Source organism: Bubalus kerabau, chromosome 15 (genome assembly GCF_029407905.1).
Source record: "Bubalus kerabau isolate K-KA32 ecotype Philippines breed swamp buffalo chromosome 15, PCC_UOA_SB_1v2, whole genome shotgun sequence".
NCBI classification, from domain to species: Eukaryota; Metazoa; Chordata; class Mammalia; order Artiodactyla; family Bovidae; genus Bubalus; species Bubalus kerabau.
This window is the reverse complement of record NC_073638.1, coordinates 37,127,737-37,251,933: the sequence shown is the minus strand read 5'-3', so window position 1 is coordinate 37,251,933 and position 124,197 is coordinate 37,127,737. Positions and strand designations below refer to the sequence as shown.

General features: G+C 40.9%; 2 long non-coding RNA genes across 3 annotated transcripts; one reads left to right on the top strand and one right to left on the bottom strand.

The window, feature by feature from the left end:
• Nucleotides 1-24,113: 24,113 nt before the first annotated feature.
• Nucleotides 24,114-37,965, bottom strand: LOC129628903 (uncharacterized). The gene is made up of 4 exons (XR_008702970.1): nt 37,600-37,965; nt 37,058-37,477; nt 34,056-34,156; nt 24,114-24,513 (listed from the first exon to the last, which is right to left on the bottom strand). It is a non-coding gene; the product is annotated as an uncharacterized LOC129628903 (long non-coding RNA).
• On the top strand, nt 37,372-94,692 carry LOC129628904 (uncharacterized). 2 transcript variants are annotated; one of them, XR_008702972.1, is made up of 3 exons: nt 37,372-37,508; nt 73,570-73,690; nt 94,375-94,692. It is a non-coding gene; the product is annotated as an uncharacterized LOC129628904 (long non-coding RNA). The 2 variants fall into 2 exon arrangements; XR_008702971.1 differs by lacking the exon at nt 94,375-94,692 and adding an exon at nt 84,199-85,761.
• The last annotated feature ends 29,505 nt before the right edge of the window (nt 94,693-124,197 follow it).

Below are 124,197 nucleotides of genomic sequence, written 5' to 3'. Positions count from 1 at the left end.
AACAAAAATTAACAAATAAGGAAACACTAGTTCGAGGGGTTGAGAAATAGGAGAGTTTTTTAGTTAGTTATCTCTTTCTTGTAAACTGTCTACTTTTTCTCTCTTCTCTCTCTATCTCTCTCTCTCATCCTTATAACCACCAAGTATGTGTTAGTCACTCAGTCATATCTGACTCTTTGCGATCCCATGGGCTGCAGCCCTCCAGGCTCCTCTGTCCATGGAATTCTCCAGGCAAGAATACTGCAGTGGGTAGCCATTCCCTTCTCCAGGGGATCTTACCAACCCAGGGATCAAACCTGAATCTGCTTTGCTGGCAGATTCTTTATCGTCTGAGCCACCAGGGAAGCTCTATAACCACCAAAATTGGTGACTAATCATAGGTCCATAAACTGGCACACTGGTTGATTTCATCAGCTGATTTCACCTTACAGATGGTGGGTGTATGACTCCAAAGTTTAAGGCAAAAATCTCAGAGTCAAAATTATCCTTGTAAATCCCATAGAATCATACTCAAAAAACTGGAGAAACTCTATTATGAGAGGCCAATGGAAACTGAACAAATTGAAAGGATAGTAGATTCAAAGCAATTTCTCATTTCAGTCTCTCTCCAGGACACACCCTAATTTTTAGTGGAATAGCCTTGTGTTGAAGTCTATCTTGCTCAGTATCCCTACCTTTCCATCTCTCTTCCTCCCTATTCCATCTAAACAGAAGGATTTAATTGGCAGTAAGCATGACTCTTGGGCTTCCCAGGTGGTTAATGCTACAGAACCTGCCTGCCAAGGCAGGAGACCTAAGGGATGCAGCTTCAATCCCTGGGTTGGGAAGATCCCCTGCAGGAGGGCATCTTGCCTGGAGAATCCCATGGACAGAGGAGCCTGATGGGCTACAGTCCATAGGGTTGAAAAGGGTTGCACACTACTGAAGTGACTTTGGTACACTTAAGTATACACACACAAGCATGACCCTCCTTCACTCCCACTAAATGTAAGTTCCACTGGATTGCTGGTCTTTGTAAACCTTTGTTTCAGCACTAGCACTGTGCTTGACATGTAGCAGGCACTTGGTCAGTATCTATGCAAAAATGATTGAAAAAATTTGCTAATCCTTTAACCTCAGCCACAGAAAATATACTAGAAAGACTATGGTAGATATTAAGCCCCAGTGGTCATGTTCAGTGTCCCCATATTACTACTTTGATAATTCAGAAGATGGTAGAGATGATCTGCTGATGTGTTGTCTCCAAAGTCGGATTTATTTCCCATTGCAGATTTGGAGATGTGAAATTCCATATTTTTGGAATAGATTGGAGCTCTGTTTTGGCCAATCAATATATATTGATTGGACATTTAGGGTTTTGGAGTTTTGGGATTCCATTCAGAAGTGGGTGTTATGGATTGAATCGTGTCCCCCCTAAAATTCAAATGTTGAATGAATTTCAACATATGTTATAACTCTGAATGAAACCTTATTTGGAGATAGAGCCTTTATAGAGGCAATCAAGTTAAAATAAGATCATTAGGGTGGGCTCTACTCCAATGTGATTGATGTCCTCATGAAAAGGAAGAGTTTGGACCAGAGACACTTCTAGAGGGTCAGTTCAGTTCAGTCGCTCAGTTGTGTCCAACTCTTTGTGACCCCATGGACTTACAGGGTCCATGCTTCCAGGCTTCCCTGTGCATCACCAACTCCCAGGGCCTACTCAAACTCATGTCCATTGAGTCGGTGATGCCATCCAACCATCTCATCCTCTGTCGTCCCCTTCTCCTCCCACCTTCAATCAATGATGTGAAAAGACACAGATAGAAGGTGCTGTTCTCAAGCTAAGGAGAGAGAACTGGGACAGATCCTTCCCCCACAGCCCTCAGAAAATACCCACACTGCCAGCACCCTGACTTTGGACCTGCAGCCTCCAGGCTTGTGACATTTCTGTGGTTTAAGCCAGCTTATCTACAGTGCTTTGTTATGGCAGCCCTGGAAAACTAATACAGTAGGTAAACTGAGACCTAAACCTAAATCAGTACCCAGACCACTAGCAGTTAGGCAAGATGGTCAATGCTTTTGGGCAGATTTGTTTAGATATGAAGAATCTCAGCACTGGAGACTATTTTCAAGAGGTTTTTCAGTCTCCTTCATATGTGATCCCTTCTTCATCAAAGAGCTGAGCTCTTTCTCTTGTGATTCTATTTTTTACTCAACCAACATATTTGTGTACAACATCAGTGAATTGTTCCTACTACCAAGAATTTATAGAAAATATTAGATTTATTTTCCCTATTTTTTTTCTTTCCCTATTTTATTTATTTATTTTTTGTGGAAGTTTTGAAAGAGGGGAAGGGAGCAAAGAGTATTGGAAATGGGAAGCAGTACAGAGAAATGCAAGATAGAACTTTTAATGATTTATGTACTAGCTTTTTAATTTTGTAAATTTTTATAATTTTAACTTACACAAAAGTTGCATTAATAGTGAAAGAGCTCCCATATACCTTACACCCAGGTTCACTAGTTGTCAACATTTGCCACAATCCTTTATAGTTAATATATACTATGTATATAATTATAATTATGTAAAATATATACATATATATATTGGAGAGGGGATTGACAACCCACTCCAGTATTCTTGCCTAGAGAATCCCATGGACAGAGGAGTCTGGTGGTCTGCAGTCCATGGGATAACAAAGAGTCAGACATGATTGACTTTCACTATGTGTATACATACACATACACACTCACACACACACACACACACATATATATATATACTCTTTTTTCCTAAGTATTTCACTGTGCCTTTCCCAAGAATGAGGCTATTTCCTTATGTAACTGCAGTTAACTACCAAAATCAAATTTAAGACTGATATTAATCTACAGACATTATTAAAATTTCACCAATTATCTTAATAATATCTTTTATAGCACTTTATTTTATTTTCTGGCTGAGAATCCAATTTGAGATCACATATTGTATTTAATTTTTGTGATTTTTTAGTCTCTTTTTCTCTGGAAAATTTACCTAGTCTGAAATATGTACATATTTTTAAGAGAGTAAGTCATCTGTTTTGTACCATGTCCCTCACTCTGGGTTTGTCTGGTGTTTTCTCATGATTAAAGTGCACATCTCTGGCAGGAAGCCACTGATGTTCTGGTATGTTCTTAGTACGTCATCCACGATGCTGGTTTTTCTCAGTGACTTCCTTTGCCCCAAAACACTGTACTGTGTTGATAAAAAAAATAAAAACAGCAGGGTAACGGGTATAACTAAGGATAACTTTAGGGAGGAAAATTCATTTTTTCATTCATCACACACAGGAATTTTATAATCTCCAAAGCACCTTATTTGTACTCTTTTGGAGGACAAATGTATTAGTTCTTGCTTTGTTTCAATAGATTTCCAAACCTGTTGAAGTTGTGGAATGCCTGAAATCAGGCCCCTCTTTACATATCTTTGGAAGAACCTCTTTCTAAATGCACAAACTATAAAGCCATCCCCATATCCTCACATTGAACAAAAAGCAAAACAATTCGTCTCCAAGTTTTCCTGTTAATATGTTATTTCTTGCCCATTCATTTTATTTCCTGGGAGCCTGGTCTAGAAGTTCAGAGGTAAACTGAAGTTTAAAAAAATTGTGGGGAAAAAATTGTAGCTACAAAAATGATTCTCATTAATACAATGTATTCTACAAATTGGAAAAATACTGACAGTGTTGGATTTCAACTGTAGAATCCAGGTTCAAATGGTGGGACACAAATTCCTGCAAAGAGCAAAAGTAAGAAGTATGGTTTTCTACCAGCATATTTTCCTGAAAGGTTGAAGGTGAATGGATCACTAGTGTGTGGGAATGCTGGTTGCCCAATCCCATGGGGGTTATTTGGAGGGGCCTGGGGAGCTGGAACCCCTGGGCTGATTTCCTCAGACCACTAGCAGCCTTGTGAATTTCTCCCAGTTTCCCTTCAAAATCATTACCATTTTTCTGTGCCTACCATGAAGTGAAAAGACTGGGAAACACAAGTCACCTGTTTTGTTTTATCCTTGAAAGGCAGGAACTGGGTCTTATTCATCTTCTGCAATGGATAACTCAGGAGCAAGCACACAGCAGTTACTCAAAATGTATTTGTTGCATCAAAATTGCTGAAGGTTTGTTTCTTGCAGACACTGAGAAGAGCTGTGGTGGTTAAGCAATGAGATCTTGTTTGAGGGGCCACTTTGCCAACAGCTGTTGACTCAAGAGGACAGAGAGTCTTTTAAAGCACAGCTAAAGGACACCTTGAATCTAAAATAGAGCAAATGACAAAGTGGTGAAAGGAGAGACACATAACACATTTCTGGAGAAAGACAGTGAACCCAATCCCTGACAGGACTAGCAGGTTAATTAAAGGATCTATCCTGATGAGGCTGGCACATCTTCAATTCAGACTGACGTTAACTCAAGGCACAGGCCCCAATCTATCTTTTCCAACAGCTGCTGTGAAGCCGAAATGCTTACCAGGCAAGTTGATTCCAAGGACCTTCTCAGTGTGTGTAACGTAACTGTATCCAGGTAGAAGCCCGCTCTAGGAGAGCCCATGGATTGGCAGGAACAGGTTTGTCTGATTAACTGTTGACTACCTAGTAAGAGTCAGGGGTAAAATGGGCACCAAAGAGAAAGTTTAAGCAAATTGACACTCTCTGAGCATCTATGATGTGCCTGGCACAGTGCTAGACACGTCCCACGACTGATTTCCCTTGATCTGGTGGCTAAGAGTGACCTCTGTGTGGCTAGTAAGACTTGGGTTCAAATCCCAGCTCTGCCATATTCTGGCGGATGCCCCTGGGTAGGGCGTTTTTCTGTAAGCCTTGGCTTCCGTATGTGTAAAAGCAAGGACAATAGAAACTTTATATCAGTTTCCTAGGGCTGCCCTAACAAACTGTAAAAGCTTGCTGGCTCAAACAGCAGGAATGTGTTCCCTCACAGTTCTGGAAGCCAGAAATCCCAAATTAAGGTGTCAGCAAGGTTGGGCTCCCTCTAAAGTCTCCAGGGGAGAATCCTTCCTTGCCTTCTCTAGCTTCTGCTGACTCCAGGCGTCCCTTGGCTTATGGATGCATCATTACATCTGCCTCCATATGATCTTTTCCTCTGTGATTTCATCTATCTCCTATAAGGACAGTCTTCAGTGAATTTAGGGTCTACCTGGGTAATCCATGATATTCTCCTCTTGAGATCATTAACTCAATTACATCGGCAAAGACCCATTTTTCCAAATGAGGTCACAGGTTCTGGGGGTTATGATGTGGACATATCTTTTGGGGGCCACCATCAGTCTCCTATAGTCTTCTTCCTGCATTTATTTCCTTTGGTGTGAGGATCATATATATGAATCATGCCAGTGCGGGAGATGCAAGAGATGCGGATTTGATCCCTAGGTCGGGAAGATCCCCTGGAGTAGAAAATGGCAACCCACTCTAGTATTTTTGTCTGAAAAATTCCATGGACAGAGAAGCCTGGCAGGCTATAGTCCATGGGGTCCCAAAAAGTCGGACACGGCTGAGCGCATTTATCTTAGCACAGTTCCTGGCACAAAGTAAGCACTCAGTGAACATAACCATACAGACCTGTGTCACACACAGTGAGTGCTATAAAGTCTGGGAAGTAGTTACTAACCTCTTTTTATCCACTGAAGGTGGTTCAGAGAGATTTATTACCTTTCTCCAGGTCACCAAACTGGATTTCCTATCCAGTGTTTAGTAACCACAAAATCTGTGTTTTGACCCCTCACCATGTAGAACACATTGCACCCCCCAAAGCAGACTCTGAGACAAAGATTTGGGTGCAAGTAGACTATTTAGAAAGTGATTTCAGGAAGAAGTGAGGTAGTGGGGGAGCACAAGAAAAGGAGAGAAGCTAAGGGAAGGTGTTTGTTGGGTTGGATATTGCTGTGGGCCCCTGGGCGTTAATCCCACCAGGCTTCCAGAGAGGTTAGCTTACATGAGAACTGTCCATTAAGATGCAGGTGACCACCAGGGTGGGCTGTATATGAGAGGGGCACCAAGAACATCTCCTCTTCCAGCAACTCTGTGATGACAGACTTCTTAGAGGTTCAGGGTGAGAGGAAGTATTGAAAGGAAGGGAGACAAAGAGCAATACTAATCGCCCCAAAACTAACTTTTAGTAATTTTGCTTGGGCCACTCCTGGAGGTTTGATGAGATCCCAGATTCTCAGTGCTGGACAGGACCTTACAAGTCTATGGTTCGACCTCACTCCCATTGCTATGGTCGCCTATGCTGTGCTGTGCTAAGTTGCTTCAGTCATGTGTCTGACCCTTTGCGACCTATGGACTGTAGTCTGCCAGGCTCCTCTGTCCATGGGGATTATCCATGCAAGAATACAGGAGAGGACTGCTGTGCCCTCCTCCAGGTGATCTTCCCAACCCAGGAATCGAACCAATATCTCCAGGGTCTCCTGTATTGCAGGCAGGTTCTTTACCCACTGAGCCACCTGGGAAGCCCGTGGTCCCCTATGCAAGACCATAGAGTCTTAGATTTGTCCTCAACAGTCGTCTATAGTCACTTCTTACATACTTGCAGGACCAGAGGGCTCGCTACTTCCTGAGGCAGTCTAATCCATTGCTGTACAGCTTTCGTCATGAACAAGGTCCTTAAGTTGAACCAAAATTTGACTCCTTGGATCTTCCCCCAGTGGAACTGAGTTCTTTCCCCTGACCTTCATTTCTAACTAAGAGATCTGCTTTTGCGTGTGCCATTTTCGTCTCTACCATCCTGCCCTGTACCCACCATAGAGCTCTGGTTCTTTGGAGAATCTGGGTTCTGTTCCCGCAGGGCTCTTGCTCATAATAGCCTAGAAAGTAACTTAAGTGGTTTTAGAATAAAATAAAACTGCACCCTCAGGGACAATTGGAGCATATGGTGCAGTAAGAAGAATGTCCATTCAACAAATGCTGAATAAGCATTTACTTTGTGTCGGATCCTCAGATCCATGGCTAAGCCTCTTTTGGGAGCTATGGACATAAAAATGACCAACTACAATGCCCAGGGAAAAGGTTTCAAAAGGTCATTTTAGGAGGGGCAGAATGAGGTGCACCATGCTTACTGAAGCCTGAAGGACTACATGCTCTGAGCATTAGCCATTTTGTTAAGGGAATTAGGGAGGACTTCACGGAGGTGGCATGTGAATTGGGCTTTGAAGGTTGGTTAGGATGTTAGGAGTCTGGTATTAGCAGGAAAGGATTCTGAGAATATGAGAATGACACAAGAAGATCCTGGAGATGAGGCCATGTATGTTTCTTCATTCAGGGAATGGAGAACTCTGGTATTTCTAGAGTTTAGGGTATGATTGTGTATGATGTATTTACATGGTTAATAGCACATAAGGCTGGTAGGGTAGGTGACACATCCATTTAGAATATTGTAAGCCAACTGGGTCTTGACTTATCCATTAGATGGCCAGTTTCCAACCTTTCGGCACCACAGACTGGTGTCATGGAAGAAAATTTTTTCACAGACGCGGTGGGGGGGGGGGGGTGTGGTTTTGGGATGATTCAAATGCATTACATTTATTGTGCACTTTATTTCTACTATTGTTATGTCAGCTCCACCTCATATCATCAGGCATTAGATCCCAGGGGTTGGGGACTCCTGCATTATTAGATGATAGGAAATGTTTCAAAAGCTTTTGCACACAGAAGAGAAAGACTTTTATTTTTAAAAGGGTCATTCTAATACCACTGTGGAGGATAGGCCAGGTTGTGGGGAAACTGGAAACCAGGAGACTAGGTAAGAGGTTAGTGCAGAAATTCCATATAGAATTTACCCATTCATGCTTCTCTCCATCCATCCATTGATACTTCCTTTCATCCATCCAGTTTTAAACATTTGCACGCTTATCATTGTGCTAAGTAGTAAGGCTTTGGAGGAAGGAGAGATTTTCTGTTTTCCAGGGGCTTATGATCTAATAGGATTAAATGGGAGAAGTGATAAGAAGAGGAATGATAAAAAGAACTTTCAGAATAGAAATGGACTCTTATCGGTGTCTAACTGTGTGAGTGGAAAAGAAGAGAGAGAGTAGGGAAACGTCTTTACAATGGAAGGGGGTGCCTGAATTCTAGGCTTGACCATGCTACTCATTCGCTGTGTGACTTGGGACATGTCCTAACCTTACCTCTCTGATTGTATTTTCCTCATCCACAACCTTTGGGTCAGATGATTTCTTCCAGGGCTTGACATTCGAGGAGTCTATTATTCTATTACTTTGTCTATTAATTTGTAAGAGAGCAAGGCTAAGCACGGGTCGGCCATGGGGTATTTGGAGTGTAGGAAGTGACTCTGGGGCAGTGTGAATTATGAGGAAATAGGTGGAGAGACAGATGCTTAGGAAGGTCACAGGGGCTCTGACCGTCAGAGCAACAACCACAATTATCAATAAGGCTTTGGTTCCCTTACTTCATCTTCCAAGCCCCTGAGGTGCTCCCCAGTTCTGGCTCTGATCTCTCTGGTGTGCTCCCCAAAATCTCTGGTGTGGTACAAAGGACATCTGCTCTGAAGTCAGATAACCACAGCTCCTTCTCCTTCCTTTCTGAGAGGATATGGGCCCTGGAAGGGCTTGAGGCAGTTCCAGACTGACCAATCCCAGATGAGCAGGGTGTGGACCAGGGGACTCTTGGGCAAGGACACTGACCTTCCTTCTACTCTGTAGGCTGGCTGCCTCGCCCACACCCCCCGCACCCCCCACACCCCCAGCTCGCAGCTTTTTCCTTTTCTTCCCTTGACTTTTCCTTAGGGCTTTTGTCCTAGTTTGCAGAGAAGATCCACTAAATCTGAGAGTCAGGGATCTAGGAGGACGAGAGCTGTCATTGACTTCAGTGGACAGAGAGACCTCTTCAAGGGCAAAGGCCATGTAAAGGTGCTTGCTGAATTCTAAGTCCCAACACAGTTCCTGATTCATAGTAGGTGTGCAATCAATGCTCGCTGAAGGAAAGAATGACTGAATGGATGTCTGGAAGCAGTTGTGTACACACTGACAAAACTGAGGTACAGGATGGCCAAGTGGCTGCTGAGTTAGAACTTGTGTTTGTCTTAGGCCTACTCCTTCTTGGTTGTAGCTCTTTGAAATGAAGACAGTAATACAAGCACTGCAAAGACAGCTGTTGTGAGGATTAAAAAGATAACACATCAAAAGCTTCTAGAATGACGCTGAACAGAGTTCATGCACAATAATGTTAAGCTCTAGTGCAAGCCTACTCAGAGTGCTAATGACAATACACTGATCTTTGGAAAAGAAGATCCATATTAGGGGCATCATGAAAGGAAATTCTTGTTTGAAAGGTTTCAAAGATTAAAGAAAGTCTCATCCGTCTAAGGCTGCTCTGGATATAGCCCTGTTGGAGGGAGAGGGGTGAACATAATGACCCTGGACCTTTTCCAATCCTTCTGCTTCTTGGAACCAAGGGTGCATTTCTCATCCTGACCATTAGGTGGCACCAGCCCACCAGGTTAAGTAACTCGCGGAGGCTGGTGGGGCCGCTCCGCTTCTCAGTAGGGGAGTTGGAAGGCTTGATGGTGGGGAGTGCGCAGGAGTCGGGTGGGGGAAGGAGCCGCTTAGAGAGTCCAGGTGTTTGTGCCTCTGCACGCCTGTGTGTGAGCCTTTGTGCACGACTGCGGAGGGGGTGGCCTGTATAAGCATTATGAGGGTTTGCATGCATGTGTGTGTGTGTGTGTGTGTGTGTGTGTGTGTGCGCGCGCGCGCGCGCCTGTGTGTGAGAGAGCTAATGACTTGGGAAAAAGGGGGCTTTTGTTTCACTTCTGCTTGTGTGCAGGGAAATCATCTGACCTAAATGAAATCGCTGTGCCCCAAGGATATTAGTATAAGGCTGTGGATGAAGTCAGGCTTGGGGATGTGGAATTTTCAAGATGTTAGAGCCATTAAAATTTGTTTCATTGACCCTCTCATTTTTCAGATGGGAAAAACTGAGGCCAGAAGGGGCTGTCACTGGGCTGGGGTATGCCACAGGTCCTAGGTGGGCTGGGCCAGAGCTCTGGCTCCCTGACGCTCTCTGCCAAGGTCTTCATGGTCTAGATTACAGCTATCTCAGCCATGAGTCTGGACCATCCAAACACGCTGAATGACCTCTAGGAGGAAAATCCTGCAAGGGGCCCATGGCCCCCCTTGCTCAGTCTAACTCATATTCCAGTGTGTGCATGCTAAGTCGATTCAGTCGTGTCTGACTCTTTGCAACCCTATGGACTATAGCCTGCCAGGCTCCTCTGTCCATGGGATTCTCCAGGCAAGAACACTGGAGTGGGCTGCCATTGCCGCCTCCAGGGGATCTTCCCGACCCATGTGGGCATCCTGTCCTCATTGGCCTGTGCTTCACCCCTCACATCTAGTCCCCGAGCCAGCCCAGTCAGCCCCTGCCATACCCTGGGCAGAACCTTGAGGGCAGCTGGCTTTGCTCAAGGCCCCAGGGTGGGCAGGTGATGGGACTAGAGTCTAAATTTCCAGTCTTGAACCCTGTGTCCTTTTCCTGCCATCTTTGTCTCTGTCTCGCTCTCACAGTCAGGGCTCCATTCTATCCCCTCAGTAGCCCAAGAGTCAACCCTCTGGGGGTACCAGACAATTCTGACTCTGCGGTAGCCCCTCACTGTATCTCTGTCCCTTTTAATAGGACCTGGAGTCATACCCAAGGTGTGATAATAGTAATAAAGATTTGTGCATAAAATTGGCTTGAAGTTGGTAAAAATGATGACGGAAACTTTTATTTATTTTTTGAATGTTTACTTTGCTCTGGGCACTGTTGTTGGGTTCTTTGGATCCAGAGACAGATTGCCTGGGCTTGAATTTTGGCTTTACCGCTAATCAGCTCTGTGACTTTGAGCCAACCTTCTAACTTCTCAGTTTCTACCTTTTAAAATTGGAGATGTCACCAGGGCCCACCACAAAGGGTTGTTGAGAGGTTTAAATGAATTGACACATAGACAATGCCTGAAACTAATGTTTCAATAAATGGTGTTATGCTTTAATTCTCGAAATAGACCTGCCAAAAATGTGAGATATGGTGATCCCATTTTATGAATGTGGAAAATGAGACCCATGAATGTAATATGTATGGTTCAAGGTAACACAGCTAGTAGATGTGGAGATGATAACAGAACCCAAGGGAAGAAATTCAGACCTCATGCCAGTCCTCAAAAATCCTTTATCATACAGACAAGAGTGGCCTTCTTTCTGAAAAAATTTCAGTGAAAGCAGAATCAAATACTGCATATGTTTATATATTTATATATAAATATGAAAAAATAAGAGAGAAATGAAAAAGAGATTTAAAAAAATGACCTTCTCCTAGACCTAATATTTTCAGCAAGCTATAAGTCTGTCTTGAATTCTAATAGGTGGTAGTAGCATGCTTTAAGAGAGGGCCATATCTCAGAAGCCCTTCCTGGTCATCCAGGAGTCCTGCTCTAATAGAGGACTTCCTTCCCAACCCACCCATCCCATGTCAGTCAAATGCATCCCACAGGGTGGGTCTGGACTGGGTAGTATGATGGTTACCTCAGAGACTCCCAATACACTTTATAATCACTGACCCTTTATGTCTCTGTGCAAATGCATAATCGGCTTTATATAAAACATAGTTATGAGCTCTCATTATGGCGGGAGGGAGTAGTTAACATAGAAATTACCCACTTGCAGATGTGTAATGTCAGGCCACTAATGAACAAGCCTGGCAGTCTAGCAGGTTCCACCTGATCCGAGGAGGGGCCCCTGGGCAGCTTCACCCCAGCCAATGTGGAGGTTTTAGGTTGAAGTGATGTTTGCTGGACTGTAGCTTCTTTGTAGCTTCTCCCCAGACTCCCAAGTGGAGGCTCTCTTCATCTGAGCCAGGCAATGAGCACCCAGCCCCTCTAGATCCATCTGTTCATCTAACCAATATCTTTGGAGCACCTACTCTGCATAGCACTGGGGAAACTTTGTAAACAGTATCAACTCTTTACTCTGTTTTCATGGATCTTGCAGTTGACGCTTTTGGGTTTTATATTAATCTACAAGTGACATTAATGAGCTAAACTGCTGCCTTTTGTGATCTAGAGACCCATCTGATCCCCACTTGTGCAGAGCAGTTGGGCAGATAGGGTGCTGGCTGAAGTGGTGAGCAGCAACACTCAAGTATTGGGAAGTCAGGGGTGGAGGTGAAACGAACTAGGCAATTTGAATTGCTGGCAGTAACTTTGGGATCGGAAACAAGAGCCAAATCAGCAGACCAGACATCTAGTAGACAGTGAACTGAGTCTCCAAAATTCTATTTTTGTTTCCTATAGTTCATTCTTTACTTGGCAGCCAGAGTGATCTTTTAAATACTTAAACCATATTGCATTTCTGTCTTTCTTAAAAGCTCTCCAATAGTTCCTCATCATGCTAGAAATAAAACCCAAACTTCTTCTCTGCTTCTCAGGCTTTGTATCTTACTTTTCTTCCCCATGCTCATCCGGCCTACCTGCGCTGGTCTGATTTCTGCCCCCAGGATACTGGCAAGCCTAGTTCAGCCTCAGGGACTTTGCACTCCTGTGTTCCCAGATTCCCTGAAAGTTGGCCACTTACTATTCAAGTCTCTATTTAAATGTCACCCCTGAGAATCCTTCCCTAACTATCCTGTCAAAATCAGTTTTTCCCTGTGCCTCACTCACTTTTCAGAATGTCACCCTGCTTTATTTTCTTTATAGAAATTATCATGAGTTGAAGTTATATCGTTTGTTTATTGTTCGTATTCTCTCATTAGACTGTAAACTCCATACAAGAAAAGGACTCATCTGGCTTGTTCATTATGTATTCTTCAAGATTAGAAAACTTCTTGACATCTAGTAGGACCCCAGTTACATCTGCTGAATGGATAAATGAGTGAATGAATAATATAGAGTAAACAGCAAGTACAGGAGTGAGATGAGAGAACTCAATACAATTTCTCAGAGCCTCCCTGGCCACTGGCTCATTTTGATTACTTATCAGCTGCATAAGGGTCTGCTTATCTAAATGTCCTAGTGGGAATCTGAAGATCTGAAGACTTGGGGAATCTGCGCAGTCACTAGGGTTCACTTATAAACAGGCTTAAACGGCCACCAAAATACTCTTTACATCATTTCTGGGTATCAGTAACTTCTGAGTTGTGATGATGGGAGTCTTGATCTTTTCATCTTAGAATTGATTATGGGGTCATTGGAAAGACATGGCGCTACTCTGACACCTGAGATATTTCTGGACCTGAGCTTCATGGGCTGGAGAAGCCTGCATCCCAGTAGGAATGCCATCTGAAATGTACCAGAGGCCCACTCTCATGACAGCAATAGGAAATGCAGATAAAGTTTGCCATCACCCATTCTGGATTCTTAAAAACCAGTATTCTCTCAATATCCAGGTATTAAAATTCACCCATGATCTCAATGTCTCAACAGACCAAATGGATTTTTTTTTTTGTCTGTCTTTTCTTCTAGGCTTTGTCCACATAGATCAAATCCAATTATTTTCAAAATGTTCATGTGAAAGCTGTCACTTAGTTGTTTAGGAAAACCTTACGAAAAGCTTAGTATATGTCAGTCCCAGGTAAGCCACTGAGGTGGAGAAAAATGAGTGAGACTCGTCTATGTTCTCCAAACATTTGCAAATCAGAAGGGTGTCAGAAATGACCCCTAGACAGAATAGTATAATATCGGGAACCAGATCGAGTGGTTTCAAACCCTGGTTGGGTATCTCTGGGAAAGTTACTTAACAGTTTTATATCTTATTAGCCTTCTTATCTGTAAATGAGAATGATCAAAATAATATTTTATAGGGCTGTTGAAAAGATTAAATAAATTAATGTTTGGAAAGCACCAGAACAGTGCCTGCGACGTGGTAAATGTTAAAGTGAAAGCGTTCATCACTCAGTTGTGCTTGACTCTTTGCGACCCCATGGACTGTAGCCCACCAGGCTCCTCTGTCCATGAAATTCTCTAGCCAAGAATACCGGAGTGGGTTGCCATTCCCTCCTCCAGGGGATCTTCTCAACCTAGGGATCAAACCTAGGTCTCCTGCTTTGGAGGCAAATTCTTTACTGTCTGAGCCACCAGGGTTGTGTCAGCTAATGTGATTAGGCTTCCATGGTGGCTCAGATGGTAAAAAATCTGCCTGTAATACAGGGAACTCGGGTCCCATCACTGGGTCAGGAAGGTGCCCTGGAGGAAGAAATGGCAACCCACTCCAGTATTCTTGCCTAGAGAATTCCATGGACAGAGGAGTCTGGTGGGCTACAGTCTATGGTGTTGCAAAGAGTTGGACATTACTAAGCAACTAACATGCATAGTGTGACTGTTGATAATGCAAAGTGCTATAGGCTTTGAAGAGGGAGGCACAGGGTGTCATGGGCACATATGCCTGCTTGAGGAGGACAGGGAAAGCTTCTTGTGGAAAATGAAGGTTTCCAAGGGGGAGGAAGCATGCTGTCAAGACAAGACTAGGATTGATGGGAAAGAGAGGTCTCTTCAATTTGGCCTTCGTTATGTATCAGATTTGTGGCTTTGGACGTTATTTCACCTTCTCTGTGAAATGGGTATTTTCTCACAGGAGTACTGTGAAGACCAAGTAAATGACATTTATGAGGCTTCTGGCACATGGTGGGTGCTGGACAAAGGGCACTAGTCACTAGGGCCATAGGGAACTCATTGTGATGGAGGCTGAGATGTACAGAGTCCTGCCGGCCTTCTTGGGGATTGGCTCTGCAGAAGGAAACTACCTGTTCCAGGGTCACACATCTTTTCAGGGGCAGCCTGCATCCAATGACTGATGACCTAGGAGGCATAAAGGCCCAGCCCCTCTCTGGATTGGGAGGAGGCTCAGAAAGCCCTCCCACTCCAGAGCTCCCCATGTGGTCACCTGAGGTCTTTATTGGGCCTAAGTTACAGCTCAGTGTCTGCCTCCCCACGTTCCTGCTTCCTTCATCTCTGTCTTTGTCAACTCAGGCTTCTGTAATGGCATACCACAGACTGGGTGGTTTAAACAACAGAAATTTGTTATCTCACAGTCCTAGAGGATGGAAGTTCAAGATCAAGGAAGGTCCTGGCTGGTTTGGGTTTCTGGTTCTGGGTTCTCTCTTCTTGGCTTACAGACAGCCCCCTACTCACTGTATCCTCACTTGGTCTTTCCTCTGTGCTTATGCAGAGAGATAGCAAGAGAGTGCTCTAGTTTCTTCCTCTTCTCCTGACAATACCAGTCCTATCAAATCTGAGTCCCGCTTATGGCTTTGTATGTGCTGTGCTCTGCTAAGTCACTTTAGTCATATCCAACTCTTTGCCACCCCATGGACTGTAACGCACCAGGCTCCTCTCTCCATGGGATTCTCCAGGCTAGAATACTGGAGCGGGTAGCCATTCGCTTCTCCAGGGGAACTTCCTGACCCAGGGAACCCAGTGTCCTGCATTGCAGGCAGATTCTTTACCACTGAGCTACCTGGGAAGCCCTTTTATGACTTTATTTAACCTTAATTATCTCCTTAAAGGCCCTATCTCCAAATACAGTCACACTCAGGGGTAGAGCTTTATCACATGAATTTTGGAGGGACATAGTTTAGTCCATAACATCTCCCTTTCACACAAGTGGGTTCTAAACTCACTCCATGGCGACCTCCTTTCTGTCTCAGTGTCTGCTTTCCCAGAACCCAAGCTGTGAACACACTTCTTAATCATCTTAGTACACATAGTATCTGGAACATAGTAGTTACTCAGTTAATATTTATGGAATGAATTGATATTTGCACATGAATTATAGTGTGAAGGATTACTCAGCACCAGTATTTGTTAATGGTCAATGAGAATAAAAACCCAGCTGTTCCCTTATCAGTTTCTATTTTGATACTCATGTGTACAAATACCACACACTTCAGCCCAGTGATCCTGGGGTCAAATAGCCATTACTTAGTGAGTTAGGACAGGGGTCTTCAGACTAGTCTAGTTCCCAGTTAGGAACATCTGAAGGGAATAATGGAGAAAGAAACTGGAAATTTCTTTTATTGACTGCTTTCTGTAAATCAGGGCAGTGCCAAAAGCCTGGTTGGAACATGTTTTCTCACATATGTCTCACAACTATAAAGTAGGAACCTTTGTTAATTCTATTTGGCAGATAGAGAAACTGGGGCTTTATTGCCAAGGTCACACAGCTAGGTAGGCATAGTCAAGAAGCAATCCTTGCCCAGTATGAACATCCCTGAAAGGAAGTTAGGACTCCCTGATGGCACTCCCTTTCATCAGAGGCATCTGCTCCCGTCACCTCCTGCCTCTCCAGGTTGATAGTGACAGGCCTTCCCACCCCCTCCCTCCCCATCGGCTCAGCATCGGCCTCGTCCCAGCTGCTGTTTCCCAGAGGCCTTTGCAAGGCTGAGGCGTCAGACCTCTAGGGGTAAGCCTGACACTGGAAGTTAATGATTATCAGTTGAAACAAAACACTTGTTTACATGTTGCCATCATTAGAGGTTTCAGCCCTACCTCTGCTGGGCCTCTTGCCAGATGTTTGGAGGGGGTTTTCACAAGCTGTGCAGTTTACTAAATACAAAAGCTCTCATATTAAGGCATTTTAGTATTAGGCAGTGCAATTCTGATAATGAGTAATTGAATTTCTTTATCTGGAGCAAAGGGACCAAGATATTCTCAGAGTTTGCTCAGCTGGGACTCACAGATGATTGCTGGAGACATGGGGATTCCCTTCTTGAACCCCCGCTGAGGAGAGCAGGATAGTTTAATGATCCTTTGAGCCTTGTGTCTGGCTCCTGGTGGATGATGAAGCAACTCTGCTTGGGGAAATCATGGGGAGACCTCAGAGGAAAATAGCGTATGTATTTGATGTTGAAGGATAATTTTTTTTTCTAGGTAGAAAGAAGGGATGAGAAAGAACATTCCAGAGGAGAGACTAGCACGTCCAAAGGCACTGAGGTGTGGAGGCCTTTTTGAGGACAGAAAGCAGCTCCTATAATGCTAAGCTCTGGCCTGGCTGGTTCCAGTCCAGTCTAGTTGTTCTTGGCCCTACTTGAGTATTAGAATCACCTGAGGAGCCTTACAAACTACCCAGTCCTCCTTTCCAGAAAGTGAAAGTCACTCAGTCATGTCCGACTCTTTGCGACCCCATGGACTGTATAGTCCATGGAATTCTCCAGGCCAGAATACTGGAGTGGGTAGCCATTCCCTTCTCCAGGGGATCTTCCAAATGCAGGGATCGAACCCAGGTCTCCTGCATTGCAGGCAGCTTCTTCACCAGCTGAGCCACCAGGGAAGCTCAAGAATACTGGAGTGGGTAGCCTATTCCTTCTCCAGGGGATCTTCCCAACCCAGGAATCAAACCAGGGTCTCCTGCATTGTAGGTATATTCTTTACCCGCTGAGCTACCAGGGAAGCCCCAAAAGTTAAGGCCTCGGATCCTATGTAAATAATCTGGGATGGGATTCTGAGCATCCGTATGTTTGCAAAGTTCTCCAGATTATTCTAACCAAAGTAGACATAGAGCCTCCATCCTCACAGCCTCTCACTGTCCCAGCTTGTGGGGAAACTTCTGTCAACTTTTCAAACGTGTTGCTCGTGTGCCTGGTGTGAGATGTGGCTTCCTGAGTGCTCAGCCTTGAGGGCAAACATTTCCCTTTGGGCTAGAAAGACATGCCAGGCACCCTCTTTCCTGTCAGAGTCTGTTAGGGAGAGAATAACGTACAGGAAGAGCTCAATGTTGACCAGACCTGACCACATCAATCATGTAGATAAACAAATACCAATCGGACCCCTGTGCCTTTACCTACAACTCTCCAACTGCTGACTTTCTCTGGATGAAGGAAAAAAAAAAGGTAAATTATTCAAGGTTGGGAAGAGCAAGTTTTGTAACTGAATTGTAAGACGGCTGAATAAGGAACTATAGTAGCCTATACATATTTTATCCCTATTTTTTTCACTCCCTTGCAGAAGTAGATTTCAGTTTTCATTTCTCCCAAGCAGGACTGCTCACTTTGACATTCCCTGGGTGTCTGTAGTACTAGGCAATAATTAAATATCAGGTGCATAAGTTGCTCTTTAATTTGACATGTGTGCTCCAGGCAATAACGGCACGCAGTGCCATGTGGGAGTGTAATTGCTAAGGAATAAAATCTTGTAGCGAGTGAGATCATTGTATCAGGTATGGTGTGACAGCTCATTTGATCATTATGCCCAGGCTAAAGAGTTTGCCTAATTAGTTTCCATTAAAACTCACCCTTTAATCAAGAGTTATTCTTGCATAAAGAATGTCACTCGGTCCAGATGAATGAACAATGGTTTCCCCTTGAGATTGGACTCTCGGCTGCACTGGGATGCCATATGGCTTCTCAAACAATCCACACCCAGCCCTCAGCTGGGAAGCCCTAGCTGTAATGGCTGGTATGAATGGAGAAGAGGAAAGGCATTGGGAGGAGAGAATTGGATACTGCCAGCTCTGCTGGGTGGGGCTTAGGGTCTAAGGGAAGCCTCCTGCCAGTCACAGACACCTGCATTTCCAGAATCGTCCTTTTGCAGAGGGAATGGGGACCACAGAGGTGAGTGACTTGGTCACAGTCACACAGCAAGTTGTGGCACAGATCAGACTGGGACCTAATTCTTCTGATTTGTAACCCAAAGCTCTTTCTTTCCCAGCAAATGGTGACTTCAGTTCTCAAGCTTCTTAGGAGCAAGGACATGGACCTTTTTCTCCTGACCCACTCTGAATACTGGGCTTTGAGAAAGCAAGAATGAGAGTGAATGTTGGGTACACCAGCACCGTCTTGTTTAATCTTCATCTCCTTGGCTTTGGAACCAGCCTCCCCTTGATTTGAATCCCAGTTTTGCCTCTTAGCTGAATGATCTTGAGCAAGTCACTTAACTTCTCTCAGATTTGGTTTCTTTATCTACAAGCTAAAAGTAATATTATTTTCCTTCTGGACAAAAGGATATGTTTCTTGGTAACTGGCATTCAGAGATACATCTCCCCAATTTGGGTTTCCCAAGCAACCCTGGTGTTCCTGTATTCCTGGATCCCAGAATTGGATGTCACTTAGAAGAAGTCAGACTTTTGACAATATGCATCTGAGGATGGTTATTTTCACTTCCCAGGTTTACTGGTGCAGTGGTAAAGAATCTGCCTGACAGTGCAAGAGATGAAGGAGACGTGTGTTCGATCCCTAGGTCAGGAAGATCCACTGAAATTGGAAATGGCAACCCACTCCAGTTTTCTTGCCTGGAAAATTCCATGGACAGAGGAGCCTGGTGGGCTACAGTCCACTGGGTCACAAAGTACCACGCTGAGTGCTGCACTGCACTCAGATCCCAGTCAGAGTTATCTGGTGTGCTGGCGGTGTCTGGCTGGCGGAAAATGCTACAACTGAACTGAGATCTGACTAACAGAAAGCAACAAGCCAGAGTGACTGTGGGCCTTTCAGTTTTCCTCACTTGGCTAGTGATGTCTTACTCCAGTAAAGTGTTTCTGTCCTGAGGAAATGTTTGCCGAGGTTACCAGTGGCATTATTGTTGCAACTCCATCCACTCCCATCCACCTCCATATGCTGGGAATATCCGAATTTGTATCAACTGTCTTGATCTTCTTACTTTTAACCCTGAACTACTAATTGTCAACTGGACACTCTGAAACTTCAGAACACCGCACCTAATCTTGGATGCACAACTCCCCTACTTCCCAAATTCATCTGTTTAAAAAAATTCTAATTGACTTTGCAGAACACCGAGACATCCAAGCTACAAGCAAACTCAGAGCCACCGCTGAGTGTGAGGCAGTGAACAGGTCCGAGCCTGGCATTTGGAAGTCTGACCTGGGGCAAGTCGCTCAACTATCTGAGCTCGACTTAGTTTCCTGGTGTTTAAGATGGGGTATAATTATGCTACAGATCTCCCAAGAGTTTTACTGACCTGACTCTTGCTTGCATTCCAATGTTAACCTTCTTTACCTTCCTTCAAATAGCCTTTGCTCCAGACATACCAGACTACCTGCTAGATCCTAGTCAAGTGATGGTTTGTATTCATGCCTCCATGCATTTACCTGCGTTGTTTCTCTCTGCCTGAAATGTTTTCCCTTTCCATGCTCACCTGGCAAACTTCTACCTTTCTTTTTGTCTCATCTCAAGACTTCTCTTTATGAGGCTTTTCGGGGGTTTCCCTGCTCTTTACTCTCTCAGCTTTTTCTGCCCATCTCACTGGTATGCCTATATTCCCCTTATTCTATGCTATTTTTAATATCAAGTCTATCTTTTCACATCCAGAATCATCTTTTAGCTTTTCTTTTATATTTTCCATCATTTCCTCAGTCTGCTTTTCTAATTCACTAATTCATTTTTCTTCAAATTCATCTTGCCATTTATTCCATTGACTGTGTTATTTACTTTGGCTTTAGTATTGATACTAACATTTCTTCTTGGGATCTTGTTGATTTCTTGTCTTTGCTTCCTATGGCTAATATTTTCCCCTCATATCTTCATGTGTATTTTACATTTTTGGAAGGTTTATTTCAGTAGTTCTGCTTCAGGTGTTGTTCTGTATGTTGCCTTTCTTCGTAGTAATTATGTCCTCAAATCTAGTTCTTTTGGTTTATGAAGTCATGTTTCCCTGAGGCTATCAATCAGTCATTTGGTAAGGTGTGTTGGGGAAAGAGGTCATGTTCAGGTGTCTGTCTCCATGGATTTAAGGAGAGGGGAACAGATGAGTCTGAGGGCAGAAAGCCCAAGGTTTCTCGAGTCCCACAACTGGAGTTCCACTTCAAACCTTCGAGGTGAATTGGCATGGGGAGAGGGTGGCCTCTGTGGGTTGTGTCTGGTCTGGGTTTGGGAGAGGGGGTGGAGAGCAGATCCAACTCATTTTCATCAACTTTTTTCAAAGATAATTTTTTTAGAGAAGTTTTAGGTTGACCATAAAATTGAGAGGGAGATACTGAGATTTCCCATATACCTTCTACCCCTGAACCTGTACATATTCCTGCATTACCAGCAGCATTCACCAGGATGAACCTCCACTGACACACCATAATCACCCCAAACCCATAGTTTACCTTAGGATTTACTCTTGGTATTGTATATTTTATGGGTTTGGGCAAATGTATAATGACATATATCCATTGTTATAATACCATACAGAATATTCTTCATGTCATAAAAATGCTTTGTGCTCTGCCAATTTCTTCTTTTCCTTTCCCCGCCTACTCTTGGCAACCATTAATCTTTTTATTGTCTCCATAGTTTTGCCTTTTCCAGAATGTCATAGAGTTGGAATTACACAATATGTAGCTTTTAATTTACAAAATTAAAATATTAATTGTATTATTTATTTATTTTTGGCTGTGCTGGGTCTTCATTGCTGCATGGACTTTCCTCTAGTTGTGGTGCCTGGTTTCTCGTTGCAGTGGCTTCTCTTGTTGCAGAGCATGGGGTCTAGGTACATGGGCCTCAGCAGCTGCAGCTCCCAGGCTCCAGAGCAGAAGATCAATAGTTCTGGTGCACAGGCTCAGTTGTTCTGTGGCATGTGGGATCCTCCTGGAGGGATTGAACCTGAGTCTCCTGAATTGGCAGGCAGATTCTTTACCACTGAGCCACCAGGGAAGCCCTAGTATGTAGCTTTTTCATGTTGGCTTCTTTCACTTAGTAATATGTATCTAAAGTTCTGTGCTGAAGGACATTTTAGTGCTGAATAATAGTTCATCATCTGGGTGTACTGCAGTGTATGTATCCATTCACCTAATGAAGGTATCTAGCTGGCTTCCAAGTTTTTGGCCATTATGAATAAAGCTGCTATAAACATTTGTGTTCAGGTTTTTGTGTGGACATCAGTTTTTGACTCTTTTGGATAAATGTCAAGGAATGTGATTGCTGGATCACATGGTAAGAGGGTGTTTAGTTTGTTAAGAAACTGCCAAACTGTCTCCCAGATTGGCTGTACCATTTTGCATTCCCACCAGGAGTGTATGAAAGTTCCTTTCGTTCCACACCCTCGCTAGCATTTGGTGTTGTCATTGTTCTGGATTTTGGTTATTCTAATAAATGTATAGTAGGATCTCAGTATTTTTTAAATTTATCAGCTCTTTGCTTGTTCCTGCTCCCAAAGGACTTTTCCCCTATACTGTTAGGTGTTGGCCTGGCTGGACTGTGAAGGAACAGGTGATGGTTTGTCCAAGGCAGTGCAGCAGCAGGGAGGTGAGAGCAAAATGCCAGAACTTTCCTCCCACACACTGAGGGGACACCACCTCTGGGTATTGTCAGTTTCAAGCTGTAGCTACTCACTTCCTGACACACAACAGATCCAGACTCTGTCCCCAGAGGGCTCACATTTTGTTATTATTACTGTGGTTGATTTCTGACACTTATATGTTCCTCTTGCTTTTATACTTTTTTTTTCAGTGTTAATTTTGGTGGAAAGGGGGGAAATAGTCAACTATTTTGGTAGAAATCAAAGTTTTATATTTCATGATGCTTGATACCGGAGAAGGTGATGGCACCCCACTCCAGTACTCTTGCCTAGAAAATCCCATGGATGAAGGAGCCTGGTAGGCTGCAGTCCATGGGGTCACTAAGAGTTGGACATGACTGAGCGACTTCACTTTCACTTTTCACTTCATGCATTGGAGAAGGAAATGGCAACCCACTCCAGTGTTCTTGCCTGGAGAATCCCAGGGACGGGGGAGCCTGGTGTGCTGCCGTCTATGGGGTCGCACAGAGTTGGACACGACTGAAGTGACTTAGCAGCAGTAGCAGCAGCAGCATGCTTGATACAGTCTCTACGAATGTATAAATGTCATATTTGTTAGGCAGCACAGTGGTTAAAAACAAGGATTCTGAAGTTTGAGTTTTTAATTTTACTTTTAAAAAAAGTTATATAAACTGTGTAGATATAATTTACATCAGGTAAAATTCACTACGTTTCAGGGTATACTCTGGTGATTTTTGACAAATATATATACCCATATAACTACATACTGAACATTACCATCAGCCTCAAATTCCCTTGAATGTTTTGCTAGTCAATATCTGTGTTTTTCCCTAGCCCAAGGCAAATACTGATCTGTGTTCTTATACCACATACTAGATTTATGTTTTTTTCTGAAGTTTTATATAAGTGGAATCATATTGCATGTACTCTTTTTGTGTCTGGCTTCTTTTGCTCAGCAGGAGGTTTTGGAGATTCACCCATGCTGTCGTGTCAGTAACTTACTGCTTTTAGTTGCTGAGTGGCATTCTATTGTATGAATGACTACAGTTTGTTCATGTATGTTTCTACTGACAGACATTTGGAGTATTTCCTCCTCTTGATTATAATAAATTCCTAGTCTGCCACTTTTTAAACTGGGCAATTAAACTTTCCATTTCAATCTTCCCTTGTAAAATGGGGATAATATTGTACCTAGCTTTTAAAGCACTCAATAAGTGCTTGTTGTACTTATTTTGTCTTCCACTTGAGTGTGAAATCTTTGAAAAGAAGAACTAAGGTTTATTCTTTATAACCCCCATCCTGGGACAGTGCCCAGCATTCATACCTCCAGTCAATAAGATTTTTTTTTTAAGTGAGTTTTAACTAAGACTGTGTATCACACTTCATGTCGGTTGCTAAGGCTATAATCATGTCATGGTCCCTGCTGTCATGCTTAATGCCTAAAGCAAGGGACAAACAAACCAGGTAGCTACAGTACAGTGTGTTAGGGCAAACCCAGGGGCTGAGGGTGTCATCTAACCCAGGCCTGGGAAGGATCAGGGAAGAAAGTGAGGATCAACAAATACACACAGGCTGAATGAGAACTACCTAGCTTAATGGCTGGAGGATGGGAAGAGTGTGAACAGGAATAGCCTGAACAGGCTCAGAGGTAAGAAAGGGCATGCCTGCAAAAGGTATAGCACATAGGTTTGACAATAGAATGAATAATGAAACTATTGTAATAAGCCTGGAAAAAAGCTATTAAAACCTGTGGCACAGGTGGGGCTTTAACAGATGAGACATATTGATGAGGTAGAAACTACTGAATAACTGCTAGAATGTGGTACGAAATGGGGTGAACTCAAAATGTAGCTAAGGTTCTAATCCCCAGGTGATTAGAAACACAAAACTGTCATTAAAAGTCACATGTTAGGAGGAAAGCAGGTTTTTATTTTTTTATTTTTTGCATGGGTAGTGATGGGTTAAATACCTTTCTGGACATATTGAACACGAGGCAGCAGTGCATACTGCATTGAGGTATTTGTAAGAACTTAGTGGAGATGTCAGAGATGGAGAATGAAATTTAAGTGGAGAGAAGCAAGGGCCGTCCACTCAGTGAACACCTGGCAGAGGACTTGTGGGTGGTGCTCAATCCATCCAGGTTCAGGTATGTCTGGATAGGGCTGCTGATTCATAGGCATCTATTCCCACAAGCTGATAATTTGCATTTGGGAAAGAGGCCTATTGGTGCGGAGAGAAGGGGCAAAGTAGACCATGATCCAGGTCTTCAGAGGTCCCTGGAGCAGCCTCCATGATTCATGTCTAAGACCTGTGGAGAGAAGGACAAAGAAACTAGTTCTTAGAAACTTAGTTTATTAGTCTCAGTTACAAACAAAATGTTTAGAAGGTATGGGAGAGGAAAGAATGGGACAACGATGAGAGAGCCCTTTTTAAAAAGTTTTATTTTGAAATAATTACAGATTTATAGAAGACTTGCAAACATAGTACAAAAAAACAAGGAGTCCAGCTGCTGGTTAAAAACCTACATGTGATGTTTCAGGCCCACCCAGAGGTTAACACAAAGGCACCACGTGGCAAGCCACACGGGGGTTGTGAGGGGCACTGCTCTCACCGGACTTCCTGCCCATAGCTGCACAGCCGTCTGAAGGGAGCTGCAATCGGGGTCTCAGCCCCCTCCTCCCACTAGTCATGGCGGAGATCTTTCTCATACTTACATTCCTAGCCCAGACACCTTCCTTCCTTTTATCCAAGGCTTTGGTTGAGGTCTTTTTCAGAAACTTCTGCTAAATGCTCTTTATCAGGGGGAAGAGGGAAAAACTTAAAGAACCTTTCCCCACTCTGACTCTGTACCCACCCTCCCCTAGTTCTTTTTCACTCTGAACTTTTCTCACCTCCCACTGCTGGGGCCTTTTGTTCCTTGGGGCTCCCTCAATAGTAAGATGAACTCCACATCCACACGGATTCACCTGACCTTCAACCTGTGCATGGTTCCAGGGGGAGTCATCATTTTCTCCTCTTATATTATCAGAGTAAGTGATTAAAGGCCTCTTTCTTAAAACTTGTTGCTTTAATCAGCTACTCAGATACCTGACAGCTCAGTGGTATCTCCCAGCTCAGCGCTATCTCCCAGCTCAGCTAAAGTCCTGACCATATGCTTCACACCTTGCTTCCTCCAAACGCAGGGCAGGCTTCATGGCATACAACCTGTGTGGTCTCACTGCACCCCACATTCAGAACGGCCTGTGCCTGGTTTTCTTCTCTGTTGCTGTCTTGAAATCTTTTAAATTTTGAACAAGTGGCCCCAGAGTTTCACTTTACACTTGTTATTCAGTTCCTTAGTCGTGTCTGACTCTTTGTGACCCCATCTATTGCAGCACTCCAGGCTTCCCTGTCCTTCACTATCTCCTGGAGTCTGCTCAAACTCATGTCCATTGAATAGGTGATGCCATCCAGCCATCTCATCCTCTGTTGCCCCCTTCTTCTAACCTCAATCTTACCCAGCATCAGGGTCTTTCCCAATGAGTCAGCTCTTCGCATCAGCATCAGTCCTTCCTATGAATATCCAGGGTTGATTTCCTTTAGGACTGACCGGTTTAATCTCCTGGCTATCCAAGGAACTCTCGAGAGTTTTCTCCAGTACCACAGTTGGAAAACATAATTTCTTCAGTGCTCAGTCTTTTGTATGTTCCAACTCTCACATCCATACATGACAACAGGAAAAACCATAGCCTTGCCTATATCCACCAAATTATGTAGCCAGTCCTGTCCCAATGTCAACATCTTACATGACTGTGGCACATTTCTCTAAACTGAGAAGCGGACCTACTATTAACTAAACTACAGGCTTTATTTGGATTTTACCAGTTTTTAAAAAGTTACTAATTTCCTTTTTCTGTTTCAATATATCCCAAATAATATATTATTTGGGATAATATATTGTATTGGTTACCATATCTCCTATTTTCTTTTAATCTGTGACATTTATTTGGTCTTTCCTCTTTGACTTTAAAACCTTTGAAAGTGAAGTGAAAGTGTTAGTCACTCAGTAGTTTCCTACTGTTTGTGACCCCATGGACTGTAGCCCGCCAGGCTCCTCTGTCCATAGAATTCTCCAGGCAAGAATACTGGAGTGTGTTGCCATTTCCTTCTCCAGGGGATGTTCCCTACCCGGGGATTGAACCCGGGTCTTCTGCATTGCAGGCAGACTCTTTACTGATTGAGCCACCAGGGAAGATGTAAAAAAAGAGTTGCCCAGTTATTTTGTAGAATATTTCTCAATTTCGATTGGCCTCATGTTTTCTCTCGATTAGACTGAGGCTATGGATTTTGGGGAAGACTATCATAAAGGTGAAGCATCCTTATCACAACATATTAGGAGGTACATGGTATCAATGTGACTTATTTCTGGTTTAGTCTTGACCACTTAGTGAGGGTGGCATGTGCCAGGTTTTCCCACCATGAAGTTACTATACTGCTCGTCCCATGTCCCATACACTATTTGTTAGAAGCAAGCCACTAAATCCAGCCCACAGGGGAGGGGAATTAAACTCCATTCCTGGAGGGAGAACAAGCAAACAATTGGTGAACAAGTATAGAAACCACCTCCGTAGTGAATAAATACTTGTTGGAGACACTTTGAGACTGTACAAATATCCTATTTTTCTTTAATGCTTTGCTCACTAATATTAGCATCTATCAGTGATCTTGCCTGCAGCAATCATTAGCCTGGTGGTGGTGGTGTTCTAATGGTGATCTTTTATTTCAGCAGCATGGGCATCACCTGAGAACTTGTTGGAAATGCAAATTAGCAAGTCCCACTCCAGACCTATCAAGCAGGAAACTCCAGCGGTGGGGCCCAGTAATTGGGTTTAAGGAGTGCTGCAGGTGATTCCAATGCCCACTAAAGTTTGAAAAGCCCTGATTTTGGGGAATTCTTTAATAACTAACTGCATGAACATTCTAATTATTTATAGGAACATGAGACCCAATGAAATCATGATCTTTCCTTTAGTTCTCAAAGGTTGCTCTATGGATGAAGGAAGGCTAATTGTTTAATTCAATTTAATCAACATGTATGGAGTGTCCATACCTGCTGATCCAAGGTAGGTGATACCAGTGAAGGTAGATCAAGGACTCATAAATGATGAGGGAAGGAGGGGCAGGGAAGAGGCTGAAAAGTTTGGCTGGGCCAGGTGAGGACGGTAGCTCTGAAATCTTGGGATCGACTACCTGCTGGTTGTAGAGAACTGGTGTGCTGTGGATTGACAACCTAGGAGACCCAGAGCACAAATTACATCTGAGTCTCCTCAGAAGGAAGTGGTCTAGAAACATGGTTAATAACACAGCCTTTGGAGTGATATAGTCTGGAGCTCAGATGCTATTTCTTCTACTTACTGTGCTATTTTGAACTTGTTGTTCTCTGTTAGCCTCAATTCCCTCATCTGTAAAAAAGATGATAATAATAGCCGTGTTGACGGAGCACTTACTATGTGTCAGGCACTTCCCTAAGTACTGGACATGAACTTACTCATTTACTTGTCATGATGGCTTTCTGAAATTAGTAACATTATTATTCCCATTTTACAGAGAGGCAACTGAGATGTAGGGGGAAATTTTCACAGAGATATTAAGCAGGGCAAACAGGATTCAAATGCAGGCTGCCTTGTCTCTGGAGCCTATCTCTTAACCTGCCTGACCTTGTAGGATTTCTGTAAAGTTCAAAGTTAAGTCATGTATGAAAAGTGTTCAGTGCAGTATTGCACCCACAGGGAGTCTTTGCAAGTGGTAATGGTGAGTTGTGATAACGCAGGTGTGAAGAAAGTAACTGACAACAAGGCGTCAGTCAGGCTCTCCTGCCCCATTCTCTCACAGCCTCATAACTTATGTTTTGTAAACAGTGATATTGCTGACCTTGATAGCACTGCGCCTGTGCGCCCACTTGGCCATGGGCCACTTTTGTCTGTCTTAGTATATCAGAAGTCTTTGAAGACTCCCAGTTGCTGCTGCCCAGAGAGTAAACATGTCTGCAGGCCCCACAGCTCCTTGAGTCTTCTTTCATTTTCCTGGGTCGCAACTTATCTACCCTGGGATCAGTGAACAGTGTGACCGGCAAGACAGCAGGAGTACCAGGTGGATCTGTGGCCATTGAGGGGCCCTGATTGGAGTAGCGAACTTCCTGTTATCTCTGGCTGTCTGGTTGGGTCTCCTGTATGCCTTAGGGCTGTAATTGTCTCGTCATCTCTGTTCATAGGATCCGTAGGGGATCCGACCTTCCCTAAAGATGAGCCAGCTCTAAATGCACCTGGGGTGTGAAATCTGAGAAATTATGAAAAAAGGCAGCACCATGAAATCACCCAGGATTCAGGAAATCCTGGGCCTATTTGTGTCCCTCAGCCTATGTGACCATTGGCAAGGGTTCTGCTACCTCAATTTCAGTTTCCCCATTCATGAGAGAAGGAGGTCGAATCTCAAGTTTCCTCTCACCTCCATGAGGAAAAATGGTATCCAAGAATGCTATAGAGTCCCAGGGAACTTCTCTTTCTGACCATGGCTGTCCATCTCACTGGAGAATTTGGCCTTTAGGTATTGGGTAGGTCTTTCTTCCTGGATTGGGGTTTTCATGGTGGCTCAGATGGTAAAGAATCTGTCTGCAATGCAGGAGACCCATGTTCGATCTCTAGGTTGGGAAGATCACCTGGAGAAGGAAATGGCCACCCACTCCAGTATTCTGCCTGGGAAATCCCACAGACAGAGAAGTCTGGCAGGCTACCATCCATGGGATTGCAAAGAATTGGACTCGACTGAGTGACTACCACTTTCACTTTCTTTTTCTTCCTGGATTATATGCCAGTGTCAACATATTTAGTTAATGTTTAGTAAACATTAACTAAATTAGAATTTAGTTTCCTCCTGAAATTCGAAACCTCTAATTTATGGGAGCTATATGTAACCATACCAATGTAAATAATGTTCACACCTCATTCATTTGAATTCAGAAAGTTCAGGATTAGGGTGAACTTATACCACAATAGTGCTAAATTTTTCTTTTAGATTGTTTTTGAAGAATGACCAAGCTTGTGAAAAAAATGAAAGGAATCAAGAAGAAATAGCTGAACCACCTTAAAATGATCCAACCCTGTAATGTGTGAAAAACTGTTTTTTTCCATTTAAACAAAACACTAGAAGCCACTTCAAATTCTTATTTGAAAAAGAGTGAGGAAATAATGTAATTAAATCAAGGAACTTATTCAATGTGCTCTTTTAGTCATTCAAGCAGAGTCTGAAAGAACCCACACTAAGCAAGCCTTAGTTTGGAGTTCCTGTAAATTCTTGGAAGAAATAGTATATTTATCCTCATAGCTTCTGTAATTGCTATTTGCCTGATGTAAAGAACAGGGGCAATCCCTGATAGTTAGGACAATTAATGACATCTGGAAGATACAAGTTTCTGGTCTCCCCACAGTGGCCTTAGACTTCTTTAAGGTCTCCTAATGGCCACACTGCTTTTCCAAGTCTTTCTTCCCCTCATAGATGGGATGGCCCAGCCACCTCTCAGAGATGGGCGGTGGTGAGAACGATTTTCACCCCATTTATCTCTTCAGTATCAGCAATTGCTGTGTGTTCCTGACAGCAATGGATGTCATGCTGAGTAATCCTCTTCCCGTCGTGAAGGGACCTAACCAATTACCAGTGAAGTATTCTTGAAAGATCCAAGGGGGAAAGGTAGCTAATGATGCCTTTTATCAGATCTACCAATACATAAGAAAGTGCACTTTGGAGAAAATAGACTTGTTTTTACTCTTTACAGGTAAAGTTGTGTTATGTTTCTGAATGTGTATGTGAATGTATATGTTTTAAAACGTTTATCAGTATTAATATTGGGTTGGCTGAAAGTTTGTTCCGGTTTTTCTGTAAGGTAGTGTGGAAAAACCTGAATAAATTTTTGACCATTTTTTTCACTTAATAAATAAATTCACTTTAAAGGCAACATTCAGCTTGCTACAGAATTATGAGAGAATTTTAAAAAATAGACTTGTAACTTCCTTTACATTTCATCGTCGCAGTCCTACCATCCCTCTTCTCATGGAAGTCACAATCGTCTTTTGAAACAGAAGACAGATCATAACCTATCCTTCCTTAAAAATCCTCCCATGGCATCCCACAGGATTTAGGATACAATTTGAACCTGAGCCTCACCATGGCCTTCAAGGTCCTGCACAATCCAGCCTCCGCACACCTCTCCAACCTGCTCTTGAGCCAGCTCATCTGTGGTCTGGCTCACTGCCCTTCTATCTGGCATGCAAGCAAGCTAAGCCTGTGCTTTTCTCAGAGCCTGTGCACCTGCTGGTCCTGCTGCCTGCAGACCACCCTCATTTCTGAAGTGGGAATGTTCTCATTTAGTCGCTCTGCTTCACTTCTCCTTGTTTGATGATCTTCAGAGTATTTCTCACTTTCTGAAATTGTCTCCTTTGTTCATTTGTTTAATGTCTGTCTTCCCCTCAATGTTAGCTTCATGAGAGAGGACTCTCAGCTCTCTAACCCACCACTGAATGCCCAGCACCTGGCAAAATATCTGGCTGCTAACAGGTGCCCCATCTAGTTAACCTTTGAATAACATGGGTTTGACTTCCTGGGTCCATGCACCCACAGATTTTTTCCTACAGTACTACACAATCTTCAATTGGTGGAGTGAATATGGAAGAACCACAGGTATGGAGGGCCAGCTATAAGTTATATGCAAATTTTCTACTGTACCCCTAACTCCTACACTGTCTGAGGGTCAACTCTATGTATTTTTGAATGACTAACAGAATTAATGGGCCCAATACTCGGCTGCTGTATTTGTCTGCTATGATATTCCTGGTTTAGTTTTTCTTTTTTGTATTCTAACTAAACTTTGGAGGAAGTATTAGTTGACCAACCAAATAAGAGTCAGTGCTATGAGGGTGATGGAAATCTGGCTAAGACTGAGTGAATCAGGTTAGAACAGGTATTTAGGATTCAGGAGACTATGATACAAAAGTGAATCTTTCATCCTAAAGAGACTTGGGTGTCTGGGAGTTTACTGAAAGAAATATTTGCTGGACAGTGAAGGCTTATATGTGTGTGCATTCTAAACTGAATGAATGATGCCACAAACATGGGGGCCTCTGGGAACTTCCTTTAGCGGACAAGTCCATTAATTGAATTTCTAAAATGCTTCCTGCCTCTTTTCTGACACTTCTGTTTTCATTGACTGCTTTAGTTAAGGTTCTCTTTGTCCCTCTTTTGAAGGAGATGGTAAGTATCATTCTTAAAAGCAAGTTCAACTATGAAAATCCCTTGCTTGTCCCTCATTGGAGAACTGGGGGATCCCAGCCTGGGGCTGTGGGGTATGCACATCAGTTACCATCAGATGGGATGAAAAGTGTGTTTGCTGCCCTGCTAATTGACTGTTAGTCCTTTGTGGCTATTCCCATTGTGGACATTGACTCTTCTTTACATCTGCTTGCCAAAGACAATTCACTCATATGTCTACCTCCCCTGCCAGAAGTCCCAGACTTACCAATTCTTGCCAATCAGAACAGAGTAGCAGAGTAGTAGAAAGTATTTATTATTCGACCTAGAAACCAAAGATGTTAGGAAATGTTATCAGCCCTATAATACGTGTGGGAATCATGGTACAAGAACTGAATAACATGTCTTAGTCCAATAGGTATGTTTAGAAAAAAGGCTTATGTAAGATGTCTCCACAGACAAATGAAGCAAGTCTACAAATGTGATTTTTGCCCTTAATCTGAAGATTTTCCTTCAATGAGTTCTTATTTGACAATTTTTATTTTTAAGAAATAATTTTTGTTTTTATTTTCATCTTTGAATTTTGTGAAATATAGCACTTCTCCATAAGAAGATAAAATCTTCTGTATAAATACAGGACCAAGGGTATCTCTTATATTTATGGATATCCTTCTCTATCTGGGCATTGGTAGGTGAGAGTAAAACTCAAATTACATAAATACTATATGTCTGTAGATCAGGGCTTCCCAGTTGACTTGGTGGTAAAGAATCTGCCTGCCAAGCAGAAGACATGAGTTCAGTCCCTGGGTTGAGAAGATCCTCTGGAGAAGGAAATGGCAACCCATTCCAGTATTCTTGCCTGGAAAATCCTGTGCATAGATGAGTCTGGTGGGCTACAGTCCATGGCCTCACAAAAGACTTAGACATGACTTAGCAACTAAACAACAACAACTTTATGTCTTTAGATAGGCATTTACAAAGTTTGTGACCAATGGAACACATTTTCCAAGGTATTAATATATCACAAAAAATGTTTAGTGCACAATTGTTACATTTACTGTAATAGAAGATCCATAGAAAGAGCGACTTTGTCTTGTTTACTGCTCTATTTTTCCTGTATCAAAATAGAGACTGGCACATAGCAGGCACCCAAAATATTTAAATTGTCATATTTAAGTTAAACAGCTTTCTTTACTGCTTGACTTCTCAGTCTTATTATGTTAATAGCATAGCTCCAAGAGGAGGACTTGGCATGCCTTATTTCCTAAGCTTATTTGACCATGGGCCATCCTAAGATATATCTATTAATATCTATTGGAACAGTGTTTCATAAAATAAAATTTGAGAAGTGTTGGATTAAAAGAACAGGTAAAAATTTCTGACAAAAGGGATATTTGACTTAAAAAGTTAAATCTACAATTTAAGTTCTCTTCCAAGCTTTGGCTGACCTGTATTTTTCATCTTTGTAAATAGGAAGGATGAAGAAGAGAGTAGAGGAGAGAAAGAAAGATTTGAGATGGAAAAGGGGGCAGTCCTTTGGCTACAGGAAATAGAAAAAAAAAAATTCAGACTGCTGTGAAACTGGCCAGCAGATATATTGACAACCAGAGGTTTCTCATGGAGCCCAACGATAGCAATTGTCTGTAGAGTGGCTTTATCCTGTAAATGTTTGCTTGAAGTCTATTGCTTGATTGCTGTGGCCAGGCAGGCCAGGGATCATTGATAACTGGGTCTTTCCTTTCTTTTTTCATGTGGGTCCCTCCACCCCTGTTTTGTGCTCTGGGACACTCATTAATGGATGGTCTGGGTTCATCACTGTAGAGAAACTTAAGGACAGAGAGTGAGTGGGTGAGACTGCAGATTGTGGAGGCAAGTTGTTGGGTTGATAGAGAGTATCCTGAGTGGTCTTGGACCTGTTGTTTGACTTCTCTGTGTTTCAGTTTCCTCCTCTAAAAGATGGGAACGACAACAGTATTTATCTCATAAGACTAGGGAGGTGAAATAAGATGAAATATATAAAAACTAGCTGTAATTATTGGTATCATTGATATTTTTGTGAGCTCAGTGAACTCATAACTTATATTTCAGTTTTAAAACAAGTATATTTCTAAGAACTCTGCATACAGTATTTTGTAAGTTATTTCTTTTAATGCAATACATATTTTACAAAATACTTCCTTTGGGGAAGTTGATGCATGGTTTTGAAAGTGGGCATGCTGTGAGAAGCAGAGGGTCTGTGAGAAGAGAGTTTCTCTTGCAAATGGGAACTGTCCCATTCACCTCCTATTACTGGTTCATCTCTCTAAAGAAAACAAAATAAAGAATGCTCAATCTGGGTGGGAAAGCAAAGAAAAATTCAGACTCTTGCCCCTCAAGCTAGTTGCTCAGTATCCCATCTCAATTTCATTTTTCTACTCACTTCTATCATGTTCAATAAGTTTCAGAGCCAAAAGTCTGCAATTCCAATTCTCCAGGCTCTGCTCTACTGTGTGAATAACATGCAGCACAGCAGGAAATAATAAGTCCTTTCCACACACCATTCTTTAAAACAAGGTGGGCAAAGCTGTCTCTTACTTGGTATGTGCCCCTGGGCTCCTAGGTCATGATTACATTTGTCAATTGGCCTCTCTCTGTCCCGAGGGCTCAGGTCATCAACCCAGAGGAACTCTTTCAATCTGTGAAAATAAAAACATAGATAGCTGACCATGTGCAAAGTTTGAATTACGATTATTTTACAACAAAGCAGACAGTTTAAGCTCAATTTTGTACTTATCTTGCAAACACTATAGCCCAAGTACCTAGCACAGTGCCTGGCACATAGTAGGCACTCAGTACATTTTAAATAAAGAAATAGTGAATTGAAAATTTGCTGCTGCTGCTGCTAAGTCACTTCAGTCATGTCCGACTCTGTGCGACCCCATAGACGGCAGCCCACCAGGCTCCGCCGTCCCTGGGATTCTCCAGGCAAGAACACTGGAGTGGGTTGCCATTTCCTTCTCCAATGCATGAAGTGAAAAGTGAAAGGGAAGTCGCTCAGTCGTGTCTGACTCTTAGCGACCCCATGGACTGCAGCCTACCAGGCTCCTCTGTCCGTGGGATTTTCCAGGCAAGAGTACTGGAGTGGGGTGCCATTGCCTTCTCAAAAAATTTGCTACCACTTTTAAAGTATAAAGAAGATTGGGAATGCAAATTGATAGAGCCACTATGGAAAACAGTATGGAAATTACTTTAAAAACTAGGAATAAAACTATTATATGACCCAGGAATCCCACTGCTGGGCATATACCCTGAGGAAACCATAGTTGAACAAGACTTATGTACCCCAGTGTTCATAGCAGCACTATTTACAATAGCTAGGACATGGAAGCAACCTAGATGTCCATCAACAGATGAATGGATAAAGAAGTTGTGGTACATATACACAGTGGAATATTACTCAACTATAAGAAGAACACACTTGAGCCAGTTCTAATGAGGTGGATGAATCTAGAGGCTATTATACAGAGTGAAGTAAGTCAGAAAGAGAAAGACAAATATTGTATATCAATGCATATATATGGAATCTAGGAATATAGTACTGATGATCCTACTTGTAGGGCAGCAAAGGAGACACAGACATAAAGAACAGACTTTTGGACACAGTGGGGGAAGGAGAGAGTAGATGAGAATAGCGTTTGAGAGAATAGCATTGAAATATATACATTATCATTTGTAAAATAGATAGCCAGGGGGAATTTGCTATATGACTCAGGGAACCCAAAGCTAGTGTTCCTTGACAACCTAGAGGGGTGGAATGGGGAGGGAAGTGGGAAGGAGGTTCATGAGGGAGGGGACATATGTATACCTATGGTCAATTCATGTTGATGTATGGCAGAAACCATCATAATATTGTAGAGTAATTATCTTCTAATTAAAATTTTAAAAACCACAAAAAAAGAACAAAACCATGACCCCAAACTCCATGTCCAGATAACTACTACTGCCACCATATGAGTAATATATAAATAAAGTGAAAAAAATTAAACAGAAATGATTGAAGGAAAGTGCTGTCATATCCCCAGTTTGGCCCTCATCCCATATGCCCAAAGGTAATCATTATAAACAGTTTATTCAGTGATTCTTTCCCCAAAGCAATTATTTGTGTAAGAGCACAGGTGAATACACGGGCCACATTATTTACATAACAGGCTATAGACATTAAAGAGCAGAAGTTTCTAAGGTGGGATCCGCTGACAGCCAACACAAAACTCAGATGCCTTAGACACACCTGGTTTGCTTATTAACAATAATAGGTTCCAGTACTTGAGGTGATTTGGTTGGTCTGGGCAGGCCCAGGAATTTGCATTTCATCAAACATCTCCAGTGAAGTAACTCTAAAACTGAAGGATCATTACTCCTGAAGGATCAACTAAAGTTCAAGGTGGTGGAGGCTTTACCACCTATCCCTTCCCATTATGGTGGAATCCTTAGCCAATTGTGAGTAAAACCAGATCCCTGATCTGTTGCCAGGTGTACCCTTATCTTATCAACCTGCTTTCTTCTTATTCTACTGAGGAATTTTCTAGGAATACGTCTTCTACAATATTGGCTGAATTTATTGCTCATTGTAATTGATATGGTTATTGACTATAAATAATTCTCAGTCTTTCTGCCCCCAACTCCTCAGTATATGTCCAATTTATTCTTTCTAGGTATAGCTCTGGCCATTCCTATTCTGGAGTTTTCTGCTGTACAGATCCATGCAATGTTGGAATTTCAAGTATTTGTTTTTTGTTTGACATCACCTTCTGAAAAACGCCTGCTTGTTATTACTGTGGGAACATCTCTGTCCTTCTGTCACTTCCTTTCATTCTTATCTGCTGGACTGAAGCCCAAGTCTGGGCTTGGGTCTCTTTTTGATGGTCTGCACTGTGCTAGTGGAACTTTGTGCTAGTGGAAAGTTTTCCTGGATTGCTAGGCAGAAGAGGACAATCTCTAGGTTTAGTGATATCTGAAACATTATTTCCAATTGTGTGGAGGTCATGGGCTTCAAGTGTGGCACTGTTAAATATGGTCATAATTGCTGGAGCCCAGGTTTTTTTTCCCCTCTGTTCAACTCATTGAGGACTGTCTCTGCTTGAGTTGGTTAGACATCAGGTAATGAGCAGGAAGGAAGGTAAAGGGGTAAGATCAGGCTCAGAAGACATCTAACTTTTATATACGAACTATCAACATAAAAGGGGATATATCTTAGCAAAGGAGCATGACCCATCAGGATCCACGCGATCAAAGAATGCTTTCTCCAATGATACTTAGAGTGGAGAAGTGACACAGCCGATTTATGTTGAAAAGGAACACTCTGATTACCACGTTGTACGAGGGCCAGGATGGAAGCAGGGGCCAGTTGGGTGCCATCTCAGTGAGACATCAAGAGGTGATAGTGGCTGGCACCACGGTGCCAGCAACAGGGTATCAACAGATAGCTGGTGTCAACCCAGAAACTGCCTGACTTCCTGATGCACGCAGCCGCCTGAAATTCACGGACCATCAAATTCACCCAGTTCACATTTCAGTTGCACATCAAAAGTGTTACTGACCCTTCTGAGTCCGTCCTCGACGAAGGTTCTCCTGACTGGTCCCATATGAGCCTATTGAATGAGACCAAGATCCGTTCAGAACAAAGGAAAGCTGTGTTTTTCAGTGAAAGAATGGAGAGGGGCAAGCTCGCCTCCTGGAGTACCCTTTCTCCCTGGCAGGCTGTGGGCCGGGCTGCTTTATGGAGTTCAAGTGTTGGGCGGGGCGACGGGGCGGAGCTCCGGCAGCGCAGGGGCAGTTTGCCAGCGGTGTCTGCACACAGCTCGCTGCCGCCACGGTCATCTTGAATTGCAGTGTTGAGTGCAGAGCGTCTGCACACGGTCCCAAGCTAAGAAGCAGGCACAGCTCTTTGGCGTTGGGGACTCTTGTCTGAAGTACCTGGTGGGAGGCCTCTTCACGCAGTATCCTGTGGTCAAGTGAAACTACAGGAGGCACGGAAAAAAAAAAAAAAAGGTTAGACTTTCTTCTATGTTAATTTACTGGGAACTGTGAATGGGCTTTGCCGGCGACAAACCCCTCCTTGGTTTTTCATCCCGCTCCTCACCCTAGAAAGGCACTGAGGGGTGCCAGTCCATCTTCTATAACTGCTTAGCTGGTCTGGGGAACCGTCATAACACTGAGTGGAGGAGCAGAGCTTCTCCAGCTGCCTTTACATGTACTTGGTTGTCACAGGCCTCAGTCCTGTTAGCATCGCTAAGTGACCATCATTTGCAGTTTTCAGAAACTCTAGCTACTTGGAGACAGAGGACAGCAGACAGTTTAGGATGCAAGACCCAGATGTTATTAATAGCAAGAGAATAATGGTCACACATTCCATTTTTACTAGAAATGAAGGTATCTGAACTCGAATTGACTTTCTAGGATAAAGTCATTCTAGCCATTCTGTTCCCTTAAAACTTACTAAAGCCTGAAACTGGTGTGCAGCCTATATAGTGGCTGACTGACCAAACATTAATTTTTCAGCTCCTTTAGCAGGATTACAGTAGCTGCTAACTGCCCATAGGAACCTCAGTTGATAAAGAATCACCCAAGGTTTGCCTCACAAGTGGAGAGGAGAGGAGAGGTCAGGTGATGGGTGTTTCCTGTTCTTGCCTGAAGCTCACAGGGCTTCCTGATAATGGGGTTTCTTGTCTTGCAAGCAGCTTGCAGGGTTCCCCAGCCCACTTCAGAGAAACTAGTGCTGACTGGAAGAGGTCAAGTTACTGGTCCTTTACCTACCTTGGAGGAACATTTTGACATGTGGGCACCCTGGTACCTTTTCCTGAAATCTGATGGAATATCCCTGATCCATTTTGTCAGGTGGTCCTCATTACCTGGCTTTTCTCCAGTCTTGCCTCTTGGCTCACAGGACTGACCACTCTTTTTCTAAATGGAAAGTGACTAGGCAACGCTACTGTTGACTCCTGGGGGTCAGTAAGTGGGGGCAAAAGCCTTGGTGTGGCCACTACTGCCTTGTACAGGGGACAAGAGGACAGCACTATTGGCAAGATAGTGGGTAAGGCTGCCAGGGCTCCCTCTCATCCCCAGGTCGGCCCCATCCCAGGCATCTGGTATTGTGGGAAGGCCCCACAGAGGCAGTAGGCAGGCATGCATTTGTTCCAGTCTCCAGTTCCCAATGATGCCATAGTGTGATCTCCTCCAGGGGCTTCAGTCCAGATGACTCTGGGGGCTATGCTGTGCATGAACCACAGTCAGGTTGCTGGGCAGAGTTGCTCTGAATTTGGCTGAAGGCTGCCATTGTGCTAACCCATCAGAGTGTACCCAAAGATCAGAGTCAGTCATCCTCATGTGAACCTCCCAAAGCATCCACTATCCTTCTGCTGGAGCCAGGGCCAGCCTGAAACCGAGTGGGTAGGTACAGGCAAAAAGGCCAAGGAGTGTCCCTTCATGGATGCCAAAAATTTTCTTACCAACCCTCCCAAATCAGGCCCCCAAAGGGGTCCTTCTGCCCACTGTCATTTGAACCAATAGAACAAGACTGAATTTGGTTCAGAAACACAGGAAAGTTTTATTCTTTGATCAAAGAATGGAGAGGTGCAAGCTTGTACTCTAGAGCACACAGTCCCTGAAGGACTATTGGTGGAGCTGCTCTATAGGATTCTTGTCAGTGGGGAGGAGGTGGAGATCTGATAGGTCAGGTGTAGCTGTGCTCTCAGCTCCAGATTGCAGTGCTAAGCACAGTGTCTCAGAGGTGTTGGGTGCAGCCCCTTTGCACTGAGAACTCTGGTCTAAAGGGCTGGGTGCAAGGACTCTGCAAGCAGCACATCATGAGCAAGTGAAACTAAGCACAAAGGAAAAAAAAATGTTGGACTTGATTATCCACATTCTATTTTTATTTCCTGGGAATTGTTAATGGGTTTTGCAGGTGACAAAGGCACTTTGTCACAAGATCTCCTGAGACTTTCCTCTAACAAGTTGCACAACATCTGGACAAGAGCAAAACATCTGGTACCCACAGTTCCCAAGTTGTTCAGATAATTTGAATTCACAGTTTGCAGTTTTTGAGCTACGTTCTTGCCTGGACAATCCCATGGACGGAGGAGCCTGGTAGGCTGCAGTCCATGGGGTCACTAAGAGTCGGACACGACTGAGTGTCTTCACTTGCACTTTTCACTTTCATGCATTGGAGAAGGAAATGGCAACCCACTCCAGTGTTCTTGCCTAGAGAATCCCAGGGACGGGAGAGCCTGGTGGGCTGCCATCTATGGGGTCACACAGAGTCGGACACGACTGAAGCAACTTAGCAGCAGCAGCAGTATAGTCCTGTGGACCTGTGCAGTTGAGAAGTGTCATAGTAAGGTGAGGAAACCTGATCTCTGGCTGTGGTCCCATCCCTGACTTGCTGTACACCATCATAGGCCCCTTGTCTGCCCCCAGCCTCTGGAGGAGATGCTTTCTGAGGATCCTTCCACCTCTGACAGCCTGCAGTTCTCATTTTACTCAGACCCAGGCTCTTTGGTAAGGGTTCTGGGAAGGATTTGGACTGCAGCAACTGTTTTCTCTTTTGTCATTTATTTAAATTTCTATTTTAAAAGTGAGAACAACCTCCCTGAGAACCTGCATCTCAAGTTTAAGAGTGATCAACTGCACTCAAATGGGTCACTTTGGAAGATTTTACTTGGTGTTCTTTATCAGAGAACAGTCAACCCAATTCTACTTGGAACTGCAAGGCAGCAAAGTCCTTGGGATGGAAAAAGCATTTTCCTTTCCCTTTTCATCTGGTTCAGGCGCTGGAGGATTCAAGGACATCTGTGAGCCTACCTTGGGATATGGCTATTTATACTGCTGGTTCCTCCTTGGAAGTGATTGGAAATAATCTCAGAATGCCTTAGTATCTTCTCCAGTTTCTGCCCATCACAAATGAAAAACATGCAGTTCTGAGAGATGCTGACTGCTGCCTCCATGCTTGTGTGTGCCCAGGTCTGCCCAGGATAGGTGCCTGTGGATTGGTGAGCCGAGGTAGCCAGGGGTAAACATTAAGGGAGCCTGCCTTCTGGACATTTCTTGGGAGAGTTCACTCAAAAGAGGCAGCAGTGGTGTGGCTTGTACCAGAAAACGTCTTTGGAAATGCATTCTGCAAATTGTGGAGGCCAAGTTCCCCAGAGATCAGAGGTCATAGCTAATGAGGACATCTTTAGCTTGAGCCAAGTCCATGTCTCTTAAACATGCCCCGATGAGTTTGCAGTCCAGTCAGTGTTGACTGAATAGTGAGGGGACCAGGAAGGTATGGTGATTCAGGCTTCCCAATACTTCCTCTAGATTGCTCAGTGGTCAGACCTCCCCAGAATTCACAGGTTCAGAACACCCATGTAACTGAATAGCAATTGACACTTAGGCTTTCATTTTCAATTTTTTTAATTAAAAAAGTTTATTGAGTAAGTTTGGTATGTAACATCATGTAAGTTTAAGAGATATGGTATGTTACTTTGATACATTTATATATTATAGTAGGATTGCTGATATAACTATATATAATATTAATTATTATACTATATTATTGTCTGTATTCATTATACAGTACATTAGCTCTCTGACTTATTTACTGTTGATTACAAGTTTGTACCCTTAAACATCTTTTATCCACCACCCTTCATCCCTCATTCCCTGGTAACCTCCATTTTACTCTCTGTTTTTTATAGGTTTAACTTTTTTATATTCCTCTAGTGATATCATACAGTACTTCTAAGTAACATTTAATGAGCACTTCTGCACAGCACTTTACCTGATCACTCACTTATCCACACCTTGAGGCAGGCATTATTATTCCATTTACAGATGATGACGCTAGGATTTGGAGGTACTAAAGTCACGCAGTTGTTTATTGGCAGAGCGTGGATGGTCTGACCCAACAGCCTAATTGCGATGCTTAGAATGTGCATCACCTAACCAAAACCAGCGGCCTCTCTGAGCTCCCTCATGGTTAGCATATTGCAGAGATGTTCCTTGAGACCCGAGAGCAGAATGAAGCCACATGAGAGCCAGTGATTAGCAGTGGGTCCAAATGATGTCAACCGAGTGAGGAGTTTGTGGGGGGTCAAAGCAATTTTGTCTTCAAATACATTTGCCTCATAGAACAAATCTTTTTCTTAGGATTAAAATAATTCCTCTCTATTCTAATTTCCCTGATTTTCATTTCTAACTTTATTCCTTTTACTCAGGAGTAAATAAGCTGGTGATTTACCTATTTCATCGTTATTTTTCCCCAAAGAAATAGCTCTTGGATTTGTTATTTCAACTCTGAGCTTATTTTCTAATTTATTTCTTCATTTTTATTAGTTCCTTCTTTCTGTTTTCCTTAGAATTATTTCATTTTATTTTTAATTTCTTCAATTCAGTGTTTCATTAGGCTTCATTCTTGTTCAATAATATAAGTTTTTATGACTGTGTCTTTCTATGTGCATTGTTTTGGCTATATTACAAGATTCAAATATGTAGAGATTTCAGGATTCTTCATGGAATGACCTGGATTCACTGAGATCCACTTTGTGCCAGATACTGTGCTAGTGGGTGGAGATACGACCTTAGAAATCCCTGCTCTCAAGGAGATAATTCAAGTGGGGAAAATAAAATGAATAAGTAAATAAAAGAATATCAGACAATGATAGGTGCTATGACTAAAATAAAGTGTAAGGAGAATGTGGAGGAGGTGCTATTGTATAAAGAATATAGAGGAAAGGACTCGTTGATATGCTGATAGTTTAACAGAGACCTAGAAAAAGTGAGGAATCAATGAAAAGGGAAGGAATATCCCAAACGGAGGGAACGGCACATGCAAATACTCTGATGCAGGAACATCATTGATTTGTACTAGAATCCCTAAGGAGGACAGTATGACAGAAAACACTGAGGGAGAAGTGGATGGAGGAGACTGGAGGGATTGTAGAAACAGCTCATGTGCATCAGTATAAGCTGAAGCAGGGGTTGTGGATATCATTAGAAACACGATAGGAAGCTATTAGAGGGTTTTGAGCTTGGGAGTGATGTGATCTAACTTACGGTTATTGATTGATTGGTTGACAGTTGGCTTTATTGAGGAATAAAACTCTGTCATAAATTTTGGCAAATGTGTACACTGATATAAACATAATCAATATTTTCCATACCTCAAAATGTCTACTTGTGCCCTTTGCAGTCAATACCTGTTCTCACCCCCAGGCTCAGGCAACCACTGATCTGCTTTCAATGACTATAAATTTATATTTTCTAAAATTTTACAGAAACGGACCCTAGAGTCTTTTGTCCCTCTTTCACTTAACATAATGCTTTTGAGTTTCATCCAGGTCATGCAATCATATGATATATACATTGTATCTCAGTAGTTTGTTCTTTTTATTGCTCAGGAACATTTCAGGGATATACCACAATATACTTATCCACTTCTCATTTGGTGATTTCAGGTTTTTAACTATTATAAATAAAGCTTCTGTGAATTTTAATGTACAAGTATTTGTGTGGACATATATTTTCATTTCTCATAAGGAAATACAAGGAGTAGTAATCATAGGTCATGTAGTAATCGTATACTTAAAGTGCTGAACTGTTTTCCAAAGTGACTGCATTTTTTTTTTTTTTTTGCATTTCGACCAGCTGTATGTGAGATTTCTAGTTGTTCTACATCCTAACACTTTGTATGTCTAATTTTAGTCATACTAGTGGGTGTTGGTATTCCATGCTTTTACTTTGCATTTCCCTAATGACTAATTATGTTGAGCATCTTTTCATGTGCTTATTTGCCATTCATATATCTTCTTTGCTAAAGTGTCTGTTCAAATATTTTGTCCATTATTTTACTGATTGTTTCATTCTTATTAAAAGTTCTAAGAGTTCTTTGTATATTCTGATGTAAGTCCTTTATGTGATTTGCAAATGTTTTCTCCCAGTCTGTGAAAGGCCTTTTTATTTTCTTTACAGTGCCTCTCCAAAAGCAAAATTTTTAACTTTTAAATGTAGATAAACTACAACATATGTTGTTGTTTTTTAAAAATGTTTTGTGCTCTTTATGTTCTAAGAAATGTTTGCCTATCCCAGGGTCGCAGAGATTTTCTGCTATGTTTTCTTTTAGAAGGTTTATAGTTTTAGCTTTGACATTTAGACCTACGATCCGGTTTCTGTTAATTTTCTTTGTGTAATACATGTGGTTGGGATTGAGGTTATTTCCTCCTCCTCCTTCCCCTGCTGCCTCCTCATCCCCATTTTCCCCCATCTCTCCCCACCCTCCTCCTCACCTGCCTCTTCACATGGGGAAATCTAGTTGTCCACCAGTGAAAAAAGACTACTTTTCTGCATTAAAATACTTTCACAGCTTTGTCAGAAATGGACTGAGGATAGATATGAGCTCTTTCTGGACTTTCTAATCTCTTCACTGATAGCTCAGTTGGTTAAGAATCTGCCTGCAATGCAGGAGATACCGGTTCCATTCCTGTGTCGGTAAGATCCACTGGAGAAGGGATAGCCTACCCTCTTTAATATTGGACTTCCCCTGTGGCTCAAATGGTAAAGAATCTGCCTGCAATGCGGGAGACCTGGGTTCCATCCCTGGGTTGGGAAGATCCCCTGGAGAAGGGAAAGTCTACAGATTACAGTATTCTGGCCTGGAGAATCCCTACAGTCCATGGGATCACAAAGAGTCAGAAAGGACTGAGCGACTTTCACTTTCATTCTAGTCCACTGATTTTTTACAGGACTGTAACAATGTCCTGATATTGGCAATTTTATAATACATTCAGGGAGTTTAGATCCTACAATTTTATTCTTTTTTGTACAGAGTTATTTTGGCTCCTGTGGGTTCTTTTCATTTTCATATGCATTTCAGAGTCAGCTTACCTAGATTTGTATAAAAAACCTTTATATTTTATTGAGACTGCTTTGAGTATATAGGTAAATTGGGGGAGAACTTATATTTTAACACTATTGATTCTTCCAATAAATGAATATGATGTAATTTGTTGTCAAGTTTGGTCTTCTTTACTTTCTCTAAGTAATGTTTTACAATTTTCTCTACAAAGATATATTAAACTTATTTTGCTAAATTTACCTCTAGGTTTTCATCTTTTTTAAATTATATTGCTTTTCATTTCAATTCCCAATTATGCATTGCTAGTGTATATAAATACAATTGATTTTTGTATATTGGCCCTGTATCCTACAACTTTAATAAACTTACTTATTATTTTCAATGACTGTTTTGGGTAGATTCCTTGGGATTATCTACATAGGTAATCATGTCATCTTTTTAGGAAGATGAAACTTCCTAAGAAGGATGACAGTTCTCTCTTTTCAATTTGTAAGAATTTTATTTGTTTTCCTTTGTACTGGCTAGACACTCCAGGAAAATTTAGAACAGAAATAGAACAAACAGGTGTCATTGCTTTATTCCTCATTTTAGGTTAAATGATTTCAGTTTTTTTCATGGAATCCTATGCTAGGTCTGGGTATTTCCACTGAGCCCCCCTTTTGTTTAGTTTGCTGAGTATAATGCACTGAATATTTACACCCCCGCCCCCCGCCATTCATGTTGAAATTCAAATCCCTAATGCACCTGTATTAGGAGATGGAACTTTGGTGAAGTGATTAGATCATGAGGGAAGATCCCTCATGGATGGAATTAGTGCCCTTATAAACAATATTCCCGAGAGTTGACCTCCCCTTCCACCACACATAGCACTCTTATGAACTGGAAGAAAGCCCTTTACAGATACCAAATCTATTGCTCCCTTGATCTTGGACATCCTATCCTCCAGAACTATGAAAAGTGTTTGTTCTTTAAACTACCTAGTCTATGGTATTCTGTTAAAGAAGTTCAAATGGTCTAAGACATTGAGGGTATTTTTAAAAAATCATGAATGGATATTGAATTTGATTAAATCTTTCTATGTATCTGTTGAAGTTATGTTATAGTTGTTCTAGTTTTGTGTGTTAAAGTGATGAATTATACTGATTATATTTCAGATGTTAAACTAGTATTATATTTTTGGAACTATCCCACTTGAACACGATGGATTATTCTTTCTTTGTATTGCTGTATCTGATTTTCTAACATTTTAAAATTAAGATTTTGTGTTTTTTTAAGTAATATAAGTTTCATACCAAAATTGAGGGGATAATACAAAGATTTCCCTACTATCCCTTGCCCTAAACTTGCATAGCCTTCCCCATTATCAACATCTCTCACCAAAGTGGTACATTTGTTACAGTTGATGAATCCCAGTTGACATGTGGTAATTGCCTAAAGTCTGCTGTTTACCTTAGGGTTCATTCTTGGTATTGTACATTTTATGAGTTTGACAAATATATACTGATATATATCCATCATTATGCTATCATACAGAGTATGTTCAATGCCCTAAAAATCCTCTGTGCTCTGTCTATTCATCCCCCAAACCCTTTGCCTTTGGCTCAAGCCCATGATGACCACTGATCTTTTTAAGGTCTCCATAGTATTGCCTTTTTGAAATGTCATGTAGTTGGAATTATACAGAATGTAGCATTTGGAGATTGTCTTCTTTCATTTAGGACTAAGCACTCAAAGTTCCTCCATGTATTTTCATGACTTGGTAACTCATTTCTTTTCAGTGCTGAATAATATTGTATTGTCTGGATATACTATAGTTTATTCATTTACCTGATGTAGGACATTCTGGTCACTTCCAAGTTTTGGCAATTATGAACAAAGCTTCTATAAACATCCATGTTGAGGATTTTTGTGTGGACATAAGTCTTCACCTCCCTTGGATAAATATCAAGGAGTTTGATTGCTGGATCATATGACAAGAATTTGGTTTTGTAAGAAACCATCAAAGTGGTAATTCCATTTTGCATTCCCACCAGGAGTGTATGAGAGTCCCTGTTTCTCCACATCCTAGTCAGCATTTGTTGTCAATGTTTCAAGATATTGGCCATTCTAATAGGTATGTATATAGTAATGTATTATTGCTGATTCAAATTGCATTTCCTTGGTGATATATGATATGGAACATCTTTTCAGATGCTTATTTTTCATTTACATTAATTATTTGGTGAGGTCTTATTAAGGTCTTTGGCCCTGATTTTTAAAATCAGGTTGTTTGTATTCTTATTATGGAGTTTTAAGAGTTTGCACATTTTGGATAATAGTTCTTTACCAAATGTCTTTTGCAATTGTTTTCTGCCGATTTGTGGTTTGTCTTCTCATTTTCTTGGCTTTGTCTTTTACAGACCTGAGTTTATAATTTTTAATGAAGCACAGCCTATCAATTCTTTCTTTCATGGATCATGGCTTTAGGGTTATATCTAAAAAGTCATCACCATACCCAAGATTATCTAGATTTTCCCCAGTGTTATATTCTAAGAGTTTTATAGGTTTGTGTTTTGCACTTAGGTTTACATTTTAAAAATTGTGTTTACATTTTCAGTTAATTTTTGTGAAGAGTGTAAAGTCTGTGTCTGAATTTATTTTTTTGAATGTGGATATCCAGTTGTTCTCCCCCCATTTGTTGAAAAGACTGTTGTTCCTCCATTGTATTGCTTTTGCTTCTTTGTCAAAGATTACTTAATTATATTTATGTTGGTCCATTTTGAGAATCCCTATTATATTCCACTGGCCTTATTATCTATTCTTCCACCAGCATCACACTGTCTTGATTGCTATAGTTTTATACTAAGTCTTGAAATTGGCAGTGTCCGTGTTCTTATATTATTCTTCTCCTTCAATATTTTATGAAGCTATTATGGGTATTTTGCCTCTCCATAGGAATTTTACAGTCATTTTGTTTATATTCATAAAATAAGTTGCTGGAATTTGATTGGCATGGCATTGAATTCTTGGATCAAGTTTGGAAGAACTGACATCTTGACTATATTGAGGCTTTCTATTCATAAACCATGATATAACTCTTTATTTATTTAACTCTTTGTTCTTACTCATCAGAGTTTTCCTCATACAGATCTTGTACATTTTCTTAGGGCTTCCTTGGTGGCTCAGATGGTAAAGAACCTGCCTGCAATGTGGGAGACCCAGGTTCAATCCTGGGTTGAGAAGATCCCCTGGAGAAGGGAATGGCAACCCACTCCAGTATTCTGGACAGAATTCCATGGACAGAGGAGCCTGGAGAGCGCTATAGTCTTTGGGTATCACAAAGAGTCAGATACGACCGATTTGACTAACACACACACACAAACATATTTTGTTAGATTTATTGCTTTATAGTTAAATTTTCTTTTGGGGATGCTAATGTGTTATGGTTTAAACTCCACTTGCTCATTGCTGGTATATAGGAAAATGATGGCTTCCCTGAGAGCTCAGTTTGTAAAGAATCCGCAATGCGGGAGACCCTGGGTCTCCTGGGTTGGGAAGATCCCCTGGAGAAGGGATAGGCTACCCACTCCAGTATTCTTGGTCTTACCTTGTGGCTCAGCTGGTAAGGAATCTGCCTGCAGTGTGGGAGACTGGGTTCAATCCCTGGGTTGTGAAGATCCCCTGGAGAAGGAAGCAGCTACCCACTCAAGTTTTCTAGCCTGGAGAATCCCATGGATAGTCCATGGGGTCACAAAGAGTTGGACACGACTGAGCAACTTTCAGAAAATAATTGACTTTTTTGTGTATTAACTTTGTGTCCTGCAGCCTTACTTTAATCACTTAAACAAAAGTTGTGGGAGCTTTTGTTTTGTTTGTTTTTGTCTGTTCTTTCAGGTTTTCTACATAGATGATCATGTCATCTGTGAACAAACACATTTTTATGTTTTCCTTCCCAACCTGTATACCTTTTATTTCCTTTTCTTGTCTTATTGGGTTAGCTAGAGCCTCCAGGACAGTGTTGAAATAGTGGTTGCTAACATTTTTTAAAGGATTTTTTGTGTCTATGTTTATGAAGAATATGAGTCTGTGATATTTTTTCTTGTAATTTCTTTGTTAGGCCTTGTTTTCAGGTTACATTGGCCTCCTAAAATAACCTGGATGTGTTTGCCCTTCTGTTTTCTGAAAGAGTTTGTGTAGATTTGGCATTATTTTTTCCTTACATATTTGATAGAACCATCAGTAAGCTTAATAGGTAGAGAGCTCTTCAGATTATTGATTTTTTCTTGAATGAACTTAAAAAAAAATACTTCAAATAATTTTTCCTTTCATCTAAGGTACAGAATTTATTAGCATAAATTTGTTCACAATACTTTCTTATACTCATTATGTTTGAGGAATGTGTAAGTATATTCTTTCATTTCTTTTATAGATTTATTTATCTTCTCTCTTTATTTCTGGATTGTCTGGCTAGAGATTGATGAGTTTAGTTGATCTTTTCAAAGAGCCAGCCCTTGATTTTATGTTCTCTATTTCCCTCCTTGGTTGTCTTTTTGCGTGTGTGTGTGTGTGTTTGGCTGTGCCACGCTGGATATGGAATCTTAGTTCCCCAATTAGGGATTGAACCCAACCCGTGCCCCCTGCGGTGGCAGTGCAGAGTCTTAACAACTGGACCGCTGGGGAAGTCCTCCTCCCAATTGTTTCCGTTTATGATTTCTGCTATTGTATTTATTATTTTCTTCCTCTGCTTGCTTTGAGTTTGACTTGCTCTTCTTTTTCTAATTTATTAGAGTAGGATCTTAGATTATTAATTTGAGACTTCTATTTTCTAATTTAAGCATTTAATTTTTACATTTTCCTCCAAGTCTTTTTTTTAGCAGCATCTCACAGATTTCTAATATGTTGTGTTTAAAAAATTTTTTCTTACAAAATATTCTGTATTGACCCTAAAGAAAGATTGATTTTTACCAGTTTGCTTAATTTAAAATCAGTGGTCTTTGAAAACTTCTCATGTGTGCCATCTAGGAGCAAAATAATCAATGATCAGCAACAAGGTCCTACTATGTAACACTGGATAATATATTCAATATCCTGTGATAAACCATAATGGGAAAGAATATAATAAAGAAAGCATACATACATATATATATGTATGTGTGTGTGTATATATATGTATAACTGAATCACTTTGCTGTATAGCAGAAACTAACACAATATTTTTACTATACTTCAGTTAAAAAAAAAAATCAATGATCAGTAAAAATCACCCATTTCTTTTATAAGCCCCAAACTTACAGCCAGATGTTTGGCAAATGCTATGTTTTATACTCCATGGCTGAAAATGATACCTAGTACTTTGAATAGAATGATCTTTCAGCTTTTGAACATAATGATGACAATAATAAAGAGAATATTTCTGAAGTACAGGCATATATTACTCCTAATGATGGTAAAAGTGACAATGGTGGAAGGGAGAAGGGCATCAACATTTAGCAGGCATTTGTTACATGCCCCGAAATGGGCCAGGAATATGCATTACCTCATTAGGCATTTTAGTAGTTCTGTGGGGTAGATATTTAGAGATGAGAAAACGGAGGCTCAGAGTGTTGAAGTTACTTTTCTAAGATTATATGTAATTCATTCTAAGGGTCGTTTGATTTCAGAGTCTAGTCTTTTTAATACTAAAGTGGAACATAGAACCAATAAAAGAAAGTATAACATAATTATTCATTTTTGGAGCAATTCAATGTGCTAGTCTCCTGAAGTAGTTCATAGTATAGCTGTTCATAGGTTCATGAAAAGGTCTTTCTTCAGTCTTCTTATCTTAACCACTGCCTTGCTACTAATGGATTATGTTCTGTTTCTAGCACTTGGCCTCTTCCTTCTTTCTTTGCCACAGAAGTTTTATCCTTCAGGCATTTTGACAAAGCAGAAGAATAACCCGAACTATCCAACACTTCAAAACTAAAGAGGCTGATTTACTGTAACCACAAAGATATTGATTGGAACAGAATACTGTATTTGTCCGCTGTTAGTTGGGTCCCAGCTTTGCTCGGTAGGTTATCAGAGGTTCCCCAGTTCCTTTTTTTTCTGTCTCAGCTTCAAGGGCTAGTATATAACTTCCAGGGAAAGATAAATTACAGGGTGGAACTTAGTGAATTCTGTGACATGGGATCTACATTCTCTGGGTAAAATAACAGAGAAGTGAAACCAGCATAACAATTCAAATTTACAGAGGGTAGTTTTATCACCCATCTATCTATTTACTCATTTAATCTTTATTAAATAAATATTTATTTACTGCCTGCTATGTACTAAGAACTGTGAGTGCTAGTTGCTTAGTCGTGTCCAACTCCTTGTGACCTCATGGACTGTAGCCCACCAGGCTCCTCTGTGTATGGAATTTTTCAGGCAAGATTACTGGAGTGGGTTGCCCTTTCCTCCTCCAGGGGATTTCCCAATCCAGGGACGGAACCTGGGTCTCCCACATCACAGGCAGATTCTTTACTTGTTTGAGCCATCAGGGTAGTCCACTAAGAACTGCACTAGGTATTAAAAATCAGCAAATGACAAAACATAGGAAATATCTGCCTTCCTTAAGCTTATTTCTAATAGGTTATGATAAATAAAAGATATTGGAGACTAAAGCTATGCTAAGAATTATTCCAAGTGCTCTCTATTGATATTCCACACTGTATAAGAAACTAGGGGTGAAAAAAATTAAGTAACTTATACAGGTCATGTAGCTATAAAGAGGGGGAGCTGGTATGTTATGGCATTGTACCTACTCAGCACCATTGTAGAACGTTGTAAAGAAGATGCAGATGAGTCAGACATAGATCCTCCAAGAAGTTCACAGTCTAGGAGAAGGGATAAGCTAAATCAACAATGATGCCCAGAAATAAGTGTCATTAGGAAGGTGCAGAAACAAGTTAAAGTTAGTGTAGAAAGAGAAAGAATTATGTAATTGAAGTTTTCAGGGAGGCTTTCATGGAAGATGTGGTGTTTGATTTGGGTTTGAGCACATGGAAATGAAGACTGAAGTAAATAAAGGGAAGTAAATAAATTCAAGGCACAGAAATTGGGAAGCACATTTCAAGTATATATATCAGTTTGACTAAAGCATAGGGTACCTGAAGCACCAAGGGTATAAAGACAAATAGAGCTGCAAAACTCTTAGACAAAATGGCAAATTGTGAGCAACAATGTAGTGAAGATGTTACCACTAGCTCAATGTAAGATCCTGTTTGTTAGGCATTTGAAAGTGCATTATGTAATCATGTCAGATTTCCCAAACACATTTCATAAAGTTCATATCTATTGATATTTCAGACTGAAAAAACAAAAACTCATGTTAGTAATGTAGGTATATGATGCTGTCCTACAGAATACCCTAAATAAAGAGCGAACATCAAACAAGTAGTGAAGTATTATAACACAGGTTTTTCATTTTCTCAACACTTTGGCACTCAGATGTACTTGAATGATACAACAAATTTTGCTGATGGTACATCACTATGCAATGATTCTAAATTGCAGCTGATAGCACTTCAAAAACAGCCTATCAAAATCTCACAGGGTGGTGAGCATGATAGCTCTACCTCCATGCCCTCTGTACCGAGTTTATTACCCAGCCCCCCTAATGCCTCTGTTTCTTTGAGGAATGCTGCAGCTATCCTAATAGATGTATATGTGTGCTCAGTTGGGTCTGACTCTTTGCGACCTCATGGACTCCAGCCTTCCAGGATCCTCTGTCCATGTAATTTTCCACCCAAGAATACTGGAATGGGTTGCCATTTCCTACCCCAGAGGATCTTCCTGACTTAGGGATCAAATCTGTGTCTCCTGCATTGGCAGACAGATTTGGATTCTTTACTCTGAGCCACCTGGGAAGGCCGTCCCCAAAGATAAGGGTACTAAAATAACACCCGTTGTCATAACCCTTATTTCACATTGTTTGAAAATTTCTAGCTGATGCAATAAGAAAAAGAAAAAAGTATAAATATTATCAAAAAATAAACAAAGATTTTTGGAAAAACCCAAGTGAGCCAGCTAAAACCATCACTCTAGTACAAAGGTACAATAAAATTTAATTTATAAAATAATATGTTAAAATGGATTTCATGTACACCAGAAAAAGATGTAGTATGAGAGATACCATTTGTAAGAGCAAGAAAAACTTTAAAATACTAGAAATAATATTACCAAGAGTAATTTTGCAGGGCTTATATCTGAATAAACCTATAAAACTATTGAGGAACATAAAAGAAATCTGGAATAAATGGAAATGGAACAATGGGCATGTTCCTGAATGGAAAAATTTAATAGGAAATGATGCTAATTCTTCCCAACTTAATCTGTAAATTTAAACAGTTCAAATAAATACTGAAGAGAGAGTTTTCCTTCTGAAGCTTAGACTGAGTTATTTTACTTAGTCTAAGTCAAATGGCTGTTTTCTTCAGTCAACTGCCACCTCCCAGTGATAGTTTCTATTGATACAAATTCCAACAACTTGGGTTACTTGATGATCCCATCTTATCCTTTTTGCATATCAAACTTGTAACAATTTAAAACAGCTTAAGGTTATCTTCTTATCTTCAGTGACTACTGCTATTTAGCTAGGTATTCTCCATGTGTATCTATGAGGAGCTGAATTTTTGAACCTATTAAAAAAATTATATTTATCATTGTCAGATTGATAATTCCCTTTATTTATTCAGCTATCTGACTATTCTCCCAAGTTTTTGTCATCTACGAATTTTGACTGGCATGTTAGATACATCTATGTAAGATTCTGAGAAAAAGATGAAATACATTAGGGCTGAGGACAGAACCCTATTACTAAATATCATCATAAATTCCAGAATTTTTTTTATCATGGCACCAACCATAAATACTCTCTTCTATTATCTTTAATTATTGGTACAACAAATAGTCAGTGGACCTATAGGATTGCACTAGAGATTTTTTGTCTATTAATCATAATTTTTCACTTTTAGTATAGATGTTCAGCAAATTTCCATATTTTCCCAATTGCACAATATATCACAATATAATTTGTCGAACACTTAACTGAAAACAATATATAATTGGTCTACAGATAACTCAGTGAAAAAATGGCCACTAGATTTATCTTGAAAGATTTGTCCTAATGGGATCTGACCATCCTGATAGCTCAGTTGGTAAAGAATCCACCTGCAGTGCAGGAGACCCCTGGTTCGATTCCTGGGTCAGGAAAATCCCCTGGAGAAGGGTTAGGCTACTCACTCCAGTATTCTTGGGCTTCCCTTGTGGCTCAGCAGGTAAAGAATCTGCTTGCAATGTGGGAGACCTGGGTTTGATCCCTGGGTTGGGAAGATCCCCTAGAGAAGGCAGCGGCTACCCACTCCAGTATTCTGGCCTAGAGAATTCCATGGACTGTTTAGTCCATGGGATCACAAAGAGTCAGACACAACTGAGTGACTTTCACTCACATCATTACTTATTTCCTAGGCTTTCAAAACTACCAACTTAATAATTATTGTTTTACTAGTAATTGAAGTAGCTCACCTCTAGATTCTAGATCTACCTCTAACTTTTTGGAAAACCGTTCATTCAACAAATATTTATTGAGTGTCCATTGTATGTCAGACAGTGTTCTTGGTGCTAGCAGTATAAGAGTTATCTTTATATGTATTCATTTTGTCTTTAAGCACCTTTCCTTTCATTAAATTTTTTTTAATGATTTTTTTTTAAAAAAAATCACTGGCATAAAGTAGTCTTATCCACTTACTCTCTGTCTTGAAAACTTCTAATATCTTCCTCTGCTTAGCAGCTTTGAGTCCTCTGGTATCTTAGATTCATATTTTTTCTTCCACTTTCTTCCCTTTTTCTCCTTTATCTTCCATATACATATACATGCATATATGTGTGTGTGTGTGTGTGTGTGTGTGTGTGTGTGTATATATATATATATATATATATTTACCCCCTCCCCACCCCTTAACTCTTTCTAGGCATGTAGGCTCCCTTCTCAAATAAAAAATATTGGTGAACAGGGCTATTTTGGTTGATTTTGCTGGAGCTGCCAGATGCTCTCTGGGGATTACATACTTGTTAGCAGTTGCAGGACTGGGGCTAGGATTAAATATTGGAAGTCCCAGGCACTACTTATTATTTATTTATTCTTTATTTGGTCTGCATAGAAGAAGAAAGATAGGAGAAAGGAAATGAAGGTAGTCTTATAAACGGATAGAACCAAAGCTGATGAAGCCAGGATAATCTCACCCCATTAATTCTTAGCATAGTCAGCCATCTCCCTTGATTCTCTACAATCCAAGCTCTTTAACTACCACTTAACAGGATAAACACTTTCCTCCCTGCAGTAGTGTGTGTCAAGGAATAATGGTAATTTACAATACTTGAATCCAAGCAATTAACTCCACAGCATTTTATAAAAACGCAATTATTCTCTAGGAACTCCTGGGCCACTGGCAAAAGAGATGGGCTTGCATACATGGGATGAAGGACTTTTTCTGTTTGTTCCATATCCTTGGCACACTGAACAAGGAGGGTAGGGTTGATTTTCACTTTGGGTGCTTGTGATGAGAGCCACACATTTACAGTGAAGATTTTGGGATTGTTGGCTCATCATGGGTGAATTTCATTAACATTTGCAGCTTTCTGAAAAAGAAAAAATACGCTGCTTTTCTAGAAGCTTTCTGGTTTTTTTCAGTTTTACTCCCAAATTCTCAACCTTCTCACTGGAATAAAATCCACATCCATGTGTGTGTGTGCATATGCACATACGCACACATACATAACACACACACACACACACACACACACACACCCTAGAGCTGTTGGGCTTGGAGAACATCATTAATAATGTAACCAAGTCTGGGTGCTTTTTAAAAGTCTATTTCTTGCTTATAAATAAATGGTAATTTGTTTAAAAGCATCATTACACACAGTGTTCAGCCAGATCCCATGCATTCGATTATTTTAAATAAATGGACCATAAATGGAACAAGTTCTTTCTAATTTACAAATGATAGGAAACATTTTTCAAGAAAAAAAAAAAGGAAAAAGTGTAAAATTTGTTCTTAACTACATCTCATTAATGTGGAACTGTTCAATGACCTGTAAAGATTAAAGAATTAGTGAATTGGTGGAATTATCAGAATGAAAAATCTGTATAATTTTGGTTTCAATTTAAAAATCTACTAAACAGTCTAGCGACTTTAGTCTCGGATATTACTTTTTAATATCAGTTCCTACAAATGCAGTGGCATCAGGATTACAAATGAACTGAATGGGAAGCAACAAATAGTATGTTTAAATTCACAGCACAACAGAAGAGCTAAGTGGGAAGGACAAATTCCTTGGGGAGGGGGGGAGGATGGGTTATGTTTTTTCCAATAAAACAACTGAATACATTTAATTAAGTGACCACTCTGCTAAGTGGAGCAAAAATTAATATACATAAATGCATTTATGTCCAGGCAGGCAGTAGTGCCTTAATTAAGAAGTTGGCTTCAGATGGAGAACCAGAGGCAGAGCTGTTTAACCAACATCTTTAGAACATCTCTTTCCCAAAATGTTTTCCAGAGATCACAAGTAGGAGAAGAGGCAGCAGGAGGGGAGTGGGGAAGTCTTACACACTGGTTATAACTTAAAAGATGTAGCCATCCCAGCTGATGAGAGTCTGCTCATGGGCAAGGTATGGCTTAAGTATCCCCTTCTCCACCCGTTCCTTACCTGCCAACATCAGCCTCCTTTACCTCTCTATAACTCATCCTTGCCAGCAAGGGAGGTCTCTCCTGAGGTCCTTTTCTGCTGCACAACATGCAAACTTTTGTTTTAAATGTTTCCTGCTGGACTATAATCCTTTTGAGGTAATACATTATTTTTAAGGTCCCTCTGTGACCCTCATCATACCAACGTTCAGGTAGAAATACAACGGAATCTGGAATTTCCAATCTGAGATTCCAAACAGACTCACAGATTTTGTGAAGGCAATTTGTGGTTGGCCCTAGCCTCCTGCCCAGGAAAAGAGGGCCTGGGAGAGGTTCCTTAGGGAGAAAATTGGAACATGCTTTAGGAGAGTGGACAGTTGGCGTACGCCATAGGATCTGGGTGTAGTCTGTTGTCCAGCTTTTTGTAGGAGTCAGAACCAAGGGAAGCTTGTCACTCTCAGGAAGTCCAGTGACGTGGTGCTGTGGAACTGGATATGTGTCTGAAGAGCTAAGTTCTGTAACTACAGAGGGGTACATCCTTGTCCCTCATCCTACCAGCTGGAATCAGCCAAGATTTTAGTGCCTGCTGCTGGAAAGATGTCCAGTGGTTTTCCCTAACTAAGGACTCAGGTGACTGTCCAGACTGAGGGGCAAGAAACGTGACAACCCCAAGTTCCGGGTCCTTGCCCCCCCTAACCAGGTGCCCTAAGAAATACATGAGAGGTGGCCCATGCTAGGGCCCTGCTTGAACACACTTTGTGGGAAGGATTCACTCCTCTGCTGAAGGGAAAGAAAGAATGTAGGCCCTTTGCTATGACAGTGACTCTTAGGGATTCTCTTTCCCCATCTGAACTGAGGTATGATTGACAGGTAAAAGTTATATAGATTTAAGGTGTACAACTTGAGTTTTGAACTCTTCCCACACACGGTGGACCATAGGAACATTTTAGGGCAGATAAGGGAATCCTAAAGCCTGGACTGTCACATTCACATTCAAAAGGAGATTGGTTTGGATGTGACTTCCTTCTTCCTAGCCTTCTTGTAATAAACCTAACCCCTTTGGATGTGAGCTTTGCAGCCAGCAGACTGTCATTCTCAGGTATTAAGAACTTGGCTGGGTCAGTTTTCACCACTTGCTTTTGGCTAGTGTTTTAGCTGTGCCCTTTGAAGCTCTAGGTCTTGTCGGTAATATTCTCCTAATTTCCTTGACTATATACCTCTGCCAAGGCAGCAGCCCAGAAACTGTCTCTTGGACACCTTTCACCTGTGCTGGATATTTCCCATGGCCCCTCAATCCACTCACTCTCCCTCCACTCTGTAGGCATATCTCGGAAATCCTGTGGGTTTGGTTCCAGACCAGTGCAATAAAGCAAATATCACAATAAAGTAAGTCACAAATATTTCGGATTCTCAGTGCATATAAAAGTTATGTTTACACTGTAGTCTATTAAGAGTGCAATAGTATTATGTCTAAAAAACGAATGTACCTTAATTAGAAAATACTTCATTGATAAAAATGACAACTCATCGTCTGATAATCCAGGGTTGCCACAAACCTTTATATTTAAAAAATGCAAACATCTTTAAAGTTTAACAAAGCGAAGCACAATAAAATGAGGTATGCCTGTACTCTGTTCTAGGTACAGAGATATTGATCAGGTTCTGGGAGTCTGATCAATCAGAGTGCCTCAATGGATCCTTTGCTTCTGGAGGAAGGACTGAGTTTGGGAGGAACATAGGTTGGTGGGGATGGGAGGGGTTTCTTCTCAGGCCTTTGCCTTCTGGATTATTGTGAGTGGGCCATTTACCACAGCTCTTCTCAGAAGCCCCTCTCCATACAGCTTTTTGATTAATTATTTCCTCCCTTCTCTTCTGGCCCAGAGTTAATAGTGGCTCCCAAGTGCAGTAGCTCTAGAGTACTGTACACACTCTTACAAATATTGATAGTTCTTTTGCTAAACTCATTTTAAATTACCAGATCAGATGTGATACCTCTTTATCAGGTCCCTGATTGAGGCACACTTTCCACTTCATGTATTTTGGTAGTTTTTGTCCAGCCTCACAAACGATGACTATGATGAAGAGGAACCTTGCTTGGACCCTGGATTGCCACATTGGATCTCACGAGAACAGCCAGCTTCCTGCAATTCACTTGGTGTTGTCCATTTTAACACGATGAATAGGCCAGGAATGCTGCTAATATCCTACAATGCACAGGATAGCCCCTCCAAAAAAGAATTATCTAATCCAAACTGTCCAAAGAACAGAGTTTGAAAATCCCTGATCTGTTGCACCTGATCTGTTTGTGCTTGAGGAATTGGAAGAACCTATATTGGTGTTTTGGTGGGGGGGGAAGAAGTGTAAGTTTCTGGGACTCAGAATATTCTGGATGAACACTTTTCTAAGAGAGATCAAAATCAGTATAGCCAGAGCAGTAGTCCAAGGAAATGGCATTGTTAGACCTGAAAGATGAAGGCACTGGGCACTGAATGTCAATGCTACCTAGAGCTGCTTTGATGTGGGGGCCAGAGCCCCAAGCCCAGGCTGAAACCTGCTAGCCTGCTCCCCCCACACTCCTTGGCCTCCACGTACCATTTCCCTCTCATCATGTTCATTTGAGGTTGGAACTTCCTCGAATGTTCATTTGAGGCAGTCGTCTGACTGCCAAGCCCACATTCCTTCCACTGCCTTAGCCTGCCCACTCATAAAGCAAAGAGAAAAGAATTTTGAAGAATGTGTGAAGATGTCTAGTTTTTGTTAACCAGGGAATAGAAGTTCTAGACTAAAGAAAAAAGAACTAGGGGCAAGAAGATCTTTGGAAGATCTAGAAAGAAAAGAGGAAGCAAAGATGCCATTGAATGTAATCAAATGCACTGGGCAAAATGAACATGATCCAGGCTCATGGGGAAATAATACATGGATAGAACTGATATGCTTCCATATCCCAAATTTGTAAAAGTTGCTTTGACATCACAGAAATTCTGCCCTTTCAGCAATGAAGATGTTGCATTTTGAGAACTTCCTCAGTGGATCCCTAGCATCTGCCTGTCCCTGGAGAAAGAATCCTTAGTAATCATGCCCAGGTGGTCAAGAGGAGAGGCTCAGGGACCCAGGAAGAGTTGACCTGGAGGTCAGCATGGGAGACAGTTGCAGTGGAAGACATGTCCACAGATGCATGGCTTCCTCTGAGCACACAAGGGCTTCCAGCATCCTTTGAAATCCGTCAGTGGTCTGTCTGTAATAATTGATGTGCACGGTCCCCTAATCAGGGACCAAAGTCCAATGCCAATTGTTTCTTTTACTTTTTAATGGATTCGAACTCCATACCCGAGCTTAGAAAATCAAAGCACTTCTGGAAGATATTTATTAGCGGCCAAATTATAAAAACACATAGCAAACCTTTAGTTTGCATTACAAGTGTTAATATATGCAGAGCCCCGTGAATAGCTCATCTTTCTGCCTCTCTTGTATCTTAAATTTTTCATTACAAATTTCCAGGGCTTCAAAGTAGACTCTCACAGCCGGCGCCTTTTTTCTCCCTTGCATGACAAAGAGCTGTCAAAAACGGTTCCTGGGCTGGCTAGTTTCTTCCCCTTTTTTCTCTCATCTAAATGTCAAACAACTTAGCTTAAATAAAGCCCAGCATTCTTCGTCTGGTGCTTCTCAAAAGAAAAACACCACCACAGAAGGCATCTACAAAGGCCCTAATTAATGTTTCTCATTGATTTGGTTTTTAGTGTGATGTATTTTATGAAAAAAATATGAATCCAGAAGGCACTCTCATTAAAATCATTAGCGGCTCAACATTGGCTGCAAACAGCCTGGTGCGTGGTTGGGTTTAAGAACCCAGACTTGCGCAAACATACAGACACAGAACTTACACATGCACCTGTGCATGCACGTGACATTCTTTTGTGGTCATGCAGGACACACCTGGGTGTGTATGCATGGAAAATACTGTACAGAATATGCACAAAATACCTGCACACATGTGCATCCATTGATCACTGATGTACAAGTTACACATACAGGTGCCTGACTATTCATGAGGTATACATGCAAGCACACCAACAGGCATGCATCTGATTACCAATGCATGCCCAGAGTGCAGAAGACTGTGCACACTCACACACACAGCACACACATACATGTACACACTGACTATATGCCTATGAATATTCATATTTTGGAAGGAGAAGGGAAGAGTTATATTTCTTGGGATTATATTCCTGGGAGATGTCAAGAAACACCAGCCAATGGTTTCCCCATTACTATATTATCTCTTGTTGAGATATTTGTGATCATTTCTTTTTCAGTTGGCTTCCAAATACCAAAGCTGTTAGAACATATCGGGGACATGTACTTGTCAACCTCTTCTGCTGAGACTTGAGTTTTTTTGGGATGGGCTTTAGTGTTTTCTGGAGCTCTCTCTTCTGAATGGTTTCTGGACTCCTCATGATGGGGTGGAAAAGAGAAGAGAGAGATTTTCAACCTTGATATGGGGGGAGGGAGAGCTCCATGCTTAAAGATTTGGACTCCTTAAATGGCAGCTGTTACCAGTGGTAGTTTTGGGTTGGGAACATCTCACATTTTGTTTCCTTTCTAGAAGTCAGTTCTTGGCTAAACAAACACTGTTTTCATCGCACATCCTATTTTTAAAGTGACCTTTGTGGTTTTCCAGGAGTGGCAATTTTGAAGGGGCTTCCATGATTTATAGAGGGACCTGGAAGACTTTTCTCATACTCACCTCTAGGACATGTGTACTCTCTGCTTTCATTGTGGTTTGTATGGATCTACCCTTTTCTCGTAACGGCCAGGAAGGTGTGAGGGTGGGTAGGAGAGGCTGAGATTATCCCAAAGATTCCTCCTCCTAGTTCAGCCTAGCTGGCTAGAGGTCAGCATTAGAATTTGGGGCCATTGGTTGGGGAACCAGATCCCACATGCCCCTTGGCTAAAAAAGGCATTTTTATTCTCAAGATGCTTTCTCATTGTTTCACGTTTACATATTTCTAACAAGGAGTTTCAGGGAGGAAGTTACTGATCCAAGTCGTAGTTTATCTATTTTCAAAGCCCACGTGTCAAGATATTGTCTTACCCTAAATGATACTTGAAACTTGGACTCAGTTCAGTTCAGTTTAGTTGCTCAGTCGTGTCCGACTCTTTGCGACCCCATGAATCGCAGCACGCCAGGCTTCCCTGTCCATCACCAACTCCCGGAGTTCACTCAGACTCACGTCCATCGAGTCAGTGATGCCATCCAGCCATCTCATCCTCTGTCGTCCCCTTCTCCTCTTGCCCCCAATCCCTCCCAGCATCAGAGTCTTTTCCAATGAGTCAACTCTTCGCATGAGGTGGCCAAAGTACTGGAGTTTCAGCTTTAATATCATTCCTTCCAAAGAAATCCCAGGGCTGATCTCCTTCAGAATGGACTGGTTGGATCTCCTTGCAGTCCAAGGGACTCTCAAGAGTCTTCTCCAACACCACAGTTCAAAAGCATCAATTCTTCCATGCTCAGCCCTCTTCACAGTCCAACTCTCACATCCATACATGACCACTGGAAAAACCATAGCCTTGACTAGACGAACCTTTGTTGGCAAAGTAATGTCGCTGCTTTTGAATATGTTATTTAGGTTGGTCATAACTTTCCTTCCAAGGAGTAAGCGTCTTTTAATTTCATGGCTGCAGTCACCATCTGCAATGATTTTGGAGCCCAAAAAGATAAAGTCTGACACTGTTTCCACTGTTTCCCCATCTATTTCCCATGAAGTGATGGGACCAGATGCCATGATCTTTGCTTTCTGAATGTTGAGCTTTAAGCCAACTTTTTCACTCTCCACTTTCACTTTCATCAAGAGGCTTTTTAGTTCCTCTTCACTTTCTGCCATCAGGGTGGTGTCATCTGCATATCTGAGGTTATTGAGATTTCTCCTGGCAATCTTGATTCCAGCTTGTGCTTCTTCCACTCCAGCGTTTCTCATGATGTACTCTGCATATAAGTTAAATAAACAGGGTGATAATATACAGCCTTGATGTACTCCTTTTCCTATTTGGAACCAGTCTGTTGTTCCATGTCCAGTTCTAACTGTTGCTTCCTGACCTGCATATAGGTTTCTCAAGAGGCAGGTCAAGTGGTCTGGTATTCCCATCTCTTTCAGAATTTTCCACAGTTTATTGTGATCCACACAGTCAAAGGCTTTGGCATAGTCAATAAAGCAGAAATAGATGTTTTTCTGGAACTCTCTTGCTTTTTCAATGAAACTTGGACTAGATGGTGATAAATTGTACAGCAAATCCTCTGAAATGAGACTCTGTGTTTTACCTTTTCCTAGGGTTTTTCCTCTAAGGCCATGGAGAGCCCAGACTTTCTTTCAATGACCCTCTTCTCTCCACCCAGTAACCCCCTACCCAGGATACTGATGGGACCATAGCTGCCTCTCTATACCTTGCATCTCCCTGCAATGAACTGGCTAACCTGAATATAGAAAATGTACAGGGGAGGGGCTTTGTGTTCAAGGAAAATATATAATATCAGAGTTCATGCAAATCTCCTGTTAACTTTCAACTTTCTTTTGAATTTCTTAATGCCTTTTCACCTCTGTAACATGATCAATAGGCTGGTATAGATGTCATTTCTATCTTTCACACTTTAAGGTGTGAATGAATGAGGGATTCCCAAGTTTTTAATTTGGAAGGCAGGAGGAAAACTGTGTTCAGTATTAAGCGTTGCTCTATAATCCATTTTCACCAGACTCTGGGGCTTTGGGTGCTTGCTGGTCATTAACAATATAAGTGATAATTTGCTTCCTATTTAACTAGTGACCAGCGTATACTATGACTCAGAACTCCAGAAAGGAGTAGAAGTGAAGACAACTTTAATCTAAGCATGTATGAACACAAACATTCAGTAGCAACCCATCGAGATAAAATAAGTAATGGCTACTTTAAGCATTAGAAATGGAGTGGGGGCAGGAGGAGTCATGTGCCAAAGCCTCTCCAAGTAATTAAGGCATAGCCTTCATGTTTTGCCATTTGTCAGAACAAAGTAAATATTGGAATCTTAATACGTGCATCCTCTCAGCTAAATGTCCTTCTGTGGCTATTGCTCAAATATTGAAAATACTTGTGTAAGTTCTAGTGCAAAACTGCCACTGGAGTGATTTATGAAGAGACATAACCTGCTGCCTCCCTGAATTCATGCATCCACCATCACAGTTCATATCAATTTTGCTCTGGTCCCCATTAGCAATATTGTCAAAAAAAAAAATCACAGAAAAATAATGACCCTGCAAGCCTAGAAATTTAGATCCGGATATGAGCCGTAAATCTGTATTAATTTAATAGTTAAAGTGCGTTAATGCTTTGTAATATTTTTTCTTTATAGAGAACACAATAGTGAGGTCATCTGTAATAAAGATGTTAATCCTGAGCCACCTGCTAGTTTGTTTTGCCTCTTGGGGCAAGAGGACGTTAATGGATGAAATACGGCCTCAAGCTCCTTAAAATGGTGTTTTATGGCAACCTCTATGCAGGGCCATAAAACACTCAGTCTGAATGATAAAGTATCTCAAGAAGGGATATACACTCTCCATCATGCCTGATCTGACACTAGCTTTGCTTAACTTATCCCCCATCCACAGATATCCATGGAGCTGGGCAGCAAAGGGAGACCAGGAGCTGCCCCAGGGCTCAGAGAGGAGGATGAGCTGTCTGGCCTTCTGGACCAGTGCTTCTAGGGCTTAGGCCTCGGGGGTGGGGGGTGGGGAGGAAGGTGTCCATTTTGTAATCTATTGACTATTTTTCTCCTTGGCCCTTTGGTTCAGGAAAACAATCTATTGTCCCATCATTGGATCTCTGGGCAGGTTTTGTCATATGCACAAGACAAAAAGAAAAAAACAAACAAAAAAACAAGTCAGCCCCACGTAGAGCCTTCTCATTCTCCTTTTAATACTCAAATTTCTTCCTTCCTTTTGGTTTGAAACAGGCCCCTGACACACCTATTCAGATAATGTCAGTCTCCAGTTGGGAAACATTTGCTATCTTCCTAGGACCTACAGAATTAGGGGTAATCAATTCATCTTGGCATTCAAGGTTCTTGGACCACAGCAGAACATAGTATGGATGCAGGCCACTTGCAGTTTATCAAGGGGCTGGCATTCAAGGAATGGCTTTAGGCGCAGGTGGGAAGTCCTAAGGGAACTGACTCCTGGTGGTCCTGGAGAGGGAGAGGCTGAGCTATCTAGAAGGTTAGTGTTAACAAACTCTCAGAATCTTTGTTACACAGACTCACTCATCAGTAATTGAGGGTAGCAGGGCAGGAGTACAACCCTTAGGTAAAAGGATGAAATCTATATATTAGGAAGTTCTAGAAAGAAGCCCAAGTGATTCACATGCAAGTGAGAGGCAGGCACAGGAGAACATGCTGCTTTCTCCCTCAATATATTCTCCCTGATGAGAGGAGAGCATGAGAAACCCCTGCCAGCTGACATCTTGGTAGAATGCTCCTCAGTGTTGATCTAGTAGAGTGAGGGCAAAAATAGTATTTTTCAGAGAGGACGAATGGTTTGAGATCCACATAGGGGCACAGGACAGTAGCACTGCCTCTAACTACATACTCATTTTCTAGTTGTGACCAATTTGCAAGGACAATATAGTCCATAGTTGCTGTATGCACATTTGGAACACATAGGCTGGCCCAAAGGCTTCCCTGGTAGCTCAGATAGTAAAGAATCTGCCTGCAATGCAGGAGACCTGGCTTCTATCCCTGGGTTGGAGGATCCCCTGGAGAAGGGAATGGCTACCCATTCCAGTATTCTTGCCTGGAGAATCCAATGGACAGAGGAACCTGGTGGGCTGCAGTCCATGGGGTTGCAAAGAGTCAGACGCAATTGAACAGCTAACACTTTCACTAATACTAGGCTGGCCTCAAGTGGATTCAGGCTGCATATCTGTGGTCATATCTCCTCTGAATAGCTGAGGAATCGTATCTGAGCCCCAAGACTAACTAGCTGGATGTGCACGGGTGAGAAACTACAGGTGATGATTCTCCCCAGTTTAGTTCTCTTTACCTTTGTTTTTAAAGTCTGTCAACAGCTTGGTTGGTAAGTATTTCTTAACTACTATAACACAGGACAGTGTGGGCACAACTTTTCTCTTGACCTTTATTTATTTTAACTACTATTTATTGTTCATTGACTTGCTAAGCCCATCAAAAATATTATCTCATTAATCCTGAAAATAATACTTTATGTAAATTGCTATTGTTAATCTCTTTACTAAGGAGGACCATGAGGACAAGGAGGTGACTGAAATCACCTAAGATCACAAAACTAGTCAGTGGCAGAGTTAGGATTCCATCCTAGGTCTGCCTGATTCCAGTGCCTGTGATCAGAACCACTGGCTGCACCATTTCCCATGATATCCTATGGTCAATGATCAGTGTGTCTATTGAATGAAATAGCATCAGGGACAATGGCTGTACTACCTCCCACAGTGTCCTATGTGGGTATTGAATGAAATAATATCAGTGACAATTGACAGGTAGCAAAGCCAGAGTTAACAGATTAACACATCAAGCAGACTTTAATTTTTTTTTTTTTTTTTTTGCCTTTTGGCATGTGAAATTTCCCTGTCCATAGATGGAACCCATGCCTCCTGCATTGGAAGGGTGGAGTCTTACCACTAGACCACAGGGGAAGTCCTTAGACTCTTTCTTTCCTATGTGCCTCTTCCCCAGGTCTGAATCTCTTCTGTGTCAGTTTTGAGGATTTGAACAGATCTCTGGAGTAGTGTTGACTTTCTTTTTGCCTCTTTTCTTTCTTCCTCTCCAAGGAAAACAGCCTCTGGTTGCATCGATTACATATTCACTCCTAAATATCAGCTCAGCTCCAGGCTTACTGTGATCAGATGGCTTTATATCATTTTTTCAAGGACCAGAGAGGCCTGGAGTGTCCAGTGTCCACCTTACTAACTCAGCTTTCTTGGCAGCCACAAGAAGAGACTGATTTCTGGAGTCCCTGGGCTGCTGAATTTGGGGGAAAGGCCTGTGGGGATGAACACTTACTGAGTATTATTCTGTGTCAGATACTACATTAAGGTCTTAGTTATTAACCTGATCTTCATCCTAAACATGAGTATTCTGTCCCTATTTTATGATGATTTAATCACCTGTCAGAGGTCACCTAGAGCAATGGAGCAGTAGAGTTAATTTGATTTGACCTTAAAGCACAGGTTTTTCACACACCATGTAAGGAAATTTGGAATAAACAAGAAAGATAACTGGATGTATCCAAAGGAAAAAGTATGCATTATTTAGAGCACACTTGTTTGAGGTTTATCTGAATTTAGCCTTTCATGGTTTTCTAAATATTGTCTAGTGTAAGTTGTAGAGATGCATATAAATTCTCTCCAGTGTTAGTTTACTTGATTATCCTCCTCAATTCCTCAAAAAAAATTAACATCTATTTATAAATTCATTTAAATAATCCTTTACTCCATATCAATTTATGGTTCTTTGATTTCCCCTTTGAACAGATGGTATCGTCTTTTCCAATTCTTTCTTTAACACATGTCCATATTATATTTTTATGTATATAAGAAAGTCATGATATTGCCTTTTTTAGAATATTATCTTCTAATAGCTATGTGGCCCAAAGATAGGGTTCAGGATAGGAGGGCTACCCACCAGCCCAGTCTGTGCCCAGCTGGATTTTGTAAATTTAGAGCAGACAAAGGGAATTAAGTGATAAGATGACCCATCATCTTGATCATCCAAGCTGGGCTAGATAGCCTAGTTATTGATTAAAGGAATCACATACCACTGCTATTTATAAATCCAGGGCTCCAAAGAGAATGTTTGTTTTTCCTGCTTTTAATTATTGAACACGAGATGCCAGTGTTGTTTTGCCAACAGCGGCACAATAGGTCTCTAATGAAACTCACTGAGCTACTAATAATTAAACCATCAGGCAGAAGTAACCAGCGCAGAGATATCAATTAACATTCTTCAATAATCACTCTTTTGTTTTGATTGTTTTAAGGAAAACCGTTTTTGATGTTATTTCTTCAAATTTATCACATACAACTTCCACCTCTGATGAAACTGAAGTCAGATATTTCACAGTTCAACTCATCGTTCTTCTACTAACTACAGGATGAATCAGTTCACTTTTCTGAGACTGAATCCTTTAACATGGAAAGAGGAACTGATAGCAATTACTTGGAAGAATTATTATGAGGCTAAAATAGGGTGATATAAGTGTAAGTGTTGAATTTGTGCTTATTTGTGCTTAGCATGTAACAGTGGTTTAGCAATTTTTAGTTTTTTTTCCTTCCTTCCCACTTTTCTTTCTTTCCTTTCTCCTTTCCTCCCTTCCTATCTTCCTTTTTTCATCTTCTAGTCTGTTTTCATAAGCCTACTAGTCTCTTTAGAGATCCCTACAAGTATCTCAGATTGTGTATCCATACTCTTATCTTTGTAATTACATGTTAGCCAGGACCCCTGACAAAGGATGGGGCTAGACATCTTGGTATGTGCCCAGGATTCTGACAACAGATAATACTGGTCCAGTGGTAAATAATTCTGGAACTTGATTAAGACAATTAGATTCTCTAATATTGAGACTCTGTATGAAAAGAAAAAGACTGGTGGTGGGGTCAGGGCAAGAGCTGGTACCAAGGCAAACCAAAGGCAGTATTATCTGTCACTGTGATGGGATAACGGGAATTGTGATATCAAGGGAAAGCCATGAGTTTGAGAGACAAACTTAAGTAGTGATGAGAAACCATATAGACAGAGAGAGAAAAAAAGACACAAAAACCTGCCAGATGAATTTTTGGCTTCTATGAAGCCTAGTTGTAGTTCCTTTAAATGTTCCTTTGCTAAAGCAAATTTTAAAAATTCCCTGATTTTACAAACCAGGTACTCTGAGAATGGGTCAAAGACAAAGAAGGGTAATGGGAAGGAGGCATTTTATTCAAGGGTATGAAGACTGCAAAATGACAGGAAAAAACGTCATCCCTGTAAGGGTGGTCTGGCGAACATGGACGTAGGAGTAGGTGGCAGATTCTAGATGTAGAATGCCTGAAGCTGGCACCTAGGACCGCTTTACTCATTTACAAAGAGCAAGGGCAATGGCAATTGGGAAGTGGTGTGCCAGGCATTCTTAGCTCACTGCCTCTGGTGTGTGAGGGGGTGGGGGGAGGCAGCCTCTCTTCATAGAGGCTGGAAGGCTCAGATGGCACCTTCCTTAGGGAGGTTAGAGAAAGGCCGTTCCTAGTTTTAAGCTTTTAGTTATCTCTAAACTCATTTTTTTTTTCAGGCATCTGTTAATGGTTAATTGGGGTGAGGACAGACAAATGATGTCTGAGAGAGAGGCATCAGTGAGGGAAAGAAGACACTGATGGGATGGAGGCATGTCAAACTTTGCCTAGTTTACAATTTAGGGAAGAGCGCTTTCCTGACTTGCCACTAATTAAATTAAATACTACCAGCTCTATTGAGTTCAACAAACCCTTACTGAATGCCCCAAATTTGCAAAGCATGATGCTACGTGCAGTGGGGAACATGGGGATGATTCTCAGTTCTCATAAAAGGATGGGACATGCTCACAAATGACTCTTACATGGGGCAGAATATTGCCAAGAGTGATAGAGGACCTGATTAAAAAAGGAAAATTATACCACGTTTGTGGGGGCTTCATGGAGAAGGTGAGTTATGCATGCGTGGTCAATCATTCAGTCGTGTCCAACTCTTTGTGACTCTATCGACTGTAGCCTGCCAGGCTCTTCTGTCCATGGGATTTTTCCAGGCAAGAATACTGAAGTGGGTTGCCATTTCCTTCTCCAGGGGATCTTCCCTTCCTGACACAGGATTGAATCAGCGTCTCCTGCGTCTCCTGCTTTGGTGGGCAGATTCTTTACCACTGAGCCACCTGGGAAGCTAAGGTGAATTATAGATGACTTTTGAAGGGTAGGTGGTGGTCTGACAGGTGCCAATGGGAGAATATAGAAAAGTATTCCAGGAGAGGGAAACATCATGTGGAAAAGTATTAAGACAGAAAACATGGCAATGTTTGGAATGCAGGAGTAATTCTTCGAGTGGAGTAATAAGAGTATAGACCATGATAAAATTGGCCTGTTGTGGATCATTAATGCCTATAAGAGAAATTTGTTCTCAAGCTGGCAGGCAAAAGGAAGCCTTCTCTGAGTAGTGAGCAATGCAATTAGAGGTGAAATTTAGGAAAATTAATTGAGCATCTCAATATAGGACAGGTTGAGAATGGAAGAGACTTAATGCAAGGGAGCCAAATAGATGGAGCAAGTGTTTCCAAAGTGGTACAAGAAGCCTTGGTGGTGGCGACGGTGGGGAGATGAGAGCGTGAAGTCAGGGCCCATCCTTGATCCAACCAGAGCCATCAGAGCAGCTGAGCTTTGCAGAATTTTTTAAAATGGTAGTCAGAATAGAATTGTATTCACACAGTGATTTGTCAACTGCAACAACAACAAAAATTAAAGCAAAAACAAAAAACCTCAAGAATTCTAGATGAGGAGAAAGGATACTGGCTGGCTTCCTTGGCAGTTCCATGGGGCTAGAGTCTAAATTCTTGTTCCCAAACTCATTAGTGACATAATCTTAATCTTTTTGGCCTTCATTTTCTCATTCATAAAAATTGGATACTAAGAGCTACCTCATGATGTTGTTACAAGGATTAAATATATGATGTATGGAAACGTTCCCACTGCTGCTGCTGCTGCTGCTAAGTCGCTTCAGTCGTGTCCGACTCTGTGGGACCCCATAGACGGCAGCCCACCAGGCTCCCCCATCCCTGGGATTCTCCAGGCAAGACACTGGAGTGGGTTGCCATTTCCTTCTCCAGTGCATGAAAGTGAAAAGTGAAAGTGAAGTCGCTCAGTCATGTCCGACTCTTAGCGACCCCATGGACTGCAGCCCACCAGGCTCCTCCGTCTATGGGATTTTCCAGGCAACTGGCATAAAACAGACACTAAACAAATGTCCATTCTCTGTCTCCATTTCTTTAGGGAGGTGGGCTGGGCAATTAAAATATTGTTTGATGGATGTCATTTGTAAGTGAATACAAATACAAATATATGGGTGGTATGCCATGCTGCAGGCACTGTATGTGTCAATCAAGGCCTAATCAGAAAAAGGAAATTATTTCAAGTGTTTATATGGTGGATAGGTTTTAAGACAGGAAATTTTGGAGGAGCTAAGTCAAACAGGACAGCGCAATAACCACAGGTTAGCAAAATCAGGAAGGTACTGTTTTGGGCCTGAAGGGACAGAAGGAGGAAGCAGTAGCATTTGGGTCACCCAGTAGACTCTGAAACCACGACAAGCTTGTCTATATGATCTGGACCCCAAGAGAAGATGTAGCTGCTTCAACAGAAGCTACCAGAGGCAGGGAAATATCCTGGCCCCTTTCTTCCTTCTCTCCATTCTCCCTTCAATGCTTCCTATTGGCTGAATCCATCTGGAGACTAGATGAGAAGAGAGCCTGAAAAGATAACTTGCAGGGATCAGTATCCATGTGCTATAAAGCCAGAACCCCCCCAAAAGGAAGAGAATATATCCAAGGGTACACAGGCCCAGGATACAAGCAAGTGTTGATACTGGGAAAGAATACAGTGGCCTGTATAAGCTATTATTACATTAGCTCCTGGGTTAGAGCAAGAAGCAGATAAAACCATATTATAAAGTCTGCTGCCTTTAGACAGATGTGAAGATGCCTTTGCAGTGGTTGGGCAAAAGCTGGTGATCATCTGCAGAGTTCTATACTTGTCTCTTCCAGGCCTGGGCTTATCCTACATACAACTGTTACTTCATGCAAGAGTCAAACTAGAGAGAACAGCTCTATGAGGTCCCTCTCTTGGCCCTGGAGCTATTTTGTGGGAAAATGCATTGGTGGCTAGGGAGTTCCAGGGACTGGTTTGCTAGCAGCACTCTCTGGAGCCAGATGCTGTCCCTTGGAAATGACCATTTGGGAAGTCTCTTCCAGACGTACTGACCATTTTTGTCCTTGGTCTTTGCTATTAGGTCCCATGGGAATATGTTAGGAGAATGTTACCAGAGATAGCCTCAGAGTTTGGAGTCCAGTCCCAGTTGAGGCCCAGCACAGTCCAGCATACAAAGTTTGCACTGCCTCAGTTTCCTTCATCTGCTGACTCCTGTAGGTCCCAGCCTAGGGACGGGGAAGATTCCTGGTGAAAACTCCAGGCTGGTTGAAGCAATGCAGATATGTGCCTTGGCTCTGCCTCACTCACTGTGCAACCTCAAGTCAAGAATTGATTTCCCTGAACTTCCACCTCCCCTTCAGAAGGGGTTGGCTTAGGTTAGAACTACGGGTTCTTTCAACTCAGTGTCACCCCAATGAAAAAACAGTAGAAAGATCTTGGTCAATAAAAATGATACTGGTGGCTATGGTTTATCTAGCACTAATGTGCTAAGAATTTGTCATGCACTGTTTCATTTAGTCTTGCTTGAAGAGCCTCCCCTTAGTTGTATAACCTTACTTGTAGCTGCCTGTTGTAAATAGTGCCTCTATTACAGGCCCCTCTTACCTTCTGGATCACCCCATGATTTCAGGCCCACTTCCTTTCTCACACTAAATCCCGTGCTTGCTTTATTCAAACATTGTAAAATCAACACACTGAGAGGCAGACAAATACCATCAGGCATCCACCTTTTGCCTCCCTGTCCAAACAGCCACAATACATACACTTTAGTCTACCTGCTGTGTTCTCTCTCTACAACATGGAATCAGGCCAGACAGAGAGTGTCCACTAAAGTATCTGCTTGTTAACTTTCCTTGTATAGCTTATCAATGACGAATTGGTAGAAATAAAACACAGGGTATTTAGAGCTTGCCAAGACTGAGCTGCACTGTGGAGTGGAACCAGAAGCCTGAATGGAATTGCCAAGTGAGAGCTCCCTAGGTCAGAATTAACACAGACCCTGCATGTCAATCTAACCTGGCATCTCCAAGTTGTTAGGCTGGATTTACCTTGCATGTCCAAATGGTAAGCCCTGAAGGTGTCTACCTGAAATGATTTAAGAGACTGAGGCCTGGAGTCAGGCAGCCCATGCTGAGTACACAGTCCTCTAGCCTGGTTTAAGGACATTCTATTCCAGGCCAGCTGCCATCACTTCAACAAGTCCAGAGAAGGCCTGGTCTGATTTTTATCGCTGAGATTTGAAGGGAGTGCAGATAGGTTTTAGATCCAACACCAGGTCACCCACAGGCCATTCTCTGCACACTGCTTTGGCTTTCTCAGGAAATGGCCTAACAGCTTTTTCTTGGATTTTTCTTGGCTTTCCTTGGACTGCTAATGTAATAGTACTTATTTTCAGAATCTTTGTGAGGCCAGGGGAAAGCATCAGAGTTTCATTGTAAATCCATTATGTCTTCTTTGGTTAGAAATTATCCCTGACAAGCAGTCCCACAGCAAAGAAAAGTCAGTATTATTTTGCAGAATAAAAAGGGGTATTGGCCACTTCTTTTATTATTTTTTTATTATGACTGTCCTCCTTTTGGTTATGACATTTGATGTATTATTTAGCTTAAGTGCTTGATTAAGGAAGAACTGTTGGGTGGGGGTGGAATAGGAACTGGAAGGGGCAATTGCTCAGACTCTGGTCTTTCTGCTCCTCATCATGGTAGCTGAGATGGAAATAAACTGCCAGGACCCTTTGGGGATCCTGACTTGCTACCCTCAGCAAGGAGATCACGTTCTGACTAAGGGACCTTCTGGACGTTTTTGGGTCAGCAGAACCTTGGTGCCTTTCTTTCATATACCGGAACCCTTGTGTCTTTATTAAATATTAATTTGCTGTCAATAATTAAATGCTGATTATTTGATCTCTAATGGGGTCAGGATTCCCATAGTCCCATATTAGTGTAATAATGCAAAAGTAAAAATTGCCTTTCAGATGGAAAAAAATGTACTTATTATTCTTTCTTTGTTCGAAGTAAAATGGTTTGTCTTAAATTAAAAATTAAAAGCAGAATTTTCTTTAATCTTCGAATTAAATTAGTGCTAATTAGTTCTATTTTCTGTACAACATTCACATGCTAAAATCTCGGCCATTCCTTCAGCGTATTAATGGTGCCCTTTGGCTGTAATCAAGATTGTCTTACATTAAAAATGATACAGTTAACTCAATTATATTAAGATTCATTGTTCTCAAATCACAGGGTTATGACTAGAAGCTGTTGGAACTGTTGGAAGGGCTGAGATTGCCAGGGTGCAGAATAAAGTCATCCATCATTTCCATTCCAGAATCCTAAATATTGGTGAGAGGCTCACAGTGCATCTGTTGCCACGTATATCACTGGTGTGGGTGGTCAGTACAGAAATCAGGTGCAGATTTCATGCCTATCCTGTGAAGACTGTGAAAACAGTCCTCTCCTTTGAAAGAGGAGAAAAGAGAGAAAAAGCCCACGTGGACCCTCACTTGGGGATGATTCCATGTTTAGAGATGCCTGTTTTGTCCTTTTCCTTCACTGCCTAGGAAGCTGGTGCTGGGATCCCGAGTCAGGTAGTAACAGCATCGACAACGTCACTGATAACTGTATCTGCTGCTGCTGCTATTGCTACTCCTACTACTAGTTGAGTATTGCCATGGATGCCAGGTACTGTGAACCAAGCGTTACACTATCACTTTATTTAGACACTAGCCTGCACAGTTGTTTTTATTAGTCTTGTTTGACATTTGGCTGAGGCTCAGAGAGGTTGACTGAGTTTCCCAACCTCACACAGGCAGTTACATGGCAGAATCCAGATTTAAACCAAGATGTGTCTGACTCCAAAGCCCACACTCTTAACTATGTTCTACTATCACAGATAATTCAGTTTCAAGAGGCATTTTTGTTTCTACAACTGACAAGATGCTGTGTATGTGTGTTGAGAGGGAAGGGAGAAATAGGACTGAAATTTTCCATCAAGGTAGCATAATTGCTCACATGCTCTTTCCTGATAGAAGAATGATCCTTCTTCTTGCTCTGGGGCATCATCTTTGTGTAGAGTTGTATAGAGAGGAAGAGGAAGTTTCCATTCCAAATCCCTAGTGCTGTAGAACAGATGTGGAATGCAATATACTAGCTCTATCCATGAAAAAGTCTGAAGGGCAGATTCTTACAGCAGGATCAGCTCAGACAACACCCACATACTTCAAAACTGTAACCTGAATTCAATTGTTAGGCCTCCCTGTACACAATACCTTTCAAGGTTGCTGATATCTTTATGCAATTAACCTCAGTGCTTGGAGTTCTGTGATCATGTGGTTTAGGATCTACAGTAGCCATAATCTTAAAAAAAAAAGGTCATTGGAGTATAGTTGATTTACAATGTTGTGTTAGTTTCAGCTGCACAGCAAAGTGTATCTGATGTACAGCAAAGTGAATCGGTTATATGTAGACATATATCCACTCTTTAAAAGATTCTTTTCACATATAGGCCATTACAAAGTATTGAGTAGAGTTCCCTGTTCTATGCAGCAGGCTGTTATCAGTTATCTATTTTATGTATAGTAGGATGTATATGTCAGTCTCAGTCTCCCATTTTATCCCTCCTCTCACCTATATCCCCTGGTAACTAGAAGTTCATTTTCTACATCTGTGAATCTACCTCTCTTTTGTAAATGTGTTCATTTATACCTTTTTTTTTTTTAAAAGATTCTATGTATAAGCAATATCATATGATATTTGTCTTTCTATGTCCGACTTCACTCAGTCTGACAATCTCTAGGTCCATTCATATTGCTGCAAATGACATTATTTTTCTTTTTTATTGCTGAGTAATATTCTACTGTTTATGCATACCATATCTTCTTTCTGCATTCCTCAGTTGATGGGCATTTAGGTTGCTTCCACAGCTATTATAAATAGTGCTGTAGTGAACAGTGGGGTACATGTAGAGTATCCATAATCTTGAAGTGAAGAGGACTCTTCCAGGATTTATTGCAAACATATTTAGTGCAGGATTTGTTGCTTGGGTGGCCGAGCCAATTGGTTGATCATTGTACATGTCTTAATCTCATTCAGTCCTCATAAGAGTCCTAAGAGATATGGTATGTCCATTTCATAGATGAGAAAATGGAGTGTGAGAAAGTAAAGAACTTCCCCAAGGTCTTAGAATTCTGTCTTATTTCACATTTTATATGCTTTCCACAACACCAGATACTTTGACTTGGTCATTGTGTGCTTGGATTCTAGAGTAAGGATAGAACCACATTAGAAATACAGATATTGCTCAAATCCTGGTCTATCCTGCTGAGGATTCTCTTTCCAACTGAGGGCCACTGGGGCAAGGGCAGTGTTTCCTCAAGGACATCATTCACCAAGTTTAGTCAGCCAATCAAATAGACTGAAGTAAATATGTATTTTCTTATGATTCCACACCTTAATAGACTTTTTGATCAAGAAAAGCAGACTCTGATAACAGAATTTTTAATATATGTTCTCCTTATGTCTGTTCTTCAAAATTTCCAGGCCTGAATTGCAGGTACTGGCCACAAAATGAAGGTTTGATTCTGATTAAGAGAGTTGGGATATTGGAACAGAGGAGGTAGAGCCTGGCTCAACAGTGGTTCACTAGAAAATGCCTGTGGGCTTTGCCTGAGTTACTCAGTAGTCTACTCCTCATGTTCCAATGGTTATTCTATAGCATCCAGAGCAAGGGACAGTCATCTTATGTCTCTGAGGGGAGATAGTGGGAAAAGGGAAAACACACAAGTCATATTCAAAGAAACAGAAATATGGGGCAAAGGTAATAATAGATCTGTGGCAGAAAGAGAAGCTATGAAAGACAGATGGAGATGAGGGGGACGATGGAATGGGTAGAGAGAGAGAGAATGAGAATGAAAGAAGGAGATTGATACAGAGAGAACTGCCATTGGACAATCTTATATAGCAATAGTGAAAAAAAAAATAGTGATAACCAGCAAAATAAATGCACATTAGAGCTATAGTGTGAATACTTGCATCCCTTGAAAATTCATATGTTGAAATCCTAGCTCTCAGAGGGATTGGTATTAGGAAGTGGAGCCTTTGATACTTAAGTCAGGAGGGTGGAGCCCTATGAACAGGATTCCAGTTCAGTTCAGTTGCTCAGTCGTGTCCGACTCTTTGCGACCCCATGAATCGCAGCACGCCAGGCCTCCCTGTCCATCACCAACTCCCAGAGTTCACCCAGACTCAACGTCCATCGAGTCAGTGATGCCATCCAGCCATCTCATCCTCTGTCGAACCCTTCTTCTCCTGCCCCCAATCCCTCCCAGCATCAGAGTCTTTTCCAATGAGTCAATTCTTCGCATGAGATGGCCAAAGTACTGGAGTTTCAGCTTTAGTATCATTCCTTCCAAAGAAATCCCGGGGCTGATCTCCTTCAGAATGGACTGGTTGGATCTCCTTGCAGTCCAAGGGACTCTCAAGAGTCTTCTCCAACACCACAGTTCAAAAGCATCAATTCTTCTGCGCTCAGCTTTCTTCACAGTCGAACTCTCACATCCATACATGACCACTAGAAAAACCATAGCCTTGACTAGACGGAACTTTGTTGGCAAAGTAATGTCTCTGCTTTTGAATATGCTATCTAGGTTGGTCATAACTTTCCTTCCAAGGAGTAAGCGTCTTTTAATTTCATGGCTGCAGTCACCATCTGCAATGATTTTGGAGCCCCCCAAAATAAAGTCTGACACTGTTTCCACTGTTTCCCCATCTATTTCCCATGAAGTGATTGGACCGGATGCCATGATCTTCGTTTTCTGAATGTTGAGTCTTAAGCCAACTTTTTCACTCTCCACTTTCACTTTCATCAAGAGGCCTTTTAGTTCCTCTTCACTTTCTGCCATAAGGATGGTGTCATCTGCATATCTGAGGTTATTGATATTTCTCCTGGCAATCTTGATTCCAGCTTGTGCTTCTTCCAGTCCAGCGTTTCTCATGATGTACTCTGCATATAAGTTAAAGAAGCAGGGTGATAATATACAGCCTTGACGTACTCCTTTTCCTATTTGGAACCAATCTGTTGTTCCATGTCCAGTTCTGACTGTTGCTTCCTGACCTGCATACAGATTTCTCAAGAGGCAGATCAGGTGGTCTGGTATTCCCATCTCTTTCAGAATTTTCCACAGTGTATTGTGATACACACAGTCAAAGGCTTTGGCATAGTCAATAAAGCAGAAATAGATGTTTTTCTGGAACTCTCTTGCTTTTTCCATGATCCAGCAGATGTTGGCAATTTGATCTCTGGTTCCTCTGCCTTTTCTAAAACCAGCTTGAACATCTGGAAGTTCATGGTTCATGTATTGCTGAAGCCTGGCTTGGAGAATTTTGAGCATTACTTTACTAGCATGTGAGATGAGTGCAAATGTGTGGTAGTTTGAGCATTCTTTGGCATTGCCTTTCTTTGGGGTTGGAATGAAAACTGCCCTTTTCCAGTCCTGTGGCCACTGCTGAGTTTTCCAAATTTGCTGGCATATTTAGTGCAGCACTTTCACAACGTCATCTTTCAGGATTTGAAATAGTTCAACTGGAATTCCATCACCTCCACTAGCTTTGTTTGTAGTGATGCTTTCTAAGGCCCACTTGACTTCACATTCCAGGATGTCTGGCTCTAGGTCAGTGATCACACCATTGTGATTATCTGGGTCATGAAGATCTTTTTTGTACAGTTCTTCTGTGTATTCTTGCCATCTCTTCTTAATATCTTCTGCTTCTGTTAGGTCCATACCATTTCTGTCCTTTATCGAGCCCATCTTTGCATGAAATGTTCCCTTGGTATCTCTAATTTTCTTGAAGAGATCTCTAGTCTTTCCCATTCTGTTGTTTTCCTCTATTTCTTTGCATTGATCGCTGAAGAAGGCTTTCTTATCTCTTCTTGCTATTCTTTGGAACTCTGCATTCAGATGCTTATATCTTTCCTTTTCTCCTTTGCTTTTCGCTTCTCTTCTTTTCTCAGCTATTTGTAAGGCCTCCCCAGACAGCCATTTTGCTTTTTTGCATTTCTTTTCCATGGGGATGGTCTTGATCCCTGTCTCCTGTACAATGTCACGAACCTCATTTCATAGTTCATCAGGCACTCTATCAGATCTAGGCCCTTAAATCTATTTCTCACTTCCACTGTATAATCATAAGGGATTTGATTTAGATCATACCTGAATGGTCTAGTGGTTTTCCCTACTTTATTCTATTTCAATCTCAATTTGGCAATGAGGAGTTCATGATCTGAGCCACAGTCAGCCCCTGGTCTTGTTTTTGCTGACTGTATAGAGCTTCTCCATCTTTGGCTGCAAAGAATATAATCAATCTGATTTCGGTGTTGACCATCTGGTGATGTCCATGTATAGAGTCTTCTCTTGTGTTGTTGGAAGAGGGTGTTTGTTATGACCAGTGCATTTTCTTGGCAAAACTCTATTAGTCTTTGCCCTGTTTCATTCTGTATTCCAAGGCCAAATTTGCCTGTTAACTCCAGGTGTTTCTTGACTTCCTACTTTTGTATTCCAGTTCCCTGTAATGAAAAGGACATCTTTTTTGGGTGTTAGTTCTAAAAGGTCTTGTAGGTCTTCATAGAACCATTCAACTTCAGCTTCTTTGATTAGTGCCCTTGTAAAAGATGCCCCAGAGAGATCTTTAGTCCCTTTTGAACATGTGACAACACAGAAACATGATAACATCTATCAACCAGGAAATAAGCCTGTCTACCATACCTACTATTCTGACATCATGATCTTAGAATTCCCAGCTTTTAGAATTATGAGGAATACAGGTTTGTTGTTTACAAGTCACCTAGTCCATGATATTTTATTATAGCAGTCTGAACAGATTGACAGTTATCTTCATAATTTTATTAATAAGACTTTTCTTTTATGTATGTTCATTTAACTAGATTTCTGCACCATCTTTCTTGCATCAATCATTTCCATAATGTATCAGTTCCGATCCTAAGTTTTGATTCTATTAAAGTGGATGTAGAATTTAATGATACAATCAAAGCCATTTGAAAGAAGAATCCTTCCAGATTTTACCATTTAACTTTCCAGATCTGTTAGAGTTTTCTTATAATTCACAGCAGTATATTGCTTTAGCAGCTTTCCTTCCCAACGCTTCCATTTAACTTAGTTTTCATAGAGGCAAAATTTTTCGTAAGTTTTTATTTAATTGACTGTGTGATATTTTGATAAGTATGCAGTTAAAAACATGTAGTAGTGGCACAAACAGGTTTGCAGATGAGCACACATAAATGATGAGAGCAGTTGTGTGGAGCCCGATGGGGAACAGACTATTGGCTGCTGAAATTCAGGGTGTGGAGGGAATCAGTCAGTGCTTTTCAGAGGGTCTGAAGAGTGTCTTAATCCAGTGAGTCAGTTGAGTGGAGGTCAGATAAAGGCACTTTACACAGGGGGCATGGCTGGGACTGGAGTCCTGGTTGGGGGTCTGAGTAGCTCCTTTCCACATGGCACATCACATTTTTGTCACAGTTATCACGGCAGAGCTTCCAGGCTCTCATCTAGTCACCATTTTCTCTTCTGAATTTTTTACCTAACCTTTCAATTACCCATGCTTAAAAGCAGAAGCAGATTTCTGAGCTAGAGTTTTGAAATTAGATACCAAATGCCCCATTTTCAAGTCCTAAATTAAATGTTTTAGAAATATTTTTAATGGTTTAAGAAAGATAAAATAAAAACCTGTACCTAGAACCTAAACAGAATGTTATCCACAGAAGTTTCAGGAAGTTTCTATTGCATAGAATGCAGCTGGGGCCAGATTGAAGGAGGGCGCAAAGTCTAACCCTCGCATGTTCTCCTGAGGAAGTGACATGTGGTCTGGCAAGAGAGCACTGAAGAAACTTGTGCCGTCTCCTGTTTTAGAATGCTAATGACTGACCATGTGGATCATGTTCACAACAGTTGGGGGGCACTGACCTGCAATGAAATTTGCCGTGGTAGCTAGATCACCAGTATATGAGCAATATACAGGAAGATCCACCCAGGAAGCTGATGGGTGCCAGCGCTTCTTTGACTCCAGGCCAAAGGTCTGGGCTGCTTGAAATATTGATCAGTCCAAGAAAAAAGCTAATATGGTCTGGTGGCCTTGCAGCACCTTCTGACGAACACCAGGATGTGAAGAGACACTTCTTCCCACTGCGACTGCTTTAGAGTTGGGCCCTCCCAGGCAGCTGCATCTCTGAACAAATCATACAAAATGACGTCTATCTAGACCTACATCTTACAATCTAAAAGGAAAGTTCTAACCACATCAAGTGGGACAGTGAGACAGTCCAAAAGGAGTATCTTCAACTACCCTCTCTTTTGATAAATATCTGGTCTTGAAAGAGCTTTAGTCATTCAAGAACAAGAATACAAAACACAACAATAAAAGAAGACACCTATTCAAAATAATGTGTAACATAAAGAAGAACATAGCTCTGAACGGGCTGAGTGAAAGCAGAAACAGAAGTGAATGTTTTACTCTTTCTGCCTCGGGATTTTAATAAAGTTCTGTATAAGCCACAAGACTGGAAATGAAGCAAACTGAGAGAAAGGCAGAACTGCAAAAGGGAACTGGATAAGATAAAGAAAGAGTGCTGAAAATGCACTGGCAAAACTCAAATTGTATTAAAAGGTTTAAAGAACAAAATAAGCATTGCAAAAAATCTAGTCAGTGAGATGGATGACAAATGTGTGTGAGAATCTCTCTTAAAATGTGAACAATAAGATAGATTAAAATATTATCTCTAAATCGATAGATGTAGAGAGCAGAGAATAGAAGTCTAATGTAGAGATATTTTGGGTTTCCATTATAGGAACCAGAAAAAAATGGGTCTGAAGCAGTAAGACACAAAATCTAAAAACTTGCACAGGGAAGAAAACTATAAACAAAACAAAAAGGTAGTCCGTTGAATGGAAGAGGACATCTGCAAATGATACGTCTGAGAAGGAGTTAATATCCCAAATATATAAAGAATTCATATAATTCAATATATAAAAAATAAGCAATCTTATTAAAAAGTGGGAAAAGGACCTGACTAGACATTTTTCCAAAAAAGACATACAGACAGCTAGCAAGCACAAGAAAAGTTGCTCAACATCACTAATCATCAGGGAAATGAAAATCAAAACTACAATGAGATTTTCACTTCACACCTGTTAGAGTGGCTATTATCAAAAAGTCAGGAAATAACAAGTGTTGACAAGGATATGGAGAAAAGGGACCCCTCATGCACTGTTAGCAGTAAATTGGTATAGTCACTGTGGAAAACAGTATGGAGGGTCCTCAAAAAATTAAAAATAGAGCTATCATAAAATCCAGGAATTCTACTTCTGGGTATGAAAATGAAAACACAAATTCAAAAAGATATATGCATTTCTATATTCATTGCAGCAGCATTTATAATAGCTAAAATATTGTAGCAACTAAAATGTATGTCAATAGGTAAATAGATAAAGAATATTTGGAGTATATATACACACACATCAGTTCAGTTCAGTTCAGTCGCTCAGTCGTGTCTGACTCTTTGTGACCCCACGGACTGCAGCACACCAAGCTTCCCTGTCCGTCACCAACTCCCAAAGTTTACTCAAACTCATGTTCATTGAGTTGGTGATGCCATTCAACCATTTCATCCTCTGTCATCCCCTTCTCCTCCCACCTTCAACCTTTCCCAGCATCAGGGTCTTTTCAAATGAGTCAGCTCTTCACATCAGGTGGCCAAAGTATTGGAGTTTCAGCTTCAATACACACACATACACACACATAAAATAGAATATTATCGGCCATAAGAAGAATAAAATCCTGCCATTGTGACAACATGAGTTGACTCTAGGGGAATTATGTAGAGTAAGTCAGAAAAAGATAAATACCATGTATTTTGATTTATGCATGAAATCTAAAAAACAAATGAACAAACTCAATGACACAAATGAAGCTGTACAACTCAGAGTGGGACTTGAACCCACTATCTTTTAATTGAAATCACACATGTGGTCTTAGGACTTAAAGCTCAGGTTCTTTATGCTGCATTGCAGAAAGTATTCAGTGAGAGACAAAGTGATGGGTAAGAGGTGGATTTATTTAGAGAGATACACATTCCAAAGACAGAATGCAGTCTGTCTCAAAAGGTGTGAATGGAATGGTCCTGGGAAAAACGCACTCCACAGACAGTGTAAACATTCTCAGAAGCCTAGAGGCCCCAAAATATGGGATGGTTAATTTTTATGGACTTGGTAATTTTATAGGCTAATGCTGCTGCTGCTGCTGCTGCTAAGTCGCTTCAGTCGTGTCCAACTCTGTGTGACCCCATAGACGGCAGCCCACCAGGGTTCCCCATCCCTGGGATTCTCCAGGCAAGAACACTGGAGTGGGTTGCCATTTCCTTCTCCAATGCATGAAAGTGAAAAGTGGAGGATTAATCCAATTATTTTGGAGAAACAGGATTTCTAGGATTTGGGCCACTGCCCATGTTTTGGCCTTTTATTGTAGTCCTTGGAACTGTTATGACACCTGTGAGTATGTCATTTAGCATGCCAATGCATTATAATGGGCATATAATGAGGCTCAAGGTTTACTGGAAATTGAATCATCCACCATTTTGGATTGTTGATTCTAACCAGTTTATACTGTATTCTCAATGGCTATATGATTCTTTTAAAGGTTGTGTCTTGACGTCTTGTCTCCTGTATCAGAAGCAGAACCATAGATACAGAGAACAAAGTGGTGGTTGGGGGAAAGGCAAGGATGGGAAGATGGGCAAAATAGGTAAAGGAGATTAAGAGATAAAAGTTCCAGTTACAAAAGAAGTAAATCACAGAATAATGTAATGTACATCATAGGGAATATAGTCAATAGTATTGAAGTATTTTATATGGTGACAGATGGTAACTAAACTTATCATGATCATTTCATAATGTATAAAATATTGAATCACTGTATACCTAAAACTAATATAGTATTGCAAGTCAATTGTATTTTAATTGCAAAACAAATTTACAGTTTTCCAATTGAAAAGAACTCTAGACAAAACTAACTTTAAAAGTGATTAACAAAGTTAAAAAATAAAATAAAATATTAAAAAAGTGATTAACATATTTGTCCTACTGAATATTTAAATTTTGATGGCAAAGAAAATATCCTACATGTATCCATGTAGGAAAGAAATAAAATCAAACTCCCTAAAGTGAATTAGCCTAACCGTGTTCTTTAACCAGAAAACTAAAACTCAGATAGCAATGGAGCAATAGTTCTGATATTACAGACAACATGTTATGAGCCAGGACTTCTGTATTCAGCTAAGTTATCATTCACTTTAGATGCACACAAAGGTATGTTGTCAGATACTCATGTTTTTGCAAAGCCCAGTGGTTTTCAATTTTATTTGCCTACTGTTTAAAAAGAATGCTATCAAAAATGTCTTTATATATTTTAACTGATTAAAATTTTGCATTATAAGTTATAATAGTTGTAAATGACATAAAAATAAATATTTACTTTTTTAAAAAGTCAGCTTTATCAAATATAACTTAGAGTAAAATTCCCTTTTTCAGATGTATATAGTCTGATGCGTTTTGAGAAAAGTATATAGTCATAAAATCACCACATTAATCAAGAGAACGAAAGTTTTTTTTCTCCTAGAAAATGCCACTGTGCACTAGAGTCAATTTCTCTTTTTACCCAGCCCCTTTCAAGTACTAATCTGATTTCTGTCTCTAGTTTTTCCTTTTTCAGCATGACATATAAATGAAATCTTTTAGTATATGGCCTTTAGCATCTGATTTCTTTCAGTCAACATAATATGTTTGAGAGCCACCCATGTTGTTACATGTTGCATATACATCAGAAGTTTGTTCTTTTTCATTGCTGAGCAGTATTCCATTGTATGGATGTAACACTATTTGTTTATCTATTCACCAGCTGAGGGCATTTGGACTATTTTTAGTTTTTGATGATTATGAATAAAGTTGCTATGAACTTGTACAAACAGGTCATTGTATGAGCATATATTTTGGCTCTCTAGGATAAACACTGAGGACAGGTAGAGTTGGGCCATACGAATATTTTTAAATGAATATTTTACTTCACTTTTAAAAAATACATACAGTGGCATTCAATGGAATATAAAAACCATGGGGATTTTCTGCCTGCAGGAGGAGATGTCTGGATGGCATCTCCCACTCAATGGACATGAGTTTGAGCAAACTCCGAGAGATAGTGAAGGACAGGGAAGCCTGGCATGCTGCAGTCCATGAGGTCACAAAGAGTCAGACATGACTTAGTGACTGAACAACTGAACAACAAAAATCATCTACAAGAAAATAATAAACTCTTTTTTGAGCTATTAGAACTTCTGCATTATTTCTTTTTCTCCTTTTCCTCGCTTATTTATTCTATGTCCTCCAAGAATTATATGTTAATGTAATATATTTTTATGCTCAGGAATCTTTTATTGACTATTATTACTTACTTACTATTAGAACTATATATAAAACTTCCCTATTATACTTCTCTGCAGCTAAAAATATGGACACAAATTTATTTTTATTTACTGGCAATATATGGTCCTAAGGGTTGAAAGACTTATTCTGAATTGACATCATTGTAATAATTAGTGTGCACATGATCCAAAAAATATGTTAAAACATTTGAAAAAATAATAAATGCAGAAAGTAGTTTTATTGGAAAAATAGAAAGAAAGTGGTAAGTTTATGGCTTCTTGCTTAAATGAGCTTCCCCACTACCAAATATTTTAAATTATCCATATGTTTCATGTCTAGGAAGTTCATATTATGGATTAGTTCTATAGGAGGTATAGAACTATAGGGAGACACTAGATGTGTGAAAAGTCTGGCTAAAGATGAGAGTTAGATGGTGATGGAAAGGAGAGCTTGTCTAAAGCCTCAGTGAGAGGAGAATTTTCAAGCAGATAAATTATAGAAAAAAAGTGTATATGGAATTTAAAGATCTGGAAAATGATTACATTCAAGCTACCTCTACCTGTATAGCCATTGAAAAGTCTTGATACTCCCCCAAATACTCATAACCTACTCTGAAGACCTGTGCTTTAGCCAACCAAAAAATTACTCAAAACAGAGTACTTATGAATGGAAAATACATTCTGTAAAAGGATTAGTGGTCAAATTTAAACCCAACATTAGGTCTATGATTTGGTTATAAAATAAAACTCATATGGCACTAGCCCTGATAAATTTAGACCTGTAAAATTAGGGAGTAATGAACTAATCATAAAAGCAGCTCTTAGCCAAAGGGTATAGTAGGAAGAGGGAAGAACAAGAAGAATTAAAAATGTGAAATTTCACCATCTTTTTCAAGAGAATTAATAAGCATGGTTTTATAATAAATGTTGACAGTTGGAAAAACATATACTTAAAGTTATTTTTTGATATTAAAGTAACCATTATTCTCTGTTTTAAATCAGTAAAACTCAGCCCAAATAGTAAAATATAAAACTGAACAGAGGATAAGACAACCACAGGAAACATTTTTAAAAGATGATAGAAGTACAACAGTTTTTACAACCATTGCAAGTTGGTTCAATGTTTTTATTAAGTAGCAATCTCAAATTAAAAAACAAACATTATATGAAAAAAAGTGACTCAGAAATAAGCAAGACATATGGTTGAATAAAATACAAGTTTAACAAATGCAAACTAATGTGAGAAAAATAGGATGAAGAGTATAGTTTTATTTATATAGGTTTTAATGTAAAATTAAACCAAAAAAAAAAACCTGATGAGGACAAAAAGAAAAAACATTAACCAAAATTGATTAAAAGTGAATAATAGTGTCTATGATGGTGAAGATATTAAAAAATTTTTTTAAGAAAGCTGAGTTTGGGTCAGCTAGGAATTTCATCTTTAGTCATGTAACATCTGGAAAATGGAATATATATTAAGATCTAAACTTTGGAAGTTTGTCTTCCAAATTTTTGGCGATGACACAATGCTTCAGACAATCTCCAATGTCTTGATCAGTGGTGCTTTCAGAGAAAAATCTTAATCAAAAATGGGAAATGTAAAAACTAAGAAACCTCAATTAAGATAGAACTGGGAAGACAGGAGGAAGATTTCTTACAACCTATGAAGATAACAGAGCCCAGTGGGCAGAAGAAAGGCTTCCTCTCCTTGCCTGCCAAGATTTCAGCCAATTGAAACTGTCACAGTGCAGTCAATGAAAAGCCATTGTACTTCAAACTCTCAGTTTCTCCGATGAACTCTGTTTACAATAGTCCTCCCAACTTCCTTCCCCCTCTTTTAATAGAGTTCTCTTCTCCTTGCTGTGTGGGAACTTGCACATGACTCTTGGTTGCAGACTTCAAACTGCAATTCTTGGTTGACCTTGAACCCATTTTTGCTGGAGAAATAACTGACAGTCTCCTTGTTTTACATAAACAACCTTTTCATTTAAAGAAAACACTTTATAGCTTCCTTTAGGCGTATCTGAATCACCTGCATGACTACTCTCGCATTTTGAGGCCATTGTATTAAGTAAAATAACGGTTGTGCTATGCTGTGCTTAGTCGCTTCGTTGTATCGGACTCTTTGATATCCCATGGACTGTATCCTGCCAGGCTCCTCTGTCCATGGAATTTTCCAGGCAAGAATATTGGAGTGGGTTGCCGTGCCCTCCTCCAAGGGATCATCCCAACCCCAGGATCGAACCCAGGTCTCCCACATTGCAGGTGGAATCTTTACCAACTGAGCCACCAGGGAAGCCCAAAATAAGGTTTATTTGACTATACTACCACAACAGTTGATCTGATAACCAAGGTGGCTACTAAGTGACTAATGGGCAGGCAGGACACTCTGGAAAAAGGGATGATTCACATCCTGTGTGGGATGGAATGAGATGGCATGAGATTTCATCATGCTACTATTAAGGGCATACAATTTAAAACTTATAAATTGGTCATTTCTGGTATTTTCCATTTAATATTTTTTTGACCACATTTGACTGTGGGTAAGTGAAACTACATAGAAAGCAAAATTACAGATAAGGGGACTACTATACAGAAATTACAAAGAAAAATATTTCTAATTTCCTTTTTCTGTTCCTTTATGTATGAAAAGGTGGGCTTTGTGGACAAGATCACAGAAGTTTGTCCAGGAGAGGTCTAGACCTGATAGAAAAAGAAGAGACTTCCCCTTCTATCCTAAGGAATATGTAGAGATAAAGAATAAAGAGAAAAAGTGTCCAAATTTCGCATGTCCCTGCCCACCCTCTGCCATGCCCAACCTCAGAAGAAAGGGGATATAGGAACACCCAGCTTTGTTTCTGAGGCCATCAGCACAAGTGATACTTTTCTCTAGGCATCCTTTGAGGGTGCAGCTTTCAAGAGGCTTTCAGAAAATCCCTCCATGAGACACCTTTCTCTGTGCTATGGGATGACGGAGCACTGGGAGATGAGAGACACGGAAGCCTATGCAGTGCTGCTGATTCCCTCTGCTCTGCTTGTGTAATTCAGGAGACTCGGGGGTTCTCATGGATCCTCCAGCTCAGGAGAGCTGAGAGCATCTTTGCATTGGCAGAAGACTATGGCCTATCCAAAAATGCCACTTCAAACAGGATTGTAAAACACTAGAATCTATTTAACCTCTTCCCTGCCTCCCATAGTTGGTTAGTTTTCCTATTTCATTTGGTATATATTTACTTGCATGTTCTACTTTTATTTCTTGACTTCTCTTGCCAGAGAAATTCATCTTTTCTCGTAGATGACTTTATCATTCTGACAATCCCCTTTTCTCCCCCTACTTTATCATTTTCTCTAACTGAACTTGTTTTAAGATCTAAACCTGTTAGTTCCACAGATACTCTCAGGAAGTCCCTAAGCCCAAACTTCCCAGTAACCCCCTAACTCCTTCTTCTGCTGAGGGAAACAGGAAAAACAATTTTTGGAATTGATATTTCAGACCCTCTCTCTAACCCATCCATCTAATTCAGCTCAAGATGGCCAATCTTCGTTTTCTTTCCTGAATCTAATCCGGTCTCCCCACCTGGCAGGCTTCTAGGGAAAGAACTATTCCTCTGTCTTTTTTCCTATCTTTTTTTCTTGCTTTTCTCACCCTTCATTAGCTGCTTGTCATCTCTCTCTGGTGGAGTTCTCTAGAAAAAAACCCTTTTTATTAATTAATTTAGTAAACACATAGCCAGGTCTAAGATTCATTTGCAAGTTCATCCTCTTCCCCTGGAAGCAGCCTCTTCTACCCTAGCATGTGGCCCATTTGGTTTGCTAAAAGTTTCTGTTACTCAGAGTTAATTGCCTCTGGCACCACATTTTCCACTTTCTCCAGAGTACCACTGAGACTGGGTCCAGCCTTCAAAGTCAAATTAGATTTTCTCCTGTATGAGTTATGCTACTGTTATTTTTAATATTGCCTGAAAGCAGGGATGAAGGTTACTTAGCCAATTCTGAACCTGAAGTGGACATGGCTTCAGAAGATTTGGATTTAAACTTAAGCCTGCTTTTGTCTTGATACGTGGCCTCAAACAAATGACTTAATCTCCCTGAAGCTTGATTTTGTTATCTGAAAAGAAAGATGCACCTACTTCCTTACAACATTGCCACAGAATTAAATGGGCAGTATCGGTGATAGCATAGTTTTTAGCCTGCAGTTAGTGCTCAGTAGATGGTTATTGAGTCTGGTCTTGTTGAAATACCAAGATTATCGTGGCATCTGTCTTGGACATCTGTCTCTGTGGTTCAGGTCTCTGCAATTTGATTATCATTCTGTGAGCACCTAATAATTGAATCTTAGGTACTGTTCACAACATGGGGTTATGGAGATGAGTAAGAGCTTTGTCTCAGTCCCAAATTCACAGTCCACTGAGAGAGGGACAGGGAGTCTGAGGGAACTGACAGAGGGAATCGGTTTTGTAATGTACCAACTTGGCTAGGCTGAACTACACTTCCCAGGATTCCTTTTCCTTTGTCCAGTTAGGGTGGGCTACAGTGAAATGCTTGGGAGGAAGCAGCCATACCCACTGTCCCTTGCCTGTCGGTTCACCTCCTTGGTGCAAGGCCACAACAGGCCTGCCACTGTGTCTCCTTCCCTGGATCATCTTTCAGTTTCTCAGACTCTTGGGCCAGGTGTGTGTATTTAGTTCCCCGAGCCCTGGTTTCTGCAGAATATTCATACCCTCAAGGTCAGAGGTCACAAGAACCGTAGTGGTTTGGGTTTGTCCTCAAGGGTTCCAGCAGATGCTTCTGGGTTCTGGTTTGTTCTTGCTGTCCCCACTTTACATCTATCTTACCTTCCTGTTTACACTGTTCAAGCTCCAGTGTCAGATGAGAAAATGACAGCCTTACAGAGTCTGCTTAGTCACCTTGCACAAGGTTCTGCTTCTCTGACAGAATCCTCACTTAAACAACTGACCAAAGTTTGGGGCAGGGCCCACAGGGAGGAGTGGTCAGAGGGGCAAATTTCTACCCATTGGGTCCTTATGAGACTGGTATTCCAGGCTCAATGGAGATTCTAGAGCAGGGAGATTTCTATCACAATCCTGCCAATATTTTACAACCTTGATTTCTAAGTTTATTTTAGTTATAGAATGCTTTCTTCAAATGAAATCTAATTCAGATGCTCAAAGCAAAAGGCAAATTATAGGGAGTCTAACTGTCTCCCCCAGACACATGCTCAAGTCCCAATCCCTGGTACCCATGAACGTGACCTTATTTAGAAATAGTCTTTGCAGGTACAGTCAACTTAAATTCACACTGGATAGTGCAGATGCTAAATTCAATGACTGGGGTTTTATAAGAGAAATGAGAGGAAGATTTGGATACAGAGATACAGCACATAGGAAAGAAGGCCCGGCAAAGACAGAGTCAGAGACGGGAGCCATGTGTCTACAAGCCAACTGTAAGTACTGTAAGTCACTTCAGTCGTGTCCGACTCTGTTCGACCCCATAGACAGCAGCCCACTAGCCTTCCCCATCCCTGGGATTCTCCAGGCAAGAACACTGGAGTGGGTTGCCATTTCCTTCTCCAATGCATGAAAGTGAAAAGTGAAAGTGAGTTGCTCAGTCGCGTCCGACTCTTAGCGACCTCATGGACTGCAGCCTACCAGGCTCCTCCGTCCATGGGGTTTTCCAGGCAAGAGTACTGGAGTGGGGCTATAAGCCAAGGAATGCTGCGAATTGGTGGCAACCACCAGCAGCAAAGAGAGAGGATGGATTCTTCCAGGGCTTCCAGAAGGAACTGACATAACCGACACCCCAAGTTCAGACTTCGAGCCTCCAGAGATACAAGAGAATGCCTTTCTGTTGTTCTAAGCCATTCAATTGTGGTATTTTGTATCAGCAGACCTAGAAAACTGATACACAGATCAAAGCTGAGCTGAATCAGAGGTGGAGTCCCACTGCTTGCTCCTCAGATGCTGCTGTGGATTGTAGACTCCACAGGAAAAGCTTGAAAGTCCTTGTTGTAAACTTTGTTTCACTAATCTCCAAGTTCTGCCAGTGGGCCCCTCAGAGTAGCGGAACCTTGTAGCTCTGACTCTCCAGTGCCTGCATCACCCTGCACAGCGAGCCTTCGACTGTTTCTATAAAGTAGGACGGTGTCTCCGGTAACTACATGTCTTGGGCAGGCTTGAGATTCCCAGAGTTAATCAACCCTCTGAGGACCCCAGCCTGGGCGCTCCCCAGGCCTGGTGAGCACCCCAAAGGCGTGATTATCTGATGGTTCTTGCGCAACTAGTACCAGGGCCTTTTGCTTAATTAATCACAGAAATGTTCCTGCCTAACTTCAGACAACAAAATAATGAGCAGGCCTGTGAGAGGTTCAAAGACTGCGGGAAAAACAAGCGCTCCCTAAGGAAAGGGCCCATTGGAACAGGGAGGTCAGGAAAATCTATTAGAACTGCTGCTTGCCTTTTGTTGCATGCCCCCTTTAATATAAATATAATGATAGTGTAAATGTGTGTATATAGAAGATTAACACATATACCACTTGGATTTTAGAACCAGAAAATGTTGAGTGTTGAGAAGGAGCACAGAGATCAGCTGGGTTAAGGTGCTCTTTTTAGAGATGAAGACAATTAGGCCATTGGAGGTTAAGTGACTTGCCCAGGGTCAGGTGGCTGGAGCATGACAGAGCCAGACTCCTAGACTCTAAGATCTCAGAGCTCTAAGCCTGTACAAATGAGGACAGAGGGCCCTGGAGATGGAGGCTGCTTAGAAGCCACAGAGAAACAGTAAGCCAGAGAACAGTGGTTAGCTAAGAGTGCCCCAGAGTTGGGGGGCAGATGTTGGATCAGAGCACAGAGCAGGTCAGGGGGTGGAGGAAATTGTAAGGCATTGGCAAGTCAGAGGGTGGAGGTCAGTTGAGAACTTGTAGGACAGTTACAGGGTAGAGGCCAAATTAATAACAGTTTAAGGGTCTTAGCATGAGACTTTAGGTGCTCTAAATTTAATGAGGCATAAAATTTACTTTCAAGGAGGGCAGGGCAGCTCAAGAGTTGAGACTACATCTGGAATACCAGAAATGGCTGGATCATTATAATAGGAGTAAATGCTGAGGGGTGGAGAGGGGTCCTTTCAGTTGCAGTGGCACTGGAGCAGGAGATGTTAGGCATGTGAACACTGGAGCATGGATGTGTCACATAGAGGGAACAACTTGAGCAGGGCATGATGGAGCAAAACACTAGAGAGGTAGGGAGACTGGAAATTCAGATTAACTAGAGCAGGAGGTACGTGATGGCAGCTTCAGGTCTGTAGGGCTGATTGGAGAAGGCCTTCCAAGTGGCTTGAACTCTGTTTAGAAGGCAGTGGGAAGCCACTGCCCACCACTATCATGTTCAGATTGTGCCTCACGCAGGGGTGCCGAGTCTACAGGGCTGCCAGTCCTTCACATCATAGACATAACTTAGGTGAGAGCCTGAGGGAAGGAGCAGACTCTAGGCCTCTCTGCTGAGTCCTAGAGCAGCAGTGTTGAGCCCCTTCCTGAAATAAACCCACACTGGATCTAAGGCCAAGGATGTATTCATTAGCACTCATATGTGTTTGAGACTGTGCCCTAGGCTGATCTTTCTCTAGATGTCCCTGGAGGTTGCTTCTCAAGCCTAGTCTCCTATGGAGGCTGATCCATGCCCGTCACTCCACTATGTAGAGTTGCACAGAGTGTTAGGATTACACAGTGATCTACTTTTTTTTTTTTTTTTTTAACTTAAATGGTGCCTTTGCCAATAACATAGTTGAGCAAAGTCCAGCTTATGACAGCTGTATGCAGGATGAATTAGAGGTGGGACAGCTTAAAGTAGTGAGCAGAGCAAGGAAATGATGGTAGCAATTCAGAAGGCTGCTGGTGAGGCCAGAGTATGAGGTGGTAGGGAACAGAGGGGACAGGAGTCTTAAACGCAGAGCAGAGTCAATCACAGCCTTCATACCTACCCAGATATTCTTGCCTGGGTTCCACATGTGATCTCACCTCACACATCTCCCTTCTCTGCTTCATTCACATGTCGAACCAGCAGAACAACTCCCTGGACACACACCTCATCTATGTGAGGTTTTGAGTGTTTGAGGAAAAACTACTTACAAGAAAGATTAGGCACTGGGTCCAAACCGTATACTACTTTAACTGTAAAATCATAAAATGTTTAGAAGAAGGATGATCTCACCCCATTAGGAGTGTGTGGTGTGGTAAGATGTGCAGTAAGAATGTGTGGTGAAGTAAGATGAGAAGGAAGAACTATCTCTTCCTCCTCGTGGGGTGCAAAGTCACTGGACAGAGTCCGTATTTGGGGAGACAGGCACTCCCAGCAGATAGGTCAAGAGTGACCTGGTTGGGAACGTAGAAGATCAGGTGCCAACAAACACGTGTGTCTATGAGGCAAAAAACTGCCGCTCTTGAGAAACAGGCAGAGACTAGACAGCATAACCCAAAGGTTGCACCTGTGCCAAAGTAGGAATCATGGAATAGGAGGATAGGTAGGGGTGTGGTAAGGGAAGGCTTACCTTTAAACTGTGAGGCTGGTGGTCAGTGAATGAATGCTGGTATGTCCAAGTTTTGCCATTGGAATGAGAGATGGAAGGACCTGGCATTGTTCCTGGTAAGCCACTAGTTAGCAGTGTCAATGCCAATCTCTTCGGATCTGAGCTTCTATCATTTAAAAATGAGGCTTTAGGATTTTCCTGGAGGTCCAGTGGTTAAGACTCCACACTGCAGAGGGCGTGAGTTTGACCCCTGGTCAGGGAACTAAGATCCCACATGCTGTACCATGTGGCCAAAATGTTTATTTAAAAATGAGGCTTCGAAATGACTTTAGGTAATATCTAAAGCCTCTTTCAGCTCTGAAACAATGATTTTTAATTTTCAAGCATAAGGCAACTCTTAAATGTTTCTGTGATTATTATTCTAAAATAATACATCTATATCTAAAAAGTTTCTGTAAGTAGATCTTGTGCTTATCTAATCTAGCTCAATCACTATCTCAATTACTCTTCACAAGTCCAACTGCTGGGCTCAATAAACAAGTGCCAAATGAATAAATGAATAAAAACCTTGTATGGCAGGCTGTCTCAGGTATTTGAAGCTCTTTTGAAGGATCAGCTATCCGGGAGGGACAGGCTTTGTGCTCCTGCTGTCTCACGTGCTGGAGTGATGCAGCCAGAGGGTAGCTGGAGTACACAATGCACGGGCCCCTCTAGGCCCAGCTGAATACTTGTTACAACGGCAGCTCCCAAGTAAATCGGAGAGGTGACAGAAGGCATGAAGAGGATGCTGTTGAGTGCAGGTATATCTGTGTTTGCTCCGGCCTCAGTGTGTGTGTGTGTGCTAATCTGCTTCAGTTGTGTCCAACTCTTCGCGGCCCCATGGACTGTAGCCCGCCAGGCTCCTCTGTCCATGGATTTCTCTAGGCATGAATACTGGACACCTTGCTATTTGCCAAATCTTTAAGTAGCCTTTTCTGAAAGCAAAATTGAACTGGAACTAAAATCCTCCAGGAGATGCCTTGCCTCTGCATCCCTGACCTCATACACTTCATCAGGAACCTTCTTTGCCAGGAAGGAACAATAGGGACCACTGTGCCTTCTCCTCCCAGGCCCCAGGTGGCCTTCTGAGGAAAGCCCCAGGCCATGGTGTTGCAACCTTGTGAAGGTGGGGAGAAAGAAAATGGCTCCCCGAGCAGGTATCAGTTACCTGACTCTCTCAGAAAGGTTTTAGCAGCTTCTCTCTCATTTCTGTCCAGGACTGTGGGAGGGAGCAGGGCCAGGGTTGCCTGGCTAAAGTACTACATTCAGGCAGTTGTTTTCAGGGAGGCACAGGGTGAAGGCTTATGAAGTGATAATGGTTTTCTCATCATAGGGTGGAGAAGCCTGGCTCTGGGCCTGAGTTCCCTGCAAGGTACTGGAGCTGCTGTTTATAAACCTGTCCCTTCAGTACTTGGAAGACATCCCACACTTGTCTGGGAGAATCCTGGACACCTCATCTCTCGGAGGACATCTGCAAAGCAACTTCCACTTTACTGAAGATTCTTTAAGCAGTTTACTCATCCTGGATATTTAGAGGCATTTAAAGAGTGAAGGAGGAGAAAGATATAAGCCTCCAGACACTGATGAGACACTTTCCATACCTTGACAGCTATAGATTAGAATAAAGTGTGGCTCTGATCATTGTCCCATCCTCCTGCTCAGGGTCTTTACTGATACGGTTAGCCTACAGATAAAGGTGCTATGGGACAAATAGATGTGGAGCATTGTTTAAAGGAGTATTAAGATGTCCCCTTTTTGAGGGAGCAGGTGGGCCCAGACTGAACACTTATCAGTGGATCAGGTTAGAGGTGTGAGTCCCAGGGAGCCCAAGAAGAGACATTCTACGTGAGGAACTATTGCAGAACGCTGGAGGAGAAGCCAAACAAGGAACAAAATCCAAGTTCTAAGTGCCAAGTAGTTAGAGCTATGACTTACTCAACTGATGGACCTGGATTGGAGTGAAGGGCAGTCTGTGAACCAGCAGAGATTCCTGATGAGTGCCGTACACACTGTGGGAGAGACTCTTAGAGGCCAAATGGATGTGTCCATTTGGCTAAAATCCACCAGGTCAAATGGGACACATACGATGGGATCATAGTGGGTGAGGAAAAGGGATTTCGAGTGATAATCCCAGATGTATCCCACTGCACTTGGGGACTTGGTCAAGTGATCACAGTCCCTTTCTATACAATTAGGAGATGAGAAAGATGGACATATAGGGTACTTCCAGCTCCTACACTGGGGTCGCTGAGTCTTTAGACATGAGTCTTTTTGAGCTTACTCCTACATTTAATTTCTTTGAGTTTCCACAGCACTTTTTTCCTGTTAAATTCCTGACTTGGGGCCTCTGTCCTGAGTAAACAAAACAAAACATTAAACAAAAATAATCCTGGACCTCAAGAAATGGCTATGTTGCTGTGAGGAGCAGAACAATATCTCCCATCGTTTAGAGGCATTTTAGAGTTTGAGATGCATCTGAAGTACAGAGAGGACTCACTCTTGGAGCTGGAGACCCTGTGACCCCTCAGGGATACTGAGACAAAAATACAAAACCTTGGAGGACACAAGAGAAGTACCTTACCAGGGCAGATGTGGCAATAGGGAGAGGGGGCCCTGGCAATTGTATAGGTTGGAGAAGCCAACTTGTAGCCCCTGAACCAGTGCAAAGCCCTATTTGGAAGATGAGCCAGGTCTGAAAATGGGAGCAGGTCAGAAGCTAGGAAGGTGTGGAGCAGCATAAACTAAAAAGGAGAAACATGGTCTAGGTCTTAGCAAGTAGTTCAGACCTAAGACAAACAGTGCCAGTGCTGGGACCTAGGCAGTGGTACAGGGTGATACACAAGACCAGGCAGAGGTGAGAGAAGAGGTTGCCTCTTGAGGAACCTGCACATCTCCTAGCTTGGTCTTTTAGTAAGCTAACCATGGCTGGGATAGCGGAGTCCCTCCCTCTATCCACTCTGGATTGGTGTGATTTGGGAGGGCAGAGATGGAGTCACATTTGCTGTGATTTGAGTACAGCTGGATAATAATCTCTCCATTTTCTGTAATGTTTTGTCTTCAGGTTGAGCATGTGCCCTTGGTCTCACTCAGATCTATCTCATCCTATCGTTTGTTAGCCTGTCCCATTGCATTTCTGTCTGTTAGGGTCCCTTCCTTCCATTTTGGCTCTCTTCGCCAGTGATACAACACTAATGCCAAGATCAGGTACTCCTTCTCCCAACCAGGACTGCCCATCTAACAGAACTCAAAGTAGGCCCATGGAATCCATGTTGAAATGCTAACATACCTATAGAACCTGGAGTAGGAAATGGCAATCCCCTCCAATATTCTTGCCTGGGAAATCCCATGGACAGAGGAGCCTGGTAGGTTACAGTCTATGGGGTCACAAAGAGTCGGGCATGACTGATCACACACACACCTATAGAAAGGAGGAGGAACCTGGTACTTCAAATGCATCCTTGTCAATTTTATACCCATTAAAGTCCTAAAGAATGAAAATTACTACTTTCTAAATAGTAGACTATATTGTAAGAGATTTACATGCCTAACATTTACTCTCCCCAATATTTCTATGAGATAGGAACAGTTAATATATCAATTTTACAGCTGAAGAAACTGAAGCTTAGAAATGTAAAGTAACTTGCTTAAAGTTACACAATGTTGAATGAAAATACAGCCTCTCAGTTTCCAAAATTAATCTTCTCTCATTCAGAGAGCTTAAGTGTTTGCCTGTGATCACACAGCTAAGAATCGAGATGCAATGAAAAGCCTTTGCTCTCTTCTGGGCAACAAGGGAATGTCTGTCCTCCTGCAATGGTATCTATTGGTGGGAGGTGGAAGAGGAGATATTACTGACACTGGGATGGGTCTCTGTCTCAGGCATGGGGTACTAAGGAGTCTCAAATGGGCAGGTCCACAATCTGTAAGTCTGCAGAGATCAGAGCATGACTGAGCAGATCTCCCTTGGGTTCTCTGCATGGTATCATGCCTGTCTCTGCTGGACCTGCCAGTATTTCTGCATCTGACCAAGCCTGGATGCCCAGCCTTGAGCCCAGTGAGTCCTTGTCCTCTGACCATGACCCTCGTGCTTGCCTGTGTGTTTTTGATGATATCTGCTTTTCATATCACCCTGCTCTGTTGCTACAGTTGGGGCTGCCTCACTACCCTCCATTCTCTTCCACTTTCTGCAGATGCTCACTCTTTTGTTTTGGCCTCACTGTGTGTGTGTGTCTCCTGCTGTGAGTGCCTTAAAAAAAACTTAATTGATATTAAAAAATTAAAACTTGGTGAGGAAGGTGGAGATAGATAATTTACCTAGGGTTGCATATTCAAAAATGAGCATGTAATTACTGTTTTAAAGTAAGATGTCAGAGGCAAGATTGATTTAAGCCTGACATCTGTTTACACACAGTGAGCTGTCATTAGATGCCTTTGCAGGGCCAGAAGAGCTGTGTGCTGAGGCCATGACAGCTTCGCTTGGTTACAGAAATGTAACTTCCTGTGTTTCTGCAAGGAGGCGGCAGGATACCTTCCAAATGCTGCACTCTCTCTCTTTCAATCAACCAACATATTCCACACACCTACTACATGCTTGATACTGTCCTAAGCACATGTTGATAAAACAGGCAGTCTGAGGTAGTGGGGAAGAATGCGACAAAGAGGTTAAAAACATGGACTTTGGAGAAAAAAAGATCTGATTGTGATTCCTAGCTGGCACATTAAGTCAACTTTCTCAGCCTCAATTTTCTTTTTCCAAAGGCGGAGATCATTATAACACTGCCCTCCCAGGGCAGCTGTAGATTAAAGTGTCACGGATTCAGAGTACTTAGCCTGGGACCAGACAGAAGTAGATGATGAATAAATGGGTATTATTAACATCAGACAGGACTCTGACATCAGAGTACTTGGGATCTTGTTAAGGAGAGATCCACTCACTACACAATCCAGGGGAGGTTGTGTGAACTTCATATGCAGTAGGCGTTACGCGGAAAGAAGTATCAGCTTCCTAGGAGGATGTAGGAAGATGTCAAGGATGAGGGGAGGCTGGAGCGGGGCCCTCAGTAAGCTTCTGTGCAAGAGCAAAATGGCACTTACGGGAAGTAGGATGTAAGACATCTGCCTGCAATGCCTTTCTCAAGCATGTTCTTCATGAAAAGTCTTAATTTGGCTGAGGTAAGTCCTCCTTAAAGGAAACTTCCCAGTCTCTCATTCAGTCCTCAGTGGGCCTGTCTTTATTTTCATTAGATAAGCCTCACTGTATGTTAGCCCTTCATTGATTCCCATTGTTCTATATTTTAGTTGTTATTGTTTGTCTCCAGTGGATATCTTTTCTTCTTTTCCTTTCTTCAAGTATTTATATTTTAAAATCAAAGTTATACATGTACATACTTTAAAAAGCCAAATATGTCTGCATGGTGTGTTATGTAAAAGAGTGTTTTTTCACACCTTCCTATTGTTTCCCCCACCTCTCCAGAGGCAACCCTTTCTCCTCTTTTAGCTCACATGTTGGCATTGACTTCCCTTCCTCTAAAAAACATGGTTGTATTGCCTCCTCTTGATTAGCCTTTTGTCATTATTCCTTGACTTCCCCCTGTGCTGTGTGGAAGGTGAGATTTACCTTTCTTTCTCCCTGAGTCCCACCACTATACACATAGTTATACCTACCTCCTGCCCTCCCCATCCTTCCAGAATAGCTTATCATAACTTTGGTTAGATAAATATCTTGTGTTTAAAATATTATGACTGTGTATGACAGTGAATTTTTTGTATCAACTTGACTAGGGTGTGGGCTAGGTGGCTCAGTGATAAAGAATCTGCCTACTAATGTAGGAGACATAAGAGATGTGAGTTTGATCCCTGGGTCAGGAAGATCCCATGGAGAAGGATATGTCAACCCACTCCGGTATTCTTGCCTGGGAAATCCCATGGACAGAGGAGCCTGGCAGGCTACAGTCCATGGGGTTGCAAAGAGTCGGATGCAACTTAGCAACTGAGCATGCATGCATAGCTAGGGTGTAGTACCCAAATCTTTGGGAAACACAAGTCTAGATGTCACTGAACAGGCATTTTTTAAGATGAAATTGGCATTTAAATAAGTAGACTTTAAGTAAAACATATGCTATCACTGATGTGGTTGGGCCTCATCTGACCACTTGAAGGTCTTAAGAGTAAAAGACTGATGTCCCCTAAGGAGAAGGGATTTCTGTCTCCAAGTTGCCTTTGGACTCAGGCTGCAGCTTCACCTCTTTGTTGGGTCTCCAGCCTGCTGGCCTGCCCTGCAGATTTTTGACTTGCCAAGCCCTGCAGTCATGTGAGCCAATTCCTTAAAATCAACCTCTCTCTGTTTCTATTATATGTATATGTACATGCATATCTATGGGCTTCCCAGGAGGAGCTAGTGGTAAAGAACCCACCTGCCAATGCAGGAGACATAAGAGATGCCAGTTAGATCCCGGGTTGGGAAGATCCCCTGGAGGAGGGCACTGCAACCCACTCCAGTATTCTTGGCTAGAAAATCCCATGGACAGAGGAGCCTGGAGGGCTATGGTCCATAGGGTCACAAAGAGTCAGACACAACTGAAGCCGCTTAGCGCGCATGCATGTGTGTATCTATATCTATTGTAAATAGATAGTTATACCTATTGGTTCTGTTTATACATGTATAAGTAGATATAGATTTACCTATTGGTTCTCCCACTGGTTCTGTTTCTCTGTAGAACACTGGCTAATATAATATGCAAACCATATTCACAGCTGAGCCAAGGAAATAAACAATCACTTTTCTGTTTCTTCCCAACTTCTTTTTTTCTAGAAGGAAGAGTTGTCTTATTTTGTTGTTGTTGTTTGCTTAGTTTTCTATTTACTCATCACTAATTCAGTCCCAATTTTGACTGATTGTCTAAATCTCCTCTGGAAACAGGAAAATGCATGAAGTTTTCTCTTGATTTCATCTCCCTGATGTAGTCTCTATCAGAGAGATGGCGTCATGGACAATTGGGCATTGGCACAGGACCTTCTTCTTGGTTTAATGCTGTTATTTTCACCTTTAAATTCTTAACACATTTTAAATAAAGAGTCCCATATTTTCACTTTGCCCTCTGCCCTCCAAATCATGTAGTCATTCATATCTACCAGAGTTTTCTAGTTAGTTCTGATCTAGACAAGTGTTCAGCAGTCATCCTTGTATTGCCTAGGTATCTCCCTTTACCAGTTACAGGGAGTACTTGCATCCAATATTGCTCTCCTGTTCCTTCATCAAAATAAAAGTGTCTTGAAAGTAGATCCATGCTTTACTCATTTTTTATTCCCGCACATCTAACAAAGTGTCTCAAGAATAGGGAGTTTGCTCATACATGCACACACACAGACACACACACACACACACACAAAATCAAGATGAAATATTTAAAGAAAATAGGAGTGGGATGTAATAAGACTTTCAAGGAAGAAAAAAGCAGCATGAGTGTATCAGAAAAGGGTATATTGGAACCAATGGGAAATGATGTTGAAAATGATGTGGGAGCCAAATTGCAGAGGCTTGAATGCCAGCTTGGAATTTTCTATAGACTTGCTGGCCCCCAAGGACTTACTTCCCCATCTAATGACATCTGATACATGTAGTTAGAGAAACTCCAACTGGGTAGAATTTCATACTTTCCTTTTCTTGGCACTGAAATAGGTGAATGGAGTAGGATAGGTGGGGGAAAGTCAAGCGAGTGAAAAAGGGGAGCCCAGGAGAGAGTGTTTCCTGTGAATTTTAAAACCCAGCCTAGTACAGAAGCATAAGAAAAACCATTAGAACTCTGGAAGATAGCCAGGGTGGTCTGGATAAAGCTCCATCTAGGCAGAACAGCCCCAAACTGGCAGCCTTATTATCACTAAATTCACAGGATTAAAGGCCAGCAATCATTAGCACCTCATAGGTGCTTCTGATCCTTATGGCACCCAACACCAAGAAAATTGGGCTTTCCCTGTGGAAATTTTCACACTGTGATGACTGTTTCTGGTAAATATGAAGATTAGCGGGCTAATGGGGACCTCTTGCTGTTTGAACTTCAGCCACAACTTGTGTGATATGGAATCCTTAAGCTTTCTCCACATGTACGAAGAAATGAAAGAACCTTTCAGAATCCCTGGCAATATTTTTTCCAAAAGGCATATCAGCATTCTAAAAAAAAGACCGTTACAAGGTTTTGAAAAGAACTTAACTGATACCTGAGAGAAATGCATAGGTTTTCCATTCCAAAACATGTGGAAAAACATTCATTATAGCACTAACACACACCCAAAATCTGGAAACAAGACAAAAGTATATCAACAGTAGAAATGATAAATAAATTGTGGTTTTATTCATACAATGGGATATATAGAGTATAGAAATGAATAAACCACAACATACAGTAACGTGAAGTAATCTCACAAGCATAATGTACAACAGAAACCAAAATGTACATATTATATGGTTTCACTTATGTAAAGAAACATGTCTCTTCAGATCCTTTGCCCACTTTTGAATTATTTGTATTTATTTTTTTTACTATTGAGTTGTGTGAATTCAATGTATATTTTGGATATCAATTCCTTATGCAATATATATTTGTAAATATTTTCTTCTATTCCATAGGCTGTCTTTTTCTTTTGTTGGTGGTTTTCTTTGCTGTGCAGAATTTTTTTTGTTTAGTTTTAATTTATTTTTGTTTTTGTTGCCTTTGCCTTTGCTGAGCTGAAAGTCACTCAGTCGTGTCCAACTCGTTGTGACCCCGTGGACTATAGTCCATGGAATTCTCCAGGCCAGAATACTGGAGTGGGTAGCTGTTCTGTTCTCCAGGGGATCTTCCCAACCCAGGGATCAAACCCAGGTTTCCCTCTTTGCAGGCAGATTCTTTACCTGCTGAGCCACCAGGGAAGCCCTTGCTTTCAAAGTCAAATCCAGCAAAGCATTGCCAAAATCAATATAAAGGTGATCATTCCCTGTATTTTATTTTAGGAGTTTTACAGTTTACAGGTCTTATATTCAAGTTCACAATCCATTTTGAGTTGATTTTTGTGTGCAGTATAAGACAGGGGTCCTGTTTCATTTTTTTGCCTATGGCAGTCCAGTTTTATCAATACCATTTATTGAAGAAACTGTCCTCTCCCCATTATATATTTTCAGCTTCTTTGTCAAACTGGCAACCTATGGGTTTATTTCTGGGCTTTCTATTATCTTCCATTGATCTTTGTGTCTGTTTTTATGCTAGTGCCATGTTGTTTTGGTTACTGTAGGTTTGTAATATAGTTTGAAATCAAGAAGTGGGATGTCTTCAAGTTTGTTCTTCTTTTCCAAGATTGCTTTGGCTCTTTGAGATCTTTTGTGGTTCCACACAAGTTTTAGGATTGTTTTTTCTATTTTCATAAACAATGCCATTGGAATTTTGAGGGAGATCCCATTGAATTTGTAGATTGCTCTGGGTAGAGTGAACATTTTTTAACAATATTACTTCTTTTAATCTACAATGCAGAATATCTTTTTGTATTTATATCTTTCACAATTTCTTTCATTGATGTTTTATGGTTCTTGGTTTACAGGTTTTATTCTTTGTGATTCTAATGTAAATAGGGTTGTTTTCTTAATTTCTCTTTCCTATAGTTCACTGTTGGTCTGTAGAAATGATACTGATTTTTATATTTTGCAAATACAAAGATTTTTGTATTTTGCAACTTTCCTGAAATTGTTTATTCTACCAGTTTTTTGGTGGAGTCTTTAGGATTTTCTATATATAATATGTCACCATAAACAGAGACAATTTTACTTCTTCCTTTTTAATTTGAATTTCTCTTATTTGTTTTGGCTATTTGTTTGGTTCAGCCAGCTAGGAAATAATTAGAGGTTAGGATGAAAGTCTTTGAATATAAAATATTTACTCAATATACAAGTGTTTAACATATTAGGACTTTTCCTCAAAGATAACTTAGATAATGTATGTATGCATTTATATATGTAATGCTATAATTTTAGTTAAGCAAGTATGAAGTCAGATGGACTTGGAATAAATCACTGAATATATCTCTTGGGGGATAGCCATAATAAGTACTCACACACTTAATTAAGAACTTCTGCTTTGTTTGCTAAAGTCATATAGAACCTATGAACATAAACCCCATTGGCTTTCAGATGTAGGTGATTTGGGGGCTCTGCCGTTGGGTGGCAGACTTAAAAGTTGGGGCACTAGATATGTGGTCCAAACCCTTCCCTCCTTAGGAAGAAGTTGGGAGCTTGGAGTTCCTGATTGTATGACACTATAATGGGTATGGGGTTTATGGTGAGAATGTCTCAGACTTTCCTACCTGTTTCAATATGGCTTAATGTATAAGAGTCCCTACTTGCTGTATATGAGTCACTCAGTTTCTGCCTTTTTTTTCCAAGGGAATTGCTCCAAGAATACTTGAATATTTGGTACATCCATGGGAGGAGGAAAATTCAGGTTTCTCCTATGTTGCATCTTGGTTGAATTCCCTGGGCTTTCTGTTACAGCACCTGGGAAGATATTGGTGTCATTTATTGATTGGAATATACTGGGCAAGGAGTGGGTTTTAGGCAAGGATATATGGAAAACAAAATTGAGAGGGGAAGAAAATGACAAGTTCAAAGCAATTGATTTGGTTATTCCATTTTACTAACGTTAAAATTAAGATGTCTATTGGATAGCAATAGGTAATTGGAGATTTTTCTTTCTAATTCTGCTCCCGACTTTCATGATCATGAACTGGATCATGTGTCTATCTCTAAATCAATTATGGTGGCTGAATGATTGGAATATATCATATTTTAAAAACAAGCTTCTGGAGCTCTGCTGCCTAGGTTCAAATTCTGGCTCTGCTGTGTGAGCTTAGACAAGTCACTTCTCTGTTATTTTGTTTCCTCATTTGCAAAATGAAGATAAAATAATACCTATCTTATGTGTTTGTTTTGAGGCTTAATACCTAAACCCACTAGAACATTTCCTGATAAATTTAGTGCTAAGTAATGGTCAGTAATTATATTGTTATTTTACTCTCTTGAGTTTTCCATAGTGTCAAATGTGGCCTTAGAAGCAAAGAGTGATCACAGAGTGAAGCCAAGAATTATTTATTGGGTTTTTCAATGACCATAAGTGCCACTGAACAGGAATGAAGTAGGAGCCAAGAATTTGCAGCCAAGAATTTGAAAACAAGAAAGTGTGTGAGTTAACAGAACTCAAAACTTTGACAGGAGAATAGCAGTTGTCTGAGCTCCTGGGTGTGTGGATAGTACGTATATATAAGTACATGTAAGAAGCTATCGTTCACTCTCATCAGTAATAGATGATACACTACTATTCATTTTCTGCATGCATATGTGCTTAGTTGCTAAGTCATGTCCAACTCTCTGCAACCCCATGGACTTTAACCCTCCAGGATCCTCTGTTCATGGGCTTTTCCAGGCAAGAATACTGGAGTGGGTTGCCATTTCCTCCTCCAGGGAATCTTCCCAACCTGGGGATCAAACCTGCATCTCCTGTATTGGCAGGCAGATTCTTTACCACTGAGCCATCACCTGGAAAGCCCCATTTACTTTCTAACCATTATCTGATTAAATTTTCCCAATAACCCTGAAACTCAGGTATTATTATTTCAAGTTATAATGAAGAAAACAAACTTCAAAGAGGTGAAGTCAATTTCTAAGATCAAACAGTTGGTACATGGGGAATAAAGTTGAGATATAGACCTAGCTCTGAGGCCCACAAACAACCAGAATTCTCCACTAGTCTGCTTCCCATAGTGCTGAGAGCTGAGCATTATGGGTATTATCCTTCCCCTTATTAGGAGAGGTGCCAGACCACGTCCCCAAATAGTTTTGGGTAAAAACATACAAATTACTTGGATTCTAATGATAAAACAAGCATTTATAGCAATTGGGCTTCCTTAGTGGCTCAGCCCATAAAGAATCTGCCTGCAGTGCAGGAGACTGCTTGCAGTGTAGGAGACCACTTGCAATGTAGGAGACCTGGGTTCAATCCCTGAGTCAGGAAGATCCCCTGGAGAAAGAAATGGCAAACCACTCCAGTATTCTTGCCTGGAAAATTCCATGGACAGAGCCTGCCTGGCAGGAGCCTGGCTCCTCTGTCCTGGCAAGCTACAGTCCATGGGGTCACAGAAGAGTCAGACATGACGTAGCGACTAAATTCACTTAGCAATTATTCAATGTATTGAGAGGAAAAACCCTCATCACTTCAGAAAGCTCTAAGTGTGTACTTCCAGGATAAGAGATTGGCCCCAACCAGGCCACAGCAGCACCTGGAGGGCATTCTAACCTGACACTTTCCCCTCAACTCTCCCCACTCCCCAACATACATCTGTCATACGGTAGGAATTCAATTCCAAAGCCTTGGTGTTTTAGACTCAAGTTCCCTCTTCTCTTGCAGGGCTACACTTCTAAAATAACTCCTTGTTCACCATCAACGAAAACTTCTCTCTTCCAACCCCCATTTCTCCTTCTTTATTAGGAACTAAAGAAGTTGTGTGATTGTTGCTACAGTTTCTGGACAACCAAGGACTTGTCTACTTTTCTTCTTGGTGGACAGTTTCCATCTTGAAAGTGAAAGTGAAAGGGCTTCCCTGGTGGCTCAGAGGGTAAAGAATCTGTCTGGAGACCCTGGGTTCAGTCCCTGGGTTGGGAAGATCCTCTGGGGAAGGGAATGGTTACCCACTCCAGTATTCTTTCCTGGAGCATTATGGAATTCTCTCTCCTTATGGACAGAGGAACCTGGCAGGTTATAGTCCATGGGATCACAAAGAGTGGACACAACTGAGCGACTAACACTTTCACTTTCAAAGAAGTTGTGTGATTATTACTATAGTTTCTGGACAACCAGGGACTTGTCTAATTTACTTCTTGGTGGACAGTTTCCATCTGAGATGTTTATGTATATGGGTCTTTAATAGCATACCTGTTTATGGGAGAAGAGTAGGTAGAACAAATCAAATTTGGGCCTTTTAGTCCTGTTCTTTTGGTAGAAAGCACTTGATGGTCCAAGAGTTGAAAATCCTCTAGTCCCCAGTGTCCAAGTGACAGTGACAGCAGTAGATTCTTCACTAAGTTCTTACGGAGCTCTTGTTTCTTTATTTTACAAAACTCTCATCATTATGCCAGTTGATTCATTCTCATATTCATTCTCATTCTTCCCGTCCCTCTCCTCTACCTCTCTTTTTTAGGGCATCATCAACTTCCCAGAAAACAGCACAGTGTAATTCAGAAGCCTAAATTGTTAAGATTCACTGTATGGTACAGAGTTGCCAATTTATGTTTTCTAAAGGAAAGAACAAAAATTATTAAAGAATTATCCAGCTTTGTTGAGACCTGAGCAATTAGTTTCTTCAGTGTTGCAGAGCCACTTAAAGCATCCACTGCTTATTTGCAGAATTAAAAAGCTTTGGCTATTATTTCTTGTTTAACAAACTTTGACCACACTCAGACTGGGAGCTCCATACAAAAGATGTACAGGCCTGAAAAAAAAATTAAAAAAAAAAAAACTGATTAAATTTTAACCAGCTGCTGGGCAGATAGTTTGCCTGAGGCACATTTGTCAGTTTCAAAGGGTCTTTTTATTAATTTTGCATTTTGTATTTTGTTAGTGGAAAGAGCTCCCTCTTTGGGGACTGCCAAAAGCTATAGGCTGCGAATCTTCAAGCAGCCCAAGGACGCTTCTGAGAATGCCAAGTAGATTTGGATTCCCGAGCAATCCCCATTACAGGAGCTTTATCAGTCCTAAAAATATATTAACTTTAGGGGTGAGCTATTTGAATTAATGTTACAGGATCCCTACTGACTCTGCTTTGGTTAACATGAATCCTGCTATTTGCCTGAAAGACTATGAATGACCTTAGCTGTGTGAACTTGAGCAATTTGCTTGACCTCTCTGAGACTCAGGTTTTTGGTCTATTAAATAATGGGGTGAGAAGCCTATCTCTGTGGTCCGTGCAGCCCTGAATTAGCTGGTTTATGAGTGGATGGGGAGTTCTGACACAATAAAACTCTTGTGTTTTTCTCTTTCATGATAATTATATTATTAGTAGTAACCTGAATTTATTAAAATGTTTGTATGTCCTCTTCTATGTTCAGCACTTTACATACATTTTATATTTATTTTTTCACAGAAAACTTCTGAAACTGGTACTATCATTATTCCCTTTTACAGGTGAGGCATCTTAGGGTACAAGAGATTAAGAAATTTACCAAAATTTAAATAATAAATGGCTGAGCCAGGATTTGAAAATAAGCCTCCTTGATTCCAGAAGTTGGTATTAAATAGTTTATTTTTTGGCTCGAATGTAAAGGATCAGCTTCTGTTTCTGGGCTTGAAATGTGCTCTAACTTCATACAAATATTTCCAAATTTCACATTCACCTGGCATTGGATGTGGTGAGAATATTATGCCACACTCAAAAGCTGTCCTACAGGATTCGCACAGGCCTCTCCTTGGTTAGGCAACTCTAGGCTGAAGGGGACCGCCTGCAGCAGAGAGACAATTTGTGAAAAGGAGGCAAAACTCAGGGGTTAAATGGAAAATACAAACCTCTTCTGTGATGCTGGGAATTTCATAAGTTCTACTCAGAACTACTCAGGCATCTTCAAACGGCATTAAATACAAAGTAGAAAAGTCTACCCTTAGGCTAGAATTTGTAGACGACTTACCTGCAGCAGAATAGGCTAAATTTCTGCCTGAAGACAAAGAATCAGGGCATATACTTACAAACAGAAGGAAAAAGCAATACATGTATATATAGATTTTTTTGAATGTATATTTCTTTTTTGTATTGTAGCTTTATGTGTATGTGTGTGTGTGTGTGTGTGTGTGTGTATATATATATATATATATATATATATATATATAAATACATAAATATATTGTTTCACCAGTGAGATTTTTTAACTTTTTATCCCAAATCAATAACTGGTAGACTGACTTTTGCATTATTTAATGTCCTTACCTATTAGGACGGACGAGGTACTATCAGCCTCCATGTGATCATACTTCCATGGTCTTTAAATTCCTGCAGAGGATTCTTTTACTTCATCTCCAAAAGCAAATCCTCTGAGGTATGCTGCCCTACCACGAATGTGGCTTTTTTACTTGCTGTTCCTCTAGCGTGGGTTCTTCAATCATGATGACAACCTATTGATTAAAAATTTGAGGTGAGGAGGCAAACTGCACAAAGCTCTTCTGTGATACTTGGGGTGGAGTGGGCCATGTCCCAAAGGGGCTTGTTTGATTCTTGTTAACTAAACTCTCCTGGCCTGGCTTTCTGCAGTAGTACTTGGCTCTGCTATTCGGTGTATTATAACTAACAAAGTGGAATGTTTGCTTGAACTGGCCCAGGAGCCCCAAAGAACTTCCACAAATGTTAGTTAATGAAAGAGAAACACATACATTTGTAATAACATTTAAAAGTTATTTCATTTAATAAATGCTTATAGACTTAAAAAAAAAACTTAGAAAAGGAAACAAAATATATTGGACAATCACAAAAATGTAGGATTTCAGGCTCAGGAAAATGACGTAGTTTACACAAGATTATATGGAAAAATATACTGAAACTTAGAGTCCGGTTTGTCATTCTTGACTGAGGTCTCCTTTCACTGCACCTGCAGTTCCCTAAAGTTCCAATTTCATTAGTATCTTGAGTCTATTATATAATAGTAGATTCATATACATTTAGAATTTCTATGTCGTCAGGTGAGTTAAGACTTTATCTTAAGTAGTGATCGATGGTAATACTTACATATCTAACAATGCTTCTAGTATGTGGATCTTTGCTGAGTAACAAATAAACCCCACAATTAAAATAAGACCTATTTATTATCTCAGTTTCTATGAGCCAGGATCTGGGCATGGCTTTGCCACATCCATGCTTCATAGTCTCTCACATGGCTGCTATCACAATGTCAGACCAGGGTTATTTTGAAGGTCAGTCTGTGGTTGTCAATAGCATTCAGTTGATTCCTCATGGGAAGTTGGATGAGGGTGTCAGTTACTCACTGGTGGGATTGCTCCCAATTCCTTGCCATACAGGCCCCTCCAAGATGGCAGCTTGTTTCCTCAAGGTAGGCAAGCCAGCAAAGGATGGAGAGTTTGTTAGCTAGACAGAAGTTATAATCTTTATAACGGGATCATGGAGGTGTCTTTGCCTCAATGTTATTCTATTCATTAAAAGCAAGCTACTCAAGGAGAGGAGATCTACAAGGTTGTGAATACAACAACTCAACAACTGAACAACTCAATTTGAAACACTTTTCTGCTTATTGTCAAGTATTTTAGTTCTCTTTTAAACACAAATTAGATATTATTTTATTGTTATTTTAAATAGAAAAGATTTGCTTATTTTTGTTGTTGTTCAGTCTTTAAGTCATGTCAGGCTCTTTGCAACCCCGTGCACTGCAGCACACCAGGCTTTCCTTTCCTTCACTATCTCCTGGAGTTTGCTCAAACTAATGTCCACTGAGTTGATGATGCCATCCAACTATCATTCCCTGTCACACCCTTCTCCTTCTGCCCCCAGTCTTTCCCAGCATTAGAGTCTTTTTCAATGAGTGGACTCTTTGCATCAGGTGGCCAAACCATTGGTGCTTCAGCTTCAGCATCAGTCCTTCCAATGAATATTCAGGACTGATTTCCTTTAGGGATTGACTGGTTTGATCTCCTTGATGTCCAAGGGACTCTCAGAATCTTCTCAGCACCACAATTCAAAGGCATCAATTCTTCTTGCTCAGCCTTCTTTATGGTTCAAATCTAACATCTGTACATAATTATTTGGAAACACCATAGCTTTGACTATATGGACCTTTGTCAGAAAAGAGTTGTCTCTGCTTTTTAATATGCTGTCTAGGTTTATTGTAGCTTTTCTTTCAAGGAGCAAGTCCTTTAATTTTATGGCTGCAGTCACTATCTACAGTGATTTTAGAGCCCAAGAAAATAAAATCTGGCACTGTTTCCATTTTACCCCATCTATTTGCCATGAAGTGATGGAACCAGATCACATGATCTTCGTTTTTTGAATGTTGACTTTTAAGCCAGCTTTTTCACTCTCCTCGTTCACCCTTATCAAGAGGTTCTTTAGTTCCTCTTTGCTTTCTGCCATTAAAGTGGTATCATCTGCATGTCTGAGGTTGTTGATATTTCTTCTGGCAGTCTTGATTCCAGTTTGTGATTTATCCAGCCTGGCATTTTGCATGATGTACTCTGCTTATAAGTTAAATAAGCAGGGTGACAATATATAGCCTTGACATACTTCTTTCCCAGTTTTGAACCAGTCTGTTGTTCCATGTCCAGTTCTAACTGTTGCTTCTTGACCTGCATACAGGTTTCTCAGGAGGCAGATGGTCTGGTATTCCTTCTCTAAGAATTTTCCAGTTTTTTGTGATCCACACAGTCAAAGGCTTTAGTGTAGTCAATGAAGCAGAAGTAGATTTTTTTTATTAAATTCCCTTGCTTTTTCTATGATCTAAGGGATGTTGTTAATTTGATCTCTGGTTCCTCTGCCTTTTCTAAATCCAGCTTGTACATCTGAAAGTTCTTAGTTAAAGTAATGTTGAAGCTTAGCTTGAAGAATTTTGAGCATTACTTGCTAGCATGTGAAATGAGCACAATTGTACAGTAGTTAGAACATTCTTTAGCATTGCCCTTCTTTGGGAATGGAATGAAAACTGACCTTTTACAGTGGCCATTGTTGGATTTTCCAAATTTGTTGGCATATTGAGTGCAGCACTTTAACAGCATCATCTTTTAGGATCTTTTAGCAATCACCATATCTTATTGGTTTTCAAAATGTCCTTCGGGGATAGTTTTTCTCTTTATTCTGGTACAGTTCTACTTCTTCCTGATTAGGATATATGAACATTTTTTAGAGGTTTTTTAAAAGCAAATATCTATTGGTGACAAATATTAATATAAGAATCTTTATTTTATCTATATTTTCAAAAGAAAGTTTTAATGCTTAGACAAACCTAAGTTCACAGTTATTTTCCTTTAACACTAAAGATACTCTCTTGTCTTTGCTTTGTTGTTGTTCTGTTGCTCAGTGATGTCTGACTCTTTGCGACCCCATGTACAGCAGCACACCAGGCTTCTCTGTCCTTCACTATCTCCTGGAGTTTTTTTAAACTCATGTCCATTGCTTTGGTGATGCCATCCAACCAGCTCAGCCTCTGTTGCCCCCTTCTCCTCTAGCCCTCAATCTTTCCCAGCATCAGGGGTTTTTCCAGTGAATTGGCTCTTTGTATCAGGTGGCCAAAGTATTGGAGCTTCAGCTTCTGCATCAGTTCTTCCAATGAATATTCAGGGTTGATTTCCTTTAGGATTGACTGCTTTGATCTCCTTGCTATCCAAGGGACTCTCTCAAGAGTTTTCTCCAGCCCCACAGTTCAAAAGCATCAATTCTTCTGTATGGTCCAGCTGTCACATCCATACATGCTGCTGCTGCTGCTAAGTCACTTCAGTCGTGTCCGACTCTGTGTAACCCCATAGATGGCAGCCCACCAGGCTCCCCTGTCCCTGGGATTCTCCAGGCAACACTACTGGAGTGGGTTGCCATTTCCTTCTCCAATGCATGAAAGTGAAAAGTGGAAGTGAAGTCGCTCAGTCGTGTCTGACTTTTAGCAACGCCATGGACTGCAGCCTACCAGGCTCCTCCGTCCATGGGATTTTCCAGGCAAGAGTACTAGAGTGGGTTGCCATTGCCTTCTCCCATCCATACATGACTACTGGAAAAACCATACCTTTGACTATATGGACCTTTGTCAAGGTCTTTGTACATCTATCATTTCAGTAAAGGAGTTTATAGTCAATGTGGTGGTTAATTTTATGTGTCAACTAGACTCGGTGATGCTGTGCTCAGACATTTGGTCTAACTTTATCCTTGGAGTTTCTGTGAAGCTGTTTTTGTGTGCTGGTAACATGAATAAAACAAATTGCCCGTCCTCATGTGGATGAGCACCATCCAATCAGTTGAAGGTACGAGTAGAACAAAAAGACTGACCCCCCCCCCCCCCATGAGCCAGAGAATATTCTTCCTGCCCGGTTGCCTTTTAACTTGGACATTGGTTCTTTTTCTGCCTTCAGACTCAAACTGAAATATCACCTCTTTCTTGTTCTGGAAACTGCCCGCCTATAAAGTATTAGAACTTACACTATTGGCTCTTTTGGGTGTCCAGCTTTCAGATTTAGGACTTGTCAACCTCCATAATTATTAAAGCCAATTTCTTATAATAAAATCAATCTTGTTGTCTCTCTCTCTACACATTCATACATACACATGTGCACGTATAGACACACATACAACCTATTTGTTCTGTTTCTCTAGAGAACCTTGACTAGTATAGTCTGTCTGATTATCATGGTGTGTGTGTGAGTGATTTGTCTTTTTCCCTGTTCTCTGGCTGGTTTTGTTTTTTCATTGTTGGCATTCTGCTTTACCTGGTATAAATTTAAAAAAGTCTGTCTTAGTTGTTAAGTTTAGTGCTTTCTGCATCTATTGATTTATGTGTTTGATTAGTTAGGCCTAATTCTCACCCACTTTAAAAATATTTATTTTCCATCATATCTCTATTCTCTTTTCCTGGTACTCTGATTAAACATGTGTTAGACATGGGAGCCTGGTGGGCTGCCGTCTATGGGGTCGCGCAGAGTCGGACACGACTGAAGCGACTTAGCAGTAGCAGTAGCAGACCTTCTCATTCTATCCATCGTATATTTTAACTTTCCATATTTTTGATGCTTTTGGTGTTACACTCTGGGTAATTATTTCGTATATATCTTCACAAATTCTTTTTTCACTAATTCTGTCATCACTAATTCTCTCTTCAGTTTAATCGTATCTACTATCTATCATATCAGTGAGTATAAACATATTTTTAATAATTGTATATTTTTCTACTTTATACCTTTTCTGATCTGTGTGGCTATTTTGTAGTGTTTAGTTGCTTACTTTTTAATTTTAAAAAATAATTCACATATAGTTCTTATATCTTTTATCTGATAACTACAGTATGTGAAGTTCCTGATTGGTTTAACATATGTTGTCCAGAAATCAAAGGTTGTATGCAATTGTATTTTTAAGGAGCACATTCCTAGGTAGCAGGAGTGAAGGCAAAAGGAGTGAGACAGGGAAGAGAGACATCTAAATGAGGATGTGTTACCAGTTGGCTGCCCCTAAGTGCAACTGAGTATGCCATAGCATATGATTATGCTATATAGTAGCCTCTCAAGAAACCATTTAAACTTCTTTCCAGGATCATTTATCTAGAGAAAGGCATGAGAAAGAATTTTCCCATTGGCTCCTTTTCCTATTGGTCAAAGGTTGACCCATGGGGCATCCACAATCCTGGTTTCCCCATGTGTGAACACTGAGCAAGATCTCTCAGTGTTTTTCACCTTGGTAGCAACAGGGAATATTCAACAGTCCTGAATATTCATTGGAAGGAGTAATGCTGAAACTGAAGCTCCAATACTTTGGCCACCTGATGGTAAGAACTGACTCATTGGAAAAGACCCTGATGCTGGCAAAGATCGAAGGCAGAAGGAGAAGAGGATGACAGAGGATGAGATGGTTGGATGGCATCACTGACTCGATGGACATGAGTTTGGATAGGCTCCAGGAGTTGGTGATGGACAGGGAGGCCTGGTGTGCTGCAGTCCATGGGGTTGCCAAGAGTCGAACACAACTGAGTGACTGAACTGAACTGAACTGAGCAACAAGAAAGCCCTGGGACAGGAATTGAAAAGCATGTAATGCAAACATGGGTGGATCTGCATGAAGCTGGTCAGAACCCACACGGAACTGGTTATGAGAGCAATGACCAGAATGTGAGAGTGGTGAGGTCAAGTGCACCAGAACTGTTAGCTCAGAGATGGGTGAGGCAGGGTCTACATCTAGTATGTGTTGTTTCTGCTGATTCTTACTTATGATGGTTTATTTATTTATATTCTTAATCTTTTATTAAAAGTTCTTGGTTGCTTGATGTTAAATTTTGGAAATCCTGTGTAGCCTAAATCAAAGGTGCTTTCTTCAAGAAGAAGAATGTATTTGCTTCTTCTTGGAGCCAGAGAGTTAACTCCTACCTGGACTCTCTAAAGTCCTTCCTGGATTTCTAGTTTAGTGTGAATGTCCAAGGATAAACTCTGGCCCAAGGCATAGTCCCCAAGATAGAGTGCTAATGTTGGCGTTTGCTTCAAAAAAATGTTGCCTTCCATATTTGCATGTAGATCATGCTCGTGTGTTTTATCTTTTTTGCCTTTGAGTGGGAGGACCAGTGCTTGGAGATTTCTCTTACTTTCTGAAGCCCAGCAGTGCACTCAGTAGTATGTTTTATACAGCACATAGTTGGTGTGCATTGGGAGCACTGCTGAGTAACTGACTATCATAATTTTGAAAGCCAAGTCACCTTTTCTTGATCATTTTCAAAACTGGAAAGGATGGGGATTACAGTGGCCAAGGAAGAAGTTCAAGAGATGGTAACAGATTTTTGATACTATTCTAGGTATCAATTTAAAGTCTGCGCTTGTGTTCTCCTACCTATGACAGGGAATATGCTGAACCATTTCCTTGGATGGCTGGGTTCAGGATGGCCTTGGAAAGGAAACGATCAAAACTAGTTTCTGTAGGCTTCCTGCAAGCTTAGCCCAGATCCTGCTGGGGTGTTAGCCATGCTTGACACTGCTTCTGTTCAGGCTTGGCTCTGGAGCAGGTATGTTTTTAAGACAGTGATGACCACAGGTATGAGTGATGTGAGCAGACAAGTGTGAGATAGGAAAAATACAGGCTTCAGCAGCACAGCCAGGTGTGTCAGGAGCTCATCTGGCCACTGAACCCTGGGGGGTTGGGCTCTTCCTGCCAGAATAAAGTGGGGTGAGCACAGAGGGAGAGCAGAAGCCCTGTGAAGATGAATGAGGGGCTGTTAAACCTAGAAGGTAGAGGTGGGACCTCTCGAACACTCCAAACTCTCAAGGGAGAACTAAAATTAGAGGAAATGGAGGCAGGGCAGCAACTTGGCAGCAGCAGCAGCTTGGTGAAGGATACAAATTAGGTAGGAATATCTGGTCAAGAAATAGATGGTGTGCAAAGATAATAAGATTAGGCAAAGTGTTAGAGCTGTAGAGAGACTTTCAAAGAGACTTGAGTATCACTTAGTCTAGTGCTCAACCCAGGACTCCTACCTCTGGTGGCACAAGAAGTTTTTGTTTAGTGTAAGGGCATGTCTTTAAATAACACTGAATCTCTAATGAGAATGTTACTTCATTTTCGGATCTACTTTAATTCTCCTATTTACCAAGAAGAAAGCTTTAGGTTATTGTTACTGTATCTTTAACACCTCTCTGACAGGTGCTGTTTTCACATTTTTACATAGCAAAAAGAATTTGGTAGGCAAAAATGCCCAGCTGGAATTTAATGACATTGTTGTGTATCATTGAGGTTTTATTTTAATTTTTTTCTTTTTGGTTACTTTTTAGACTTGTTAAGTGAGATGACAGTAATAGAAAGTTTCCTTTGACAAATTTAATTGGCTTTTAAAAAGAAAAGTATTAAATAAAATTTAAGGAAATTATTTAAGGAAAATATTAAATAATATAGGTGAAAATTAGATATGGCACAATTGGAAAGATGGTATGAGGATGACTAAGAATTAGGAATATTAATCTGGTGCAATCCTCTGATTTTATGGTTCATGCACAGGAGAATTAAGAAGACATTACCTTCTCGGGGCCACACATCCCATTAGTATCAGAACAGGAAATGCAAACCAGGTTTCCAAACACCCAATCCATATCTCTGAGCACCATCTCAGGCTATATTCCTAACTTTAGCAACACTGAATAAAGCAGTATTGGAGGAAGAGCCAAAAGTAATAAGCCATGAAAGTGAAAGTCCTGTCTGACTCTTTGTGACTCCATGGACTGTAGCCCACCAGTCTTCTCCATCCATGGGGTTTTCCAGGCGAGAATACTGGAGTGGGTTGCCATTTCCTTCTCCAGGGGATCTTCCCTACCCAGAGATCAAACCCAGATTCCTGCATTGCAGGCAGAGGCTTTACCCTCTAAGCCACCAGGGAAGCCCTTAGTGCTCTGAATAAGCCATAGTGCTCTGAACTAACTGCCAATGAGAGAGGATAGAAAGATATTTTGACATTTAAATTAAAGCCTTTTGTATTTTGCCAGTTTCCTCTCTGCCTTCTCTTGCTCATTTTAATTGCACTAGTCTTCCCTTATGTATGCACTTCCTCAAGAAATGATATGAAGGTCCTTAGTTACAAAATGCTTGTGCTTTTAGGAGAAATAAGAGGAGTAGTTATAGCCAAAGTGTTAGAGGATTTGAAGGAAAAGATTTTCTCTCCACTTCCAACTAGAAAGGATTCTCCTTGTCTTGGCAGTATTGAAAGTAAAGGAAAATGCTATGTGAGTAAGGATGATGACTGGTCCTGGAAAAGGAGGTTCCAGACTGTCTCCCAGCCAGAAGCCCTGAGGAGCTCATACTTCAGATGAGTTTGTGGGATCCAACAGCAGAGGGTTTCTGCTTCTCTGGCAAGGCCAAAGAGATGAACTGGCTGCTTTGAGGTTGTCAGAGAGTTCCCAAACCCCAATATGACTCAGAAGTAAAAGAAGTAGTCACTCTGTAGATGGGAAAGGGGGATAGGTTTGCAGTGACAGCAGGGAATTATCAATGAGGATGAAATAAGGTGAGGAGGATCTCAAAGGTTACTTGAATTGTTGGTGGGGGGAGGATGTCACATTTCACAGCTGATTTGATGGATTGAAATTCACATCTGATTTAAGAAATAGAAATTACAGTGTGTGTGCACGCGTGTGCATGCACGCTCAGAGTGGAGAGGAGCTAGTTGCTAAATCCATAATTTGAGTCAACTCTTAGAGGATAAATGGATAAATAGGATTCCAAAAAGCAAAATCTCTAGAAAGGAATTGGGGTATAATCAACCAGTGATTTTTTTTTCCCCCAGTAAAGTGAAAGAATAAGTTTCCTAAGAGAAGTTCAAACAAAATGCAGTGGGAGCTCAAAGGAAGGAGGGACTAATTCTCACTGGAGAGACGAGAGCGCTCTCTTGGGGAATGGGTCATGTTGCCCAGACTTGGACAGGTGAGGAGGGAAAACACCGACTTGCAGTTCAGCCTCTGCAGAGGAAGATGCCTGATGTCCAGGAGGTGCAAATAAATCTGATGTAATGGCCTGATGCTCCCAGTCTTCTATCCCCTTCTGTGCTTTTTGTAGAGGTAGGATGGTTTTTGGACATTGGTCTCAGAACAGGTTATAAGGCCAGGTGGCAAAGGGACTTCAGAGTTCAAAAAGCCAGGGCTCAAATCAGTGGTCTCTCTGAGCCTCAGTTGCCTTATCCAGAGAATGGGAACAATATAACCTACCACATATGATTGTTGAGAAAAAAAGATTAAATAATAATAGACCTAAAGCCTGGGAAATAGTGCTTGGCATTCAGCTGTGTTCCAGTAGCAATCGGCTTTTCTTCCCTCTCCTCCCACAGAGGAGAGACTTTCTCTCATCTCTGTATCCTTCACTGTGTCAATATAGTGCCTTGTACATATAAGGGGCAATGAAGAGTTTATTTCTTTGACTTGCTCCAATTTAAAGAATATAAATTGAAGTATAGCTGAAAAATAGGCAAAGTAAATCAGCCCTGGTGCATCAGCCCACTGTTAGATGAACCCATCAGAGAAAGTTTTCCATTTAGCCATGCAGTTTTTCTCTCTTTGGCTGTCAGTCAGCACAAAGGTAATCCCAAGAATCAAGGCACTGAAAAGTGAATTTCTGGCTGAACTGATCACAGCAGTCCTGACATCATACAGCTGCTGCTTTCCATAATCAATGCCAGAGCTTAGTTTATTCACCTTATGAGTCCCTCGTGAAATTCCAAACCCAGTACCTGATGGTAACATTTCCCCTAATTGATGCATGTTTGCTCTGGGAATTACATCCTGTTTGATTAATTTTGGGTTTGATTTCCCTCCTCCTAGTGCTATGATTTTCATGGCCAGAGCTGTTCTTTTGATGCTTTGCATGTGCTGGAAGGAGATGGATCTTTGGGCACTGAGCTGGGTCCTAACGCTGGTCTCCTGGCTTTGAAGAAACAATTCTTAGGAAAAGACTGGGAAATGATTGACCTGGTGGATCTTGGTGGGACATTTTCACTTATGTTAGGAAGAGAAGAAGAGTAACACTGAGCATCAGACAGTGGGTTAGGCCATTTGTATGCAGAATTACATAGCCATTATGTAAAATGAAGAAACTGATACTCAGAGTAAGAAAAACCATAAACTCGGTAAAAGGTAGAGCTTGTGTTCAAGTCTCATGTTCTTTGCCTTCACCAAATCTTAAAAAACAATTAAAGTAGGATAGTTTTGTAAACGGAGAAAGCAATGGCACCCCACTCCAGTACTCTTGCCTGGAAAATCCCATGGATGGAGGAGCCTGGTGGGCCGCAGTCCATGGGGTCGCTAAGAGTCGGACAAGACTCAGCGACTTCGCTTTCACTTTTCACTTCCCTGCATTGGAGAAGGCAATGGCAACCCACTCCAGTGTTCTTGCCTGGAGAATCTCAGGGACGGGGGAGCCTCGTGGGCTGCCGTCTATGGGGTCGCACAGAGTTGGACACGACTGAAGTGACTTAGCAGCAGCAGCAGTTTTGTAAAAATTTAGATTATGTTTTGGAAAAGAAAATTAATTGTTCATCACCACTTTTAGCTCTCTGATGTATTTTATTGCTGTCTTTCTTTCCATTTGCATGGTTTTGGATACAGTTTTGTAATTGCACTGTATGAAACATTATTCTTCAAGTCGTTAAAGAAATATTTTCTTAGTAATAGTTTTGCCAGAGTTCTCAGAATTAAAATTTTCGCCTCCATTTATTGAACATTGGACAGTAGTTAAGGAAATTCTATACATAGAGACTTTCTAACTTGTAGATCTTAGCAGACCCTGGAGACTTGTTTACTTATTACTGACTGCAGGGTTATAGAATATAACTCCCTCACAGTGATATGATCCTGTTGTGTCTTTCTGCCAAGGATTCCCAAACTATAACTCCTTTTCAGCCTCTCGCCTGGATTTCTTGACTGACCTACCTAGTCTTGTGTTTTACTTCCTGAATATATGTTTGTGGTTCTGTAAGAACATTCAGTCTCTTTTCAGCAAGTAACCCCACTTTATTTACAGTGTAGCAGAAAGCTCTGTGACTCTGGGCAAACTGCTTCAACTCGTTTAGCTTGTTTGCCCCAGGTATAAACAAAGGGGATATTGTGTATATATATATATTTTTTTTTTTCACATGTATGTAAAATATATGCATGTGTGTTGTTTGCTGTTCAGTCGCTAAGTTGTGTCCCACTCTTTGGGACTCCATGGACTGCAGCACTCCAGGCTTCCCTCTCCTTCACTGTCTCCTGGAGTTTGCTCAAAGTTGTGTGCATTGAGTCTGTGATGCCATCCAACCATCTCATCCTCTGTCATCCCCTTCTCGTCCTGCCCTCAATCTCTCCTGGCATCGGGATCTTTTCCAATGAGTCAGCTCTTTGCATCAGGTGGCCAAAGTATTGGAACTTCGGCTTCAGCATCAGTCTTTCCAGTGAATATTCAGGGTTGATTTCCTTTAGGATGACTGGTTTGATCTTGCAGTCTGAGAGACTCTCAAGAGTCTTCCCTAGCACCACAATTCAAAAGTATCATTATATGATATTATATATTATAGGCCTGGCAGTATATCAGTCAGATAATGCAGGCATCCTGCCTACAACAATGGCCACATGTGCTCTACAGGAAGATTCAGCGTCCTCTCCTGGTCTCTAGCAGCTTAGGAAACCCCAGGGTGCAAAGATCCCCATAGGATCCAGGGGATGAAAAGATAATGGATATTGTCTGCCAACGATCAGCTGTTTGTTTGTTTTTCTTTTTTCTGTTTTTAATTTTTTAATTGAAGGATAATTGTTTTACAGAGTTTTTTCTGTTTTCTGTCAAACCTCAACTTGAATCAGCCATAGGTATACATATACCCCCTCCCTTTTGAACCTCCCTCCTATCTCCTTTCCCATCTCACCCCTTTAGGTTGATATAGAGCCCCTGTTTGAGTTTCCTGAGCCATACAGCAAATTCCCATTGGTTATCTATTTTGTATATGGTAATATAATTTTCTATGTTACTCTTTCCATACATCTCACCCTCTCCTCCTCTCTCCCCATGTCCATAAGTTTATTCCCTATGTCCATTTCTCCACTGCTGCCCTGTAAATAAGTTCTTAAGTACCATTCTTCTAGATTCCATATATATGTATTAGAATAAATATTTATCTTTCTTTTTTTGACTCACTTCACTCTGCATAATAGGTTCTAGCTTCATCTACCTCATCAGAACTGACTCAGATACATTCCTTTTTATGGCTGAGTAATATTCCATTGTGTATATGTACCACAACTTCTTTATCCATTCATCTGTCAATGGACATCTAGGTTGCTTCTATATTCTAGCTGTTGTAAGTAGTGCTGCAATGAACAGTGAGATACATGTGTCTTTCAATTTTGGTTTCCTCAGGGTATAAGCCTAGGAGTGGAATTGCTGTGTCCTATGGTGGTTTTATTCCTAGTTTTTTAAGGAATCTCCATACTGTCTTCCATAGTGGCTGTATCAATTTACATTCCCACCAACAGTGCAAGAGTGTTCCCTTTTCTCCATACCCTCTCCAGCATTTATTGTTTATAGACTTTTTGATGATGGTGAATCTGACCAGTGCGAGGTGATATCTCATTGTAGTTTTGATTTGCATTTCTCTAATAATGAATGATGTTGAGCATCTTTACATGTGTTTGTTATCCATCTGTATGTCTTCTTTGGAGAAATGTCTGTTTAGGTCTTTTCCCCACTTTTTGATTGGGTTGTTTGTTTTTCTGGCATTGAGTTGTATGAGCTACTTGTATATTTTGGAAATTAATGCTTTGTCAGTTGTTTCATTTGCTATTATTTTCTCCCATTCTGAGGGTTGTCTTTTCACCTTGCTTCTAGTTTCCTTTGCTGTGCAAAAGCTTTTAAGTTTAATCAGGTCCCACTTGTTTACTTTTGTTTTTGTTACTTTTTGTTTTTGTTTACTTTTGTTACTTTATTTTTGTTTCCATTACTCCAGGAGGTGGGCCATAGAGGATCTTGCTTTAATCTATATCATTGAGTGTTCTGCCAATGTTTTCCTCTAAGAGTTTTATAGTTTCTGGTCTTACATTTAGGTCTTTAATCCATTTTGAGTTTATCTTTGTGTATCTTGTTAGGAAGTGTTATAATTTCATTCTTTCACATGTAGCTGTCCAGTTTTACCAGCACCATTTATTGAAGAGGCTGTCTTTGCCCCATTGTATAATCTTGCTTCCTTGGTCAAAAATAAGATACCCATAGGTGCATGGGTTAATTTCTGGGCTTTCTATCTTGTTCCATTGGTCCATATTTCTGTTTTTGTACCAGTACCATACTGTTTTGCTGACTGTAGCTTTGTAGTATAATCTGAAGTCAGGCAGGTTGATTCCTCCAGCTCCATTCTTCTTTCTTAAGACTACTTTGGCTATTTGGGTTTTTTGTGTTTCCATGTGAATTGTGCAATCTTTTTATCTAGTTATGTGAAAAATGCCATTGGTAATTTGATAGGGATCTCATTGAATCTGTAGATTGCATTTGGTAGTATAGTCATTTTCACAATACTGATTCTTCTTACCCAGGAACATGGAATATCTCTCCATCTGTTTATGTTGTCTTTATTTTTTTCATTAGTGTCTTATAATTTTCTGTGTACAGTTCTTTTGTCTTCTTAGGTAAGTTTATTCCTAGATATTTAATTATATTTGTTGCAATGGTGAATGGGATTGATTCCTTGATTTTTTTTTTTCTGATTTTTCATTGTTAGTATATAGAAATGCAAGTGATTTCTGTGTATTGATTTTGTATCCTTCAACTTTGCTAAATTCACTGATTAGCTCTAGGAATTTTCTGATACTATCTTTATGCTTTCTATGTACAGTATCATGTCATCTGCAAACAATGAGAGCTTTACTTTTTTTTTTTCTGATCTGGATTCCTTTTATTTCTTTTTCTTCTCTGATTGCTGAAGCTAGGGCTTCCAGAACTATGTTGAATAATAGTGGCGGAAGTGGAGACCCCATCTTGTTCCTAATCTTAGGGGGAATGCTTTCAGTTTTTCACCATTGAGAATATTTGCTATAGACTTATCATATATGGCGTTTACTATATTGAGGTAGATTTCTTCTATGCCCATTTTTTGAAGAGTTTTAATCATAAATGGGTGCTGAAGTTTTTCAAAGGCTTTTCCTGCATCTATTGAGATTATCTTGTGGTTTTTATCTTTCAATTTGTTAATATGGTGTATCACATTGCTTGATTTGCATATATTGAAGAATCCTTGCTTCCCTGGAATAAACCCAACTTGATCATGGTGTATGAGCTTTTCAATGTGTTGCTGAATATTGTTTGCTAAAATGTTGTTGAGGATCTTTGCATCTATGTTCATCAGTGATACTGGCCTGTAGTTTTCTTTTTTTGTGTTATCTTTGGTTTTGGTATCAGGATGGTGGCCTCATAGAATGAGTTCAGAAGTGTTCCTTCCTCTGAAATTTTTTGAAAGAGTTTTAGAAGGATAGGCGTTAACTCTTCTCTAAATGTTTGATAGAATTTTCCTGTGAAGCCAGCTGGTCCCAGGCTTTTGTTTTTTCAGAGATATTTGATCACAGCTTCAATTTCAGTGCTTGTAATTGGGTTGTTCATAATTTATATTTCTTCCTGGTTCAGTCTTGGAAGATTGAACTTTTCTAAGAATCTGTCAGTTTCTTCCAGGTTATCTATTTTATGGCCATATAGTTGTTCATAATAGTCTCTTATAATCCTTTGTATTTCTGCATTGTCTGTTGTAACCTCTCCTTTTTCATTTCTAATTTTGTTGATTTGAGTCTTCTCTCTTTTTTTCTTGATGAGTCTGGCTAAAGATTTGTCAATTTTGTTTATCTTCTCAAAGAACCAACTTTTTTTGTTTTATTAATCTTTACTATTGTTTCTTTCATTTATTTTTCATTTGTTTCTGCTCAGATCTTTATGATTTCTTTCCTTCTACTAATTTTGTTTTTTTTTGTTTGTTTGTTTTTTGCTTTTTTGTTGTTGTTGTTGTTCGTTTTCCAGGTAGGTGTGAAGTTAGGTTGTCTATTCGATGTTTTTCTTGTTTCTGGAGGTAGGATTGTATTGCTATAAGCTTCCTTCTTAGAACTGCTTTTGCTTTATCCCATAGGTTTTGAATTGTCATGTTTTCATTGTCATTTGTTTCTAGAAATTTTATAATTTCCCTTTTTATTTCTTCGGTAACCTGTTGGTTATTTAGAAATGTGTTGTTTAATCTCCAGGTATTTGTGTTTCTTATAGATTTTTTCTTGTAATTGATATCTAGTCTCATAGTGTTGTGGTCGGAGAAGATGCTTGATATGATTTCTATTTTTGTAAATTTACTGAGGTTTGATTTGTGACCCAAGCCCAAGATATGTTCTATCCTGGAGAATGTTCCATGTGCACTTGAGAAGAAGGTGTATTCTTCTGCATTTGGATGGAATGTCCTGAAGATATCAATAAGATCCATCTCATCTAATGTATTATTTAAGACTTGTGCTTCCTTATTAATTTTCTGTTTGATGATCTGTCCATTGGTGTGAGTGGGGTGTTAAAGTCTCTTACTATTATTGTGTTACTGTCAGTTTCTCCTTTTATGTCTGTGAGTGTTTGCCTTATGTATTGAGGTGCTCCTATGTTGGGTGTATAGATATATACAATTCTTATGTCTTCCTCTTGGATTGATCCCTTGATCATTATGTAGTGTCCTTCCTTATCTCTTGTAATCTTTATTTTAAGGTCTGTTTTGTCTGACATGAGGATTGCTACTCCAGCTTTCTTTTGCTTCCTATTTGCATGAAATGTATTTTTCCATCCTCTCACTTTCAGTCTATATATGTCTTTAGGTCTGAGGTGGGTTTCTTGTAGACAGCATATAAATGGGTCTTGTTTTTGTATCCATTCAGCCAGTATATGTCTTTTGGTTGGAGCAGTTAATCCATTTACA